A 141,752-nucleotide genomic window follows, 5' to 3' on the forward strand; every position below is an offset into this window, starting at 1 on the left:
TCATCTTGGCGAGTTACTGGAAGATGTCTGCCCCCGCAGAAAGAGCCAATTTTATTTAACCAATAGTTTTAAATCAAAAAGCAAGTTTATGTAACAGAAGCTTGTAAACATGAGAATTCACTCATAGACCTAGAGTAGCCCTAACCCTCCCTTCAGGCACAAAATATAACATAATGCATAACAGCACACCAAACCTCAGCACACAGGCATAGAGATCAACAGTTAATAAATGGGACCTCGTGAAACTGAAAAACTTCTTTTTGCAAGGCAATGGACACTCTCAATAGGATAAAATAACAGCCTACAGAATAGGAAAAAGGGCTGGATGTGGTGGGCAGAGACAGGTGGATCTCTGTGAGTTCAAGGCCAGCCTGGTCTACAGATCAAGTTCCAGGACAGCCAGGGCTACACAGAGAAACCTTGGGGGCAGTAGGGGATGATGGGGCAGAAAGATTTTTCACCAATCCACATCCAAATAGAGGGCTAATATCCAGAATATATAAAGTACTCAAGAAACTAGATATTAAACAAGAAAACAAATAATCCAATTTTTAAGATTTATTTATTGTATATAATTATACACCAGAAGAGGACATCAGATTCCATCACAGATGATTGTGAACCACCATGTGGTTGCTGGGATTTGAACTCAGAACCTCTCGTAGAGCAGTCAGTGAGTGCTCTTAACCACTTAGCCACCTCTCCAGCCCAATAATCCAGATTTTAAAACAGTGTACAGATCTAAACAGAAAATTCTCAATAGAGGAAACTCATGTGGTCGAGAAACACATGAAGAAATGTTCAACATCCTTATCCATCAGGGAAATACAAATTAAAACTACTTTAAAACACCTGCACAGTGTGATAGTTCATCAGGTACCAAACCCAACAACCCGTTTGATTTCCCAGTACCCACGTGGGGGAAGAGAACCAGTTCCCGCAAGTCGACCTCTGACCCTTCATAGACATACTATGGCACATACACACCTGCAACACAGATGCTCATCAGTGTGTAAGCGTGTAGATGAATAAATATATTAAGACATTTAAAAGGAACCTACGGCCAGCCCTGAAATCCTTTTTAGCATTGAAGCCACCGTGAGGTCCCTGAAATTCTGCAACTCCTTACGTTGCTGTGAAGGGCAGTGGGGAGACGTGCTTCCTGACCGGACAGTCAGGCTTCTCTCTGACGGGAGAATGGGCTGTGGGTAGGGAGCCCACGTTGCATTTCTCCTAATTTTGTTGCTCCTATGGAGGTCTGGCAGTACTATCCCTGCACTTGCTTAGCTTCTCTGCTTGTGGGCATGTGCCTGTATGAGGGCATGTGTACACATGCTTGCACATACATGTGCACAGGAATTGGAACTCCATTCTGTTGTTTCCGTCCACTGCGAGATGGGCCCTCTTTTATGTCTAGGTTCCTGAGAAGTAAGTCATGTGATAACGTTTCCATGAAGATCCAGAGCCAACCCAGTTCCTCAGGCTGTCTGCCTCTCTGTTGGGAGCGATGCCCTTGAAACCCTCCATTATTGATGTTAATATTATGGTTAGAGTTAAGTCTGACTGGGTTCATGGAAAATCCCCAGCCAGCTGCAGAAGACTAATACAAATCTGGTGGTCAGGATGACTAACGGTATGACAAAGTTGTGACCTTGCTGAGAAAAACATCTGATGTCAGGATGCCCAATGATATGACAAACCTGTAACCTTTCTGAGAAACCAACATCCTGTTGACATCAGCTGACCATATGAGTACTGTGTCCTTGGCCTGCGTAAGTGTTTCCCACTTTCCCCCGTCTCTGTTACCCCTGTTATGGTATAAATTCAGCCTTGGGAAAAAATAAAATTGGCGCCTTGATCAGACTCCTGTCTTGGCATTCTTTTTTGTTGTTGATGTTTTTTTGTTTTTGTTTTTGTTTTTTCTGGAGCCGAGGATCGAAACCAGGGCCTTGCCCTTGCTAGGCAAGCGCTCTATCACTGAGCTAAATCCCCAACCCCCCTGTCTTGGCATTCTTCTTCGCATCTCTTGTCCCCCATTCTCTCCTAGGTGGTCCCCAACCTCCGCTGACTGCCCTGTGGCTGAGTGACCTGGCCACTTTGATCTTCCTTCTGTTCTCAAAGTATCACCTTTATGCAGACACTCCATAATAGACTCAGGAGGGCCCTGGCCTACAAACATGGGCAGTAGCCCCCAGAGCCTACCTTTCCCCAATCCTCCAGCACTGGGAAACTACCCGTTCTGGTGCTGGCCTGAGTAATAGCTCAGTCCCAGCTCCCGGAGCCCATTTTCAGTTCTGTGTTCTACTTGCCACCCATTATGTCTTAGTAGCCCAGTTGTACTAGTCATTGACAACACTGGAGTGCACCATGGAATGACGGACACACTGCTCACAGTTTCCCCGTCTTCACAGACTCTGATTTGTTCAGAGACAAAGTCAGGCAGCCTTGCTTCCCTGCGCAAGCCCAGGTTGTCAGGTTTTACAGAGCTAACAGATGGCCACTAGTCTCCTGAGGGGCAGAGGGGCAGCGGGGCAGCAAACACACAGGTGAGGTCTGGTGTCTTTGGCCAGCTTTACACAACAATGGCACCAGGCCTGTAGAGCAGTCTCCCGGCAATGCAAGGACAGAGGGCACAGCAGTAGGAAGTGAGGACAGAGGGCACAGCAGTAGAGGCCTGAGCAGTAGTAAACCATGAAGTACACGACAGGGTCAGACCTTCCACTGCACCAGGCTTATATGGAGCCACCTATTCCCTAGACCTTCATTTTTGGTAAGTGGTTGAGTCCCCAAAACCAGCAGTAGCATGGCAAGGCAAAAGGATGGGCAGGATGTTACCACACCCTTGGACTTTCACGCACACTTTTTTTTTTTTTTTTTTTGGTTCTTTTTTTCCGGAGCTGGGGACCGAACCCAGGGCCTTGCGCTTCCTAGGCAAGCGCTCTACCACTGAGCTAAATCCCCAACCCCATCCCAACCCCATGAACTGTCTTTCTACCTCAGGCTCACAAGTGCTAGGGTTGTAGATATACCACACCACACACACCACACCACACCACACCCCTCCCCTCACCCCACCATCCCACCCCACTCCACCACACACCCCACCCCACCACACCCAACCACACCAAGCCCCACTCCACCCACACCTGGGGAGCTTTTACTGTGTTAACTTTTCCTGAGAAGATATGAACATGTCTGTTTGCCTCAGATATTACTCTGGTGACAGAAAAAAAGAAACAGTTCTACCAAAACCCCAGCTTGGTGAGCCAATGGTGAGCCAAAAAGGTCAGGCCTTTTTACTGAGCATAGGTGATTCCTAAATAACCTAAACAACAAAACAACAACAACAACACATGCCAGGCTGGAGAGATGGCTCAGCGGTTAAGAGCACTGACTGCTCTTCCAGAGGTCCTGAGTTCAAATCCCAGCAACTACATGGTGGCTCACAACCATCCTCAATTGGATCTGGCGTCCTCTTCTGGTGTGCTTGACTGAAGAAAGCAATGGTGTACTCACATAAAATAAATTTTAAAAAAGACCTTTGAAAACAAAGTAGATACAAACCGTGCAGACAGTACTGTTTCTGAAACAGGCTCTCACTATGCAACCCTGGCCCTAAACTAAGGTCTGCGTGCCTACAAAGCACGTGCCACCAGGTCCTGCTGTGAACATGTTATGCCCAGTTTACTGACAAGTCACAACCCAATAACCTACAGTGCTATACGATGTCAATTTTATTAATGAAAAAAGAAAAAGTGTTATGGTTGGGTCTGAAATGTCCCCCACTGGCTCAAATTTTTGAATACACAAGGTTCTGCTCTGGGAGCTAATAAAACCTTAAAGACGGGAGTTAGTTGGTTAACGTAGGTCACCAAGTTAGGGAAGGGTGGTTTTCAGGGATACAGTCCAACTGTGCTCCAGGTCCTGAGCAATGCTTTTTCTTTTTTTTTAAATGTATTCTTTTTTTTTAAAAAAAGATTCATTATATATAATATACATATAAGATATATATGGGTGTTCTATCATTACGTACACCTGTGTGCCTTAAAAGGACATCAGATCCATTTATAGATGGTTGTGAGCCACCATGTGGTTGCTGGGAATTGAACTCAGGACCTCTGGAAGAGCAGTCAGTGTTCTTAACCGCTGAACCATCTCTCCAGCCCAGGAATGCTTCTTGATTCACTACAATGTGAACAGAACATGCCACAAGCTCCCACTGTCAATGACAGCTATTCCGGTCTCCATGATGCACTCAATCCCCAGGAACTACTGAGCAGAATAAGTCCTTCCTTTCTCTCCTGTTTCTGTCAAATATTCTGTCACAGTAATAAGGAAAGCAAATATGTAAGCATTACTGACAGTCTGCTGGGTGTAAAATTGATTGGACGCTCCCCTCATTTATGTGCTGCTGGGGGAAGCAGGCTTGAGATCCGTTACCTGCCAGCTGCCTTCCCCATGGTTGTTTCCCTTGTTATGACTGCAGGCATACCCAGCCATCACTGCTATCACTGGGTACACAGGCACCATTGCTTGCTTGTTACTGGACTTGGTAATATATGTCCCAGCTGCTGTTGCCAGAGGTCCAGTATGACCTGGAGGTCCTAATAACTCTGATTTTCCCCAGTCTGTCCTCTCAGGTGCCAGAGCTGGAAGCTTTATGTACCAAATCCCACAATAGGTTTCACAGAGCTTGGGGATAAACACAAGTGATATAACCCAGCAAAAGCACCCATGTAGGATCAAGTTAAGATGGGAGCTAGAGGTAATGGTGCCCGTCTATGATCCCAGAACTCATGAGGCTGAAGCAGGATTGCTGTGAATTTGAGGCTATATATCGAGACTGTCTTAAAACAGAAAGGGGGGGGGGGCTGGGGATTTAGCTCAGTGGTTAGAGCGCTTACCTAGGAAGCGCAAGGCCCTGGGTTCGGTCCCCAGCTCCGAAAAAAAGAACCAAAAAAAAAAAAAAAAAACAAAAACAAAAAAAAAACAGAAAGGGGGTGGTATGGCTTCCAGAGGCTTCTTTGGCGAGTGAGTTGCCTTCAGCCTCCATGTCCCAGCAAACACTTCAGCTAGGTGCCGGTCAGGATCCTCCCGCCAAACTCTTGGTGTACTGGGTACCTATGTGGGGATAGAGCAGCTGGATTTAGGTACACATCCAGTAGGTGGCAGTCAAGGGCAGGACCACATGCACGCGAGCTGGGCCAACTCCAACGAGAATGGTTGGCTCTAGTGCTTCAACTCCTTTTAAAAAGCTAGCAGTGAGGCTAGATCCTACCCATGGCGCTTGTGCATTTCTGATCCACTGCCTTCTGCTCTGATGCAGGTTGCCTCCAGTGATCCCACGAACTGGCTGCAGTCAGGGTTCTGTATAGGACACCGGCGAGCACATCACTCTGTGGGCCCTGATACCGCGCAGCAGGCAGCATCCAGCAGAGAAGTGGGGCTGCCAGTTGGGAGTGGGATGCCTTTGCCTGTGATAACTAGGGGTAAAGGCTGAGTGAAGAGAGAGACAAGAACTCTGTAGATATTTATTCTACTTCAAGTAACAAAACCTATGAAGTCCTGTGTTTCAATGGACAGTGATAGAACACTCTGCAATACAAAATACAGTGTACAGAAATTTCTACAAAGTAAACCTAAAGAAACACACTTGATTTTTATGCTTGTGCATTTAAGTTAGAAAATTTTACTTTACATTTAAAAAAAAAAAACCTTCACATATTATTAGATGTTGAAACTGACACTTTCATGTAATTTACCCTACTGTTTATTTGGTTTACAATAGCAAGTATCCCAAATTGCTATTTTCCCATTTCTTTTCAACTTAAAACATGTGCTATAAAGTGAAAAAAATCTGTAGTGATGTACAGTGTGGAGTGAAATAAGACACCGAAGAACAAACGAAGCTAATTCTCTATCTGAAAAAGTAAGTTTATGAAAATATAAAAGGAACTACCAAACATATTTGCAGTCAGGTTAAGTTAGCTGGCCTTCTCACAGCATCTTCAGAGGCAACCGGGGCTACACAGCAGATAGCCTTTCATGAAGCAGGCTGCTTCACCACCATCCTCATTTCCAGATTTGGTACAAACATTGCCCCATCCCACTGAGAAGCTTCCAAACCTGTCACCTGTCTGGAGTCTGAATCTGCAGAGAGCCACTCAGAGGGCAGCAATGGGCAGTGCTTGACTCCTGTCTCTCCCCTCTTAAAAACTGCTCTAAACTGCTTTGCTTCTTTTTTTAGGCTGATAAATTTGAACATTTAAAAATAAATTGTTATTTAAAATGTAACAATTTCCACTAGGTCAGATTATTTCTAATTATGCTCTGAAAAAACTTCTAAGGTGATGTGTTGCTGGGAGCTGGGCCTCAGAAGGCTGCTCTCCCACAGCTGCAATTGCGCACAAAATCCCCAGCTCACCCCCGAAACAGTGCTTTCCGACCGACCGGGACAGCACTGAGAGCCCCCGGACAGACGGAAGCAGAGATGGCTACACAGGGAAACTAGCTCTAAGATCCACTGAAATTCCCTTAAAACTTACACCAGTCAAGTTATTGGAAAAAACTTTATAATCTGAAAAAAGCAATATGCTTTTGTAGACATTTTCCCATTTCTCTAATTTTAAATGGAAATTATTTTTTTTAAAAAATCAGAATTGTAAAGTTGGGAAATTTTGTAACAAACCATTATACACAAAATTACAGTAATTCCTGAAGTCCAGAATATTATATCCTGCATATAAGTTCATAGCTATTTCAAAAACTCTTTGCTCAATACATTTTATGCACTTGGCTTTTAAAGGGGTCTTTGCCAGGCTGAGCCTATATACAATAGCTGACACAAGTCTTTGTCCACACCAGCATCGTGTCATCAGCCCTGAGTGCAATGGCCTCTAGGCCTGGGCTGCAGCAGGGCCCCCCTCAGAGGTTCTGGCCTCAGGTTTCAAGTCCCGAGGGCTCTCTCTGCTCTTGCTGCGGTCCTTCCGGTCCCGGCCTCGGTCCCTGTCCCTGTCTCGGGCTCTCTCACGGTCCCTGTCTCGGTCTCTGCTCCGGGACCTGTCTCGGTCTCGCCGCCTTTCACGGTCCCGGTCGCGATTCCGACTTCTCTCACGGCTCCGGTCCCACTCCTTACCCCTGTCGGTGTCTCGCTCCCTGTCCCTGTTGGAGCTCCTATCCCTGCCTTTGTCCCATTCCCGATGCCGGTCCCAGTCCCGGCTCCTTTCCCAGTCTTTTTCTCGACTCCAGTTTCTGCCTCTCTCTCGCTCTCGCCTCCTATCCTCAAATGCCCGGCCCTGCCGGCTTTCCAACCCTTGGGCTTCAGGCTCGTCCAGAGGCTTTTCTTTAGGTCCTGCTTCAAATCGCTCCCTCTGTCTCCCTTCAAATGCTGGGCTCCTATATTCATGGCCCTTGCCTTCTCGGAACTCTGATGTGGCCCACTGCCCGTCGGCCTCATGGCCCTGTCCAGGTCCAGAACTGGGAGGCAGAGCAGTGGCTGTGCCTGCCTCATCCCATCGGTCCTTCCTATGCTGAGGAGGATGGCTCGGTAGCTCCAATAGGGGCCGAGGGGGAGGCTTCACTGGCTGTGAGGATGGGCCTTGAAAGTGAAATCGAGAAGGCGGCTGCTCATTTTTTTCAGGAAAGGGTGCAGGGCCCCTTGGTCCTCCATATGGCAGGGGTGCTGATGCCCTCTGGCCCGCAAACCTTGGTGGTGAGTTCACTCTCTGCTCTTCAAATTGCTGGGGCTGAACGCCCCGGGGGCCTGGCATGAAACCTGGTGCTTGGCCTCTGGCCCCTTCAAACTGGCCAGGGTGAGTGCCCCGTGAAGTTTCAAACTGACTAGGGTGGGGCCCACGTGGGCCGACAAAATGACCAGGAGGTGGTCCCCTTTGGCCTCCAAACTGAGAGGGTGGAGGTCCTCCACGGGGCCCTTTTATCTGAGTTAGCAGTGGCCGCCTCTGGCCTCCAAACTGAAAGGGTGCCCTGTTCCCCATGAACTGGGCCTGATCTGGCCCTTCACACTGAGCAGGGGCACCTGTCATCTCGTAGGGAGTGTCCTGGAATTCCCTTTTCTCCCCATGAGGATCCTTGCGATCTTCAAATTGGGCTGGTGCGCCTCCTCTGGGCCCACCAAGATAAGAAGGTGAGAGTCCCCTGTTGTCCCCATAGGGAGGTGGCCCATGTTGCCCGGAGAATAAGGAAGGGATTGGTGGCTTCTGTGCCCCAAATCTGGGAGGCGGAGGGCCTCTTGATCCATCACTGTTAGGAACAATGTTCTCTTCTGAAAAAGGAGGGACTGGCCCCCTAGGTCCTGGGAAACTGGGGCCATGATGACCTGACATCCCAAAAGTGCGAGGTGCAGGTTCACGCTGGCCTGGAAACTGAGGCTGAGGGCCCCCTCCCCTCTGCGCAGGTGAGGGGAATGAAGTAGCGCCCTCACCAGGCCTGGGCTGTGGCTCTCTGCTGTCCTCCATGTCAGCTACTGGGCTGTCACTTCTCCCAGCAGACTGAGCACCCCTGGGGTCCTCATATTGGGATGAACCAAGAGATGTTTCCTGAGACAGAAATGTGGGCCCTGAGAAAGGCTCCCTGCCTCCAGAACTAAAATTCTGTGCCTCAGGTTGCAAAGGGAAGCTGGGTGGAAAGGTGGTGCTAGGGGGTGTGGGCAGCAGCACTCTGCGGGGTGGTGCTGGCCTGGCTGTGCCATCCCCAGCTGTAGGAAGGTGGCTGGTGTCCAGGGGTAATGAGACAGGGTTACTGGAGTGCTCACATTTCTGGATGTCATGTTCAGGTCTCAACACAGTGTTTTCACCAGGAGCCCAGGGACTAGCCATCGACTCCTTGGCTTCTGCAGCCAGCCCAGGCCCCTGGGCTACTGCAGCCCCAGCAGGAGTCTCCCGGGCAGGTAGGGTGCCTTGTGGGCCAGATGTGCTTCCTGTGGGGGCCCTGGGAAGAGATTCATTCTCGGTATTTTCTGCAGCAAGTCGCCTGGCCTGCCTTGGGTCCCTACTTTGTCTTGAGTCTAAGCTGTGGTTGGTGCTCAGGGAGCCCTGACTTGGGTCCAGGGCTTGCTGTTCTTGAGAGAACAGCTCTGTCTTGCCCAAGGAAGACTTGGGAGGTGGTGACATCAGTGCATCTGAAACAGAGAAGTGTGCCATGGACACACCTACAGCAGCCCTCTGCTGTCGAAGGGCTTCTTCCTGCTCCTCCAGCTGCCTCTTCTGCTCCTCAATCTGCTTATTTAGCTCTTCTAACATCTTTTGCTGCTCTACCAGAGAGGCACTGGAGGCATCGGTGGAGAAGTCGGCAGGCCTTTCTGTGGAGCTGACTTTCACACACATGCGATTGGGCAAGTCATCAATGGTCACTTTGGCTTCTTCTAAGATGGTCTCATCTTCTGGGTCATAGGCCACCTCTTCCCTCTCAGCTGTCTCAGGAACACTTGGCACATCATGAGGCCTCCCTGGTTCAGCAAGCAGGGTATGAAAGGCTCGATCAGGGTTGTACTCTTCCTCAGGGTCGTACGGCCTGTCATCCTCCTCCTCCTCCTCCAGAGCCTTGTCTTTTGAGAACTGACCAAACTGTTGAACAATTGGATCCAACAAAGGAGCTGCTGACATGGTGTCCTCCCCCTTGGCCTTGGAATCATGATGTGGAGCTAGAGTAGACCCAACAGATTCTTTACCAGATGGCTCAAATGATTTCTTTTTCCCAAAGAGAGTCTGCAGGATGTGTTCCAGAGGTGAGGCTGTTTTTGAAGTGGCAGCAGTAACCGGGGAAGCTGTGGTAGTGATCACTGCTGATGTTGTGGGCGCTGTGACAGTGCTGGTGGACCCTGGCTTGAGGGATGACAGTATTTTCAATACTGGGGGTTCAGGAAGAGGAGGAGGGGGTGGAGGAGAACCAGGGGGTGTGGTGCTGCTGGCAGTTGTGTCTGCAGAGTGCACACTGTACTTGGGAGGCTTCTTCTCGGACGGCAAAGCTGCAGTTACTTTGGGATAGACTGAAGTTTCTGTTTCCTCCTGTTGGAGTCGAGGCCGCTTCTCATCTGTCTTGTCTAACTCGCCTGCACTTGAAGGACGTTTCACTTTCTGACATATTACTAACCCAAGTATTATATTTGGACGAGGTGATTCAAGACCTGGAAAACAAAACATTTATAGAAACTTTAGAACCCGAACCTAGCTCCCACCCTTTTCCTTTTTTGTGGTAAAATATGCCAAGTTTGAGAAGCTGTTTGCAGTAGAAGGCCAAGAGACTCTAGTCCCTGACTGCACCAGCACTCACACCCAGTCCCACCTCTAGTAGTCTAAAAGATCAATGCCTGACCAGAAGCCACAAAACAAGAGCAATCCCATCCCATATCAGAATTTATAACATGTCTTTCCAGTTACTGAAAGGGGAAAGCTTCAGGAAAGGTGAGAGACAAGCAGCCACTGGTTACTGGAACACTTGACTGGCAGGGACGATGATGTTTTATGTCTCAGTCCTACTCTTGCATTTGCCCTACTGCACACCAGAAGAGAGCAACCCACTTTTAGCTTTAACATATTAAGCTAAACTTAACACATTAGGTTAAATATACTAAGTTAGCAAACGCTTAGTTAGGGACCAATTAGGCTGAAGGTACAGTGACACGCAAGCAGTACAGAGAACTTAACGTCTGGTGTCAAAATTATTGTAACAAGAAAACAAAGCTCAGTCTGTCTTCTGGAAGCAAAAATCCACTGGGCATTCCCATATCTAGTAGTTGCTACTCAGCTGTGAATGATAGGCACAACTGCTATCCCAGCAACAGCAGCGCTCTGAGCTCAGAGTATGCAGGATTACAGAGCAACCACCTACTGCTTAAGTCTTTGTAAACACTGAGTCCTGGGCTTGAATGAAAAACAAGGCATTTGCAAATGGTGCTGGTGGGCACACTCCCGGAAGGAAGTGCTAGGGCACATTGTTTTTAAAGGCAGCGACTACACTACAACAATGTGGCAAGCCAACTCAGGAATGCTGGCTTCCCACTCCTGTACACAGAACAAAGCTAGGAAAAGTCCAGGTTACAAAAGTTTTAACTCGGGGTTGTGGGGTGGGGTGGTTGGGAGGGATATGATGGTGTCAAGAGTACAAATGTAAAATAAAACAAGCTATCAATCTGACCACACTATTCAATTTACTTTTATAAAAATATATTCATATTACAATCTTTAGGCACTTAAAATCGTCAAAGTTTTGGGTTCAAGTTACTGCAAACAATTGCTTTTAGACATATTATGTAGTTAGTTTAAGAGTGCTACAACTCCTAAATTCCAGTAAAGCTTAGTACACAATGGAGAATAGACCCCATACCAAGCCCTCCTCTCTCTTTCCAGGAATCTCAGTGCTAGCCTCTTACTTCCTGGAGGGACATTCAAAAACTGATAGGGCTGTTAATTGTCTGATGTGTATCAGAGAAAGAGCTAGGAGGCAGAAAAGAGCCCTGGAGAACAGGCTGGTGTTCACTGAACATCCTATCTAAATTTCCCCACTCAATGTGTGGAAAGCTATCTACCAAGTTTTCTTGATATGGGGATTTTTAATGTAAAAACAGCAGCTATTTGCTTCCTAGGTACTATATGGCTAGTTAAGATTTATAGTCTAGAGTAACTGCTGACCCTTATTTATAGCCTTTTTGGACAAGTCTGCAGAAAATGGTCAGAACTTGCAAGTTTGAGTTATCAAAGTTTGTTGGAATATTTGGGCCTCAAAATGTTTTACTGGGTGGCTCTCTAAGCCAGGGTCTTTTTAGAATCTGACACTAGGAGGTTGGCTGGGGGTATGGAAGTGGTGGGCTATGAGGGGGGACACAATGCTAAAGGCTGGGCGTGGGGGTCTTAGTGGTAACCAGTAGTTCTCCACAAGAGGGGCCATATTACCTCAATCCAGAAAGGGCTTTGAGACCACGTAAGTATAGGTAATGAGTCCTTCCCTGTATCAGACTCCTGTTCTAGTATAGCCTTTCACTGCAACCAAAAATTCAAGATGGGGTCTACTCATTGTTTAAAAACAAAACCAAAAAAGAACAGCTGTGTCCCAGCACAGCAGGATGCTCCAACTAGAGGCTGGTTTATGCTATGCTGGTTTTGAGTGAGCCATACATGCTGCCTAGAATGGCATCTCACCAGCAGATGTTTCTGGCCACCGTGTGCCCCACCACAGAGCCCCACTGGCCAGTCCATGGTCTTTAAATTTCTGGCTAGCCCCCCTAGAATGTATAGCCCTACAAGGGAATGATGGCTCATATCCATTACCCACTCAGGACTTTGAGAGGGCGGGAGGATCTTCATGAGTCCAAGGCCAACTATATGGTGAGTCTAGTCACCATAGACTATAATGGTGACTTCCAGGACAGCCAGAACCAAAATCAAACCAAGAAAAAACAAACCCAAGTCTGACAGTAAGCTAGCACCCTGGGAACAACGTAATCTTGTCAAATTATTCATTTTGGGCTTTGGAAGTATCTTTGCTGAGGGCATGTCCCAACGTTAATGACTGCTCCATTGTGTAAGCAAGGTGTGACACACAGGAAACTCCAATGAAGGTCAAAGGGTCCAACTCCCCATCATCTCTACCCAACACCTGGAGGAGGGGCAGTGGAGGTCCAGGTTTCTTGGGGTCCACTTTCCAGGCTTGCTGCATTTTGTCAACCATCAGGTTACGAGTTCAGCCTCCTGGGGTGTGGGGTGTATGGCCCGAGAAGCAATGGTCAGTCCAGCTGCAGTACAGACGTGAGGTTCACAAGAGCCAGCCACTACACAGGGTGGCAGCTACTCGCTCACCACCCTCCGTGGGGTTCTTATGAGGCTGTCAATTCACACAATGAGGCAAAACTAGAATGGGAGACTGACATACCGGATGCAGGTAAAATGTGTGGTCCTATACATTGTTTAGTGATGTTTCCTGTGTGTGAGAGCCTTTGGACTCAGGTATCAGACAGAAAAGAGAAACCAGACAAAGGTGCAACTGAGAGGCTGTGCCAGTAAACCTTTCAGGACTTGGATCCAGTTCATGTTAGCAATAGTCTGCAAAATGTTCAGAAACCCCTGCTTCTACAGTGTGGGGGGGGGGGGGGGGGAAGAGGGGTGCTGTGACCTGTATGCATGCTGGCATTCCTGTTTATTAACAGAATCATCCCAAAGCTGACTCCCGCTGACCTTATACCTGTCAAATTGACCTTTATCCCCAAATCTAATGGTATGTTCAACATGTTCAAAGTGAAAGTCCTTTTATGGTCTGAATCTGTCAAAATGAAATGTTCACACGGGCTGCATCAGAAACTGGAGTTTTTAGTTAGTTATGACTTGGACACACTTGGCAAATGAAGGAATTGTATACTTTTCAACCCACTTAGCACACACACACTCACGCACATGTCCTTCCTGTACTCTGATGCTCTAAGACCAGGGCAAAGTCACTGCACCCAGTGCATACTTGGGGTAACAGGGGCACTGTCCATCTTCTTCCAGGTGCCCAAGAACAAAGGACACCATGGAGCAAGCCAGTCTGCATGCCCTCTGGATGTGCCACCTGGCAGACACTGGGAGCCACTGTCCTACCAGAAGAGTTATGCTGGCTTACAAGGAGCAGAGGCAGACCTAGGGCAAGTGGCCCTAGCTACCACATGGTTCCAAGTCAAACAAACAATGACCAGTTTCCATGACATATTTTTATTGATTTAGATCGTCAAAATAGTACATTCCATTCAACACCATGACTTTGGTTACAGTTTCTGTGCAAAGCTTTGATACATACACAAGAAAACTGGAGTGCTTACCTGCTAATATTTCAAAGCATAGAACCTTCCAGCTAATGGAGTTGTTTAAAGTAAACACAAAGACACTGGAATTGACACTCCCCGAGGAAAGCTTACTATGAATAGAGACATGCCCTTTCCCTCAGAGCACCTGAGGGTGGCTTGGGGAGGAGACTGGCTACATGCTGAGTGGACTGAAAGGTGCAACAGACACCAGCATCAGAACCAAGTGCTTTGGTTTTTCTCCAACCAGGTAGTGTGCCCCAATGTACATCAAGTGGTACGTGGGTTTTGGACTCAAGGCTGTCAGGGCTAGGTAGAAGAAGTACTCCCTGTAACTAGTCTTGCTCCCTTGACTAAGGCCACAAGTTGTCTGAGTTGTTGGTGGCTTTAAGACAGCATCGAAACCAATGTAGAGAGGATGGACAGAGGAGTCAGAGGGACCTAGGTTTCCTAGCTGTCCTTTGAAATATCCATATTAGATAATAAACATCAGTGTCTGACAGAATAAGGACAGCATTTTTGTGGAAAATCACTATAAAACCACAAGGGCACTAGTGTCATTAAGAAACCCAGCAGCTCATGATGCACTGGTTAGGTCTGTGAACCACAAATGCTAGAGCAAGAACCAACTATTGGCAGGGGATGTCCTTGGGGTGTGGCCAGAGTGCTTCTGAGGTCTTATCTTCCTTCAAATAAGAAAAATAGAGCTCAAGAGGCCAACGTCATAAACTACTTGGCTCTGAGTTCATATGGAAAACCATCTGTGGCCCCATGTGTAGAAACTAAGGTACATAAACCAGTGGGTCACTTTCCTGCAAGGCCCTCACTACTCTATCATGATCTTCAGTACATACACTACATGGGACTACTCTACCTGGTCACACCAGGATATCCTAGCACCTACTATGATAGCAGCTTAAGGCTAGAGCTTCACCACTCACAGCCTAAAGGCAGAGCCTTTACAATGAAAGAAGGGCTTTGAGCATGCAGACCCAAGCCCCAGTAATTTCCTAGGTACGTCTGTTGACCCCATTTTTTTGGGTAGCTGGTACTTCTATGTGGCCATAGGTCAAGTGAGGAACAGAACTACCAAGGTGTCCGGGGCTTCTGTTACGATTAGATGCTGTGGAGACAGGTAAACCAAAACCAGGAAAAAGGCTCCAACCCATCCTTGTACACATACAGTGCACACAAGCATCATCTCTCTTACACACACACACACACACACACACACACACACACACACACACACACTCTCCTCTACACCTTGAAAATGCCAAGTCAAGCCATTAGTAGATAAGGCAGGTCCAGCTACAAGCCTGGTCTAGGCCCAAGGCTGTTTGCACTGCCAGTGTGCAAATACCACACACATGTAATTGTGGCAATACTATCATTAAAACTATCAGTCCTATAGTCTAATTATGAAATATTTCATTACTTTCCTAGAGCCCTACCTTTTGAGCGCACCCTTCAGTGCCATGGCCTCAGCAAGTGTGTTCTCTACTTGGCCAGCCACTGAACACAAGTCTTGGTGGTCAGTGCCCATCGCTTAGTGGAATATAGTATGCTAAGTCCTAATCCCTGTCACTTGGAAGTACAGTGTGACCTTGCCCTGTCTCAGCTGGCTATCCCTCACCCTGCATCCAGATGACTGAACTGACAATGGCTGTGCCACTCCTCTGTGGTCTTCTTTCTGGCCCTGGCCTCTGGAACCCTCCTCCAAGCCCTATTTGTTAAAGGCCCCACGCACCCCAGTGCCCATGTGCTCTGCGGGCTCAGCACTCCACACAGCCTATCCTCGTTTGGCAATGCTGAAATGAAGATGAGGTAGAGAGGCAGAATGAGCAAACAGGAGGCAAGGGATCTAACTCATGACTCTGAGATAAAAGGTGTTCTTTTCTACCAGAGAGGAAGGCGCCCACCCAGGGGCAATACTTGTCCTCACTATAGGCACCACACATGGACATAAACTCCTACCCGCCAGCTGAGACAGGTATATCTAAGTAACTGGCTGCTCTTCACACAGGTGCCAAGGGTCAGCTTCTGGATCTTCACTTCCAGGAGAACTGGATACCTCTTTGCTCATGGTCATGAATCCTGGCCAGAGCTCTTCGCGTGGCTGTCATCAAGCACTTCCAGGGCACCTTCGGCCACCTAGATGGTGGCTTTTTTTTTTTTTTAAATCCCCAATATGGCTTCATAGAATGCACTAATACACTTTGCTTTTGAAATGTGCTGGGCACTAGAAAGCATCTAGTGCATCCTGTCATTAACATTTAACCCAGCTTTATGACACAAACCAGTACCTTAATGTGCACATAGTTTGTAACTGCAGGCACAGATAAACCCATGCCATGAACCAGGAACAGTCTGTAGTTGGCAGAGGGCTGTGACTGGGTAATGGGCTTGGGCCTTCAGCATCCTGGCCAGTGTAGGGGCGGTACTAGTGGTGTGTGGCCCAGGCCTTGGGGTGTTCAGGAGCTACTTCTATAGCAGCACGTTCAAGAATAGTTAGCACATGTCAAGCCCATTAGCCATTAAGACTCCTCCTCTGGGGACATGACAGAAATGACCATTTCAGGCACCTAGTGCCAATTTTCTAATCGAGGCTCAGCAAAACCACACAGAACTAGGCCAGGCCCCTCCATGTCATCTGAACACCACCTTGTGTTTCTTTGTATGTAATCTGTTAAACAATACTTCTAAGGAAAGAAAATCTAAGTAGTTTGCAAAAGATGAACCCTTACCCTGTGCAGTGGCTGAAGAGCGGTTACTTTAGAACGCTTCTCTAAGCCACTGTTTCTGGACCCTTAGGAATCAAGTCCTGTGGAGACATCCCTTGGAATGGAAGAAGCCAGCTCATTTGAGAGGCAACAGTAATAGCAACCTTCTTTCTGGCATAGAAGATACCCCTGGATGCAGACAGACCCTGCCTCTCCTCTCTAGGTCTGGTTCTTGGTCCTGACATTTGAACAACTCTCTGGTTTGAGGCACCAAACAATTTGGTTTTAAGCAGGGAGTCAATTTTCATAAAGAACTGAGATACTGTTAGAGCTATGTGCCTATATTTCAGAGAACAGATTCTCTTGCCATGCATGGTTCCACTGGTCATCCTAATCTAGTTCCTGGGAATTTGGGCCAGGAGGCCAATGTCCCTGTGACAACCTGGGAGGACTGTCAGTGAAGAGTTCTGTGTCAGTGAAAAGGACTGTGTGGGGACTGGCTGGACCTAACTACCTCCCAGAAACTGGGTGCTTACCTGGGCCCTCAAAGGGCAAGAGTTTGGATGGCACAGGGTCCTTAGCACTCAGTGGAATCAGGTACAGGTCCTTGACATGCCTGTTGTTATTAGCTACAACCCCAAAGCGGCCACGGCTGCTAAAATAGGAGTAGAGAGAGATGTAGGCAACCTCCTCCTCCTCAGTGGCAGGGTGGAAGCGGATCAGACAGAGCTCCTGCAAGGGAAAGAGAGCAGAAGGAAGCATGCTCAATCCTCCTTCAGATGCAGACCCTCAGGCACACTGTCTAGTAATTCTGACCTGACTGTCATAGTCCTATTGCCAACTCTTTAACACAAATCAAGGGTAAAGAACATAGGTTCCAGCCAGACTGCTGGCCCGAAACCACTGCCACTCCCTGGAATTCCAGTGAGTGATTATGTACAGTTGTTAGTTTAGGCATCTCTGACACCAGCAAGCTTTCGCTAATCCTAGGACGGCACCAGCACAGACAGGACACACCACCAGCCAGGTGCCATCTGTGTATCTATCTCTACACTAGAAAGTCCTATGGCTTACCTCTCCTCAGTCTGGTACAAATTATAGATCACTTCTAAAAGAATCCTCACATACACATTACCAGCAGCTGACCTAAGGGATTGTTTAGGAACCCAAAGCCTGTGTATGAGGTAAGTCTCTGTGCCTGAGCAAGAATGCCTTCATATTGCTTTCTTTTTTCTCAGTCATGAGAGAGGAAATAGGAAGCCTGTGTAGTTACTAAAAGCTGAATGCACTCAGACCATTAAGATACAACAGACACTACACTCAAGTAGACTTCACACCTTCACATACTTAGGAATTATAAAAGTGTGAGCAAACACAGCCTCCCACTGCTGCAGCGAGCACACTGTGCGCAGGTACCTTGGACACTGACGACTTGAGTTTGCCAACGTAATCCCACACAGTCTTTGGCGCAATCCTTCCACCGATGTGGATGGTGTCTGGCAAATCCTACACAAGAAGAATATGCAGTGAACACCTGAATTGCAGCCTTCAGAGGCCAACACAATAATTCTAAAACACCAGATCATACAACAAAACCACAACTTTAAAGAAAAGCATCACTTAATGCTACCGTGGGAGGCTACTAACCACATGCCTTCCAAGAATAATGTGTTCATTAGATGAAGAAGAGAACTGGGATGTCTGACTTCTGACTTGCTGCCACAGGGTAGCATCTCTCTCTCTCTCTCTCTCTCTCTCTCTCTCTCTCTCTCCCTCTCTCTCTCTCTCTCTCTCTCACACACACACACACACACACACACACACACACACACACACACACACACACACACACACGAGAGAAGAGGGTGGGTGAGTGAATTCTTGGCTCTAACCTCACAGGGCAGTACACATACGTGCACGCCCCGGCGCCCGCACACAAGACATGGGGGGTGGGGGGAGTTCTTGGCTCTAACCTCACTGAGATAATCCAAACACCCAGAGACAGGATATGCCTTAGTGACAAATTTTGCTACACTTTGCATATTAATAAATCCTTTCCAAATCGTGCTGAGTCGAGACAAAAAGAGGGTTGTGTCTCCTTCTGGCGGGGATCGTGATTCTGAAATGCTGTAAAACCAAAGGAAAAAAAAATATTAATTTCCTTTTGTACAATGGATATCTCAAAATATAGTGACTTCATACTTGGGAGCAAAAGATAGTACTAAGGTTTGTGGCTTCTATTTACTAAGCAACTATTTAAGTCGTAATGACTTAGACATTTGGTCAAGAAAACAAGCAATGAATCTGAATAACCATTAAGTTAAAATTTTGTATCTAAGACCTGAATGACACCTAAATGACACAGGTATCCAAGAAATGGAGCATTTTTAGGACAGTAAAGATTTACCAGGCTTCTGCTAAGTCTAACTAGCAGTGTCTCTGGTTGGTCTAAAGAGTCTGAGGTTTGCATACCGTCCTAAAGGCATACCTTGTATTGGGTGATGGTGGCACTGACAGGTATCTCGGGTCAGGAGAAGAGGATGGCTTAGCCAGTATGGACTTGGGCACCACTGCAGAAGTCAAGGCAGGCTTTAGTATTTCCAGTTTGGTTTCTGATGTCTGGGAGTTGTCCATATGGGCTGCCATGGAGGCTGTGACTGTGCATGACCCACTCAGGGCGGTTCTGGGGTCTCGACCAGACACTGTGACTGTAGTGACCACCCCACTCCCGCCAGAGGCAAAAGAGGAAGAAAGGCCATCCAGAGAAGAGGGCTCAGGATGGCTGTCGCCTGCAGACTCAGGGAAACCCTTTCTCTCCTGGTTCAGACTAGATACGGTCTCCAGGTCTGGATCACACGTGTTTTCAGGGGTCTCTGCAATCCCCTCATCAGCAGTGCTAGGAACTGCGTCAGGTGGAGAGCTGTCGTGCCTGGCCTTCAAGTCTTCTTTTTTCGAAGAAGCTGAAAGCTTTTGCTTCTTAGGAGCTGGTTCATCCTCCGATGATGGCACCTGACCTGCAGAATGTGAGGGAGGAGGGAGAAGACAATCAAGATGTCAGCTCAGTGCAGTAGGGAACGTCAACTGGAAGCACCACAACCAAGGCAGGCCACACAAGTGCAGAAACCACTGTCTAAACTGGCTAGAGTACAGCTCGAAGAACAAGTTAAACAAACCGAATTTTGTCTTATTTCCACAGTTTCAGCCCCTAAATTATGCTCACCTGTACAGATTTTACAGTTTAAATCAAAAAGATGGGCCCGATGCTGACTGGTGGTGTCCTTCAGCATGCTGCTGAAGACATCCAGGAGGGGTGCTGTGCTCTTCTCAGGGGCGGCTCGCACGGACTCTTGTTCCTACAAGTGAAATGCAAGCAAGTCTTGCCTTTGCTGTTTCCTTGAGACTGTCCCACAATGTAGCAGAGGATGACCCTGAAATTCCTGGTCCTCCTTCTATCTACAGCAGTGGTTCTCAACTTTCCTAATGCCAAGACCCTTGAATAGTTCTCCATGTTGTGGTGACCCCAACCATGACATTATTTTGGTTGCTATTTTCTAACTGTAATTTTGAAAGTTATGATTTGTAATGTAAGTATCTGATATGCTGGATATCTGATATGAGACTCTGTGAAAGGATTGTTTGACCCCCAAAATGGGTTTCAACCCACAGGTTGAGAACCACTGATTTAGAAAGTGCCAACATGCTTGGTTCAAGTAGATAATTTCTTTTCCAAACTCAATCCATCTCCAAGTTAATACCACAAACCAGAACCAATGGAGAGCCAGGCATGCATGGTGGTGGCATAGGCCTTTAGTCTCAGCATTCCATAGGTGGAAGCAGGCAGATCTCTGAGTTAAAGACCACCCAGGTCTACAAAGCAAGTTCCAAGACAGTCAGCGCTACCCAGAAAAACCCTGTCTTGAGAAAAAAAAAAAAAAAATGGAGAAAAATCCCACTAAGCCAGGTGTGGTGCACTAGTCTCGACCCTTAAAATCCCAGAATGAAAAGCTGTAGGCCAGACTAAGCTGCAAAGATAGACTGTCTTAAAATACCAAAGGAACCCATGTCATTCTAATGAATGGATACAGGCACTTGCCACCGTGCACACACACGGACTTGTGTAAATGTCAGTGACTTTCTCAGTGACTTAATGCCTTGAGAGCAGATAAGAGATGTTCGTCTCTGTGCAAACACCCCAAATGCTCACTTCTGAATCTGATACTGGTGGAGAATCTTCCATGTCAGGAATGGTTTCCGGTTTAGTAGAGTTCTTCTTGCTTTCATTAAGCAACTTAGTCCTGGACTCTATCACCTACAAGGAGGACAAAAGTGAAGGCTTCAGCTTTGGGTTCTAGGTAGAAGGAATAGTCATCCATTCTACAATTAGCTCACTGACTTCTAGAAAATGGAAACCTCTAGGACCTCAGACAGCAATCTTCCTCTTCAGCACTTACAGATTTTGTGGGCTTCTCTGTCCACATAGAAAGCTCTTTAGATACAAGTTCTTCAGGCTTCATTCTGACAAGTTTTGCCAAAGAGATTTCTTCTCGAAGAACACGATGGAAGAGGCCCTATTTTGAGAAAGAAAAAGCACCTTTCACCTCCTCATTCATAACCTTTCAGTGATGTACTTTACTCTGGGTCAAGATGAACAGAGCAGCAGGATGGAAATCGGATGACCCTGACCACTCCAAGCACTGACCCACACAGTGCAGGAATGCACCCTCGCCCCGCTGTGAGGAGCATTCTAAAGTAGGCAGCAATGACCTAGCTGAGAGTCAACTTCAAGGACATCTGTAGATTCTCTGCTTTGTCAGGATCACAGATCATGCATACAACTTGGAGCATAGATGAAAAGTTAGAAGCCAGCAGAAGAGGATGTCATACATAATTCTAGCACCTGGGAGACAGAAGTACAAGATTCTGCCTCAAAAAAAGTAGTTATAAAGACAGACTGTGCAGGTCTTCGATCCTAATAGGTCTGAGTGTGAGGCTAGCCAGAGCCACATAGTGAGAACAAGTCCCCAACCTCACACAAAGTTAGAAATAAAGGCAGGAATACACTTCTAGGCAATGTAGCCAAGGCATTTGATTCTGGCTCTAAAACATGGAGGTGCATGCGTGCGTGCATGCGTGCGTGCGTGCGTATTCAGAGTCAAGAGAACACTATGAACAAGTCCCAACAGCAGAAAGCAGGAGAGGTACCAAGCTTGTCCCACATCAAGTGGCTAAGGAAGAAAGCTAAGAGAAAGTTACTTGAACTTTTAATTTCACAACTTGTTAAGCAAAAACAAGTGGCTCCCCTAAGAATTTAAGGCCAGCTTGATCCCTGGCCAGCCATGGTTGCAGTAAGGCAAAAAAATAAAAAATAAAATAAAAATGTTATACTACATATCAGATATCCCTGAAAATTGGGATGAAAAATTTCAAGCTTAGGTCAGTGGGCATGTGGTTTTTGCAGGGAAGTTTTAAGCTAATCTAGTAAAATGGGAGAGGGGTTATAAAATCTCTGATAACTCCAGTTCTGGCAGTGAAGATGATGATCCACAAATATTCAGAGGAAGGATGTATACATCTCCAAATATTGTTTGGTATATCACTGTGAAGCTAACAGAAATGAAGGGTCTATTATGGGTCAAGAATTCCCAACATCTAGTCGGGGGCACACAGACCTGATTCTTAGGATCCTTAAGGTTGAACATGATGCTGCGATATTTGCTCTTATAGCGATTATCTGTAACCTGGAACAAGTTAAACATCTCCTTCTCAATGTGGAGGGCAATTTTTCCTACTTCATTTTCTGTCATTATTAAGTCATCGCTGTCATTGACTCTGAATAGAATGAAAAGAGGGATTACATAAACCAGGGGGCACGTGACTAGTTGGGAGGTTTCAGAACACGATCATCAATGCTTCATCTGGGAATATGACATAGACAATAGCCCACCTTTTCCACAAAATCTCTTTCAAGGAGCGCCTTATATTTTGTCGAATTTGTGAATTGGGTTGTGATGGAGCTGGGCTCACAGGCCCAAGGCGTCCTGGGACTGGAGAGGCTGCAGGAACATTGGCAGACATTGGTTTCCTGGCAATTCCCACCACAGCAGCAGAGCCAGGCAACTTTTTGGAAGCAGCTATCACAGGTGTTGGTCCTGCCTGCCTGGCAGAAGTACCTGACAGGGTGGCTGAGGGCCATGGCCTTTTGGGGATGGTACCCTTGAAGCCTGAAGGCAGCTTCTTAACGGCTGTTTTCGCTCCTGCCATATTAGGGTAAGGAGGAAGCTTCTTTGGAACAAGATTTCTAGGTGAAGTCTGTCTGCCCATCACGGAGCCTGGAGGAACTGCTTTCTTAGGGACCGCAGCTGCCGCCACTGTTCTATCCTCCACTCTCTTGTCATCTTTCATGGCTGGAAAGCAGAAGGCACACACTCAGAGATGTGAGCAGCACAGACAAACAGCACAGTGACATCATACCATGTCATCCTGGAAACAGCCAGTACAATCAAGGAATTAGACACATTTGCAGGTTTTTAAAATCTCAAAACTTAGGCTGTTGCACAGTATTTTATGGTGGCAACTACTCCTTATTTTAAATGCCTTTTATGTATGATAACATTACTTCAAACAAGCCAATTATCAAAAGCTCCAATTAATCACTAGCTAAATTGTAAAAATAAAGAACAAACTTGAGATCAAAATAGGGCAGATTTACAGGATCATTTTCATTAAGAAGGTATTTTTCTGTAGAACCCCTTTAAAAAGGGGAAAAAAAAAATCACACAATATCTCCTCCATGAATAGCCAACTCCTGAGGGTTCTGGAGGTAGACTCCTTCCTGTCAGCAAAGGGTACACATTATTTCATCACCCACCACTGTAGACCTGGTTGACAAATTTGCTATAGAGAAGATCAGCCAACCTATTTTCACACAAAAATTCAGATGCCAGAATGGAAGACGTCAGCCTACTGTGTGTGCGTGAAAGGAACTCCTTTCTTGATGGAAGGCACGGGAGCAATGAGGACCAGATGCTAAAATGACTGGTGCCCATTTATACACCACCACCCACACCCCATGCATACCTAATTCTCTCAGCTGGGTAAAAAGACAGACAACCTGGTGTTTTAAATGCTTGTCAAGATAAGGGCAGTGATAGTGATACCTTTAATCCCAGCATTTGAAAGACAGAGGAAGGTGGATCTCAAGAGTTTGAGGCCAGCCTATTCTACAGAGTGAGTTTCAGGGCAGCCAAGGCTTCAGAGAAACCCTGTCTTGAAAAACCAATATTGTCTAACACAAATGCTGAGTCAAAAGGTTTGGCTTGCAGCAAACCTTCGACATGCCAGTGGACAATCAGTTTAATTAAAATCCTGCATCAAGGGCTCACAAAATGTCTTAAAAAGGATACCAGGTGACAAGCCCAAGATCAGATGGCAGAATCCACATAGTTTAAGGAGGGAATAGACACCCAGCCCACCTCCCACCAACACACACACACTCTCCAAATCCTGAGTCAGATCAGTACCACAGCTTGGGCCACAGAACTGAATGATGCTTGTCTAGCATGTTGACCAGCAGCCCAAGTGGTCAGACAAGGGAAGGAAATGCCTGGGAACCTGTGGCTCAGGACTATTGTCCTACCAGACAAGAAGCAAACAGGTCATATGGTTCATCTAGATAGGCAACCCTTCAACATCACATGCTACCAAAAACCCGTAATTACAGTTTCAGCACGTCTATGACTGAGGCATGACTTAGATCATAGATGAATACTTCCTACTTTCTGATCCTAGTAACTACTTCTAATATACCAGGAAGGTCAGAAGGCCAGGAAAGGGCGGAGATCCCATACACAAGGAAAGCCCACTTCAACAAGCTACTCAATGTGCTTAGGGACACCATCAGGTCCTGTCAGGCCTGACTACTAACCTGTCTGAGGGGTAGCCCTACCACTGCCATATGGCTGATTACAAAGTGATACTGAGCAATCTAGATGTAAGATGCATCTCAACTGAAGCCCTTCAATTCCATCCCAAAGGACTTTGTTACAAGTGGACTGTGTGCTTGCTCAGAAGCCCATCAAACCTCAGCCTCAAAGCACTACAGGGGCTTTGCAGAGTGATAGTAACATCTACCTAAAACTCTGTTTTTCTAGATGAGGACAGGAAATACCTAGAGGCAGATTTGTACAAAATAGAAATTAGAAGTACACTCTGAACAACGGAAGACTTTACTACCAAGGATCTATTTTTACAATGCAGTGTATATGACAAATACAAGGAGAGAACACATTCTGAGCCAAGGGGTATAGCCAAGGTTCCCATAGATCAAGGGCAATATCCAAGCACTTTGCAGTGTTAAGAAGTCTATTTCTAACTCTCAGCTCCAGGTGTATTCAGCAATTTACCTGCATGTCTGGTTACTGGGCTGTATAGGGGTAAAAATCAGTACATTCCTTTGAGGAACGTACACAGAAGGAATGAAAGCACTCAGATAATGGTATGATGAACCAAGTGCTGTGTGAGACAGTGATATTGAACAGATGTATAATAAATGTGTATTAGATTGCCAGCTGACTTCCACTCTACAAAACTAATGAGGCATTACCAAAACCTTGACAAAGCCCCTCCATATAGCAGTATGGCCTGAGACACGTCGGTGATTTTTTTTTCCTTGTTTCTGGCCACAAGCAGGGACTTCAAACCACAGGTTCCTCTACAGACTGAATCTTTTGGCCTGACTGCATTTTGCTTATTCTTGACACTCCATGTACACATCTGGTTTGAGAACAAACATACCTGAATGCCATCTATTAATACAACTCCCTATCACTTTGAAGCCTTACAGCTCTGGGGACTTCTTTCCACTAAAGGCCAACATTAGGACACTTTAGGCATACTCCCAACAGTGCGTAAAAGGCATGTTATGTGATAACAAATTGGTATGTCCCATAAATGATGGTTTTTCCTAATCATTTACCTACTAGCATCTTGAAACACCAAGCCCTCTTCTATTTTGGAAGGTGACAAATGGCAACAGTTCCGCAATGCAACTGTTCAAGGGAGTGGCACATTTCTCGAGCCCCAACAGGTAGGAACAGTGGTGCTGCCTTAGGGCACAATGCCAGCAACAGGGATTCACCTTCATGTTTGAATATAACAATGAATTTGTAAATCCTTATTTCATTCCCTACCCCAATACTAGGTCTTCAAAGCCTATGCCTTGGGCACACTGGACAGATGTCCTATTGAGCTACTGTTCCAATAGCAGAATTCACTTCTCACTATATAAAAATTAAGTACCTTAACTAATGAGAGAACCACCTTACAAATAGCACTTAACACCGTGTGCTGCCTTCTCTGCCCTCTCGTGGGGGTAAGAAGGTATTGACTAACACTAAGCAGGAGGAAGGCATCTCCAGTCCTGAGGACCACTAGTGGAAGCAAAGCTGCTTCCTAGTTTGATGGGGTAGGGAATGAGAGTGCTCCGCATGGGAGCACTCTGGTCTCACGCCATGGGTTCATTAGTAAGGCTGTTATAGATCTGCTGGTCACCAGGTGGCAGTAATGATCCACAAAGGCAAGAAAAAGTTATTAGGAGGATAAAACACTGCTTATATGCCCCCAAGATAGAACCCCACAACTGCATCAAGTTGAATCCTAGTGGGGGACAGGGTCCAGGTACAGCATAGGGGTTCAATTCTACAGTCCCACCCATCCCAGTTAAGCTGTCTGATGGCTGCTCTTAGAGGGCAGGCTGCCCCTGCAGGTATTCCACCTATGGGGAACTGCTTTTTTTGAAGACAGTGACCAAGCAGCACCTTGAAACAAGGTCAGGTGTTGAATTCTGTTCCTCAGCTTTGGGCCACATAAGGGATTTCTCACTGCTTTACCATACCTCTTTCCAGCGAGGTGGCAGTACCAAGTGGATGTTTTTTCTGTTGCTTCCTAGACCCGTTTAAGTATCTTCAAATAAATATCCCTTTATCCACACCTCATGCACATGCCTATAATCTCAGGATTCAGGAGGCTGAGGCAGGACTGTAAAGGAAGGTGGCCAGGGCTATAATATTGAAACCATTAAAAAAAAAAAAGGTATCTTGAAAAGCAGTCACCAATTCAGTTTTATATATAAAATGAGACCTGGGCAAAAAGCAGTATAGGCTACATCAGAGATGCTCCTCAAATGCCCACTGTGACTACGATGACCTGTAGAGGTCCACATCCAACTGCTGTGTTCTGGAAATGAAAATCTGTTTTTTACTGATGTCCAGTATTTGACCTCTTTTAATGCAGAGACCAATGCTTAAGGATCTTGCAAGTTATCTTAACCAATCACATAGTATCTTGAAATCTTTAGCTTCAATCATGTTGGATTGGTAGTTTCTTACGTTGTTGGTCACGGGGATGCAGTGTGGTGAGGGAGGTGTGGGCGTGTTCAATTTGCCCAGCCATGGAAGCTGAGCTGCTGCTTCTCAGATTTCTCCACACACACCAGGTACAGGTGACTTCAGCCAAGTTCATTTTAGCCATTATTTGTACTAAGTCATTTACTGGAACATGATAGGAGCACGTTACAACAATCCATGTGCCTTCCTAGACCCTCCAGACCTAACCGGCTCAAAGCTGGAGGTGCAGTGGACAACCAGGATTAGAGAGTGCAACCAGTTACCTTAGGTTCTTGCCGAGCTCTTCCAGGTTTATGGCAAATCAATGTTGCCCAAACCTTCATTAAAGCAGTTAAAAATCTGACCATCTATGTTTACTCCCTAACTTTTGGATACTAAGCATGTTAACTATGTGCATGTTGGTGTGTATCAAAAGCATTTTACCACTTTATACTAATGACCGTGGTAGGCTTCTTCAGAGGAGACTTTTGCACTCTTGAGATCAGCAATGCCATCAAAGATTTTCTTGGAGTGTTAACCCTTTGCTCCATAGCTCCTTAAGTTTACAGGGCGACCATTCAGAGAGGTGAAGGACAGAGGGACAACTATAGGACAGACTGGAGTATTCTTAGGGGCTCACTTTGAAGGTTCAAGTTAACGCCATGGTCCAATTTTCTCAATTGTGGGCTTTTCAAAGATTTGTAAAAGCAAAATGATACCAAAAGAATGTAACCAACAGCCTAGTAAGTTAGCTCTATGCATATTACTCAACAGCTGCCAAGATTAACCCCCTCAGAACCAGTTTTGTTTCCCCTATTGGGAGGGGCTTGGTTTAAGATGTGCAAAGCCGTTCCTCTATCCCCACTTTATTCCCACTAACAACTCTGAAGACAAATAAACGGCTCATGCAGCTGATAAAACACAGGCCCACCCCTGGCTTTGGGTTTCTAGTGCCCTCCACAGGGTTGGCTCCTTCATGACCCCATGAAATGTACTTCTGAAGCCCACATCTCAAGGTATCCTGGAAAACTCCGTGTTCTCCCTGCTCTACCAACCCACCTGGTCATCACCTGTGCAGGATGCATGCATGCATCAACATGGAAAATGTTTCTGCATGAGTAGGATGCAGTCACTCCCAGGTTTGGTTTTACAGTGGTTAGGGTTTTGCATTAAATCCCTATAGCCAGGTGAAGTGTCATGTCAAGTTCCATTTAAACACCAGTGTTTTAAGTAACTTGATGAGCCATTTAGTGAGTCCAAAATACTAATTATTGTGATATAAGTATAAATACTAAATTTTGTTTCAAAACTCTAATAAGCCAAGAATATTTTAGGCAAGTGTTCAGCTCACTTCCCTCTCCTGGCAATGAGGGGTGCCAGCGGAAATAAAACACAGAAGGATACAAAAACTTTAACAGCAAAAGCAGAATCTTTGGAAATTTTTAAAATGACAATTGTTTCTATAAATTAAGGAAACTGTACAGATATTCTAGAAAGAAAAAAAAAATCAGAGGAACAACTGTTCATGAAATCGAAATCACCTGCATGTGGAGGAGTGGTTTCCTGTGCAGGCAGCAAGCTGCCTGTCTGTATCCACTCAAGAGGGCAGCAGCTCGGCTCAGCTCTGCCATGCAGTCTTCTCAGTGTACATGGTGGGCATCCACGTAGGAGATTGTAGAAGTGTTCCCAGCACTGGCTTCACTTTGAGCCTCCCTCCCTCCTCTCCCTACCCACCCCCATGTGTGTTCTGCACACAGGCAGTGGGGAGACAGGGCCAAAGTCCTTGGGACACAGTTGGACAAGCTGTGTGGTGCTCTCCCACTGTACAGAGAAAGAGGGATCAAAGGGGCCCAACCCCATTTAGACAGCAAGAGGCAGAGGAGATACTGCTCCTCGTTGATGTCACTCTCAATGTTAGGATGATATCATTATGGGATGGGGGTGGGGGTGGGGAACGGTCAGAAGAAACTGGTTTAGAAACATGTCCCTGATGCATGCTGTATTTTGAATGTTGGTCAATTTTGAGATGCTGGTATGTTGGGAAGATTAATCAGTTGTCCTACTCTCCTGCCCTGGAACCTGACAAGGCAGGAGAGAGGTCAAAGAGCATAGGAACTGGTCACCTTGTTCATGCCTGGGAGCCCCACCACCACTCGGCACCTCGTGGAAGAGAGACAGAAGACAGTACTCAGATTTTAGGACTACTATGTTCTGTCCTCCTCACAAATCCACCAGTGCACAGGACTTTCTATGATACCACACAGGGAATATACTTACCAGGGTCTGAAACAACTGGAAATTGAACTGCTTCTAATGTGAGACCCTGAGTCAGAACTTCAAGAGCTGGTTTCCCGTTCTGGGCACACAGATAAGGATGACTGAGTTGTAATCAATCTTCAGCTCAGGACTATGGCTACATTCCCAGGTGTCTACATTTTGTTTTCATGTCTACAGACACTTAAAGCACTTGAACCCTGTACTTGGAAGGTTCTCCCCTATTCTAAGGTGGCACTCGGCTCTAAGTCTACTCATTAGCTCACACTGTTGCTGTTGTTGAGCTGCTATAGATGAAAGAACACGAGATCTGTCACCTGCAAACCTAGAACTCACTACTCAACTGCCTAAAGTACACTAAGGCCTGCCACAAAAAGCAGCAGCATATGCTAACTTACTGCATTCCTTAGCCTTTTACATTCCCTTTCCTCCCACTTGCCCTAGAGAGAGGTTTGCACTCTGCAACCCCAGCAGGCCTAGAACTCATGATGTTCCTGTCTAACTTTCCTAATGTCAATCTAGGCCTACAACACTGTAACAACTGCATTCTCACCTTGTGAACCTATACCTGCAAAAGATCTTCCCCTAGTTAGCTTGCTGAAAGGCTAGTAAGAAATGTAGCATGTTCATATTATTACAATTTAGGGCTCTTTAACCCCGTCCGTGATGCTTTTGTTAAAAAGATTGATATAAATGCACTAATGGGAGTGGGGTGCAATGTCAGCAGCCTCACCTGGTTGAATGCATGAGGTTCTGGGTTGGATCCCCAGCACCACAGCCTGTCATCTCAGCACAGGAAAGGAAGTCAGGAAGAGCGGAAGTTCAGTACCATGGACTACAAGAGCAGCTCAGTTGGTAGACTGCTTGCCTAATCCTGAGTTCACACCCACAACATATATCAGGTGTGTGCCTGTAAATTCCAGTGCTCTTTACAGTTGGAGGCAGGAGGATCCCCAGCTTCACAGCAAACTAAGGCCAGCCTGGGCTAGAAGAGCCCCCTTATCTGGGGCTGAGGGTGAGCAGAGATGGAACAAAACACTACCAAGAGAACACAACTGAAAATTCACTTGGAACCACTGTACAGAGAATAAGAAAGGGACACCCTGTACAGCAGTGACAGGAATGGCTTCAAACTCAGTGATCTAATCTTGGGCTCCCAAGTTTACTCAAGCTATCAACTTAATGTAGATAATGTTAATAATGATTTGATCTGAGGCAAACTAGTAATCAAAATCTGGGGCATCTACGAATCTGGAAGCTACCACCCACAATTCTCCCTTTGATGAGGGCACTGCTGTAGGTGTAAGGTCAGCAGGATTACTCACCATGAAGTCTGAGCAGCAGCAAATGGCCTTCAAAACTCACGCCTGTTTAGGTGTGTAATACGTGAAACAGACACAAACTGTCTGTTGTTTCAAAAATGTCCTAACTCATGAAAAGTCACTTTTGCTATGGAAGAACAGTGGTGACTTCATGAAAGGAAAATACGTAATGTGAAAAAGCTCATGGTTTATGTGTGCTGTGCTGTGCTATGCTGTGAGGAATTCATGTCTGTCCTGAGCCTGGAGTCTGAACAGTGCACTGATGGAGTCCCATCTTGTTGAGAGCAGTTCAAATACTTACCGAGGCCTAAAACTGAAAGAAAAAAAGAAAGAAAGAAAGAAAGAGAGAGAGAGAGAGAGAGAGAGAGAGAGAGAGAGAGAGAAAGAAAGAAAGAGGAGAAATTGCCTCCAACGTGAGGCCTACACAGCTCTTTAGGAAACGCCCAGAGAAGCTCCACAGGCTAGGCAGGAACACCTGGGGTCCAGAGACATCTTGGCATCTGTTTCTGGTTGGCAGTGAGCTGCTGGCTACCATCAGCACCAGAACACCCAGGACTGTGGTCCTAGACAGCCCCAGGCAGCCACCCAGATGGTGGGATGGGCCTGGGAAGCCAGCCTTTGGGTGATACGTACATTTACTCAATAGGGTGGGTGAGAGCGCAGTGGGCTTCTCGGGCTTCTCTGGCTTCTCAGGCTTCACAGCATTGTAGTTGTGGTCACTTGCCCAGGACGGTGTGCTCTCACAAGTTGCCTCCTTCACAGAAGTCTCACTCCTGGAAGCCAATGTCACTTTCTTCACTGGGTTTTCCCTTTTCTCTGATGCTAGTCTCTTGTGCACAGAAGAGATTTTAATCCCTGCCTGGATAATCAGTGAAATCCCAATTATTAAGGTTTGAAGTGACACCTTTGCTTCAACAACCAATTAAAGACACATACACTTTTTATTTTAGAACCTGAAGACCCTTCAAGCGAAGCTAGGCAGAATCCTGTGATGTTCTGTATGGCTACAGTCACACACCAAATAACACTTAGCATTCCTTTGTGACATCTGGGTAATCATGAAGGTTCTGTCTATAACGCAGCTGAGGAATGAACTAGTCAAGATAAAAGCATGAGTGCCTTTTGGCAAGGTAAGGAAATAAGCTGTAAACAAAGCAGAGGGGCTACTACGTGTGGGCGCAAGGTATTAACAAATGGTTAACTGCATTCCCAGTGGGAAACTGTAGTTGGATCACACAGCACCGCACACAGCACAGGGCAACCATTTATGGAAGTTGGAAGATCCAAAATGACAGTCTTGAAAAATAAAAACTATGTCACTTAGTCAGGCGTGGTGGCACAGTATTGTAATCCCAGCTGAGCAGGAGGCTAAGGGAATAAAATTCCAAGTTCAAGAACTGCCAGCACTACAGAATTGTCTTTAAAACAAAAGAAACACTCCCCCCCAAAAGGATATGAAGAAATCATAGGACTGTTTGCATACTCGGCACTCTACCACTAAGTTATCAAGGCACAGAGCCTTGCCCAGCACGTATGTTCTTATCTGACTGTCAGTGGACTTTGGACAGAGCTGTGTGGTACATATCCTGAAGCCACACGCTTGCCTGCTTGTAGTATATTCATGTTAACTAATCCCTCAGGGAATGGGGGAAGAGGGAAGGAAAATATGACCTATATTTTGCTGACAACTGATGTTCCCTGCATTGCTCAAGTAAGCAGTAACCAGTCAATGCAAAGTACTCTTCCTGTTTCAAGTAAGTATCCTGAAGGGGACTGTTGTCAGCTTACCTGAACACTGCATTTTGGAAGACTGAACTTTTCTGGCTTCATCTTGACCTTTTCCTTGGGTTTTGGTTTTTGTTCTTTACCTGAACTTAGAATTTTCATGGTAGCTGCAGCATGTTTGAGAATGCAATCATTACTGCAATACACCGAGTCAGGCTGTGCTACATTGGAACACCCAGGGCCAATGCATTTAGCAGCACCAGGAGCCTCTACAACCTGCAGAACAAGACAGGCGACTTCAGACATCACTGACACACTATTGGTGGTCACTGTTATTAAGACACAAGCAGATTTTTTTTGTTTGGGTGGTTTTTGAGAGAGGGTTTCACTATGTAACTCTGGTTGGCCAGAAACTTGCTATGCAGACCAGACTGGCCTTGAACTCAAGAGATTTGCCTGCTTCTGCCTCCTCAGTGCTGGGACTAAAGATATAAGGTGTACATCTCTATGGCTGGCTCTAATAGTTTTATATGAATAAAAATTATTTTTTATTTGTTAGCTGTGCATGATAGCATAATCTTTAATACAATTAAAAGGGAAGGCAGAAGATTCCCAAGATTCAGGCCAGTCCAGGCTACATAGGAAGACCTGTCTTTATGAACTATACAAACCTTTTTTTCCCTTTGATTGCCCTGGCACACAAACTCTGCACACACAGGAGCTTCAGATCTATATGCCCTCTAAAACATGTGCAGGCCAAATGAGATAAAAATAAGAGAAGGTCTGGAAACACAGCTCAGAGGATGCTTTTACAAAAGACCAGTCTGTTAGAACTCATGTCAGATAGCCTTCCACCAGCTATAACTTCAGACTTCTGTCCTCTGAGGGCACCTACACTGTCGCACACTACTCCCCTAGATGCACATAGGTTAAAAATAAACCACTAGGTAGGGTTGGGGATTTAGCTCAGTGGTAGAGCGCTTGCCTAGCAAGCGCAAGGCCCTGGGTTCGGTCCCCAGCTCCGAAAAAAAAGAAGAAGAAAAAAAAAAAAACACTATGGAAAAAAGGGCAAAATGTAGTTTTAATGAGCTACAAATTTTCATCAATATTTTTGTTTTAAAAAAATAATAAACAATTTATATAAATTAAAAAAAATTGTTGCAGAGAGAGAGAGAGAGAGAGAGAGAGAGAGAGTGTGTGTGTGTGTGTGTGTGTGTGTGTGTGTGTGTGTGTGTGTGTGTGGTGTGTGGTCAGGACAACTTTCAGGAATCAATTCTCTCCTTTTACCATGTGGGATCTGAAGATGAAAATCAGGTTATCAGATTTGATGGCACATGCTGTTAAATTGAAATTCCTTTATATGCATGCATGTTTTGCCTTCATGTCTGTCCGTCCACACACAGAGGATATCAGACTACTTGTTACTTGAGCTATAAGTGGCGCTGAGAGCCATATGGGTACTAAGAATTGAACCTAGTTCCTCTTGATTAACTAGACTTCATCTCTGAGCACCTCTCCAGCCACCCAGAGGAAATATATACACATTAAACTCATGCCACCAAACCCAACCTTCCGGTGAAAATTCTTAGAAAAGAAAATGTGGGGGTTGGGGATTTAGCTCAGTGGTAGAGCGCTTACCTAGGAAGCGCAAGGCCCTGGGTTTGGTCCCCAGCTCCGAAAAAAAGAACCAAAAAAAAAAAAAAAAAAAAAAGAAAATGTACCTTTCCCTAAGAGAGAAGAGATCCACTATTGGTTTTAAAGAAAGGTGGCCTCGCCTGGGTTTTGTGAGTGGTTTGGAAGGAGATTGCCAAAAGACACAGGATACACACATTATAGATAACCAGTGGGCATTTAGTTTTAAGTATATCAGAAAGACTGAACTGAAGAACATGTATCCGACAGTTTGAGGGTCCCAGAAGGTCATCTCTTACTACCTTCTAATGAGACCACAGTCCTAGCCAAGTTGAAGCCTTGATAATCTTGTACCCTGACCCATGGAGATTGGAAATGGGGATTTTAAGCTAAGTCCGTAACACAGCAGCAGAAACAAGACTCGTGTAGGTACTTATGGAGTCTGTGCTTACAACTTCTTCTTTTTTTTTTTTTTTTTTGGTTCTTTTTTTCAGAGCTGGGGATCGAACCCAGGGCCTTGCGCTTCCTAGGCAAGCACTCTACCACTGAGCTAAATCCCCAACCCCGCTTACAACTTCTAATGTTATGTTGCTAGAAAAGATAAGTAGGTATTAACGTGTCCCTACACTGACTCAAGCAAAAGGTCAGTTTTCAGTATAAATATTTAATAGAGTTGCTTTCCTTCTGCCAAACCAAGTTTACACAGAGTAAGATTCAGGCCATGTCTAACATACTGAATAATAAAAGCATCAAACTGACAACTTCCTCCAGTAAATGGTGTTAGCAGCCACCGTTTAATGTCATTTCACCTGGTAGCACAGTGAGAACTAAGGCAGTAACAGTGTAGACTGCAGTTTCCACAGACTCTCACCTGCTGGAGGGCGGGCTATGGAGGTTAGGGGTCTGAAGTGAAGATATTCTTGATGGCACCCTCATGGGAAATGTAACACACTTGTTGACAACAGGAGACAGCTCTCCTGAGCCATAAGACTGCTCATGGGAAATATGACGGTTACAGTCCCATGAGATAATATAACTCAAGTAAGAAGAATGAAGAAAACACCAGGCAGGCAGAGAAACAACCCAATGAGTACCAGGCATGTAACAGTTCAGGTAAGCTTGTTAAGAACAGAACACAGTGCACCTTTCTCTCAAAAACTGCCAGCACTCAAAACATAAAACACCAAGAACATGTGAAAAGGTTAATTTTTTTCTTCAAACACAGTCAATAGCACTGTGGAGAAATGCATTTCCCCTTAAAGAACCATTAGAGCACAGTATTGCTGGCACTAAAGAGGCTATGACAGAGCAGTTATAACTGACATTAGCCGGAGTGACATAGACATCCATGCAGGCTGTCATTAAGTTGATACACAAAGCAGCAGGATATTCTCTTGCAGGGCTCAGGCCCGTAAGGATCAGTACCTGCCCCACAAAAACCCAACTACCCTAAAGGGAAGGTACCTTCCCAGTACTGCAGCAGTAAGCCTGACACATGTGCCTGCCAAGGCAGACAGGTACTTACGGGCTGGAATATCTTGAGCTTTTTCTTGCCGCTGGGGTTTGCCGCCTTCTCAATCCTACCCTTTATGCCCTGGTCTTCTCCGGACCTCTGCTCTACTGTCCCTATGCTTGTACAGTCTGTGCCATCAGCACCTACAGGTCTGCACCCAGCATCCTGCTCATCGGCGGCGCTGCTACTCGTCTCATCCTGCACTTGCAAAATTGTGCAATTTGGGCAGATGTAGTCCTCCCCATTCCTCTCCAGGAGCCGCCCTCGGGCCTCAGATATCCCCACGCAGTCCCCATGGAACCACTCTTCACACCGGTCACAGCAGATCATAAACCTAAATGGGAAGATCATGTGGTCACTGTCCAACAGATCATGTGGTCACACTTTCAACATTCTAGTATGAAGAGCATGCAAATAAAGGGAAAAGTGAGATCAGAGCTAAAAACATCCAAGTGCCCCCATCCTTTTGTTAGCAGCACTCCAAATCTGCTTCATCTTTTTTCTATTTTTAAAAAGACTTAATGTATACACTGTATTACTTATTTATTAATAATTTAATTAATGAGTACACTGTAGCTGTCTTCAGACACACCAGAAGAGGACATCGCATCTCATTACAGATGGTTGTGAGCCACCATGTGGTTGCTGGGAATCAAACTCAGGACCTCTGGAAGAGCAGTCAGTGCTCTTAACCACCGAGCCATCTCTCCAGCCCCTCATCTTTTTTCTCTATTTACTTACTTTTAGAGACAGGGTTTCTCCTGTCTTAAACTGCCTACGTAGCCAAAGATGATCTTGAATTTCTGATTCTCCTGCCTCTACTGAGAGCTGAGGTTACAGGCATATGCCACCTCACCATTATATGAGGTACTGGGGATCACACCCAGGGCTTCATGTGTGCTGAGTAAGCATTCTACTCACAGAGCCACATCCTCAGCCCTTCATCTTCTGGTTAGAACACTAAGAGTGAATTAGAGGCTTTAGAGTATCTCCACACAGCAACAGAAACTTCACCTCCTAACAATCCCACAGAGATGCCCCATCACCACCTGGCAGTCAACTCAAAGGACCATACAGGGTGGATCCTCTAACGCTCCCATAGGATCTGTAGGACAACAGTTGGTTCTCGCCTATCTACAGTGTCCATCTGCACATGGCTTGAGAGACTGAGGCACTGTGCATTTCATCCCCTGCATGGACCACACGTGGCTGCCATGGTAGAGGGCAGCTCTAGGCAGTCACATGCATGCATTCCTTGTTTCTTTTTTCAGACTCATTCGTCTTTTCTCAATAAGCCAACTGCTGTTTGACATAAAAGCAAATGTCAGTCCTCTCGCTGTCTCCATCCCTTGGTTCTCTACCAGTTCCCTCCCTCCACCTACCTGTTGTTGTGAGGCTGGCGGCAGATGCAGTACAGGGCATTGGGGTCGTAAACCTCACACTCAGGCTTTGGTTTGCCAGCTTCCCTGGGGCTTTCCTCCTTACTTCCCTGAGTCGCTTTCCCCTCCAACTGATTTTCTCTGTCATCTTTCTCTGACTGGGACACTGGTCCCTGGCTAGCCTCAGGCTCCTGCTTACAGCGAGGTGTGTCCTCCTCAATACTGCCTATCTGGACACTCCCAGCTTCGGCAGGATCTTCCTCTCGGCGCTGCTTCCGCAGTCGATTCTGAATGCCTCTCAGGGACCTCTCCACAGGTTCCTGCTCTCGCTTTCTTCGAAGGCGGTTCTGAAGTTCCTTCAGCGTAAGACCATCACTGTCACTGTCAGAGGTGTCTTCTTCCTCATCACCTCCTTTCACCTTTTCAGAAGAGGAAGGATGTTCTTTCCCTAAGGTGCCAGGTGCAGGGCCACTTCTGATCTCAGAACTGCTTTCAACGCTCCCCTCAGAAGCTGTCTCCACATCAGTGACTGTGGAGGACGTGGGCTCACTGGAATCCTCCAGGGACACCGGCACATTTTTTCTCCCTCGGCGCCGAACAGTAGTAAGGAACTCTTCTACCCTTTCGGTCCGCTTTGGCTGCCGTCCACTGCGGCGCAGGGAGAGGTTATGCTGTTGTGGTTGCTGCTCACTGGGGTCCACCTCGGTGTCTCCTGCACCCTCACGTTTGGCAATTGTGGTTCTTCGAAAACCCCAGGTTTTCCTGAACTCTTTACTGGTGGGTTTGATAGCCTTGGGTGCTTCCTCATTGCTCAGGTCCCCTTTATCATCCATACCTAATGACAAAAGGCAGTCATATTGTGACTAACATCCTACCAAACCACACCATGTAGCACACCAGGGGCACTGAGTGAGTGCCCTTACCAAGGGTGGTAAGATGTGGCTTCTGACAGGAGCAGAGCTGCACATGAACTAGATGCTTCTGATCACTGCACTCTATGCTGTGTCTGTGAGATGATGTGAGTTAACTATAGTGAGTGTTTTGCAGAAAACCATCCAACTGATAATAAATGTATGCAAAAATGGGTAGGGAACTATGACTCAAGGGCAGTCAAGCAGCATAAAAACACGTTCAGACAGTGAGGCCAGCAGACATGTGAATGGCGCTAGGTCACATCATTTTTTTTTTTTTTTTTTGTTCTTTTTTTCGGAGCTGGGGACCGAACCCAGGGCCTTGCGCTTCCTAGGCAAGCGCTCTACCACTGAGCTAAATCCCCAACCCCAGGTCACATCATTCTTAAGGGACTGTGTAGAGTTAAGCTGTTCATGGCAACCAAGGAGCAAGGGCATATGATGTATGCCACCTCTGGGTCTGCCTCACGGGAAGTCTGGCCAAATGTGTCCGGGGCTTTGGTGCTTGCTGCCTTTTTTTAGTCTCACCCCAAGCCTGGACTGGGAAAGACTGTCTTCAACACTGGTATCAACTGAGCATGGAGTCCTTTTGTGGACGCCAAGTAAAAAAGAACAACTGGCAGACTCCTGATGACCTCTCACTCCACTGTATTGATCTGAACAACAGCTTCAAGGCGTACTACTGCCCAAGTGTGCCCATGTCTGTCTTCCTAGGGTCTTCCTACTACTATGTAGCAAATGTCAGCTTTAGACTTGTAGAGATCCCCATGCCTTACTTAGCATCCTAAGCACTGAGATTTACAAGTACCACCACACACCCAGGTCTTTCCCTTTCTTTTTAAAAGATGAAATCTTTATTCTTGTTCAGAATGACAGAGCTGGAAGAGAGTATACCTTGAGAATCCTCTTCCTGGCTGTGCAGGATTGAGCTGCATTTAAATGCTGCTGACGGATGACTCTACTGCATGTTCCATTTTAAGAGAAGGACTGCATAAAAACAAAAAACCTAAAACACAAAACACAGAGAATTAAAATTCTCAACCACTGTTTTCCTTCCTGACCTTTCGGTAGGTAACTGCCACGCAGCTACAGAGCACTCATCTCTCCCTAGCACCCTGGACCCTTGTCTTCAGGTCCTCTGAGGCTGCTGAGTCGAGATTATCACTTCTTTGGTCGGTCACACCTCCTCTAAAATGGTAAATGCCAGAATCCAACCCAGTCAGGGACCAACAATGACGCTTGAGTCACAGTACAGCTAATTCCTCAGACTGCCTGAACAGACAGACCAAGGACTGACACAATGGCATAGAGCTGGCTTCATGAGGCTGAGGTGTCCTCCATTTTCTTTGTTGTTTTAGAGACAGGGTCCCACCATATAACTGACTGGCCTAGAGCTTTCTCTACAGACTAGGCTGGCCTGAACTCAGATCTGCCTGCCTCTGCCTCCCACTGCTGGGATTAAAGAAGTCACCACCATTCTCGCCTGGTGTGGTCTTTTAAATACACACAGCTGGGGCTGGGGAGATGTTCATCAATTAAGAGCACTGACTGCTCTCTAGGAGATGGGTTTGCTTGGTTCCCAACACCCGTAAGAGAGCCAATAGCTATCACTCCAGTCTCAGCCCCGTGTTCTCTGGGCATCATATACATGCTGCAGCCATGAGGGCAGGTAAAATGTCCACACACAAGCTAAAATTCTTAAGAAGAAGAATTTAATACATACAGCTGAGGAAATTTCAAACTGTAACTACTATAACAGCTTCTTCATTGTAGAGTATTTGTTGTTTAGACAAAACAAGTTTTGCACCATGACAATGTTTTTAAATTAAACTCCCATTTTACCACTGAGCCACAGACACAGGCTACAGTGCATCTCTACTCAGAGTGCAGTCTGGGGGCCACCTACCCAGCCTTCCTGACAAGTATTCCACACCTAGAACTCAAAAGGCAACACCACATTTTCTCTACAAAATTGTTCTCATTAGACAGAAACTACACACTTCAAGGTTTATACACTGATAAAATAGCCAAGTGAAAAAGAAAAATAGGTTAAATTTTTAACAATGGCCATTCATTAAAAAAAGCTATGCTTAAGTTCTGATACTTTAGATTATTAAAAATAAATATAAATGCGACATTATACTCACTTCTTTATACAAATGCCACTTACCTGTCCCAAAACTGAAAGCTTGGAAATGTTTGGCTGAAAATCCTACATAAAATAATAAACCTGAGGCCAAGTCCAGCAGATGGACAAGCCTCACCACACTGTTGTCAGTCACAGTTCATCAATGAGAAGATTCCGGAGCTTCAAACAACCAAAGGGACAGTGGGGACTGCCTCTTGACCAAGCTCCTACGGAAAAGGAAAAACATATTACAGATCTTAAACAACTGTGACTAAACCATACGCCAACAAGAAAAAGCCAATTCTACTCACTCTATACTCAGAGTGACTTACAAAGATGTCAGAGTAGAGAGGCAGTGGTACGGGTACACACTAAAGAAGGTGCCAGGCAAGAGGCAAAGTGAGGCAGAGGAGAGGGCCCAGGGCATCAGCTTCTGTAGTCAATAAGAACCTATTATGAAGCAGACCCAGCAGGAAGAAACACAAAATGTGGAAAGGTTAAATAACAAAATTATGTATGCTATGTAATTTTAAAGCAATCTTAGTGTGGAAGCAGCATAAGTTAATTTAAAATCTAAGAAATTTAGAGAACTAAGTTTACATTCACTGATGATGTGGTTATTTATGAACATCTGAGAGCCAGGTAGGGTAGCACATTATTTGTAATCCCAGCGCTAAGAGGCTGAAGCAAGCAAAAGCTGAGTATGAGGCCAGTCTGGGCTACACAAGGAGACTCAGTCTCAATCTATTATATAAATTTCACCCCATCTTCCTGATAAGGTCCTAACTAATGACACTGTTCTCTGTGCCCCACAAGAAACAAATCCAACAAGCCTCTCCTTTCCTCATAGTGTAATCACAATCTAACACCCTCTCCAGACGTCTTTGTTTCTAGCCAGGGCTTTTAAACCACAAGGGCCAGAGCAGCAATTCTGAGCAGAACCCACCTCTTACTTCCTCTCTCTGCCTGGCTCCAACTGCCTTCCAGCTAACTGTGGTCTCCCTAGTAACCCAAGACAAAGGGTGAGCATTCCATGTATCCTTAAAGTGACAAAGACCTTTCTAGAGCTTATGTCACCTCCACAAGGAGGTCGTCCTAGTTTCTATCACATGGAAAGCTAGCCACCAAAAGCCAACTTCAAGAGTTTAGAAACTACTGGCCAGACCCAGCCACAGGAGCTGGATTGGCTCTATATAGCACTTTAGAAACTAAATAGACGGGGTTGGGGGTTTAGCTCAGTGGTAGAGCGCTTGCCTAGCAATCGCAAGGCCCTGGGTTCAGTCCCCAGCTCCGAAAAAAAGAAAAAAAAAAAAAAAAAAAAAAAAGAAGAAACTAAATAGGACAACAAACCAACAAGTTAGAAACTACTTGTAAAAGTAAATGGGACACAAGCACCTACCTATTTAAAAAACAAACAACAACAAAAAGAACCAATAACCTCAGGAATGAAAATCATTTAAAAAGATTCGCCCATGGACTGGAGGGATGGCTCAGCAATTAAGAGCACATGTTGCTCTTGCAGAGGACTTGGGTTTGGTCCCCAGCACCCACATACCATCCATAATTCCAGTTCCAGGATATCCCCAAGAAATACAACACTCTCATCTGACCTCTGCAGGCATCGGGCACATATGTGGTACACAACATACTTGCAGGGAAAACATTCATACACATAAAATAACCTAAAAAAAATTGTTTTTTATAGATTCAATTTATAGATGTAAATGTAGCTCACTGGAGTGTCTACCTAGCATGGATTTAATCCCCAACACCATGGTGAAAAGTACATGTTAACCTGAAAAATAAGAATTTAGAATAGTCTTGAATATTATTAAGTAAAAATGCAGTTATTTCTTCTAAGTAGAATGATATAGAAGACATCTGTAATAGATTTTCTGTATTTGCAATTTTTTTTCATAACTCTACCAATGTGGAATTCAGTGTTTATCGAAACAAAAGTACCAACACAGTAAACTGTATCTGTAAGGTGTAAGTAAAATACACTGTTGGAGGCCTGGCACCATGGCAATGGCATGGGAATCTCAGTACTGAGGGTAGGGAGAAGAGAAGAAAGGCCATCTTGGGTTGTACATGGAGAACATTTTAAATAAGGGTTAGACTGTGGCACAGTAGCAAACGCTTGCCTGGTATGCACTAGGTCCTGGGTACCAAGCTCAGCACCACTGAGGAGTAAGTTAAAAATAAATTATGTTACATCTCTAACCTAAATTAGTGTCTTTCTACAACATTATACAGCAGTTCATACACAAAAAGTGATCATGAAATTATAACCGTGCCATATTTACAATTTCTCCTCAAAGAAGAAAAAAGTGGCCATTTCAAGTGTACTGAGGCTATAATTAACTCTCTGCTTGATCCCTGTCAGTCTCTGGACAGGGTCTGATTTTGGTCCAAGCTTTTGGAGCTTGTGGCAATCTTATTGCCTTCAGTTCCTCCTGAATGTTAGAATTAAAGGTGTGAGTCACCGCATTAGACAGTATTAAAAGGTATTTTTCCCTTCCTCTCATTAAAAACCCATTAATTCCTATTAAACTAGAAGTCCAGATTCTACACTGTAATCTCAGCATTAAAATCTTATGTAGGGTCTTGAAGGATGACCCAGTGAATAAGGAGGGGCACTTGCTTTGTAAGCATGAGGACCCAAGTTCAAATCCCTAGCATCCATATATAAAGCTTGGCTGCTTGTACTACGCTGGTAACCTCCACATTGGAACGTGCTCAGAAAGGCAGACCCTACAAAAACCAAGCTTTCAGAGATCCCATCTCAAGAAAGTAATGTAGAAAACAGTAACAGAGGAAGACACAGAATGGCAAGCACATAGGGCATGCACATTCACATACACATACCATACACATACAACACACACAGCTTAAAGCCAAGTGAGACAGTACATACTAAACTAAATACTCAGGAAGCAGAGACAGGAGTACAGCAAATCCAATCAAGGCCAGCCTAAGCTGCCCTAGTGAAGCTCTTGTCAAAAAAAAAAAAAAAAAAAAGAGCTGGGCTGGAGAGGTGGCTCAGCGGTTAAGAGCACTGACTACTCTTCCAGAGGTCCTGAGTTCAATTTCCAGCAACCACATGGTGGCTCACAACCATCTGTAATGGGATCTGGTGCCCTCTTCTGATGTGTCTAAAGACAGCTACAATGTACTCATATATAATAAATAAATAAATCTTAAAAAAAAAAAAAGAGCTACTATTTCTCAAAGACAAGGCCAACTACATGCTTAAGAGTGACATCAGAAACAGGGTATACAGCTAACCAGCATTAGGTGGCAGCTTTCAAAGTTTTTGGTCCAGGTAAAATACACTCTGAAGAATCCATAAGATCTTTTGTTTATGAGGAATGAATCTACTGCTATTTATGAAAAGTCATTTTCTAAATAAATGTCCACCACATTTAATATTGCTTGTTATTTCAAAACCACACAAGTATTAAAAATGGTAGTATTTTTTATTTTGTGCAGATCTCTGGCTAACAGAAGACAGCAGGATTTCCAAACATGCTTCTGCCTTATATGGTTTTTAGTGACTTGTATGAAGAACGTCCCTGCTGTACAGAGGCATGTTGTTCTTTTTACATAACTGCAGCTGCTGTCTGAAACTGCATCAAATCAACAGCAGCCTTCCAGCAGTTAGCAGTGCTGTGGACTATAAGGCCCAGGCAAGCTCTCACTTCCCTGTACTAACCAACTGGCCTGTCTGGCACTATGTCAGTTTTTTACCCATTTGCATTTTCTGACCACATGTGCATGAGTCACTTAGAAAGAAAGCACCAAGCTTACGGGACTTCAGGCAGAGTTAGACAACAAAGGCATCTATCTGTAACAGCTTGGATTGACTCAGAAATGATTCATTACAGGAACGCTATCAAGCTCTCAATGATAGATACAAGTTTCCAAAGTTCTAATTTTCTATTGAAAGTGAAAATTTTATGTTTAGCAAGAAATCCTTAGATGCCTTTGTTGAGACTCACATCATTTATATTGGAGAGCATGCGTCCCATACACTGAGGCTGTCAGCCAAAGTGCTTGCTCATTCAAGGAGCCATTCCACAAGATGTCCAAGTGCCAACTCCTCATAGGAAAGTGACATCTGAGGGCTAAATCTAATAGAAGTGGCATGTACATCTTGTTCAAGGATATTACATTTCTTTAAACTACACTTATTTTTTCTGTGTGTTTGTCCATGTCTCTGCTATGGGCAGGGGTGTAGGTCAGAGAAGAATGGGCAGTCATTGCTCAACGGCTTGAGGTATCAAATTCAGCAAACCCTTACACAAGATACACGGAGCCATCTTCCCTAGTTCCAAAGACATTCTAAAGGGAAATTCGTATTTTACAAACCCAGCCCACAGTGAGTGGGGGCGCAGGGTCCCTTATACATGGCTGCAAAAATCAGGAAACCTCGCCACACTGGTCTATTATTTCAGAGAGTTTTGGCCTCTCAGCTCTGGGGGTGGGGTGTGTGTGTTTCTAGGCATCCCACAGAAGCCACGGAGTGTACCTGAACTGTCTACAGCATTTCTACTTAGGATAGCACTGGGCAGAGAAGGACAGTCAGTGGCAGCACCTATGATGCACCATCTTTCATCCTAGGTGCTCTAGAACGACCTCCAAATTCCTTCCCATTTCCTGACTCAGCTAAAAGCATTATTACCAATGCAGAGGAGAAACTGGGTAAAGCCTACTTTCCCCAAATGTTAAAATATCACTTTAAAAAAATAGCATTGGCACATTACCTACCTTTTAACCAATCTAATCTGAACATTCAATCAATTATCACCATTCTAACTGTTATCCACCTATGGCAGCAACAACCATAAAACTAACTCTGAATTGGGACAGATGGCCACAGTGAAGCTCCTACATGTGCCATAGCAATTCCAGAAAACCAATCATGACTCGTAATACCCAAGTGAACATGTACATTTTGACCTATTTGCAAAACATGTTTTTAAACTCTAGTTTTCCCTGAAATGATATTTAAAGCTATGTCACTTTAGACAGGCTCTCCTGTAAGGATGACCTTGACTTTAAATACCACCTGAGTGCAGGGATGCTAGGATATTATAAGCAATGCGTGGGGGTAAGCCTAGCCCTGAGAACCCCACTGAGAGGAACAAGAGTTCTACCCTCCAGTGCCCCCAAATTTACTTTTGAGGCAATAAAGACTGTTTGACCCTAACCCAGAATTTGTTACTTCTGACAGGTTAGGTCAGTTTATCATTACTTATTCTTTCTTTTTTTTAAAGATTTATTCATTTATTATATGTGAGTACACCATAGCTGTCTTCAGACACACCAGAAGAGGGCATCAGATCTCATTACAGATGGTTGTGAGCCACCATGTGGTTGCTGGGTATTGAACTCAGGACCTGTGGAAGAGCAGTCAGTGCTCTTAACCACTGAGACATGTCTCCAGCCCCTATTCTTTCTATTATTAAATAAACATCTTCCATTAAGTAAAAGGGACTGAGAAGATGCTGACACTGTTTATGAAAAATGAAAAACTATCAGGGCTCTTTTAAACTCAGTTTTAATTCTCATAAAGTAAATTAATAGTTTATATAAAATTCAACTTGTTCAGAAATGAGAAATTTCCTCTTCCCTGGCCCTCAGTGGGAGCAGCTTGCTGTTCATATATAATCCTGACCCAGCAGGCTGTAATGCCTAGCTCTTGTCATTGAGCCCCAAGGTCTGCAGTGGCAAAACCTGTCTATCACATATGCTGATGCTTCAGCCCGTGAAGTAAATTAAGAAACCCAGTTTTCATTTCTCTCAATGTCTACTGCTCAATAAAACAAATGCTATTTACCAAATCAATTAAATTTTTCTGGCCAGGTCAAAGTAAGTTGAGGAAAAGAAGCATTATAAGGAAATCATTTTTTTTTTAAAAATAAAAATCTTGTTGATTTAAATCTCCCATGAGGACAAAAAAGTGGCACTGTCAAGAGAAAAACCACTGTCAGGACTGATGTTTCACCCAGGCCTCCAAGTCTCTCCGTATCCCAGATTCCTTCCTTCCAGTTTCTAGTTTAAAAAACATAGGCTTTTAAGTTTGGTAGCAATGCAGAGAGGAAATTTCAAGTCTTCCACTGGTGGCCAGGAGCTAGAAACTGTGTGAGGCTATCCTTGTTTGGGGTAGGGCATCAAGTCTCTTAGAGCAGCTACCTAGGGTGGGTTCTCCTCCTGTCCCTTTCACATCCCCAGAGATGGTAGGCTTTGTATGGGTAACTGCTGCTCCTAAGATCAGGACCAGATCATCACATTATAAGCTTATCAGGAAACCCCGTATCTAGGCTGACTACCTACCCAACAATGTGTGTACATGTATATGGCTTGGAGGATCCTTTTGTTGTGTTTCCTGCAAAGCAAAGGATATGGAATTCCTGGGATGTGAAGCTCATGTTTATTTCCACATACTTATGCCCCAGATTATGTAGGCATTACTATCTTAAGTCCTGCTGGGTACAATGAAAGCACATTATATCCTATAGTAAATGCCAAGAGCCGGTCAAGCACAGTCTTGGTGCCTGTCCTCTGCAGATACATCTAGCTGATTGTGCCACTTTTCTAAGCATCACGGCATTGGCAGATCCTAACTCACATCTCAGAGTACAAATAGAATAAAACAGCATCTTTAATATCACAAGAAAATCATTTCTTGTTCTATACTTTTCCTCAAAGGCAAGAACCTGGGCACACCAATAAAAATAGCTCAAAGACACCGTCTCATAGTGTAAAGGTGATCTGTTCTCTAGGTGTTTAGAGTCAAGTATTCTTCCAACTCATTTCAACAATAAGAGCACTCCTTTTTTGGGGGTGGGGTGGGGAGTGTCAGGGCACAGTTTCTCTGTGTAGCCCTGGCCATCCTGGAACTCAAACAGATACACCTACCTCTGCCTCCCGAGTGCTGGGACTAAAGACATGTGCCACCGTGCCCAGCAATAAGGGCACTCTTAAGGCCAGGCCTTGTGGTGCTTGTTGTTAATCCCAGCACTCGGGAGGCAGAGGTAGGCTGGCCTGGTCAACAGAGTGACTAACACAACAGCCAGAGACATATAGCAAGACCCTGTTGCAAAAAGACAAAAACAAAAAGAGAACTTTTAATCGTTATGAACAGTCAATGATAAAAATGGATGGATAGTTGGGGGCTGGACAGATGGCTCAGAGGTTAAGAGCACTGACTCCTCTTCCAGAGGTTCTCAGTTCAATTCCCAGCAACCACATGGTGGCTCACAACCATCTGTAATGGGATCCGATGACCTCTTCTGCTGTGTCTGAAGATAGCCACAGTGTATTCTCATACATGAAATAAATAAATCTTTAAAAAAAAAAGGATAGTTGGGGCTGGGGATTTAGCTCAGTGGTAGAGCGCTTACCTAGGAAGCGCAAGGCCCTGGGTTCGGTCCCCAGCTCCGAAAAAAAGAACCAAAAAAAAAAAAAAAAAAAAAAAAAAAGGATAGTTGGATAGACAGAGCTAGCTGCACAGCGCTTAAGTATCAGATGCCCCTTTCTTACCACTGAAAAGTCACACTTTTTAGGGGCTAAATGACAGTGATGTGACACTTGAAGCAGAAACAGATGGAAGAAAACAGTCACTGGGAAATAAACAGATTACAAAAGCATAAACATTGCTTTTTTTCATTAAGTTGTCGTAGACTTTGGAGTTTAAATAAAAGTGTTTTATAATGAATAAAAATGTAAAATCAATCAGTATTAACAAAGGCTCTTTAGTGTCACCAGGAAGGCTTTAGTATAAAGACCTTGGAGTTTGGTTTGAGAATCACTGGTGTGGGGACTGAGCACAAAGCCCCCATAATTGCTATCTGTCTGTGTAAAGCACCCTTTCTATCTAGCTAAGATTCACAAGGGCCATGAGTAGACCCAATCCGATCCCACTCCTTTCCCTCCTCATTCAGGTTCAGCCATTATGCTGAGGAGGCTGTAAGTTCCTAAGTTCAGGTCAAAGCCCAAGAAACTTTTCAGCTGAAACCTTCCTTTCCATCTCTAACATTTGTAGTAAGGAGCTGTGTTTTAGCTGGAGCCTTCCTGTCCATCTCAAGGATTGGTGGAGACAATACATGGGCGTTTTTCCCTTTGGTTGTGGTGTGGGCGCAGGATAATGAGGTCAACAATGAGCTCTAGCAGAGCTTCCTGTATTATCTACTGCAGCTCAGCTGAATTCCTTTCAAGGCAGTTAGAGGAGCAACAATCCCCAGTACTTCCTCAATATCAACACAATATAAACAGGCAACAAGGCTATTTCAAACCCAAACACATGTGTTTAAGCTACAATTTACCAAATCCTTGACAGTGCCTATCAGGCTTCTCAGGGGAAGGCTCTCTGGATATAGTCTCCCAACTCTTGCTCCTGTCCTAAATAACCTGCACTTTCTATTCCCAACAGTCAGGTAACATCTAGGGATAAACTGTATAGACACAAGGATAAAATTACTTATTTTTAAATTTGTCTGCTGGGCTGGAGAGATGGCTCAGCGGTTAAGAGCACCCAACTACTCTTCCAGAGGTCCTGAGTTCAATTCCTAGCAACCACACGGTGGCTCACAACCATCTGTAAAGAGATCTGATGCCCTCTTCTGGTGTATCTGAAGACAGCTACAGTGTACTTATATATAATAAATGAATAAATCTTAAAAAAAAAAATGTGTCTGCCACCTGTGTGCAGGTGCCCAAAGATGCGGAAGAAGGCATAGGACTTCCCAGAGCTGGAATTAGACATGGTTGTGAGCCCTCCAGATGCTTGGGAACCAAGTTCTGGTTTTGTAGAAAAGAAAACAGGAACTCCTAACAGCTGAGCCATCTCTCCAACCTCTAGAATTATTCTTAAAAAGTATGTCAACTGCCTACTCATGTTCCCTTATGAACTTCTCAAAATGACTGCTCAGAAAATAAACTAAAGCCTTGTCTGTCTCACAGATGAGCCTGCACACTCAGAACAAATGAGCACACCTCAGACTTTGGGCTTTGACCTCCTCTTTCCAAAGAGCACACTATCACTGGCTGCAAATCACACAACCTTTGTAACCGAATCAACACAACCTTAGAGACTATTGGTGAGTTTCTATAAAGACCCAGTCACCTAAGACCTAAGGAAAACTCTATTTAGGGGCAATTTCTTAGTTAGGACTTGAGCATAAGAAACAGTTCCTACAACATGGGTTCACTATGCAGGGATCTAAGAGCAACATGAAACAGTGGAATCTTTACTCTTCTGGGGCCAAACAGAAGTCACCTAGTCTCACAGGACAAATGTGTAACATGGTAAAACATGCCATGCTGACAGAAGTGTAAGGCCTGGCACAGTACCCACATGCTGAAGAGAAATCATTCTTGAGGTGCTCAGCACCAACTGAATTAAGACTCTTTAGCCTATTGAGGCAATACCTACCAGAGGTCCAGAGAGCTTTTCTGACAATAGAAAACTTCTGCGAACGACAAAAGATAGGAAGACATCCCATCTCGCCTTCAAGACCTACCTGAGCTTTCCTCAGGTTCCCTAGCACACGTTCTCAGCAAGCTATTGTGATGCTACACTTGCACTGAGTGCCAGGAGGAAAAGTGCCGGTCATGAGTGCTGGCAGGGGGTCATCAATTACACAACCTTTTTTGTGTGCTGTTTCTCATCTGTACACAACTGAGTTTGCCCGACAGACAAACTCACTCCACTTAATCAAGTGTAACAAGGAACATCCTTTTGTGGAAAATCAAATATACACAACATTCCAAATCAAACCCAGGGCCTCTTACTCAAGAGTTACTGCTGAGATCAATCTACATTAACCCACACCTGGCCACCAACATTGGCAAGAGGCAATGAAAGCCCAGGCAACGCCCAGGCCCTACGAGGGGCTGGGCCTTGGTCTTCCCCGAAGCCTCCCCCCACCCCCAAGAGATATCTGCTCCTACTCCCGCGAATTCGCGCCTAGGCCCGATCGCGTCCTACCACGAGTGTTCTACCAGTGTTGAGGACCTGCGGCCGCGAGAGGCTGGCTGGGCCCCTAACCCCGAATCACAATCAAGGGCTCCACAGCCTCCCAGACCCAGACCAGCCTGGACTACACAAGCCAACCAGTGATTAGACAGAAACCAGACGCAGGCAGGCCGCCCGCCCGCCCGGCCTCACGCGCTCCTCCGCGATCCCTCGGCCCGGGGCCGGAAAGGGCCTCACGGACCGCGACGCCATTTTCTCGGCGCCATTGCACCGCTCGCCAGGATTAGGCTGCCGGCATGGCGTCGCTCCGCCTTGCCCCGATCCTAAATGCCGTTCAGGTCCACACGGCTCCCGCCCTCCTTCGCTGCACAGAGCCACTTACCCCGGCCGCAGGGATCCCGCAGCCATTTCCAGACCTACCACTGATCTAGAGCGGAGACCAGCGAGACTACCGTCCTAGAGCGGTGGGCCGCGCGGCAAGCGGAAGAAATCAACCGGCCACCGAGACGTGGTGAGGCTAGAGCGGCCGTGCCGCCCTTCTTACACGCATGCGCCACCGGGGCTCCTCGGAGCGCCAGCCTAATCGGCTGGGCACGCTTGACAGATTCCCGAACCAAGGGGCTAAGCTAGGAGCCAATGCCATGAAGAGATTCCTCGAGCTATCCTGGAACAGCACTCTGCCCAGTATTCCAAAAGCTTTAGAAACCCTCTGCGCCTACGGGGACTGGTGCTTCGTGGTAAACCAGCGTCAGACTCCGGTGGGAAGGAGCCAGGAAAACTCCAAAGTCCCTTTGCGGGCCGCGCAGCTCTTGGCCTATTGCAGGGAGTATGCGGGGCCGGGAAGGGCATCCGCCCAACAGGAATTCCCTGGGACTTAACTCTGCTTTACTCCTTGCTAGAAACACCCTTGCCCCGTCCATTTCTTCCTAAATACCAACCAGGAGTCAGGAGCCAATGCCTTGGCATACGTGCCTACGAGGGCCGGACCCCCTAACCCCCAGCCTCCTCACGAAGGCATTTAAGGATATCCCCCCCCCCCTCTAGCGCTTACTACAGTGACATTCCTTCACTGTCCCCCAAATTACTTAAGGAAACCGGAGAGAGGCCTTTACTCTCTTACAGTACTGTGAACACTAGCCACTTTGCCCAGAGAGCAGTTAACACCGGGTAGGCGCTCAGCTTTGCCCCATACAACCAGCTTATTTATGTATGCACAGACACAAGGCTTGGAAGCCAGACTTATGTCCTAACTTCGGCTTCCTGGAAGAACGAACATGTGCTCCAGTCTAGTAAGCCCTCTCTCACACTGTAGAGGCCTTTAATGCTCCATTCAGAAGTCCAGGTCTTGAGTAGTTTTCTTTCTAACATGTCCCAAGATTACATGCCAGCTCGTGGGGCTTCCAGTACAATAGGAGGCTGCGTCTGCTTCCCTTGGTGAGATCCTTCAATACCACCTTTCTGATTCTTGTCAAGGAGCCTACCCTGATTCCTCAACTCTGCCCTTGAGTTATGTTCCCAGCATCCACAAAGAGACAAAAAACTCCGGTTCCGGGGATTCAGTGCCCTCTTCTGGCCTCCTTGGACACCAGGCACCCGGCACCCATTGTATGTACACATAATAGATGCAGAACACTCATACACATTAAATTTAAAAAATTTAAATATAAAAAAACTAAAACCCAACATTTAACTTCTAGTTCATTTTATTATGTACAGTGCTGGAGATTGAACCAGGAGCCACTCTAGGGACATGCTAGGTATGGAGTGATCTTAACAGCTAACTTTAGATAAAATGTGCACAGCACTGAAGAATCCTATAACAAACAAATCAGCAACTTTGTATGAAGTGGAATAGAGTAAAGCATCTGTCTTTGATTTCACTGTAAGAACAGCAGATTCCAATTTGCAGCAGATCTTTATCTGGCAGTGGTACATCTGTACACAGCTGAGATCCAACACCGACCATCACAGTACAGAGAGCACAAGGTACTGGCAGCACAGAAAAGAGCCAAGAAAACAATTCATAGACTTTGTAACCAGGTGTAGTGACATCTGTATTGCAAGCACTGAGGATGCTGAAGCAAGAAGACCTGTGAACTCCAGGACAACCTTGGCTACAGAGTGAAACACTCTCTTAAGACATAAAAAAGTACAAAAACCAGTCAAGACAGCCAGGGAAACACTGAGACCCGTCTCAAAGAAAAAGAAGAAAAAAAAGTAACAACAAAGAGGGCTTATGTCACAAATTGTCCGGTCCACAGAACAGAATCTGTGCAAACCTGCCTATAGAGGTCAGGGCTGGAGAGATGGCTCAGCAATTAAGAGCACTGGCTGCTCTTCCAGAGGTCCTGAGTTCAATTCCCAGCAACCACAACCCACAACCATCTGTAGTGGGATCTGATGTTTTCTTCTGGTGTTCATGAAAAGAGCTATAGTGTACTCATACATAAAATAAGTTTAAAAAAAAAAAAAAGGTCAATGATCCTTCTTTTTCTGGTTTATTTCCCAAGTGTTCTGCCTGCATGTATGAATGTCCAACCATGTGCTATGCCTAGGGCCCCCACATAAGTCAGAAAGGGGAGTCAGATTCCCTGGAATTCGGAGTTTGGGGTGACTGTGACCACCGTATGGGCTGGTAATTGAACTTGGATCCCCTGCAACAAGGGCTTTTAACCACTGTAATACCCCTACAGCTAAGATGTCAGGATTTATAGAAAAAGGGGGAAGCGATACAAATGTGTAGCTCTTTTGCAGCTCTCTTCAACAGAAGCCAAGGATTAAAGAATCCAAGGGCTTACTTTGGGGGGAGGGGGGAAGTAAAGGAAAGCATCCATGGAAACGATGTAGTTCTGGATTTAATTCCAGAACTGGGAAAGCAGCAGGCTGGTCTCTGTGGTTCAAAGACAGCTTGGTCTACCAGCTGAAGAAGACCCAGTCTCAAGAGGGTAAGAGTTATTCTACGGGGTTGGGGATTTAGCTCAGTGGTAGAGCAAGGCCCTGGGTTCGGTCCTCAGCTCCAAGAAAAAAAAAAGTTATTCTACAAAACGCAGCTGGCATCTTGGTACCTGTTTTTTTTTTGTTTGTTTGTTTGTTTGTTTTTTGTTTTGGTTCTTTTTTTCGGAGCTGGGGACGGAACCCAGGGCCTTGCGCTTCCTAGGTAAGCGCTCTACCACTGAGCTAAATCCCCAGCCCCCCTGGTTATTTACCTAATGGAAGCATTTTGTATTTTATCCTCAGAATGCTTTTCCCTTTTATAAAACTCCATGCTATTTGATTATTCAGTGCTGAGGGTTGACTCCATTATCGTGTGTTTGTGCTGTGTAAGTGCTCTCTCTACCACTGAGCTATCACTTCAGCCCCTTGATGATGTTCTCTCTCTTATTAATGTGGTGTGCACATTACCAAAGTAGGCGTGGTGGCGTCTTTTCTGCCTTCCTTTACATGGCTCCCAGGGTCTACTACACAGGTCATTAGGCCATGGTGGAGCAAGCACATATACTTCTTACCCGTTGTGCTATCTCTCTCTCTCAGGGAACTGCTATCTATCCCTACCCCCAAATACAAAACCAGGGTTTCTGTGTAGCCCTGGCTGTCCTTAAACTCAAAAGATCAGCCTTTGCATCCCAAGTGCCGAGATAAAAGGCGTGTATCACTACAGCCAGGCTTGAGAGCTGCTACTCTTTCACACTGAAACAACTTCAAATTTCTGCCTTGGTTTGCAGAACAGTGGTACCTCTCCTACCTCGGTCACATTTTTATGACTTCTCTTCCCCAGGTCCACCTATTGCACACAGGAAGCTTAGCTAGTTAATGAATGCACCAGGCTGACATTCCTGTCACCTTGGCAACTGTCCCAGGACATGCCCACCTATTTTCTACTCTTAAGTCCTTGATGCCACTGTACATCGGCCATCATTCTACCCCACCGTCCTGTCTATTCCACACATACTGTGGAAACCCACCTCTACTCAACTGGATCTACCCTTTCACCTGGTCCCTGGAACATTCCCACGTGTACCCCAAACTCAAATGCATTTCAAAGCCTAAAACAAAAATTGGCTCATGGGGATGGAGCTCAGTGGGTAAGAGCATTTGACACTCAAGTAGGGACAGGTACAAGTTCATGCCTATAACCTCAGTGCTGTGGATGGTGGTGACAGGCAAGACAGGATTGCTGGAGCTTGCTGGCTACTGGCTTAGTTTATAGTTCAGTGAGTGAGACCTTGTCCTGAAGAAATAAGGCAGAGCCAAGAGAACACAGGCCATCTCCTCTGGCCTTTATGCATTCCTGGGTGTATACTCACCCACACACAAAGAAAAACCACAAATGAGCTATCGACTCCCTCCTTTGCTGGTATTCACACTGGAGAAGGGCCTTGGCACATGCACTCATTTATTCCCTAGTAACAGCCATATGAAGTACCTAGAATGTACTTTTATTAACTGACATGTCAGTACATAAGAATGTTACTATTTTTGGTGCATGTTCATTCATTCACGTGTGTATGTGAAGTTGCACATGTGTACTTGGGCAGGGAGAGGCCAGAGGTCAATGCTGGTCAGGTATCCTCCTCAGTCTCTTACTTTTGAGAATGACCCCCTCATTGAATCTGGAGCTCACCAGTTCAGAGACATGGGCTTGCCAGGAAGTCCCGGGGTCCTCATGTCGGCCTGTTAGCACTGGGATAACAGCAGCTACAGTATCAGTTTTTGTACACAGGGATCAATCTCAGGTCCCTTTGCTCAAACATTTTACTGAATAAGCCATCTCCACAGCACGATAAACCTTATTTTTAGGGGAATCATGATATAAGACAATGGCAACATGGGGTGGGCTGTTGAGAGCCAAGGAAGATAGTAGTTTAGAACTCTTTTTTTCTTTGAGACACCATTTCTCTCAATAACCCTGGTTATCCTGGAACTCACTGTTTAGACCAGGCTGACCCTGTCTCCTCTGCATTACCGTGTGTGTGTGTGTGTGTGTGTGTGTGTGTGTGTGTGTGTGTGTGCGCGCGCGCGCACGTGTGAGTGTTTTGCCTATATCTGCATGTATGTGTACCATGTGCACAGGCAAGGTGCTCACGAGGGCCAGAAGAGGGAGACCAATCCCCCGAAATGAGTTACAGCCAATAATTCCAAGTGAGCACTGAGGTCTGAGCTTGGGTCCTCTATGAGAGCGGGAGTGCCCTTAACGACTGAGCCATCTCTCCAGTTCCAGAACTACTTCTCAAACTGTGAGCTGCAATCCTATATGGGGTTCCATATCTGAAATGGGGGGAGGTTATGACAAATTTAGCAACAACCATAGTTTCTAAGCACGTAACAAATCAAAATGAAATACATAATGATTCTTAGGTGTTTCTAAAAGGGTTCACCCATGGTGTACTGATCAACTGCGTCTTGGTTCTTTTAAAACATTTATTATTTTTAAATTATGTGAATGTGTGTCTGTGCACATGTGTCAGATGCCTGTAGAGTTCAGAAGAGGGCATTAGATTCCCTGGAACATAAGTGACTATGAGCTACCATGTGTTGGGGCCAGAAATCAAAGTCCTTATCAAGGGTAGCAAGTGCTGAGCAATTTCTCTGGGCGCTGCCATCTTGGTCTTGAATATAAAACATGTTCATTTTACATGCCAGGAAACACCAACAAACACACCTTGATCATATTTAAGACTACTGCTTGTTATGAACTACAATATTTTTACTATATAAAGTTTATGCTCTTAAAGAAATGTAATAGAAGCCAGGTGCAGTGGTGAAAAAATCTTTAATCCAGCACTTGGGAGGCAGAGGCAGAGGCAGGTAGATTTCTGAGTTCAAGACTAGCCTGGCCTAAACAAATGAGACTCTCTCAAGGAAGGAAGGAAGGAAGGAAGGAAGGAAGGAAGGAAGGAAGATAATTATTTACTTTTAAAAACTTCCTTACAGCATGAGAGTGTCAAATTAGTAATCTTTGGATAGTATTAGAATTTTAATTTCAAAAATTGCTGTTGGGGGGGCTGGAGAGATGGCTCAGCGGTTAAGAGCACTGACTGCTCTTCCAGAGGTCCTGAGTTCAATTCCCAGCAACCACACGGTTGCTCACAACCATCTGAGATCTGAGAGCAACAATGTACTAATAAATTTAAAAAAAAAAAAAATTGCTGTTGGAATTACTGACTTGAGCTGTGCCAATGAATAAAAAGATCAAGATCAGGACAAGATGTAGTCAGTTATGTGGTGAACTGCTGGTCTGGGTATGTACCGTACCATGCTCTGAATTCAGTCCCCAGCACCACAGGGTAGAACAGGAGACTCTAACTCACTGTCACTCTTGCAGGCAGCACACACAAAGGAGAACCTTGTCTTTCAAAAAATAAAGTTGCAGGCTGGACTGGATCCTGTCACTCTTCTTCTAGAAATGAAGTTTGGTTCTTAGTATTCATAGGGGAGTGAGAGGGCTCAAAACTACTTACAAACTCTGTTCCAGGGGTTCTGACATCCTTTTCTGGCCTCCAAATACACAAAAGTAAATCTTAGAAAAAGAATTTATTTAGGCTTTTTTTTTTTTTTTTGGACAGAGGTTGTCTCTATGTAGCCCTAGCTGACCTGGAACTATATAGCAGGTTGTCCTTGAACTCAAATACTCAAATTAAAGGCCTGTGCCACTTCATACAGCCACAAAAGAAAAAAAAATCTTTTTTAAAAGATTTGTCAGACACAGTAGCACACACCAGCACTTGAGAGGCAGAGGCAGGAGGATCTCTGTGACTCAAAGGCTAGCCTGGTCTACATAGTGAGTTCCAGGACAGCCAGAGCTACATTGTGAGGCCCTGTCTCAAAATAAAACAAAACCCCCACAGATTGATTTCTATTTATGTGTACATAAGTGCCCAGAGGCCAGAGATTATTAGATCTCCAGAAACTGGAGTGAGGTGGCTGTGAGCTGCCTTAGGTACTGGTAACTTAAATTCAGTTCTCCGAGACATTATTTCTCCAGCCCCAAGGCTAACACTTAATGCAAAAATAAGCAAGCACATACATCTCTTTAGAATGAAAATTTGCTTTTCTCCTTAATGGTAAAATAGGAGAAGGCCATTATAAAATTCCATTATCAGTTAATATTTGATTTGTACATCTATTTTATATATCATATACCCAGAGTAGCATGAAAAAAATCCTATGCATAAAGGGATTGAAGGTAGAAAGTTTAAGAATCCCCAGTTTACGGGGGTTGGGGTTTAGCTCAGTGGTAGAGCGCTTGCCTAGCTAGGCAAGCATAAGGCCCTGGGTTCGGTCCCCAGCTCCAAAAAAGAAGAAAAAAAAAAAAAAAAAGAATCCCTAATTTACAAGATCACCTGAGCTGGGCATGGTGGGACACACTTTTTAAAGACAGGGTCTCCCTACATAGCCCTGGCTGACCTGAAACTCATAGAGATCCACTTGCCTCTAGGTGTGCCACCATAAGCAGCCTATTAACAATCCACGATACACAGAGAAACATAATCTGGAAAATTCAAAAAATAAAAATTATCACCTGAGCAAAAGGAAAAGACAAAACTTGCTGGTATTTAGTGAAATTTCCCAGGGAAGGCAAAGCAGCTGAGGGAAGCATTTTACAGGCCCAAAGAGAACCACAGGGCTCAGGGTGACTGGAGCAGGAAGGCCAATCAACTGGCAAATGCTTTACAGGAAAGTCAGAGTGTAGGAGAAATAGTACTGTGAGAGGACATATGTGACAATGTCCTCATGTGAAAAGACACCACACCGTGGTTAAAGGATACTTCACGCAAGCAGCAAAGATGATGAGCTCAGGGTTTAAGCAGCTGAGGAACCCCAAGCAGGAGCTAGTTTGTAGAAAAGACTATGGCACTAGCAGACTTGTTAGTGGGGTTGCTAATCCATCATCCACAGAGGCACTGAAATTCAGTTAACCCCTCTCTATTTAAGATACTGGCCTCTTCCCTTGCACACTTTTGAGTTGATATCCAACTCTACCCAGTAAAGTAAGCGCTACACAGTTTGTCAATACCAACCTAAACAGCTTTGGTTAGAGCTATGGAGTTGCAGACTTAGCGCGTACAGCCACTGTGGTCGTTGTGTCCAACAGATCTGCAAAACTGGCCTTATTTTCAGTGACTCAATGAGAAGTTGCTTTCCCTAAACTCAGTTCATTTTTAAGCAAGCACACTCAACTATCTCAGACTGCCCAACATTTCCCCCCCAAAAGCATTCCAGAATTCCTTTACATTACAATGACTAAATTTGCATTCCCCTCCGGTAGACAATAAACACATGAATATGCAAATACTCATTTACCGACTCCAGCGAGGGCCTCTAACTACCCCCATCCCTTACCGGAATCTCTAAGAACCCATCTCAAGGCAATGAATAAACAGGATTCGGGGGGGTGGGAGGGATAGGAGTCCCTTCTCCGGCGGCTGGGATTCCCTCCGTCGGAGTCTTGAGCTGGGTCCCCACCGTACGCCGCTAAGACACTCTCTGTGAACGCCCTGAAGTAGGGAATACCCTCGGCGGCCTGGAGGAATCCCCACGGTGAGCGTTTTTGAAGCATGGATCTGCTCTGCTTCCATGATTGCCTTAGAAACAGGGATTAACATCCGTGCAAGCTCCATTCCCTGAGAACCCCAGCACTAGGGAGTCACCTTCTTGAGTGCCCAGAAACGAGGGAACGAGAGCCTCTGCAGTCCGCTCTCCAGCGAAGCCACAAGGATCGCTCTAAGCAGCGTTGTTCTGACGCTGACCTGGCCTCTATTACAACGTTCCCGGAATAAATCCTAGGAGCTCGCTCACGTCCGGAGGCCTTGTCTTTGAGACTAGAGCCTGGCGGACTAAAGGCCGGGAATGCCCTCATCTCGCGCACTCCGGTGTTCACACACACCTATTCCTCAACCACCCCCCGCTTCACACACACACACACACACAACACATACACACACAAAACAAGAAAAGAGCTGGGACCTTCATTTCGAACTCAGTCTACACGTCTCCATCCCCGCGCTAGCACTCAGTACGCGAATGCCCCCGCAGCAGCCATCTTGCGCAGAAGCGATACTAGCCTTTTGACTCTCGCGCCAACCCGTAGAGCTAGGGCACTGCCAAAGAGTTGTGCGCAAGAACGGAAGACAAGACCCTAGTATCCTGTGACCGCCTGCCCAGCAGATTCGCGAGAGGATTCCATTGGTTGCCAGTTCGCATCTCGAGATCTTACGATCTCGCGATAGGTGTCTGGGGGCAGACGCCGGTGTATCTACCTCCGCCTCGCGCCCCGCCCCCGCCTCCGCTGCGGCCTCCGCCTCCGCCTCCGCCTCCTCCTCTATCTCCCGCCGTCTCTGCCGCCCCTCCCCGGCCCCGGGAGCGGCCGCGGAGCCGCCACCCAGACCCTGTCGCGCGGGAGGCGGGATCCGCACGGTAAGATGGCCGCAGCGGGCCCTGACGGCCGTGCCGAGCGTCTCTGCGGGGCTCCGGGGTGGGCCGCGGCGCGGAGGTCAGAGGTCGGGGGCTTGTGCTCTCCAGGCTGCCCTGCCCAGGGCGTCCGAGGCGAGAGCGGGGATCAGGGCGGTCAGTCCTGCCCTTCACCGCCCGGCCCCGGAGTGGTAGGTCGGAGGCCGCACTGTTAGTCGGGGTGCTGCCGGGACCGGAATAGTTATTGCAAATGTTCGCACATCTCTGCAATTAAAGGCGCAGTGAAGGGGACAGCGAAAGGCGAAGACGCAGCTACTGCGTTAAAAGTCATCCTCGGGGCTTAGGATGCATCCCGGTCCACTGTGTAACCGCTGAATTTTGGGAACCACTGAATCCTACAGAAACACTAGCCCCTGTCTGTCCTCAGCCTTACTTGATAAGCTTTCCCGGCGCCGAGTGGAAATCGAGAGGGAAGGACCTTCTTGGGAAACATTTTTTTTCAGACTGATCTTTAGCTCACTTATGAATAAAAGTTAAGAATCGGTGAATTCTGTTATCCTGTGGCATGGAGAGACATCAGCCCTGTTCAGTTTCACTTCCCCGGGGCCCCGGCCTCCCGCCTCCCCCGCCCCCTACTAGATTTTAGGGACCTTCAAGTCTGCCAGAACTAGAAGTGTTGGCATGCCCCAAATATTAACCGCAATTATCCGCAAGTGGGCTTAGGAATTTTAATATCTTAAATCTTTCTTTAAACTCTTGCTTAAATACCTTTCCTGTTTCTAGCGTGGGTCCCGGGACCTGTAATCCAGAGTCCTACCACACCTGTCTAACTGCCAGAGTCCTCTGCCCCAGACTTGCCCTGCTCCTCCAACCTGTTTTACTTGCATCTCTCACACTTTGCCGTGCTCCCATTTCTAAGGCCTGACACTTGAAACCTCCAATTTGTTTGTCCATGCTTCTTTTCTCTTGTCCCTTCAAATTCAGTCCAGCAACAGCTGCCATTGATTTGGAGGCCAAAGCTTGATCTTGTCTCTTCTGCTGCCCACTCTACCAGCACTAAGAGGTCTCTTCGTTGGACTGCTTAGCCCTTTCCAGGCAATGTGCATTCCATTGTCAGACCAGACACCAGAGCCGTCTTTCAATTTTATGACTTATTAAAACAGAATAGTTCATCCTTTGCAGTGCACAATGTAATATCCTCGAAGTATATGTTATTGACAAAGTGAAAATGATCCAGCCCATCCTAGAGTTACCTTGACTGTCCCTCCCCTACCCCCACCCTCCCCGTGGCTCTACCATCCTGCCTTGCTCCCCCATGAAACAATCCCTGTGTGATACCATGTCTTTGTTTTAAGATCACACAGTATTTTGTGCTAAAGACATGCCATGTGGTTTGTTTCATATTTGATTTTGCAAAACATGTCACACTTGTACTTCTTATTAAAGTGATGTTCGAAAGTCTTAAGTACTCTGAATGTAAGAATTTCTTTATTTTATTTATTTTTGAGGCGGGGTCTCACCGTGTAACTCTGGTGGGCCCAGAACTCCATCTGTAGATCCACTTGCCCCAGCCTCACAAGCGCTGGTATTAAAATCGTGGTCAACACACACAGCTAAAACTGTCTCTTTGAACCCATTAGTCAACTTGATAGCGTGTTTTAGCTTCCTTCACACCGAGTGTGAATATGCATGTTCGACCAAGTCAGACTTGCATGCTTGTACCGTACTCTGGTCTCTAGCGAGGCTGTCATTCATGAAGCAGACCAGAGCTTGTGCCATACGATCTGTGTGAAAAACAGCAGCCTTCTCTTCAGAACACGAGTGCCCAAGGGTTCAGAGTTGGCGTTTGTATATCAAAGCTCCTTTATTCAGGATCTTGTTGAGTGACTGTTTTGGGGAGTGTGGTCCACCCTTTGTCAACTTAAGTGCATCAGTGAACAGCACACTCTCTGGTGCCTGTAGGATGTAGGAGTACCATTGTCCAACGGAAGGAAGCATGTGTCCCCTTATCGTCCTTCTCACACCTTTGTTCTCCCACGAAGGCGCTGAAGGAGACTCCACCCTTCACTAACACTTGTCTTCCTCTTGATTGCTGCGTCCTTTTTACACCATAACATGCAGTTTTTAACCTATAACTCTGTAGTGATTCCCCTTTATACTTTTTTTTTTCTTTTCTTTTTTTCGGGGCTGGGGACCGAACCCAGGGCCTTGTGCGTGCTAGGCAAGCGCTCTACCACTGAGCTAAATCCCCAACCCTCCCCTTCATGCTTTTAGCTTCAAACCTAACCCCTTCCTTCACAGCGTGATGTCTTGGTCTCTTCATTCTACAACTTGTGACTTTTATTTCACTTACCATACTTCCCACCTTTGACCTTGACGCTACCCCCGACGTGTCATTTTCTCAGGCCATTTTTTGCTTGTCAGTTTCAAGATTGAAAGCATCCTCCTACTCTTGCACTTACTACACTGCTGCGTTTATTTTTTAAAATGATTACACTGGACATGGAATTCTTCCCCAATTATTGTATCCTTTTCCTGTAGAAATAAGTCATAATGAGTTACGCAGAAAAGCCCGATGAAATAACCAAAGATGAATGGATGGAAAAGCTCAACAACTTACATGTTCAGCGCGCAGACATGAACCGACTCATCATGAACTACTTAGTCACAGGTAAAGGCTGGCTGTGCGTGAGGGCCACCAATTGACAGTAGCTCTCCCTTTTTAAACAAGTAGCCCTTTACCCCTGAAGTGTAATGATAAAATTAGGTTGCACTGAGAAATCATTAAAAAAAAAAACCTGTATGTTAACTTTGATATTTGTAAGTCAGACTAACATGTTAAAGGTGGCCTTTTCTAACCCAAAGTGCCATAGGTCATAATCCCAGCACTTGGGAAGCTAAGGCAGGATTGTGATTCAAGGCCAGCCTGGGCTGTAACGTAAGACTTTTGCTCAACTTCCCTAACCCCTAAAAAATATAGATATTTTTCCTATCAATAAAATTAATTGTTCCAGGTCTTTGCGACCTAAAGCAACATCCATTTTTGGCTTTTGAGTTTTACAGTTAAGCTTTCATGATCATTAAGAGTGTTCTGACCCAGAGGGCAGGGGCAGGAAGCTTATGAGTTCTAGACCAGCCTGGACTCTGCATTAAGACTTTGTTCCAAAACTTTAAAAAAATGTTTTGGAATATATTTAAAGTGCAAATAAATGATATCCTCTGGCCAGTTTGGAAAAATATTGTGGCCTTCTAGATGTGCCCAACTCAAAACTTGGAAGGGAAGGAAAATGGCTGGGAGCATGCAGAAGAAAACAGCACTTGATGCTTCTGCTGGGGGAGGAAGTTCACTCCTAACTGTGGTGAAGGAATCAGTTATCCTGCCCAGTTCTCAAAAGGCACACAGTGAGAAGTCTCCCATTATGCTTTGTCCTCCTGCACTTCCCCAGTTATTTTTGCTAAACTCCTTAGAAAGTGGATACAGAAATCTTGTCTGTGGTTTCACCAGGCTCCTGTGGGTGAAATGGCACCAGAGCACAGCAGCCCTGTGAAGATGCAGCAGGTGTCTGCCTCACCTGCAGTTGTCTCTGTTGCTCTGGCGTCCTGACCTGTATTACTGCCTTGATGATGTCACAGCACACAGTGGGCTAGCAGTCCGTGACCTTTAGGTTGATAGGCTAGGCCTTTTGAATAGCTGCAAAGGAATTACAGCCTTGACTATATTAATCACAAAAGTAGTAAAAACCAAGTCCCTTCGAAAGTGTGATTTATATATATGGGGTCATTTAATAATGGTTGGGCTCTTTAGAATCACAAAGCCTGGATCCCTGGTCATCTTTCCTAGCAGTGAAGACCGTTTTCTTTTCAGAGGGCTTTAAGGAAGCAGCAGAGAAATTTCGGATGGAGTCAGGGATCGAACCAAGTGTGGACCTAGAAACACTCGATGAGCGAATCAAGATTCGGGAGATGATTCTGAAGGGTCAGATCCAGGAGGCTATTGCCTTGATCAACAGCCTCCACCCAGAGCTCCTAGACACAAACCGGTATCTTTACTTCCACCTGCAGGTGAGCTCAGCCGTCTGAGGTGGATGCAGTTTGCAGTGGCTCAGAAAGAAAGTGGCCTTGAATGTTGCTTAGTGTTGGGGAGGAGACAGGCTTTCAGCTAGCTGCTGCTTTATGACTATTGAAACTAGTTACTTTTTAAAGGTGTGTGTGTGTGTGTGTGTGTGTGTGTGTGTGAGAGAGAGAGAGAGAGAGAGAGAGAGAGAGAGAGAGAGAGTGGGTGAGTGAGAGAGGGGGAGGGAAGGGGAGGGAGAGTGGGAGTGAGTAGTGTGCATCTGGAAGTAAGAGGTTCTGGCACACTTGCACAGCAAACACTGTGGCAGTCTCACCAATCTCCATTTGCTTTTGAAATGAAAACGCACTAGCTTGGAGATGCTAACTCTTTTATTTTCTCTTGGTTTGGTGGGGGTGGAATCTAGGGCCTTTCCTAGATGCTAAACAAGTGCTTTAACACTGTGAGTTACATACTCAATCCACCTATAACGTATACTTTTGACTGGAGCCAGTGTTTATTGTTATTCATCTCGACAAACAAACCAGCCAGACTTGGTTGTCTTTGCTGTTGACCACACTGGGTGTGCACAGGCTGGCTAAACTTGTCTGTCCTTGTTATTGACTAGCAACAGCACCTGATCGAGCTTATCCGTCAGCGAGAGACAGAAGCAGCTTTGGAGTTTGCCCAGACGCAACTGGCAGAGCAGGGTGAGGAAAGCAGAGAATGCCTCACAGAAATGGAGCGCACATTGGCCTTGCTGGCCTTCGATAGCCCTGAGGAGTCGCCCTTTGGAGACCTCCTCCACATGATGCAGAGGCAAAAGGTAAAGGGCCAGTAAGGGAGACATGCAAGGACCTGTGAAAAGATGGTTCATGTGCTGCTCTGGTGTCGGGGGAGCACGTGGCCCTGGGCTAGGGTGCTCTCTAACCTATCCCTTTTACCTTGTGAAAGTAAGAGCAGGGGCACTAAGACTGTTAGTGCCAAGCCCTTTGCCAGTTTTTCTTCTCTTAGCCTTTCTCCTGTCAGTTTAGAAACAGGTATCCAAAGTATCTTCGCTTAAAAATCAGTGTAGTCTTCTGAAATGTTTTCTTGTTCCTTCTAAATGCTCCAAGCATGATAGTTCATTGCTTTCTAAGACCCACGTCTTCCTTTCCCCTGTGTTGGATTCCTTGAAAACGTTGAGGTGTCTCTTTAAGGCTTGCCTGCTAGGGCTCATATAAACATTGTGCTGTTCCTCTCTGTCAGAGTCCTCACAAAACTGTTTAAAAAGGGTCGGGGTGCTTAGCTGACCAAAGCGTAAGTGCCTTCAGGTGACAGTCATTTAGTGCTCTTAGAATGGCTTTTAGTTACATATTTAATTTGTTTTTAAGTGAGTAACAAGCTTCTTGGGTAAGAACAGTATTGAGATGGGCTGGACTATATCTTACTGATAGAGTGCTTCCCTAACCTGCTTAAGGACCTGGGAGTCTCAGCCTAGCACTGAAAAAACAGATTTCTTAAGCTATTGTCAGGCTTGCTGGTAGTGTATGTGTGGCCATCTCTGTTGGATGTGTTTCTTTTCTAGGTGTGGAGTGAAGTTAACCAGGCTGTTCTGGATTATGAGAATCGAGAGTCCACACCCAAGCTGGCAAAATTACTGAAACTGCTACTTTGGGCTCAGAATGAGCTAGACCAGAAGAAAGTAAAATATCCCAAAATGACAGACCTCAGCAAAGGTGTGATTGAGGAGCCCAAGTAGAGCCTGTCCACGGAGCCAGCACTGTCAATCAGCACAGGACTCCTCCTCTGTGACTGGCAGGTTGTCACTGCAGTAGAGAACCTTTCCCCCTGTACTTTTCTTTGGCCCCATTGTTTAAAAGGGGAAAATGGCCTTTTTAAACACTGGCAAACCCGTGATGGAAGACACCACCTCTGCCGTGCCCTGGATCCTGAGGGCTGCACACACTTCAGTTGACTGTCCTCGCGCTTCCGGATCGCTGGTTCCAGAAGATGTGGTTTGCCACCTGTGCTGCACTGCTGGGAGTGTCACCTCCGCTGAAGGCCTCCCACAGGACAGCACACAAGAAGTGCTGAAGTGCTGAATGCTTCGACACCTGCTAGCGTGCAGGCAGGCAGGCAGGCAGGCAGGGTCTTATCTTCCTAGGTCTCACCAGACTTTCATGGTTTTCCTTACCCCTTCTTTTTTTTCTTTTTCTTCCTCCTTTTGTTCCTTCATAGGAAAGAATATATAAATTTGTAAATCTTAATTCAAAGATAACTTTGGTGTGGGTACTGAGTTTGGTTTGGTTCTTTGCCTTTGCCTTTTGGTGTGGGCTGTGTGGCTTTTGGGAGGAAGGGTGTGTGTGTGAAAGGTGAGGCTGTGGGTTTGTTTTCTCTTTTTTTTTTTTTAATTTTCAAAATATATTTTGGGTGCTGTATGTGATGAGAGACTCATTCATAGTGGATCAATGAATAATCTCTTGTAGGTAATTTTATTTGAAAATAAAGATTTCTTTTTACTTCCAGTATAACCACAATGGCTTCTAAAAAATTCTCATCTCACACAGCCCTTGTTTTGGGTGTCCTTTCCCTGGCACAGAGGCAGCACCTTAACCCATAGCTGGGAGACTATTCCCATGTGCCTAGGGAATGCTCTGCATGGTAGCCAGGCAGTCTGGTGTTGGTGGGATAACCGAGTGGTCTCAAGCATCACAGAGCTGGATGTTCATGCTAGCCAGATGGAACTTGAGCTTGGCAAAGTCGTTTCTTATTTCTTGTCTCAGTGTCAGCAGTGCTGTGTGTCCTGCTTCTCAACAGCTATTTGTTACCTGCTCAGGGGAAGGCATTACCTGTAGGTATGGTATGCTTACGTAGGTCAGTGCTCCGAGTAATGAGTGTGTACATGCATTGTGCCGGGCACAGTGTGTTTGGTTGATTCTTGGCAGTGGTCCAGGCCTGATGGGGTCAGTGCTAAAGGCTAGGGTGGGGGTGGAGTGCACAGGGGTACACAGACCTGCAGAGCCCTCAGATAGTTATCCCTGGCTGTGAATGGTGAAGATGTGAGTACCATCCTCTGGTGGAAGTTCCTGCCTGTCCAACACGAGAGCCAGGAGTTTGGTACTGGTACTGGCTACTAAGAAACAGTGTCCTTAGTAACTGCTGAATTAGGATTATTCCCTGTTCTTAAGCAATACTAGCATACTGACTAGCTGGGTCAGACTGGGCAGCTCAGGTACCACAGCTAACCAGCTGTCTCTCTCTTGTTCCCTACTTCAGTGTTGTTCATCAGTACCTGTCTGTTCTTTACCCACAGGATTCTTTTCTTGTTGGGATGGAATGAAGTGTCTTCCAGCTCTCTGCTTCTCCCTCTCTGCTTCTACCGCAGAGGGCAGATCTTAGGATCACATTAGTGACAGACTCAAGGATGGAATTGTTGCTGTCATGATCCTCCACTGCTCTTCCGGTGTGTGAGTAAGGAGTGAGCAGACCTCTCCTTACCTTCTGGACAGGTGGCTTTCAACATTCTCGTGAAATGTAGCCTTCCGTCTGCTTTAAGGATAAGAATAAGGTAGAGGAGTTTCTGGAGAGACAGGTCTTTAGTTAAGAAGAAATGATGAACAACCATGAAGACCAGAGTCCACCATCCACATAAGTCAGACAACCCCCGCAAATTCCTGTAACTTCAGTTCCAAGGAATATGATGTTCTCTGTGACCTCCACATACACACAGGCAGGCAGGTGCAGGTAACACACACACATGCACGCACACACATGCTCACACACAGGCTCACAGATTTTTAAGGCAAAGGGGAAGTATTAATTTTCAGGTAGCTAATAGGTTAAATGAGTCAGAAGTTGGGGAGGGGTATCAATAAAGATACAATGTTTTTAAAGCACCACATGAAGCCAGGCATGGTGGCTCCTGCCTGTTATTACAGTATTCACGAGGCTGAGGAAGGATTTTCTAGTCCAGCCTAGGCTATGTTATAAGATCGTTTTTCTTAAACAAAAAGGCCCCAGATAGCCAGCATATTTGTATCTTTGTGTGTGTGTGTGTGTGTGTGTGTGTGTGTGTGTGTATGTATGTGTGTGTATGTATGTGTATGATCACTTGTAGAGCTAATCAGTTTGATGTGTTCTTAAAATTAGAGGGCATGAAATGTGTAGTAAAGGGAGGGAGGGAGGTCCTCTCTGTACGGGTTATCCACAAATACACAGAAGCTTGTTGCATGTATAAAATGTTCAGTGGCTATAAGACAGTGAGTTGACAACTTACTAGCACTTCAGTCAATAGCTTAGTCAGCCAGTGCCACAGTTGTCAGTGGCTTGAAGAATGTCAGCTAGAACTGCTTGCTTGTCCACAATCTGTTAGTGCCTAGAAACCCCCTTCCAAGGAGTCACATGTAGTCATTTCCTGTTGCAGCAGACAAAGTAGCTTTATTTCTTTCTGCACCTTTTGATGGAAAGTGCCTTGAAATAAATGAGACACGAATATTCTGGTACTCTGCTCCAATATCATAGAGCTGTACAAGGAACAACCCAGTTTGAAATTTTCTAAAGCATGGTAATTATTTCACACTAAAGATGAGAATTTGTTTTGTCACTTGACTTATGGTTTGGGTTTGGTGTTTGAGACCTCCCACAGTATGTAGTTGAAGACTTTGTAAAGTGACTTTGAGGCGGGCCTGTGGAACTGAGGTGGGCAGTATGTTGTCATTATTGTCTTTTGTGCTATTAGTTTTGGAGAGGAGAATCCAGGAGAGTCCTTCCAGAAGGATTCTTCTATGTTCCATGATAAAGACACTGATATGATCAAGAGAATGACGTGGGATTTCCTTCCAGGTTGTTGCTCTCCAGTCTCAGAAAGAACAAAAGACCAAATTCCAAATGTCAGGGTAACAACATTGTCTACACACCTGCATTTCAAGGTGCTGAGTTGTATACAGGGCTTCATGCAGGGGGCAGCCTGCTCACCAGGCTTTACTCACTGCTGCATTGTTGGCAGGTCTCGTTCTGACACCATGCATAATTATTTTTGTTTCACAAATATTGCTTTTTTCAGACACTTAGTAAGCTGCATTGCCAGCAAGGATGTGGGGTCTGTATCAGTCCTTAGCTCGCTGGAGCACTCATGCGCACACTTCGTTATAATTCTTCATTCAGTGGCATTTATACCTCTGCCACATATCATCTGAGAAGTCCAGGTTGGGTAGCTTCTGGGTGCCTGCTATGAATTTGTTAGTAAAAGTTTTCATGTTTTTCCCAGAATGGTTGTCTGAAAGCTCTTTTCCCACTCCTTCACTGAAGAGGTACAGCAGGAGAAGAGAATTACTGACCACGCTTGTCAGCATATTAGAGCTGGAAGAGTGGGAAAGTGTAGCTGCATGCTAGCTTTGCTCTGTTCCCATGCCAGCAGTGCCACAGCATAGAGCCAGTCTACTCCGCTGACGGCTGCAGCCTTCCTGGACCCCAGGATGTGATGACTGTGGGGGCCCTGTATGCAGTATGCAGAGGCTCCCAAGACGGACTTCTGTCTCCATTGCCATTTTCTCAGGCAGGTCTGAGGGAAATGCAGTGAGATGAAACCTCCAAGGGAACCAAGCAGCGCACTACGGAGCGTCCTGCACTGTGTAGTGGGTTGTGACCGCACACAGGAAGGGCCTTGTCATCCCCAAACCCTGTGGCAGGGTCACCCTCTTCACCATTGCTCACTCGTCCCTCACATTCCCAGAGGGTAATGCTCCACATGCCGATGGGTGGTAGAGACCTCTGCTGTGCTTGAATGTGAGCTCTTGTATGTTAAATCTGAGAGGCTTGAGGTACCATCTGCCTATCATGAATGAATTCCCATGATTTTGGAATGCCATCCTGACTTGAGACTTTATATTTACATGAAAGAAGAAAGAATTTGAATGACCCCTGATATTACCATCTATTGCAGACTCACCACACTTCAGTGCACTGAGTAATATGTCCTGAGACAGTCTGCCTGTTCTGGAAGCTAAGAATGGCTATAGTGGTATTAAGACCTGGACAATAAACCCATCAATAGGGTTACATGTGAATCTGGTGGACTGGTGGGGCAGGGATGTCCAGTGTCATGGCAGGTATGACTGGAATTCTGCAACTGTTGTCTGCAGCTCATCCATGCCCCCTAGATCCATGCCAGGTTAAGGTCCAGGATGACACTAATAGAGAAGAAAACTGCAGAACTGCTTGTGCCCAACTGTAACCAAGAGATGTGACTACTGGATGCTTACTGTCTGTGACTTTTTTTTTTTTTAAGGTTTTTTGTTTTGTTTTAAAGAAAACTTGTGTGTATGTGTGTTCTGCCTGGGTGTATATCCAGGTACCATGTGTGTGCCTCGTGCCCACAGAGGTCAAAAGAGGGCATCAGATCTCTTGGAACTCAAATTATGGACAGTTGTGAGCTGCATTGTATGTTCTAGAAACCAAACTCTGTAAGAACAAGGGCTCCTGGTCAGCTCCTTGCATGTAACTTTTCACGGGAGTACCTTCTTAGATACAGGTTCTGATGAACGTTCTCCTTGCCTGGCCTTTCTGAAAGTGGAGGAGGTGGGGGCTTTGGAAAGTGGCTACTATAGTGTTGCTGGTCCTTCGTGTGATTGTTCATCTCTTGAATCTACTCTGCCAGTCTCCTGCGGTGGGACCCTGAAGTGCCTGGAAGTTGGTCTCTTAAACAACTCTGACTTCCCCATTCCTGTAGATAGATCTGCAGATCTCACGCATGTGCGTGCACAAACAGAAATTATCCCGCTTGTAGGTCAGATGTGTGACAACCTCCCAAGTGGTTCTCAAAAGTAAAACAGGCCATCCTGTCACCTGGAACTCTGGTATAGAATATGAGGGGTAGTGCTGAGGGTGGCAGTGTTTCTCAGCATTTGGGGTGTTTATAAGGTTCAGGGGACGGCACCGGCACCCAAAATAGAACGAGCTGTTCCAGAGCCCCAGGGATTATTTTGTGAACAGAACTGGCCATGCACAAGCATCTTTGGTCATCATGAGTCCACTGTCTGACTTCCCATGGACTCAGACCTGGATGCTTGAACTCTTCTCTACAATGTACACGTTCAACTTAGTACACGTTCAGCTTAGAAGGTGGATACAAGGGGCTGGGGATTTAGCTCAGTGGTAGAGCGCTTACCTAGGAAGCGCAAGGCCCTGGGTTCGGTCCCCAGCTCCGAAAAAAAAGAACCAAAAAAAAAAAAAAAAAAAAAAAAAAGAAGGTGGATACAAATTATATTCAGTACTGAAACCTTCTTTTTAGGCAGGGTCTTAACAGTTGCTTGTCGGTAACAGTGGAGTAAAATCTAATTATTCAGTTTGATTTATTTGGACATTTCTGCTTTAGAGCTGTTGGGCTACAGAGGAGGTGGGAGTTAAGTGGAGTCTTAAAGGAGACTCAGGCCTAGGATAGGTTCTAGGGGTTGCTTTTATTCGTGATCCCAGTCATTTGGACCCATGCTGTGTCACATCTCTTTAGAATGGCCAAGGATCTAAAAAAGACAGGGTGACAGTATAAGCAACAAGTGAGTCAGTCATTACAACAAAGTGTGGCCCCTCTGCCAGACATTGCCTGTCTGATGTTTCCACATCAAATTTTCCATCTTGAAGTGCAAAGATGGTTTTGTCAGTTGGGTTTGGGGCAGCTCACAAGTACCAACTAAAAGCCTAGAGAATGCCCACCCCAGCTACTGCCAACAGCTGGTGGTCGTTACCTCCCACCCATATGTGCTCCTGTTTCAGTCAGGCAGCTCTGGCTGTGCCCATTCCTTCTGCTCTAGTGACTGGGAGACCACCGGGGAGGAGAGTCCCCATTCCCTGACCACAACCTTTTCAACTCTGGTGGTGTATTGATCCACCCTGCTGTGAGGCTCTGGCCTAAGATGTGTACCCAACGTCTTGTGTGGTCTGCTCCTGCTGACCTCGTGTGTCTCGAGGGTTCCTCCTCCGCCCAACCTACTTAAGGTAAGATCCTTTTCTGCCCTTGTCCACCCACTCAGGAAGAAACACTGAAGATTTCCTGCTGTGTGGTTCTGGGTCTTTCATAGGCCGTCTCTGAAAAGCTTCACATTATCATGATTCTCAGTACCATATACTTATGAGCAGTCCCTGGGTCACTAGGGAGGCAAGCCTTTCTCTGCCATCAAGTATGTGTCCTACAGGACAAGTGATGTGGATGGAAGACTGACCTCACTGTTAGGTCCAGGTTGTTTTCTCCAGAACTGGGAATTGAGTCCAGGGCCTCACACACACTGAGCACATGCTTAACAAATGAGCTATACCCTAGCTTCAGGTCCTAATAATTCTTTTAATACAAATGTATGATCAGGAAGACCTGTTAGGCAGTTGAAGGCTCAGAAGGCATTTTGTGGAGAGTGGAGATGAGATTCTAAGTGCAATGAGAAGCCTTTAGTGGGTGTGTCCCAGTTGGCCTGCAGCTGTGTAGGGGAGGCATTTGTTTAGAATAACAGAATAGAGGAGCGATGAGGCAGTATGAGGAAGGAGCCTCAGAAGCCTTCCTGAAGTGAAGCTGAGACCCACCCTAGATCCTAGCCTTTTGGTCAGTTCTCAGAACACCTTTGCCTAGGATTTCAAGGTCAATGACCACCTTTGATGCCCTTTGTGCCTGTGTTACAGTTCTCTCACCAGCCCAGTTCTGCTCCAAGAGATCCATTTTTAAAACTGCCTTAAAGTTTTACTATCTTTGCATTTTGTTACCCATTGATCCCTAATCTTTACTAGACTAGAACACAACCCTGTGAGCACTTCTGTCACTCCCATCTACCGAAATACACACACACACACACACACACACACACACACCAGAGAGAGAGAGCGCGCCACAGAGACACTCATAAACACTGCTCACTGTCCTGTCATTTCAGGCAGGTCTGGGGCCACAATCCTCCAGGGATTTCTCTTCCCCAGCAAGCTGGTCTGGGGCCACAATCCCCCAGGGATTTCTCTTCCCCAGCAGGAAGTCCCAGTGGTAAGCCTCTGGCTGCTTAAAGGTCCCTGGCCCTGCCTCCCGGGACATCAGTGGGGCGGGGACTCAATTCCGGGGGCAACTCGTCCTGGGAGAGCTAGACGGAAGCACTGGGACTGACACGTGGACTTGGGCGGTGCTGCCCTGTGGGTTGTCCTAGGTCTGAGGTGGGAGGGCACGGTGCACAACGGTGCCCATGCCATCCCAGCGCTCTAGCCTGATGCAGCCAATCCCAGAGGAGACCCGCAAGACCCCTTCTGCGGCAGCAGAGGACAAACGGTGGTCCAGGTGAATTGGGGTGTGGGTGAGGCCGGGGCAAGGAGGACATTTACATTTAGGAAGGGAGCAGAGGTGCTACCTCATTAGACCTGAGTTCAGGGAACACCAGACTCTAGCGGCTGCCTCCCAGCCTTTCTGCACCCTGCCACCTTCACTCCTGGCATGCCCCCTCCCTGGGCAGCCCTAGCCCCCAAGTAAAGGGAGGGCACAGATGCTCGACCCACTAAAGGGACCCTTCTCCCATTTCCAATCAAATGCCAAAATCGGGCAAATGGCTTCTTTGCCCTTTTCCTTGCCAGTGATTCTGAGGTCTAGGAGGCAGGGTAATGTCTGTGAGGCTCGGTTGGAGCACTGGACTGGACAGATGCTCACAGCATAGGGATCTATGCAGCAGCTCCAAGTCACAGGCAGGTCCTGAGTTCACAAGTCTTCTAAACTAGGGAGGAAAACAGCAATTACCCATCCTCATTCACATTCTGTTCCCACTATTTCCACTACTCTCCCAGCAAGCAGCCCCACAGAAACCAGGAGCAAAGGTGGCGTCTGACTATAAGACCACTGTGAGAGGGTTCAAATGGGAACCTAAAAGAGCTCACACCTGCCCTGGTTCCTGTGGTCTTCAGGCCCAGAGTCAAGCCTTGGTAGCTCCCAGTCACCTAGGGCAAGAGCCCTGGATCTATTGGCAGGAAGTGTAAGGAGGACCTTAAGATAGTACACTACTGGACCTAGACCAGATGAAGACACAGCAGATCATGGGGAGGCACAGAACTAGATCATAGCCTCGCTGGTGACAGTTACAGTAGGGTCAGACTCTGCCAGATGAGGAGCACTTTGTGCCTGCCCTCACTAGCTCTCTTTCCCTCTCTGGCTTACCACCTCCCTCCCTACCCGATGTTTATCCCCAAGGCCTGTGCTTCACCTGGCCCTTGGAGGCACCACCCAGGGCTTTCTTAGAACTATAAACTGTTCTGCCAATTTTGCTGTAGGTTACAATTTAACGGCTCTGCCTGGCCCTTGTCTTTACTGTTTCTCCTGTGTAGTGTCTCCAATCACCTTTATCAGAAGTGGTAGCTGAGAATTCTGGGGAATTTTTCAGGGTCAAGGCCATTCACAACTCACTCGGGGGTAATAGTAACAGCAATAAGTGTTGTTAGTAGGCACAGGGCATGGGAGTTCAGGGAACACCAGACTTTAGGAGCCCAACACCCATGACCACCTCCTGTTTGGAAGGCAGTATTCTCTTCAACAAAATTTGAGCGTTGGGGTGGTTGGTGGAGGCTGAGTTAGAGAGATACAGTAACAGAGTATACTCTGGCCCCCTGGCTACTGTTGCCAGCACATTTCCCCTCTGAACCAAGGGCCACGTGATCACCTGTTTTCTCAGCCCGGATACTCTGCACAGGCCTTCTAACAGGAAGCTAAAGCTGCACAAGTCTGTGAGGAAGTATGCTTGCTGAAGAGATCCAGCCTGAGCTCTGGCTCCGGGTGGGCAGGCGGAGATTTTCAGACAGTCTTAGCCCAAAGATCTTTCATCAAGATGGAGGGCTCTTGGACATGAGGTTCTAACCAGTCAGGGAAGCTGGCCCGGTAGGGCCCCTCCAGGAGGATGGTCATATTTGGTGTCACCGGCAAGCACTGAGGATGTACCTTCATTAGCCTGGCTGGTACCATCCACCCAGCTGAGGGACAAGGCCCATTTCTTGCCTCCAGGGTGTGGGGATGAAGCAGAAGGCTGCTGAGGTACCTATTAGCATATCGAAGGGGATACTGTCCCACACTAGCATCCGAGTACCTGTAACTTACTGAGCCCTGGCTTCTCTTCTCACTACCTCCCCTACTCCAAGCCTCTCCAACCCCTGAGCTTTGATGCCCTCCTCCCGACCCAGCTTCTCTTTCCTTTAAAATCTCATGGTCCATTCTCTTCTGCTGACCATGTTCAGTCTGGACTCTTCCAGATGCCTGTAGCTGCACTCTCACACAACTATGATGAAGCGGGTCTCCTCAACTATACCTAGGAGCTGTCCTGGCCTCATTTTCATTCAAATAGCACCTGGCTAAGCCCCCTCCTACTCCTTCAGTTGGGGCACTGGTTGCCTAGTTTTCCTCTGACTTCCATGGCTACCAGAAAGCTAGAGACAACTGTTATCTGGATGGTGTGGGTCTAGCTGGCTTCCTGTTTCTAACTGGTCTTCTCTAGGCAGTTAACAGGGATGGACAGTCATAGGTTCTCCTCGGGAAGAGCGGCATGCCAAGTGGCTCCCTCTTGAACGCCATGGCTTTTGGCTGCTTTAGTCCCATAAAGGAATAAAATCTACCTTGTTAAAGATACCTTTGGATTATGTGGCTTTTAGTGGGTGAGTTAGTGTTGCTCTTGTGTGTCTGCTGGAATCCTTGTGCCTCCCAGTCAGGTGAAACAAGGGAGCTATACTGTCCTCACCTAGGGGTAGGCTCTGTAGGTGGGGCAGCTTGTCAGGGCAATCAGGGTACCCTTAAGGGCAGCTTAAATGCCTGACCAGTCAGTCACCCTGTGTTCTCAGTAATCCAATGGCAATGTTGGCTCAGGACAATGCCCTGACAAGAAATGAAAGCAGAATGGGGGAGGGGTTCGCTGTGTGCTGGGCTCTTGCCGGGAAGAGTTCTGTCAAACCAAGGAGATAGGAGGGGAGGACTCCAGCTAATGGAGAGGAAACCCCATTCGAACCAACTTGCTGGCAGTTTCCCTGATTAATAAGCTTCAGACCCACTTTATCCATGTAGAGTCTTGTCAGACATAATCCCTTCCTGCCTGCTAGCCTACCCCTGACTGTCATCTCCAGCCAGTATCTCAGGATCCCAGCCTGAGAGTAGCTGAGCTCTAAGTCTTCCCCTCTACCAGCAGGGAACTGGTTGATTTCATACTGGGTAAACTCACAGTTTGCTGCCCTCCCCAGTGCCTGAGGTCCCCAGATAAGTGTCAGAGGGCTCGGCCCTTCTTGGACCCACTCAGGAGATTCCCTCCTGACTATGGGGTTCAGAGGTTACTTGCCACACAGTGGAACCAGGATGCCCATTACCAGAGCAGCCCTTAGAGCTTTCCTACCTCCCCTGTCCTAACAGGAAGGTGCTTGGCACCATAGTCTGGGGACTGCTGCTGGCCCTCAGGAACTCACACATCTTTTTTGGGGGAGGGGAGGGTAATGCCCTCTGGAGCCTACCTCACCTGTCTCACTGTCACCCTCCTCTGTCCTGACTAGTGTCCTTCGAGGCTCATGCCACTTTACTCCCCTGCTAAACACAGGTACCCTGACTGCCCTGAAGTCCCACCTGCGGAGCCTACCCCTAGGTGAGGACAGCACAGCTGCCTTGTTCCACCTGACTGGGAGGCACAAGGATCCCAGCAGGCACACAAAAACAACATTAACTCACCCACTAAAAGCCACATAATCCAAAGGTATCTTTAACAAGGTAGACTTTATTCCTTTATGGACTAAAGCAGCAGAGATCCACCCAGCATGCCGTTCTTCCTGAGGTGCACCTATGATTTATTGCTCAGCCCAGTTAGCTGCCTGGAGAAGACCAGTTAGAAACAGGAAGCCAATTTGAGCTCCTGGCTTGTGACTCAACGTCTCCTCTGTGCCATTTTGTTTTGACCTAGCTGCTCTTTCTGCCTCCTGGCCCTCACTTTTGACTCTGCTCCTATTTGCCTGTAACTCTGTCTAGCCCAATGGGGTCTGGACCCAGCTGCAGCCTTGGGTCCCCCAAGCCTTATACTCTAGCTGGCTCTCTGCTATTTTGTCTCTTCCCTGCTCAGTCTGTGCCTAGTAGACGGGGAGCCAATATCACCTGTCCACTTCCAAAGGATTTCTGTCTAGTCATACTACTCTTCTGCCTGCCCCCTCCCAGAGAGGACATCCTCTATCAAACCTGCCCTCCTTCTCCTGTCTCAGACCTGTTTCTCCTGGCTTAGACCTGTATTAAACACCCACCTCTCCAGAAGCCCCCATCTGTATTACTGGGCTCAAATCCAATTTTATATCACAAATCTAAACTGTAGGTTTCTTGTAGACTCATCGTGACGGTAGTTGTGCAGAATCCCTGCAGACACACCCAACCATACTCTCCACTGCTGCTCTACCTGGATGGTCTGCTCACTGCTCACCCCCATACATGAGTCAAAGCGGACACTCTGGTGGCTGATGACCGACTGGCCAGTACTGTGTATGGTGGCCATGTTGATATTTGTTGTACAGGGTGTCTACGAGAAGAGTCTCATGAGCCAAGAGCCATTCTCCACTATCCTACTGTGCCAAAAATCAGGCCAGGTTTGCCTCCCACACACTACATCAGGCACTCAAACAATGAGCTTTTACAAAAGAGAATCTGCTTGCCAAGTGACCAGACAAGAGAACAAGTCTCAAATCTACTCCCACCAGAGACATGGCTCAATGACTGTCTGAGTACTGGCCTAACAAGAATGAGATCTTAGGTCTGATTCCCAGCACTGGAAGGGAAGAAAGAAAGAGAGAGAGAGAGAGAGAGAGAGAGAGAGAGAGAGAGAGAGAGAAAGGGGAAACATCTTTCTCCCTAGTAGAGGGCTAGGGTCTTTGCCGGCTCAGGTGAAGGAAGTAATGTGGGCCTTAGGTCTAAGCATATGTGATCAAACTCACCAATAGTATCCAGACCTTCGGGGCTGGGGATTTAGCTCAGTGGTAGAGCGCTTACCTAGGAAGCGCAAGGCCCTGGGTTCGGTCCCCAGCTCCGAAAAAAAGAACCAAAAAAAAAAAAAAAAAAAAGAATAGTATCCAGACCTTCACGTCCAAAATCACCGTCTCTTCTAAAATTGTTATTTGAGCCAGGACAGATGAGGCTGGTCTGTTTGGAGGACATACCAGGTTTCCTGCTTCACTGTCAGATCCCTGTTGTCAGTTGAACTCTCTAGGTGAATGTTAAGCCAAAACCTGAATGTTTAAGAAGCTCTCGTAATGTATGTCTATAATCCCAGCACTCAAGAGGTAGAGGCAGGAGGATTTCTGTGAGTTTGAGTCCAGCCTGGTTGACACCATGAGCTCCAGGACAACCAGGACAAAATAGAGAGACCCTGTCTCAAACAACAAGGAGAGGAGGAGTAAAAAAGAAGAAGAAGGAGAAGAGGTGGAAGAGGAGGAGGAGGAGGAAGAGGAGGGGAGGAGGAGGGGAGGAGGAGGAGGAGGAGGGGAGGAGGAGGGGAGGAGGAGGGGAGGAGGAAGAGGAGGAGGAGGAGGAGAGGAGAAGGAGGAGGAGAGGGAGAGGAGGAGGAGAGGAGGAGGAAGAAGAAAACTAGAGTAGCTCACATCTATAGTCCTAGCAATCAGAAGTCTTAGGCAGGGGTTTGCTTTGACTCTGAGGTCACTTAGGCTCCATTATTTTGGTCTGAACAGTAAGATGGGGGAGTGGGTGGCAACAGAAAGGGAGAGAGAAAGAGCGAGAATACATTACTTCCATCCAGCTAAGCCCACTCTACCATGTAACCTTGAGTATACTAGGAAGTTATTATCCTCAAAGCTCGTCTCAGGAAGCATGAACCTGGCCCTGGGCCACATACCTCCCTCTTCCTTTCTTAGTTGGAAGCCATGCCGGGTCTGCTCCTTCCCCTCTGAGACTCTGCCTCTCCACTGTCAGCCATACACCAAATCCCACTCAAGTTGCAGTCCTGTGTGGGGATCTAGCTGCCCAGCAACCTTGCCCAGCCCGAATTCCTTCATAGAAAATTCTCCCAAAGAAGTTCTATATCCTCTCCTGACTGACCCCCACCATGGGAAGTCTCAAGAGCTTTCCTGAGGACCTTTGAGTACTCACTGTACCTGCTTGGGAGACTTCTGCTCCCCTGAGTTGGGTTTCCCTGCCTAGCACATTGCCCTGCAGGTTGTGAACTATCTGCTGCCTCTAGATCCCTTCCTGTATCTCCAGAGTCCACAAGAAACAGGAGAATATATGCAATGCTTGTGTTTGGTCCTCTATTTGAGATCCTGGTGTAATCCTGGCATCCAGAGGCTTGGGCCCAGGCTCTGAGCCCTCTGAATGGGCTGCCATATATTTAACCTGCCCCATGTTCTGAGGGCTCTTGTGCCCTTCTCAGCCCCTGTGTTTAGTATTGGCCTTGTGTTCTAGAAGTCATCAGATTCAGTGCTTTCAAAGGTTTATTAAGCTGCCAAAATCCCCACCCTTACTGTATTAGTGACTACATTCTCCTGCCCTTAGGAAGGTATCTAAGTGATTAAAGCTCTCTGTGGGCCTCCCCAGGTCCTGACCCTCTCTCTGTGTCTCACAGGCCTGAATGCCAGCTATGGACGGGGATGTTGCTCCTGGGCACCTGCTTGCTGTACTGCACGCGTGTCACCATGCCTGTCTGTACCGTTGCCATGAGCCAGGACTTCGGCTGGAACAAGAAGGAGGCTGGTATCGTGCTCAGCAGCTTCTTCTGGGGCTACTGCCTGACTCAGGTGGTGGGCGGCCACCTTGGGGATCGGTAACCAACCCCCTATCCCCATTTCTCAGGCTTGAGGGGGAACATTACCATCACTTGACACAGTATGGTCTGTCCCGCCCTTGCACACAGTAGAGGAGGGGCAGATAGGGGAGGGGTTCAACAAATATTTGGAGAGAGGCTTAGCCTTTGGGGAGAGGAGGTTGGGCAGCTCTGAGATGGCACATAAAGAAAACATGAAGCAGACAGGCCAGACTCAGTCCTGTATAACATAGTGAGCTCTGGGCCTGTCTACAGGGCAGGTCACTGCAGTGTTTACCACAGCTCTCTGTGCAGTGGCTCATGATGATGCTGCTCAGCCCTCTGAAACAGCCACCCCCACATTCTGTCTCTCCCTGTGTCTCCTCCAGCATTGGAGGTGAGAAGGTCATCTTGCTGTCAGCCTCTGCCTGGGGCTTCATCACTGTCACCACACCACTGCTTGCCCACCTCGGCAGCGGCCACCTGGCCTTCGTGACATTCTCTCGAATACTCACCGGTCTGCTCCAAGGTAAGAGCCATCTTCATCTTTCTGCCTCCGATGTTGCCTTTTGACCTTCTCACTAGGAAGGGTGGTCAGAGCAACGTGCAAACGTGCACGCCTGCACATCTGCTGCTACCCTTTGCTCAAAAAAAATTTGTTATATACATCTAAGACATTTATTTGAATGACAACTCACTCAGGGTGGGGATTTGGGGGGAGAGGGGTGCCTTGCCATATCTGTGTTATTTGTAGGCAAAGAGGAGATGATGAAGTCCCCCAAGCCCATGGCTCTACTTCATAGGGTGGTGGGGTTTTGGCCTCTAGAGAAGCCCAGGTCCCATGCTCTCGAGGAACAAGAGCTGCCTTCTGAAGAGCCCCACTCATTGACATGGTGATAGAAAGTTCCACAAGGGAGTCAGGCTGATGATTCCTGCCTCCCCACTGAGAGTGGTAACAACAAGGGGGGTGTAGGTTCCTATTGTCATACTCTGAAGGGATCTCTCAAGAGTCTCTTTAGACTGAGGTTTAAAACCCTCTAGAATGGAAAGAATACTCAAGCCTGTTTGTTTGTTTTGAGACAGAGTCTCACTATGTGTAGCCCTGACTGGCCTGGAACTCACTCTGTAGACCAAGCTGGCTTCAAACTCAGAAATCTGCCTGCCTCTGCCTCCCAAGTGCTAGGATTAAAGATGTGTGCCCAGATGTTTCTAAGCTTTCAAGCTGCCCAGGAACCAAAGGAACTCCTCCCGGGAGGGAAGTGTGTAAAAAGAATAGGTAGAGGAACTTTCCCAGAAAGGCACACATGTTTCATGTATGTACATGGCAAACATAGAGAAGTGTATGGCTCATATATGTGAGTGTCTCGGGGTTCCAGAGCATACCTGAGAAGCTACTGTGTAGTCTCTGTGTGTCCACATAAATGTGCTAGTAGGAGGGTTGTCAAGTGCCTCCAGAGAGCTGATGTGGGGTATGTGTGTTTATGTGTGCATGCACAACAGTCTGGATGCAGGATACTTTGTCTGAGGGTAGAGCCGTTTTGCTTTGAAGCAGAGTGCTCAGGGGATGTTTTACATCTCCATGTATAACTCTCATCCTAAATTAGTTTGGTTCCTTACCCAAATATTGCCAAAAGCCCATCCCTGCTGATTCCTTACAGCCCAGTGAGGTAACAGAAAGGAGACATAGATGTCCTCTGAATTTATAGCCCAAACCCAAGTGGTGTCTTATCCCTCACTGGCTGTCACTGGGTACTCTGTGACAGCAACCTCTGTTTGTTGTAGGTGTCTACTTTCCAGCCCTGACCAGTCTGCTGTCCCAGAGAGTGCAGGAGAGCGAGAGATCCTTTACTTACAGCACTGTGGGTGCTGGCTCCCAGGTCGGGTAAGGCTCCACCTCCTTGGCATTCAGGAAGCTTTTACCTGAGCTCCCAAGGTCCATCCTTCAAGTCCAGCAGTGATGGTCCAAGTAGAGGCGTAGGCTAGTGCTACGTTCCAAAGGCTGGTCCCTGTTCCTCAAGTCTGCTGCGTTTGTGAAAATGTTTTCTCTACTGTTGTTGCTGTGACAAAACAAGGACAAGAAACAGACTAAGGAGAAAGGATTTGTCAGGCAGTGGTGGCGCACACCTTTGGTCCCAGCATTCGGTGGTAGGCAGAGGCAGGATGATCTCTGTTAGTTCGAGGCCAGCTTGGTTCCAGGTGAGTGAGTTCCAGGACAGCCAGGGCTACACAGAGAAACCCTGTCTCAGAAAAAGAGGAGGAAGAGAAGGAGGAAAAGCAGAAGAGGAGGAGGATGAAGAAAAGGAAGAGGAGAAGGAAGAAGGAGAAAGAGAAGGAGAAGGAAAAGGAGGAATAGAAAAAGGAGGGGGAGGAGGAGGGGGAGGAGGGGAAAGGGGGACAAGGAGAAGAAGAAGAAACTCACAAAGGCCCCTGCCTCTTTCTGCTGAGTGTTGGGATTAAAGGTTTGTGCCACCACACCAGCTCACTTCTCTTTTTTATTCAGCCCAGGAACCCAGCCCATGGTTTGGTGCTGCTAACACTCAGGATAGTTCTTTCTCTTTCTCCTCAATTTAACCTTTCTGGAAAAATCTTTATAGATACTCCCAGAGGTGTGTTTCCATGGTGATTCTAAGTCTTCCTGAGCTGTCAGTAAAAGCTAACAATCATCGTGTGTTTGCCTTTCTGGGTGCTATAAGATAGGGTTTCTTCGAGTGGACTGGGTGGGTGAGCTTTATCTTTTCTCTTTCATCTGTCCTAGGGGAGCCAGAGACTGCCCCACCCTCTGCAAAACATCTCTATGCATAGAGGAAGTGCACTCACTGGTGGGCTCCTGGAAGGTTAAAGGGACTTCCTGATACATTCAGGACTAGGACTCTCTGGGGAAGAGAGAGGGAGTCTTAAAGAACGCCCACAGAAGAGGCTAACTCTTCTGGTTAGGGTGTCCTGACCTAACACTGAAAACACTGTTCGCACCGTGAAGTGTGGATGTCAAAGAAGCAATGGGGCTCAAATTCTGCACAAGAGCTCGGTATATATCTTCAGTCCCACTTCTGGTGTCTGCACAGCAGATAGGGTTCTATACATGGCCAGGAAGAGTGGGAGAGAAAGTACCCCAGCCAAGGATAGGTCCAGCCCTGGGTGCCATGCCTGGGGTGCTCAGGAAGAAGGAAGACAGCTCAGTCTCACACCGGAGCCCAGTGTTCTCTTTCTTGCTTGGATGGGTGCACAGAATGGTGTGTGGGTGAGGCACAGGTGCCTTGCATTGCATCTAGGACCACAGTACCCTGGAGCCAAGGCGAAGGTTATGGGGCCTGCTGTAGGCATCTCTGCGTTTGCACATGGAATTAATAGTATCCTCTATATTATATAGAGGGGAAAAAAAAACGAAAGAAAGAATGCTTTTATTTCAGGGTTTTCTAAGCTACCCTGTGATCATTTCCTCCTCCCTGCCCGCCACACGCCGCCACGCCAGCATCCACATGCAAATTGCAGGCCAGTCTGAAGTTCTAGAAGGGAGAAATGAAAAACTCAGCAGCTGTTCTCATGCTGAATCTCCTCAGCTCTTCCCAGATTCCCTTTCCCCCAACTGTTCCCGTACCCCAGTCTCCCTGAAGAGCAAAAATCCTCAAGATGGAGAGCATCTGAGCAGCTTCTCTCTGTGGGAGCTTGACTCATTTTACTATAGCAACCAAGGTCACTACAGCACTTCTCTGTGTCTCCCAGGACTCTGGTGACTGGGGGCATAGGGTCTGTGCTCCTGGACCGGTGTGGCTGGCAGAGTGTCTTCTACTTCTCAGGCGGCCTCACCTTGCTCTGGGTGTACTACGTGTACAAGTACCTGCTGGATGAGAAAGGTAACTGCAGCCCTGTGGCCAGTCCCTCCGCCTCCTGCTTCAAACATCGGTCGCATAAACTTTTTCTGGGGAGAGTGAATAAACATCCACTCACCCAACAGGGCGCCAACAGCAGATCAAAGAAACGTTTCCACTCAGGTATAGCTTGGTCTCAACCCCGTGGGGATGGTGACGACTTCTTACAGCACCTCCCAAGCCGGGTGTAGCTGGCCCGCTGTTACAAATGAGAGGGGCTGGAACCTCAGGTGAGGTAGACTCCATATTGAAGGTATTATTCTGAGTAGTCCACACTGCCTGGTTAACTAGCTCTGAGAACCCAAGAGCTGAGTCTCCCGCCTGCCCTAGCAATGACATTCTGTTCCACTGGGGCTGAAGCTGACACAGGGAGTCTAGCAGGTAAAGGCAGGTGATGGGGCGAGGCTGAGTCTTCAGGTAGCAAAAAGGGACTTCTAAGGGACTCCAGGCACAGGCATAGGTTAGACACAGAATTTGACTCTCACGAGTATTGCCACCCAAAAGGCACTCCCAAGGGTTTAGTAAGATGCACCCCGACCCCTCTGCCCTAGCAGCTCCTAAATGTCTGCTGTGTTAGGGACAGCATCGTATACCTGGTCCTGAAGCTATCCCTTTGAAACTGTTTGTTCCCTTAGACCTTGTCCTGGCCCTGGGTGTCCTGGCACAAGGCCTACCTGTGACCAGGCCCTCCAAAGTGCCCTGGAGACAACTCTTCCGGAAGGCCTCTGTCTGGTGAGCTAGATTCAGCCAGGCAGAGCGTGGGTGAGGATGGGAGCATGGGGTGTGGCAGCCATGGGCTTGGCAGGACCCAGTCCTGATACTCCAGCAAATGCCCCAAGTTTCAGAGCATAGGGTCTTGGTGCCCTGGGGGGAAGGAGCGGGTCCCACATAGAATCTTTGTCAGAGGGACTGGCAGCTGGTTAGAGCCCTGATCCTGGTGTCCCACACAGGGCGGTAATCTGCTCACAGCTGTCCTCAGCTTGCTCTTTCTTCATTCTACTCTCCTGGCTACCCACCTTCTTCAAGGAGACCTTCCCCCACTCCAAGGTGGGTGTCATGTTGCCTGGGCCCTTACAGGGTAAAAGGGCTAAGCTTGGGCTATAAAGACTCCTGTGTGGATGGTTGCATCCTTGGCTTGGCCACTCCATCATTCTATGGGCTTCCGGCCTGGATATGCCAGTCCATTTGGGAACAGACAATGATACACTGTGAGAGCTATAGCTACCTTAGCCCAAAGGCTTTGACCTGCTGCCTGAGAGAACCCCCTCTCTTTAGGGCTGGCCAGCTGATCTGCTGATGCCACATGCAAGGGATACCTGTGAATACTGGAGTCCTTGGGCTGTGCATGCCCCAGGCAGACTGGCTTGGCTCCAACCCTGTCACGATAAGGGGAGCATGTGGTGGATACAGCTTCAAGAGTTAGCCATTAGTGGGCTCAGTTCTTGCCCAGAAGGCTGATAATGAGTTGGTTAGGGCCTGTTCTTCGAGGACCCTCTGCTCTTAGGCCCAGCCAGTGGGTGGACAGAGCTCAACCAACCTGGTGATGAACCTGGATTGATCCTCCTGCCTGGGTGTCATCTAGAGGCTAGGTGCCACCCTGGCCACCTTTGAGGCTGCACCTTTTCCTGCAGGGCTGGGTCTTCAATGTGGTACCCTGGTTGCTGGCAATTCCTGCCAGTTTGTTCAGCGGGTTCATCTCTGACCGCCTCATCAGTCAGGGTAAGCACTGGGGTAAATTGTCCTGGGTAAGCCATAGTCTCGAGAAACTCACTCCCCTCTCGCAGTACAGTTATGGCACTGGAGAAAGGCCACCTTCCTGTGACACACAGACCATCCTTTAGAGTCAGCCCTAGGAATGGATGCAGCCTGGGGCCGAGGAGCTCAGTGTGTTCTTCCTTGTTCTCCCCTTTAATGGGTAGAGTTGGGGAAAGCAAGAAGATCCCAGTGAACAGAATCCCGGACCCCTCTGGGGAACAAAAAGTGTCCGTGTCACATGTCACAGGTACCCAGATTTGCTCTCGAATCTTCCAGTGCTCCAGGGGCCACACTGCTGCCCCGTGAAGCAATGTCCTTACAGACTCCTCAGGTGTAGAAGACACACGCACGTGTGTGCTCCTTCTCAGGATACAGGTTTTCCTCAACAGAAAGAGGCACACATTCATTGCACAAGATCAGAAAACTTGAAGAAACGAAAAGAAAACTAGATTGGGCTTACCTGATAGCTGGCACTTTTGCAATGGCCCATGGGGCCGCCCTTCCATATTTCTACCCAGACTGTACCACAGGAAACCCTCTGACACACATACTGTACACAAGAGGGTGCAATTTATTTATTTATTTTTAAAGATTTATTTATTTATTTTATGTATGTATAAGTACACTGTAGCTGTCTTCAGACACAGGCATCAGATCCCATTACAGATGGTTGTGAGCCACCATGTGGTTGCTGAGAATTGAACTCAGGACCTCTGGGAGAGCAGCCAGTGCTCTTAACCATCTCTCCAGCCCGAGGGTGCAATTTATGATAGGGAACCTCCTGTCTTGAGCCCTGGAGCGCTGCCCTGGATACCCCATTTACTCTTCTGTGACTGGGTGGGCGAGACTCTATTGAGGACCTGAATGAGCTGTTGGAAACTCATCCTGGGTCTGTCTCCCTGCTCAGGTTACAGAGTCATCACGGTGCGTAAGTTCATGCAGGTAGGAAAACCGTTTGAATCCCCTGTCTCATTTTCTTTTCCTATTGCTGTGATAAGGTATTGTGAGAAAAGCAACTTATAGAAGAAAGAGTTCATTTAGCGCTTCCAGTTCTAGAGGCTTGGGGTCCAAGACTCCAATAATGGAGAACATTGCAACAGGCAGCAGGCAGGCAGGCATGACCCTGGAGTAATAGCAGAGACCTTACATCTTGAGACACACAGCCACAAAGCAGAGAAAGAAACAATGGGAATGGTGTGGTCTTTTGAAACCTCAAAGCCCACTCCTAGTGACACACCTCCTCCAACAAGGCCACACCTCCTAATCCTTCCCAAACAGCTTCACCAACTGGAGACCAACTCTTCAAATATATGAGCCTGTGGGGACCATTCTTATTCAAACCACCTCGTCCCTCTGTGGACTCCCTACTTTGTTTTGCCTCCTGGGACCTAAGGGTTGTGTACTCCAATCCCCTGATTTCTAGAACCAGGCTGATACCAAAATATACACTGGGAAAGCTACAGCCAGGTCTCACGGCCCTAGAACCAGTACCTGCTCCTAGGCGTTGGCAGAGTCAGCTCAGATTCGAAAGTCTGTAGGATATCAAAGCATCAGACTTCAATCCATTGAAATAGGACCCAGAAAGCGGCTGTTGTAGGTGGCCATTGGAAGATGCTCTGGGGTCCATATTGGCTGACCCGAGAACGTCCTCAGAGTTCTGAAGACGCTCTCTGCTCTTCTCTGTGCCAGGGCAGGTAGAGTTGGGAAGCTCTGGGCTGGGAGGGGTTCTGAGGTAGAATCAATCTGATCTTGTTCAGAACACTAGGGGTTCTTTATATGGGTCCAAGCCTAGATGGGACATACGGGCCAGCATGGCTCCTTGGCCTCTCATCAGCCCTGTCCTGCAGGTCATGGGCCTTGGTCTGTCAAGCATTTTTGCCCTGTGTCTGGGTCACACCACAAGCTTCCTCAAGTCTATGATCTTTGCGTCAGCGTCCATTGGCTTCCAGACCTTCAACCACAGGTATGGGTCCACAATCTCATCCCACAGGGGTGCCAGATTTTAGTACATTCTGGTTCAGGGGCCTATGAAGGTGGGGTTATGGAAAGCTCCCAATAGTCTGTCACAGTGAGCAGATCTGGGTACCAAGCAAGGGTCAGTCAGGAAAACAAGGACACCCCCCCCCCCATACTGGGAGGAGGGCTGGGAGGAAGACTGAACACAAACACCAGGCTTGATGTCCCTCTGTAGTCTGTTCCCTTCTTTCTGCACCTTTTCTCTCATTTTGAGCAATGGCAACCTCAAGCGTCTCTGGGGTGCATTAGGAACCCTCTTCAAAGCTGTTCCAAATTAACAAACGGGAAACTGCTCACATTCGAGCCCTACCGCATGCCTCCCTGGCCTTGTGTACATTCTCAGGAGCAGCTTCTAGGATTGTATCAGCAAGAGGGTAGGAGAGTGGAGGGAGTCATGTAGCGGAGGGTGCCACCAGGCCTAGCGGCACCTGGCAGGTAGGGGCAGGGGCTGGCCTGGGTGTCTTCTAGTGATTTACAACCATCTCTTATGCTCCAGTAACAACTTCAGGCTAAGTAGAGGTGGCCAGGCCTAAGGACACTCACCTGCCTTCCTTCCTGTTTCTCACAGTGGTATTTCAGTCAACATTCAGGACCTGGCCCCATCCTGTGCTGGTTTCCTGTTTGGTAAGCCACTTGCTTATCCCTGCTTTGCTTTGACAGTGGGTTATGGGGGAGGGGAGGCTGTAGGAGCAGCAGTGGGTCTCCTCATGGTATCTCCCCCCACTTTCCTGTTCACAGGTGTAGCCAACACTGCAGGGGCCTTGGCAGGTAAGGGCTGGCTCCAGGTTAGCGATTCTCTTGTCCTTTGGTTTGGGTCAACTGGTAAATGAATTTAGAGTGGATCGAAATGGGGGTCATCCCATGTCACTCACCCCGTAGGGGTCTCAAAGTCAAGGAAGGGCACGAGCCCCGAGATGGCCCAGGGCAATCTCAGATATGCCAGCTGAGGTGCCACTTGACTTGGTTGATGGTGGGGGACTCACAAGCCATTCTCCCCTGACTGACTTCATGTGACAGTTAGTCCTGTAGGTTAGGGTACCATCTGGTCCCTCCACTGAGTACCTGACTCATCCTCTACCTCCTGCTTTGCTCCCCTTGGGTGGGATGTGGAGTGAAGACACCACTGATACGTGATTTGGAGTGACCTCTGAGGACTCTGTCTTCTGAGAACCCCCTGAGTCTGAGTCTCCTGTGGTCCATAGCTCAGAGTTCAAATTTTATCCCTGAGTCTTCAAGGCTCTGCCCTGCTCTGCTGCTGAACTCACTGATGTGTGGGGGCTGGCTTCCCAGGACCATCAGTCAGTCTCCGCCTTTCTTGTCAGGTGTGGTAGGCGTGTGTCTAGGTGGCTATCTGATCGAGACCACTGGCTCCTGGACCTGTGTGTTCCACCTGGTGGCCATCGTCAGCAACCTGGGACTGGGCACCTTTCTGGTGTTTGGGAAGGCACAGAGGGTGGACCTGGTACCCACTCATGAGGACCTCTAGCTTCCTGACGATCAGTCCCCAGGACATGACGTCAGCAGCCTAAAGACAACAACTCTGTCGGTGAAACTCTGGGAACTCCACCTCGGATGTATGAGCAGACAACAAGACCACAGTCTCCTGGGGAATCCAAATGAGTTGGAGAGATAGCCTGAGTGCACACAGGAGTAAGGTCATGACTCCACAAATGCTTGCTAGTCCTGGCTTCTCTCAGGTTCAGTGGGACTGCTGCTGTTAAGGAAGATACATTGCCGATGGGAGGTCTCCACAGCCTCAGTCCATGAGGGTTGTTTCCCCGACAAGATTTCTCTGTGTTAAGGATGCGTTGTGTGCTGGTAGATGTTCATGGGGCAGTTCCAACCCCCACCTGCTCCAGGCATCTTCCTATCTCCATCTCTCCAGTAACGATACCCTAAGAAGTCTGTAGACACTAGACCATGTCTCCATAAGACAGGCCCACAGTTCAAAACCACAGAGAAGCCATGGTTTCTGCTTCTCTCCCAAAGTCAGGCTGCCACTCCAGCTGGGCCAGTGTGCGGTAGGCTAGAGGTCCTTGCCTGCCTTTGCAGACCCTGGTTCCCATCCTGTGGATCTCTCAGCACTACTGATGTGTCCTGGGCTGGCAGGTGCCTGGAAGTCCTCAGGCTTTGCCTGGACACTCCAGACAGCACAGACCCCAGAACAAGGAGGAACACCCCCACCACACACACACACACACACACACACACACACACACCCATCTGGCCTTGTTTTTCTACCTCCCCTCTTATTCTTTGTAGAGCTGGTCATTTCATGAGCTGATCATGAATTCTCCAAGATGCATATTAGATTATCTTTATAGATATGGTGAGTCTCGCCAGGGCCTTATTTAAGTGAAAACCATTAAACTATTTAAATATAAGACTTGTTTTATTCAATACCTTTTGTTGCATGAACTTTTCCTGGGGAGACAAACAAAATTCTATTCAGCCCTATTTAGATCATCACCAGACACACCAGAAAATGGTTCCACATAGCCAGGCACAGTGGCACACACCATTAATCCTAGCACTCGGGAGGCAAGTGAGTTCGAGGCCAGCCTGGTTTACACAGTTTCAAGACAGCCAGGGTTATATAGAGAGATCCCCTTCTCAAAACAGCCAACCAACTAAACAAATATCCAAGCAAAGAAACAAAAATGGTTCTACCCAAGTTTAACTTGATGAACCAATGAGTTTGGTTTTGGATTTTTTAAAAAAGATTTATTTAAAGATTTATTTACACTGTAGTTGTCTTCAGACACACCAGAAGAGGACATCGCATCTCATTACAGATGGTTGTGTGGTTGCTGGGATTTGAACTCAGGACCTCTGGAAGAGCAGTCAGTGCTCTTAACCACTGAGCCATCTCTCCAGTCCATAGTTTTGGTTTTTTTGAGACAGGCTTTCAATGTTCTGGAAACTCATTTTGTAGACTAGGATGGCCTTGACCTCACAGAGATCCTCCTGCCTCTGCCTCTCACATGCTGGAGGTTAAAGGCGTGAGCCACCACTGTCCAGTTTACCAATGAGTTTAACTGGAATTATTTACAGAACATGGGCAACTTACAGGTGGATATACCACAAAGGGAAAGTCTTCCTCACTGAGCAGTCATTGGGGAGAGGCTTTGTGTGACTAAACTGCCTCATGACTTCTGCTCTGTGAGAGAGTGCTAGTTCTCAGTCTTGTGAGGGGCTTATGTCAGACATCAGCTGCTCTCACTTCAGAAGGGCCATGCCATGCCCAGAGGGGAGCTTTCCCTTGTATCAATGCACTGAGACAGAGCAGAAAGCTCAGTGAGTGAAATGCTTGTTGAACAGCATGAGGGCCTGGGTTTGGGTTCCCAGAACCCACATACCAAAGCCAGGCATAGTGATACCATGATGTGCATCATAACCATAAATGGTGAACTTCAGGTGTTGTGAGAGACCTCGACTTAAAGAAACAGAGTACTGTAGAGCAAAGCATCTGTGTTTACCTCCAGCCTCCTCATGCACCAGCATTGGCTAGCTCATACTCACTCATGCACCCGCATGGGTTAGCCCATGCTCACGCATCAGCACAGGCTAGCCCATAGGCACACACACATTTATTTACCTTTTTAAAAGGAGTGAACATGTGTTGAGAATGTTCTACCATCCATTCACGGGGAAAGCAGAGGGGTGTCAACCGGATCTGAGGAGAGCCTCAGAGCACTGATGTAGTGCTTGCTTACCTGTGTATACAACTCCTGTCAGAAGTGTGTCCAAATCTCCAGAGCAAGATGCCTTGAACCAGATGTGCCACGTAGTGATGTGTGAGCACAAACTTTCCTGTGTGGTCTTCCAACTGTGAATAAAAGTACTCTTTTAAGATTCATTTGTGTGTGTGTGTGTGTGTGTGCATATGTGTGTGAGTGTGTGTGTGTGCTGTGTGTGAGTGTGTGTGCTGTGTGTATATGTGTGTGAGTGTGTGTGTACTGTGTGAGTGTGTGTGCTGTGTGTGAGTGTGTGTGTATATGTGTGTGAGTGTGTGTGTGCTGTGTGTGAGTGTGTGTTGCTGTGTGTGTGCATATGTGTGTGAGTGTGTGTGCTGTGTGTGTGAGTGTGTGTGCTGTGTGTGAGTGTGTGTGTATATATATGTGTGAGTGTGTGTGTGTGCTGTGTGCATATGTGTGTGAGTGTGTGAGTGTGTGTGTGCTGTGTGTGAGTGTGTGTGTGCTGTGCATGAGTGTGTGTATATGTGTGTGAGTGTGTATGAGTGTGTGCGTGTGTGCTGTGTGTGAGTGTTTGCTGTGTGTGTGCATATGTGTGTGAGTGTGTGTGAGTGTGTGTGTGCTGTGTGTGAGTGTGTGTGTATATATGTGTGTGAGTGTGTGTGTGAGTGTGTGTGTGCTGTGTGTGAGTGTGTGTGTGCATGTGTGTGTATGCTGTGTGTGAGTGTGAGTGTGTGTGTGAGTGTGTGTGTGCATGTGTGTGTATGCTGTGTGTGAGTGTGTGTGCGTGTGTGCTGTGTGTGTGAGTGTGTGTGAGTCTGTGTGTGTGCATATGTTTGTGTGAGTGTATGTGTGAGTGTGTGTGCATGTGTGTGTGTATGTGTATGTGTGCATGCTACATGTGTTGGGGCACACATGGAGGCCAAAAGAGGGCACTGGATCCCTTGGAGCTGGAGTTATAGGCAGTCATAAGCTGCCCAGTGTGGAAGGACCAAACTTGGGTCTTCCAGAAGAGCAATGAATGCTCTTAACCAATGAACTATCTCTCTAACCTGGCCTTGTAGGATGGGTCCTGATTGTTCAGTCAGAGGAGCATCCTAGGAACCTCAGGCTGTGCTTCCATAAGCTTTTATAGTTGGGTTCCTGAAGCTAGAGGGCCATATTCAAGAAGGCCCGTGTGTGCCAACTAGAGTTTTGTCAGTTTAACGTGTTAGAGTCATTTGGGAAGAGGGAACCTCAGTTGAGAAAACGCCTCCATCTGATTACCTGTGGGGCCATTTCATGAGTGATTAATGTGATGGGCCAGCCCATTGTGGGTGGTACCACCCCTGGGCAGGTGGTCCTGAGTTGTCTAAGAAAGCAGGCTGAGTAAGCCATGAGAAGCAAGCCAATGACTTTGCTTCGATTCCTGCCTCCAGATTCCCACCTTGAATTTCTGCCCTAATTTTCTTCAGTTTTGAGATGTGACCAGGAAATTGTAAGCTGAAATAATCCCTCTTCCTCCCGAATTTGCTTTTGGTCATGCTGCTTTATCACAGCACAATTAAAACACTAAGACGGGGGCTGGGTCAAGAGCTCTGGCTGCTCTTCCAGAGGACCCACCTTCAATTACTTCTCAGCACCCACATGGCAGCTCACACATGTCTGTAACTCCGGTTCCAGGGGTTTCTGTCACCCTCGCACAGACATATGTGTAGTCAAAACAACAGTGAACATAGAATAAATTATATATTCTTTTTCCTCCTCTTCCTCCTTCTCTTTCTCCTGTTTACAAGCAATGTAGAATGTACTATCTTGCATTTTTAAAAAGTGCAGTAAGTGGCATTAAGTACCAGTGGAATCAACTGGCTCATTTGTTTGCTGGTAAGTTCTCGCCTTTGTGGGTTTATTAAGCAAAAGTCCATAACCTGCCTCCCACAGTTCCAAGATCTGGAAACAGCCCCTGGGATGAGGTAGTCTTTTGGCTGTCCTAAGGAGTTCTGGGTAGAAGGTCTTGGCCATTTTGGCCAGGGGGCCTTTCAGAGACATTTAGAAGGGGTAAGAGGGAGTCTTCCTGCGGAGGGCAGGTTCAGGTATTACCCCACAGTGATCACATAAGGCTGCATTTGCAGAGGGTCTTCACAAAAACGTAATTAGGTGGCAGGAGCTCTGTGTGGACCCTAGAGACACCAGAGTGAGTGGTGAGAAGTTTGTCTCCCTTCCTTCTCCCTGTCCCTTGTCTAATGCCCTTATCAACTCAGATTAGCCAGTTGGGTCTGCCTACCCAGCCCTGCACTTACACACAGCTAGTCTGGCCTTGCCTGTAGGTAGATCCACAGTCATCAGGTTTTCAGATCCTCCTGCTTCAAGTTCTAGAAACGGTTTTATAGCTTCTGGGCCAGTCCAGGGTTCCCGTTGGGCTCGGATGGGGCCTTTCTCCTGGAACCCGGAGGACATCTCTTCTTTGCTTTCACTTCCTAGAAATAGAGTCCGTATAAGTGCGTGTGGGTTTGAATGTGCATGGGTGGCTATGACTGTGTGAACTAGTCTTGGTGTTTTGTCTGTTCAGCCCACCACCTTGTATGCAGCCACTGACATTCCACCTTTGGCCGACAGAGGGCACTGCCGGACAGGGCCGCGTTAACTTCAGGATTCTGTGGGAACTGGTGCCACCTAGCGTCTCAGGACATAACGGGGAGGAGGGGCTGAGCGAGCACTGAAGTTATTGCAGGGGGAGGAGGGGCTGAGCGAGCACTGAAGTTATTGCAGGGGAGCCGTCAAGCCTAGTTCATAGTGAGGCAAAGACAAACATGAATCTAAGAGGAACCTTCTCTAGGTCTTCAATTCTTCCTCAGGGCTGGGATGGGCATGTTGGGTGCTGGGTAGGAGTCTTCTGTATGACAGGTGAGAACTTTTTTTTTTTTTTTTTTTTTTTTTGGTTCTTTTTTTTCGGAGCTGGGGACCGAACCCAGGGCCTTGAGCTTCCTAGGTAAGCGCTCTACCACTGAGCTAAATCCCCAGCCCCTGGTGAGAACTTTTTGACCAGTCCATCCGCTCTTAGTCTGGAACAGCCACAGTGGGTACGTCCTGCTGCACAGGAGAGTTGGACATGTGACTCTTGACTCTGCCTTTGATGAAAAGATGCAGAAGGCCCGAGCTGAGAACTTGAAGGTCCAGAGTCTCCCTAAGACGTTGTAATGTGGTACTCCAGCACCTGCCCTCCCGCATCCTCCTCCCCACACCCTAGGCCCTTTGCTGCCCCTGAGAACCTGTTCTCACCTCCTCTCACAGCAAGAGTTACTGTGAGATGTTGGGCTCAGTGTTGGTGGTGAGAGCTCTCTTCTTTGGGCACACGTGGGGCTTTAGTATACAGTCCTGGAGACCTTCAAACCTCCACCTCAGGGGACAGTCAGTCCTTCATGGAAAAAGAGGTTCTTTCTCCCCACACCGGGGCCCATCAAGGGATGAATCTCCTGGGAATCCAATCTAGAACAAGAGAGTCAGGTTAGGGCTAGAGTGGAATGCAGGGTTGCCCAGCCCACTTTGTGCAAGGTTTGTCTTACAGGAAGATTCTGGGACTGGCCACGCAGTTTTTGTGACAGTTATTAGATAACTCACAGGGGAGTTTGGAGGTGTGGACACATCTCCTGCAGCCTGGTCATGCCTAGTATCTCCCTGAGCCAACTGGCTTGACCTCCTCCTACCTCTGCCGGAATGTCCTTCCAGCTGAGACTGCCTGTTCAAGTTGCTGACCTGTTTACAGACTTTAGAAGCCCCGTGCGGACCTCCCTAGGGGTCCCCCACCTTTAGCTCCAGCTCAGGTACAGGGCTGCCCCCTCCTACTTACCTTAGGTGAGACTTCCCTGTCGTTTCTTTAAATCAAGGCCTTTAATGGCTGCTTAATATTCATAATTAGTATGTTAATGTCTCCTCCACATCTCTAGGCTGTCTCCCTATTTCTGGGCTTTTGTCCTTCAGCTGTTAAGATAACAACCCCTTCAGGTTCTCACTTGTCCCCTTGGGAACCCCTGGACATCAGCTTTCTGGGTGAAGCCATCAGACCTGGGATGGTGCCTGGGGCTTCGGTGGAGCCTCCTGGAGTCCTCGGTGTCCTCCCATTCGCTTGTCTGCCAGCCCCTCCCCCACCCACTGTCTCCTGCTAGGCTAGGTAGTGAAGGAGCTAGAAATACACTTTTGATAGCATTTACTTTATTATGTCTAATTGAAAAGCAGTGAAGTTGAGTCATGAATATTCAGGTTGGAGTCTCTGGCAAGAAGCCAGTTTTTGAGGGTGATTCAGGGACTCACCTCAGTATGGGGCCTGTCCAGGGGGGGAGTGGTAGCGGGGAAGCTATTAATTGAAATAGCTTCATTAATTAGTAATTAACAGCAGGGTAATGACTATGTCACACGTCGTATTTCAGTGATGCCCTTCATGTGTTATGGGGCCTTTAATTAAAGGATGTGCATTTTAATTAAAGGCAACCCTGGCCCTTTGGCCTTTGGAATACAAAGGATGCTCTTGATTCATTTGAAGCTGGGGGTTGGGGGCTGGAGGCCATGAGGGTCGTAGGCCAGTACAGGAAAGGACCTTGGCCCAAGGCTACAGAATGGAGGGAGACTGAGAATCCCCTGAATGCTGCACGGCCCGCCCACCGGTTCCCCAAGGGCCCAGAGTCCTAGAGGGGAGGCCTGGGGAAATCATGCCTTGGGGGCCCCAAAGCCTCTGGTGCCAGCTTCATGTCTCTGCATCCTGAGATGCCAGGGTCTGTCCCAGCAGTCATGGCAGCCCACAGAGGAGACGAGGAGCCTTCCAGGGAGGAATGAGTCGGGTGCAGTGGTCAGGGAAATCGAAGCTCTAACTGACTACCAATCAGAACGATCTGCAGCTCTGACTGACTAGCAACCAGGTGCTTTATGCACGGCCCACAGAACAAAAGACAGGATAGTGATTATGTGAGAAGTACAGACTATATGTCTGATTTTTTTATTTGTTACATGTCCAGGGATACAAGTTTAGTCACAATTAGAAAAAGGATAAGTAGAACAGATTTTTTTAAAAGATTTATTTTATTTATTATATATAAGTACACTGTAGCTGTCTTCAGATACAGAGGGCATCGGATCTCTTTACAGATGGTTGTGAGCCACCATGTGGTTGCTGGGAATTGAACTCATGACCTCTGGAAGAGCAGTCGGGTGCTCTTAACCGCTGAGCCATCTCTCCAGCCCAGTAGAACAGATTTTAATCTTTATTAACTTCAGTATTTCTTATTTACATTTCAATTGTTATTCCCCTTCCCGGTTTCTGGGCCAACATCCCCCTAGCCCCCCCCCCTCTATATGGGCTTCCCCTCCCCATCCTCCCCCCAACAATCACGTTCACTGGGGGTTCAGTCTTGGCAGGGCCAAGGGCTTCCCCTTCCACTGGTGCTCTTACTAGGCTATTCATTGTTACCTATGAGGTTGGAGCCCAGGGTCAGTCCATGTATAGTCTTTGGGTAGTGGCTTAGTCCCTGGAAGCTCTGGTTGCTTGGCATTGTTGTTCATATGGAGTCTCGAGCCCCTTCAAACTCTTCCAGTCCTTTCTCTGATTCCTTCAACGGGGGTCCCGTTCTCAGTTCAGTGGTTTGCTGCTGGCATTTGCCTATGTATTTGCTGTATTCTGGGTGTGTCTCTCAGGACAGATTTTATTTTATATTTTGTTTTGTTTTTTTAAAAGACAAGGTTTCTCTGGGTAGCCTTGGCTGTCCTGAACTCACTCTGTAGACCAGACTGGCCTCACACTTTTGGAGATCCACCTTTGCCTCCAGATTTTATTTTTATTATCAGCCCTATAACCCCAATTTAAAGAATCTTTAAAAAGTCTCCTTCAGAACAAATACATTTATTATTATATGACAGCCTGACTTTAGGCTGGTAGTGTTTAACAGTTTGAAAGCACTCTAGACAAATAGAAAATATCTTAACTGCTTTTTTATGAGTAGCAAACACTAATATTTAACTCCTTATATTCTATCTATGTTATTAAGTAGGAAACATTTATTTTAGTCATTTTTTTTCCTGGAGCTGAGGACTGAACCCAGGGTCTTGCGCTTGCTAGGCAAGCGCTCTACCATTGAGCTAAATCCCCAACCCCTTAGTCAATCTATCTTAATTACTGAGTTCTACTCCTTCAAGGATGTACCATGTAGGACCCCCTATTTTGAAACTATATTTTCAGAGAGCTCTAAGCACAGTTTTAAGAGAGGCCTTGAATTTGTAAGCTATTCTGACCAGTCAGAGTGTGTCAGTTGTCTCTGTTAACCTGGCACCGATTATACTGTTTGAGTTTGCTTAGGGGTGGATACCCCAAGAAGCTTCCTGGAGTAGTGGCTTCATTTAGCCATTCCCAGCTTAGATTACTTATCTGTGTTTAACAATTTCCATAGCATAAGGAAGACTTCTAAATAGTGGCCAGATAGCTGTGTTTAGGGTTTTCCTAAAAAAAAAGACTCACACATAATTTTCTCGGGAAAAGACATAAAATGAATTCTCGTGCAGAAAGTCCCCCAGGAATGCAACCCAGAGACCAAGCCCTAAGTGTTAGTGACAGAAGGACAGTGACTGCAGCATTCGGTCCAGCTTTGCTGGACCTGTGTCAAAGCGCTGTGCTGGCTTCATGACTCTAGCCTGTGCTAGAAGGGCATGGCTCTTCATGCCTCTTAGCAACAAGCAGAAGGGCTTCGGCTCCTAACACTCAGAGAAAGATTATTTCTACACATGGTTTCAAAGGCTTTAAGGCACAGCTGTAAAGTTCTAAAACCCAGCAGCAGAACCTTCGCCCCGGCATGGTGCTGGGCTGCAGAAGGAAGCAGGAGTAGAGACAGAAATCCAGTTGTCCCCAGAGTGCTGCGTTGATGAAGAAGACTGCTTACTGAGGTTATTGCTGTGTCTAGGTTACCTCTCCATGCTGGTTCATCCCCGACAGCACTGGAGCAGGTGACCAAGCTGCCTACTCCCTGGAGAGAGTGAGGGTGCCCAGTAAGGAAAGACTTCCTGCTCAACCTCTGACAGCTCCTGCCTGCACCAAGACTAGTTGTGCACCATGGGGTCCTTTTATTATCCCGGCTCCTGCTGGACAAACACAGGGCAGAAAGCTTCTGCTCCCCTTCAGTCCCACCCCCTCGTCGTCATGCCCTTCTTTCCGTGTCTGTCTCACACATTGTGCATGCATCACTCAGTATTCACTTAGATATGTGTAATGTGGCACCCTCACACTCCCATATAAACACACACATGGAAATGCCCAGAATACAGGGGCATATTCATGCACACTACACATGTACATATCTTCATATGCACACATGCAAACCAACATAGACATATGTTTGTGTGTATACACAAATAAGCCCAGGCTACCCACAGGGCTTAGAGGCAAGGGCGAGTTCAGGTTTGCAGCAGCTTAACACACGTTTATTTTTCATCCTAAGGCACCCTAAGAGGTCCAGGGTTGGGGTACCTGTTTCCTGGAGTTCGTGGACAGTGCTCCTGGTTATCTAGAGGCCTCAGTTGGCAGGGATCATTGACTGAAGAACATTAAGGAGCCCTCTCACTTGGCCTGGCAAGCATGAGCACTCTTCTCCCTCCTCGCCTGACTGTCAGGCGGAAGCAGACAGCTGCAGGAGGTGCCTGGAGAGCCTTGTCTCCTGCCAGAGGGCAGGAGTTCAGGGTTTGCTCCCCTTCTAGCAAAAGTAGTCAAAGGAACAGAGCATGCATGGGGAGTGTGCAAGGGAGAGTGTGCATGGGAGAGTGTGCGTGGGAGAGTGTGTGGAAGAGTGTGTGGGGGAGAGTATGCTTAGGAGAGTGTGCATGGGAGAGTGGGCATGGGAGAGTGTGCATGGGAGAGTGTGCATAGGAGAGTGCACATAGGAGAACATAAGTAGGAGATTGTGCATAGGAGAGTGTGCATAGGAGGGTGTGCATAGGAGAGTGCACATAGGAGAACATAAGTAGGAGATTGTGCATGGGAGAGTGTGCATAGGAGGGTGTGCATAGGAGAGTGCACATAGGAGAACATAAGTAGGAGATTGTGCATAGGAGAGTGTGCATGGGAGAGTGTGTATGGGAGGGTGTGCATAGGAGAGTGTGCATGGGAGAGTGTGCTTAGGAGAGTGAGCATAGGAGAATGTGCATGACAGAGTGAGCGTAGGAGAGTATGCCTAGGGGAGTGTACATAGGACAGTGTGCATGGGAGAGTGTGTGTATGAGACCGTGTGTAGGACACTGAGGCCATTAAACATGGCTTGACATTTTTCTCTCCCCTCTTTCTGGTCACTTCAGAAGCTAGACCAAGGCTTCTGCCCCTTCCCTGTCCTGCATGTTCCTGGGATACTTAGTGCTGGGATCCAGCTGTGAGAAGACTTTATGACCCCTTGCAGGAACCACCATAAAAAGCTGGCTGAGGCCTGAGCTCCTGACTTAGACAACACAAGAATTTTTTTTTTTTTTTTGGTTCTTTTTTTCGGAGCTGGGGACCGAATCCAGGGCCTTGCGCTTCCTAGGCAAGCGCTCTACCACTGAGCTAAATCCCCAACCCCAACACAAGAATTTGATTGTCGTTTCTGTTTTCTTTTCTTTTTTTAAACATGATTTGAAAACATAATTTAGAATGGAAAAATGGATGTGTGCTAAGCTGCTACAAAGCCTGTTATGTTTAATTTTATGTTAAAAACATGAAAATTAAAATTATGTTTTCAACCTAATTTTGAAAATGGTTAAAGCACTCTTTTGAGAAAGGGTTTCACTCTGCAGCCCTAGCTGTCCTGGCCCTCTGTAGAGTTCTGCCTACCTTTGCCTCCTGAGTGCTGGGATTAAAAGCATGCACCACCACTACCTGGCTGCTTAAAAAATGTTTTTGAGACTTTTTCCTTTTTTTAGGTATATGAGTTCTGTTTGTGAACCACATGCATGTGATGATCATAGAGGACAGAGGACAGGAAAGGATGATCATTTCTAGGGGACCCTGGTGGCCAGAAAGCTTAGCATGTATCCTAGGCAGTGTTGCTTGAGCCTCCAGTTTGGTCCAGTGACCATCATCAAGAGTCCCTACTGCTTCGTGGCTTAGCCTGCTCACAATTGTGGCTTGGAAGGAATTTAACCAACATTCATAGCTTACCTTATCTCAAAGTTGTGCTCTGTCTTAGCAGAGTAGGCAGCCAAACCTCATAATTACCCCAGGAAAAAGCCTTCAGCTCAGAGAGGCTGTGTCAAGGTCACACTGGTAGAGACACCACTAAGCACGCAAGATATTTGACATAAATTATAACCTGTCCAATTAAATTGTTTAATGCATTTAACATTAATTACCATCCTCCAAACCCATGAGTGGTTCCCATGTTCCCGCCTTCTTTGGGCCAGATGCAGGATGGGATCATATCCTAATATTTCCCTGGGCTCATCGAGAATGGCAAGACTGAATCCTGCCCTGCACAGGGCCACGGGGAACCTTGTATCTGACTGTAGAGTTAGTAGCACTGTCTAAACCAACCAGCCCACACACCAGCTCTGGCTGTGCACAGCAGGACCATCCTGGGATTTTCCAGGCTTCTTCTCACCCAATCTAAGAGCCATGTGCCTATTCCATAAAGAGAATTAAAACCTTTCCTTTGGACACTCCCAGCAGTGAGCAGCCTTGGTCTTTGGATCTGACTTCAGTCAGGGTTTTTGTAACCAGCAAGCCAGCCTTCCAAGTCTTTGAGACTAGAGCCTAGGCTGCCATTATCACTCAGCCTGATTCCCTCTTCCCTCAACAAATCTCAGTTCTTCCAGCCAAGCCAATGTGGGAACTTAGGGACAAACTGCCAAAACTCCGGTGTCCCTGGATGTCTGGGTCAGGTGGCATGTATTACTTTTGTACTCTGTGAGGCCAGAGCTTGGTGAAGGCTCTGGAGAAGGGACCATCTCTATGGGATTCTGGGAGGGCTGGGATCTTTTCTGTGGACCATCAGCTTCTTTTTATCTGGTCTTCTATGGTGCTTCCAGCATTCCCCCATTCTTGTGTTTAATTGGCTAAAGGGACTATCACCAGGATTCATATCTCTGTGACAAACATATAACATGCTTTGGGTACTGGGCTCAGATCAGAGTTGACCGTCCATCTCGTCCACCTTCTCAGAGTCCACACTCGCCAACCTGACACCCTGGTTGATTTGGACTCTAATTGTTACCTTGCAGCTTCATCATCTGTCTACCCTTAGTGGACAGCAACTGACCCTCCAGCCAAGCCCATGACAAGGCAGTCAAGAATGGGCAAAACCTTGGTGGTCTGTGGGTTCTGCCCCTCTGATCAGCAGCAGTCAGGGATCTAGCACCCCCCAACCCCATTCATGTCCACTTTGCTCGTAATGGAGGCCCTTGCCTCTCAAATCCAATGTTCTGTCCATACTGAGTAGATTGTGGGCAGCGAGCTCCTCAGGCCGGTCTATCTAGCCTATTTGTTCTCGGGAGACAGATGGACACTTGTATCAATCTTCCAGCAAAGGGGACCCTCTGCCTCCTTAATTAGCAACTCTGCTCTTCCCCCTGACCTTACCCTGGGCCGGCCTGTCATGAGGAATCTTTGGAATTGGTCTTAATTGGCAACTTCTTGCACTCTTACAGAGATGAAGGGGCTGCAGCTGCCTCCTGATGAACGGAGAACTGGCCTGCTCATGTTAGTGAAGACAGGACCACATAGAAGCACTGGGGACAGCCTTTACCCAGCCCTGTGCGATTGGATGTTCTCTAGAGCTGACCATTGGGTTCTTTCTCTGTGGCAGGGACAATACTCTGAATATGTCTATAATCATTATGTCCATGGTCCTGTCCACTGCAGTGGCTCCAGGAGGCAATGGGCCACACTTCCATGTCCAGACCACATGTGTGGTCTGCTAGCTCCTGCCCCAGGAGGCTCTGGATCCCTCTCATAGCCTCGTCTTTGCTATTGACAAATCCCTGCGTCTTCATCTGGCAAAGACAGGGTCGGCGACTGTTTGCTTGAGGGTGGGATTCAAAGGGGTTTGAAGAATAAATGTTTTCCTAAGTTTTAGCTGACATTTAATTTTAATGACTTTCTAAACAAAGTAACTATGGGTTGAGTGCCTTTTCATGGTTTGCTGATGTCTGACAGGTGTTTTGCCCATGTGGGAAGCAGCTGTGGAAAGCATTTTCCTAATAGCTCATAAATAACAGGCACTTAGCATCTCTCTTTGTAGGTGGCGCTGCCAATGGCCAATTTGTTCCTCAGAAGTGCCCACGTTGGCCTGTCAATCAGTTTTTGCCGTAGGCACTTTTTGGTGATTAGAAGCCCCTTGGAGAGTGAGGACTCCAAATTAGTTTTAAATAAAAAATAAGAATATTCATGTTGCTGAACATCTAAAGGCAAGGCAACAGTAGAATTGGACCAGTGGCTCTGGTCCCAGTGCTATGGGGGAGAGGCTGTGGGCCCAGACCCACTGGGGTCCCCAGGGACCAGATATAGGCAGGTGACACAAAGAGCCACCAAAGTGGGGGTGACAGGCTCAGGACTCTCTCAAACAGAAGGAACATCATGGGCAGTACATTGCTGTTTCGAAACACGGCAGCCACAGGAGAGGGCACCACTGTGTCTCAGGACAGGACATAATTGGCAGGCTCTAGGCAGGAGTGTTTCATGTCACCGAGCCTTTGCTGAGACATGAAAGCTCATTTGAGGAGCAGGGAGGGAGCAGCCCGGTCTCCTTGAAAGAAGAACAAATGTTGCTTTTGAAGAAGTTGCAGTGAGCAGGACCAGCTCCTGCAGCAGGATGGATGCTGTCCGTTCAGAACCCGATTCCTGATGGGCAGAGTAAGGCTCAGAGGACGTGGGCCCCTGGCCGGCTCTGCAGCTTCCAAGATGCAAACAAGGAATGAGGTCCAAGTTTGAGTCCAGATCCCCAGCAGGACACCAGTAAGCCATCTCAGAGGGCAGTAAGAGGAGCAGTAACTCTGTAGCTCCAGAGTGCGCCCAGAAAGAGAAGACCGAGAGCCCGTCCTGAGAAACTAGCTCAGGAGCTGTTGGATCCAAGGATGCCAAGGGGCTGCAGCTTCACGGTCCAGGTGGTTTGACTCTGCCTGCTTTTGACCCTTTTGCAGATGAGATCCCTGACCAGCATGGCTCCCCACTGCTCCTGGTGCTGTCCGAGGTGCTGAGCCTGTACCATGCCCAGCTAAGAGACACAGGAATGAATTCCCTGTGTCGAATGGTGGCTGCCCAAGTTTATAACCAGAGCAGAGACTGGTGGATCATCAGGCCCATTCTCAATGAATAGCTGGCGAGGTGACCAGGCCTTGTGACACACTGTGAAGCCCAGTGGGAGGCTCTAAAGGTGACCTAGGAGAGCGCGTGAGAGCTGGTGCCTTCCTACCTGTCTGCTAGGGCGCCAGGGAATCATCCCTGAAGCTGCAGGACGGGTTCATGTTGATCCCAGTCTTCTCTCTCTAGGCCCACCCTGAAGCTGCAGAGTTACTGCCCCTCTCGCTGCCCTCGGAAGTGGCCTACTGTAGTCCTGCTGGGGGTCTGGACCCAAACTTGGACCTCAATCCTTGTTTGCATCTTGGAAGCTGCAGCTTATCCAGGGCCTCACCTCCTCTGAGCCTTAACCTGGAATTGGGTTCTGACAGGCAAATGCTCTTCAGGAAGAGCATAGTTTGAGGCAGGCATGTGTTCTGCTGGGACGTGAGTAGGGTCCCAGTAAGCAGATGAAAATAAACGTCACCGTGTGAGTCTGCAGCGGCATCTGTTGGCAGAGCTGCCTCCTGGGACACATTACAGGCTGGGTTTCTGGCGATGCCCGCTGCCTCAGTTTCCTTTTTCCCTCTATAGCAGTGCCCTACAGGGCAAAACCCAGCCTTCAATCCGTGTTCTTGCTGCCCCTCCTCTGACCTTCACTCTGGCCAGGGCTCTTTCACCACCCTCCTCCAGCTTCCTGTGTCCCCTGAAACGTCCTTTTCTTCCCTCCTATGTGGCACTGTGCTGCTTCAGCTCCTCTCACGCCCTGTTCCCCTGCCTGGGGAACCTCTTGATTCTACTAGGGTTTGGCCAGGGTATGCCCTCTGTGGGGTATAGGTCAGTACAGTGACCTTGGTCCTCTGCATCTGCTATAGTCAATATCTTATCATTTCTGCCTTGAAGTTATTTTAACATATTGGATTTTTTAATTTTTCTGAGATTATAAAGTTGCAATACATCTTCTTTCTCTTCCCTTCTTCCTAAATTTCTAAAGGATCTCATTTTATGTGTATGCATGTTCATTTTATGTGTATGCATGTTCATTTTATATGTATGCATGTTTGCCCACCTGTGTGTATGTGTACCATGAGGAGGATATCAGATCACCCTCAACTGGAATCGTGGATGGTCGTGAGCTGCGGATGCTGGGAACTGGACCTAGGTCCTCGGCAAAAATAACAAATGTTCTTAACAGCCATCTCTGCAGCCCCTGTTGTTTGGATTTTTGAAACAGGGCCTCTCTGCATAGCTCTGGCTGTTTGGTGACTCACCACATATATATCATCCTCATACAGTGAGACGGCTGGAGAGATGGCTCTGTGGCTGTTTGTAACCAACGAACCCGAGTCCAATTCCCAGCACCAGCAGGGCAGCTCACAACTGTCTGTAACTCCAGTTCCAGGGGAATCTGACACTCTTATACAAACATACATGTAGGCAAAATACCAATGCACATAAAATGCAAATGTATAATTAAAAAAGTAAAGACATGTGCCACCACTCCCAGCTAGTTTTTTTTTTGTTGTTTATTTGTATGTGTGTGATGTATGGTGCACTGGTGTGTGGTGGTGGTGGTGGTGGTGGTGGTGTGTGTGTGTGTGTTGTGTATGGTCTGTGTGTGTGGTATATGTGTGTGATCTGTGTGTGGTCTCTGTGTGTGTGTTGGTGTGATGTGTGTGGTGTGCTTGCCTGTGTGTGTGTTGGTGTGATATGTGTGGTGTGCTTGTCTGTGTGTGTGTTGGTGTGATGTGTCTGTGTGTGGGTGTGGTGTATGGTCTATGTGGTCTGTGTGTATGTGGTGTATATTGTGATCTGCATGTAGTGTGTGTGGTCTGTGTGTGTTGGTGTGGTGTGTGGTCTGTGTGTGTTGGTGTGGTGTGTGGTCTGTGTGGTCTGTGTGTGGCCTGTGTGTATGTGGTGTGTGTGTGTGTGTGTGTGTGTGTGTGTTGTGTATGGTCTGTGTGTGTGTGTGTTGGCGTGGTGTGTGGTCTGTGTGGTCTGTATGTATGTGGTATATGTGTGTGATCTGTGTGTGGTCTGTGTGTGGTGTGTGGTCTGTGTGTGGCCTGTGTGTATGTGGTGTGTTTGTTTGTGTGTGTGTGTGTGTGTGTGTGTTTTACATGGTAAAGGGTGTGGTCAAGCCTCCTTTCAGCTGCACTGAATGAATTATAACCATGCAACTGGCATCCTTGTTACTAGGTTTTTTTCACCTTGCCACAAAATAGCCACTACTCAATACCAACCACTCCCCCCTCCCAACCCCCAATACCACCCTGGCAGTCCCTGGTGACCTCTGGTGGCCTCTGGTGGCCATTCTTGGTCCCTGTGGGCTCACTCATTCTTTGCACTTCATAGAAATGGACCACTAGGGACACAGGCCTCTGTGCCTGCATCTCCTCCCAGCACATCTCAGGCCCGTGGGCACTATCAGCTCTTCATGGCTGAGTAGTCCACTGTGCAAAGTAGCTTGTCTGTGAGTGGGGGCATTAGCTGCTGTGCATCCGAGCTGGCCATTCCTGTGGAGGCCTCTGCACTGAGGAATGGGGCTGTGTGTGCCCAGCATTTGTTTCAGCCTCTTTCTACTTGTGTCTTTTGAGCTCACAGATTCTCCCAAGATCTTTGTCTGTATGCTGAGTTAGAAAGAAGTCACAGAAGGCCATCCATCCTGCCTTCAGATGCAACATATTCTGATAGACAGATAAGAACAGGCGCCTACCAGTCCAGGGCTTGGTTATCATAGTGAATCCCATCCAGTCTGGGGACCCCAGTCGCTAGGGGGTACTTGTTTTTTTGCTTGGTGTGAATGTCTAGATGGCAGTAGGAGTCTCCAGCTAGGTCCCTGCTACACCACTAAATATTTTAGCAAAGGAACATTTTTTTTTAAACAGAGTGGCCAGATGTCCAAGTTGACAAAGTGCTTAAGGCGTTTGCCTGATGAAAAGCCTGAGCCCCCGCTAGACGGAGATTGAAAACTTGCCCGAGGCAAGTGTGTGATATTAAAAACATCCCTGGCTCCTTTGTGCGGTCTCTGTGCATGGAGGTTTGGAGTGGGCATCCATCTGTCGCCGCAGCGTGGCCTGACACTCAACAAAGCCCGATCGATCTTGGAGCAGGGCGTTCTGCAGCAGTCCGAGTAGGACCATGAGGCCAGGAGCCGGCTCCACACCGAGCGGGCATCATCAATATGTATGAGCTAGGCTGTGCCTGGTGTAGCTGAGATGGGCTTATGAAGGGGACATACACTGGTCTGTGGAAACACAACCAAGCCTCTTTCCAGCTCTGTCTCCCAGCTCTGCTGGCTGGAGATACTGGCCTCTTGGAAAACTATCTCTGGCATCGAGGAACCATCAAAGAACAGGGAGGATCCAAGGGAGGCCACAATTTTCTCCTAGGAAGAGGTGGACATGGGTCCAGGGCCTGAGCGAAACCAGATGTCTACCCAGACAATAAGGGAAGGAGAGAAGGTCCCGGGAAGGGCTAGGATAGCTGAGGTTCCCAGAAAGGAGCCAGGCACAGCCCACACCAGGACATGGTACAAAGAAAGCAGAGAACTCCTGTGGAGACCAGTGGAGCTCCTGACCCCAGTGATGGTTTAGTGTCCACGGGATTGATTGACTTTTGAGTGACTGTATACATGTGGTCCCCACAGAGGTCCCCAGCACTGACATGGACCTAGGATACACAGTATTACTGACATCCTATGCTGGGTTTAGCCTATAGACCATAATTTTGTTTGTAAACATTAGCGCTGTGCCATTATGTTAGTGACCATCCGTGTGCTTCTATGGGCAGCCTGATATCTCACTCAGTTCTGACAGACCCTCAAGATGAGGACAGACCCTCCTGCCTTTCAGTTATTGCCTATGATGGACAGGAAATGGACTGTGCCTCTGAATCCCTGGCTCTGCCCTCCCTGCCTGGGTAAAGATGGCTACTTTCTCTTTCCTCTTAATCACTGCACAGATTCAGTGGGCACATTTAGCTCTGGAGGAGTCTGGTGACCAAACAAGGATCCAGTGCGAATTCCAGATCCTGGCCACGGGGACGGGCTCAATCTGGCTGCTCAGTCTGCATGTGTCCCAGAGCCACGAGAACTCCTCCACTCTGCTAATTTTCTTTTTAAATAAAGAAAGCTTTATTTTACTCTGCCTCACAGGTTTTTTTTTTTTATTGGACACTTTATCAATTTACATTTCAAATGTTACTCCCTTTCCTGGTTTCCCCTCTGGAAACTCCCATCCCATCCCCCATCCCCTGCCTCCATCAGGGTGCCCCTCCACCAATCCACCCACCGACTCCCTCCCACTTCCCCACCCTCGCACTCCCCTACACTGGGTTATCAAACCTTCACAGGACCAAGGATCTTTCCTCTCATTGATGCCCAACAAGGGCCATCCTCTGCTACATACACGACTGGAGCCATGGGTCGCTCCATGTGTACTCTTTGGTTGATGGTTTAGTCCCTGGGAGCTCTGAGATGTCTGGTTGGTTGATATTGTTGTTCTTCCTATGGGGTTGCAAAACCCCTCAGTTACCTTAGTCCTTTCTCTCTCACAGCTTGTTTTGATGTAGATGAATATACCCTTCCTTGATTTCTAAGCATGAAGCCTGATAGATTCCTGGATTCAAAGGGAGGGAGTAGCTCCTCGGGTGAGGTGTGTAAGCACAAGTGGGGTGTTCGTGCAAGGCAGACCCTGATCAGGAGACTTGCTTAGCTGAGGGTCCTTAGTTTCCTTTCGGTTGCTGAGATAGAGCACTGACTAGAAGCAACTTGGGAGGAAAGGTTTCATTGGGCTTATGCTTCCAGATTACAATCCACCACTGAGGGAAGTCAGGTGGGCACTCAAGCAGGAACCCTGTACAGAAACCATTTCTGCTTTGCTTTCAGGCTTTCTCACCTCAGGGTTACAGTGTCTAGCTTTCTGCTTTTCATTAGATTTATGTGCATAAGGGTTTGGCCTGGTATGCATGCTACATGTGTTCCTGTGCTTGTGGGGTCCTGAAGAGGACACCACAGTCCCTGAAACTGGAGTTATAGCCACCATGTGGGTACTAGAAAACAAAACCCAGGTCTTCTGGAGGACTGGCAAGGGCTCTTAAACATTGAGCCATCCCTCAAGACCAGCTGTTAACTCTCTTATACAGCCCAGAAATGACCTGCCTAGGGATGGTACTGCCCACAGTGGGCTGAGGCCTTATGCAACAATCAATAATTAAGACAATCCCTCACAGACATAAATACAATAAATACAATTTTTCAAATAGACTCCTTTCGTGAGGTGGTTCTAGGCTGTGTCAAGTTGACAGTTAATGCTACTTAGATAGGTGAAAATGTACAGCTAAGGCAGTCAGATTAGGCTTACGGATGGGATAGTTACTGTTTGCTTGAGCTGTGCCAGGGACTCACTACCAGGTTAGGTTATAGGTTCTCAAAGCCACAGGGCTGGAGGGATGGCTCAGTGGTTAAGAGCACTGACTGCTCTTCCAGAGGCCCCGAGTTCAATTCCCAGCAACCACGTGGTGGCTCACAACCATCTGTAATGAGATCTGATTCCCTCTTCTGGTGCGTGTGAAGATAGATCACCCATATACATAGATAAATGTTAAAAGAAGAGCTCACCAGCCTGAGCACCACTTGGCCTAGCTGTGTCAAAGCACTCTCATTCTTTCCCAGGAAGGTAGTGCTGCCCATGTCCCCAAAGCCCAAGAGATGGTCCGTGCACCTCACAGAATCTATGTGAGAGGTGAACATCCCACCTGTACCCAGCTTTTTGATGACTGTTGTCTACTTTGATGATACTTCTGAGCCTGAAAAATTACAAATAAGCAGGAAACTGGCCAACCAGGCTGGTTGGAAACAAGGGTTTAGGGCTGCAGATCTGCTAAGGGCATCATAATTGATGGGAAATCTGTAGGGCAGGCAGCAAGGATGCATGAGGGGAGATAATAGGAGAGAGGGATGCCAGATTGGGAGAAGGTGAGAGTGGAGCAAGTGAGAAGGGGAGAAGTGGGAAGGGAGCAGGTGGGAAGGGGAGCAGGTGGGAAGAGTACAGGTGGGAAGGGGAGCAGGTGGGAAGGGGAGCAGGTGGGAAGAGTACAGATGGGAAGGGGAGCAGGTGGGAAGGGGAGCAGGTGGGAAGGGGAGCAGGTGGAAAGGGGAGCAGGTGGGAAGGGGAGCAGGTGGAAAGGGGAGCAGGTGAGAAGGGGAGCAGGTGGGAAGGGGAGCAGGTGGGAAGAGTACAGGTGGGAAGGGGAGCAGGTGGGAAGAGTACAGATGGGAAGGGGAGCAGGTGGGAAGGGGAGCAGGTGAGAAGGGGAGCAGGTGGGAAGGGGAGCAGGTGGGAAGGGGAGCAGGTGGGAAGGGGAGCAGGTGGGAAGGGGAGCAGGTGGGAAGGGGAGCAGGTGGGAAGAGTACAGGTGGGAAGAGTACAGGTGGGAAGGGGAGCAGGTGGGAAGGGGAGCAGGTGGGAAGGGGAGCAGGTGGGAAGGGGAGCAGGTGGGAAGGGGAGCAGGTGGGAAGGGGAGCAGGTGGGAAGGGGAGCAGGTGGAAAGGGGAGCAGGTGGGAAGGGGAGCAGGTTAGAAGAGTACAGGTGGGAAGGGGAGCAGGTGGGAAGAGGAGCAGGTGGGAAAGGGAGCAGGAGGGAAGGGAGCAGGTGGGAAGAGGAGCAGGTGGGAAGGGGAGCAGGTAGGAAGGGGAGCATGTGGGGAGGGTAGAGGTGAGAAAAGTGCAGGTGAGAAGGGGAGCTAGTAGGTAGAGTACAGGTGGGAAGGTAAGCAGGTAGGAAGGGGTGCAGGTGAGAAGGGGGAAGCAGATGGAAGTAGAGCAGGTGAGAAGGTGGCTACTCCCTCTCCTCTCCTCTCTTCTCTATTCTTTATCCCTTCATGCTTCCTCCTCTCCTCTCTTCTCTCCTCTCTTCTCCCTTTCCCTTGGATCAGGCACTATTTCCTCTGGCTATTAAGGGTTGAGGCCATCCTCCTGACTACAGGAATTCAGCCTGTATAGGAAGCCTGGCTACTACTTTTTCTGAGGGTAGCCCCCTACATGCCTGGGAACTTCTGGTAACCCTCCATGCTATGTGGCCAGGATGTTTCAAAATGAGTGCCTAGGAAACCAGAGTATAGGGCAGTTTGCAAGGAACCTCTTTCTAGACACCTTCCAAGATGGCACCACAATCCTGACTGGACTAGGTCTTCTGTGGGTGAGGTTGAGTCAGGAAGACTTTGGTCCCTGTAAGCAGCAACTGGGAGACCTGAGATAAATCCCCTCACCTCTTCCTGTCTCCCACCTGTGAGGTGAAAGTAAATGACTAAATGACTGAATGATTCTCATCTCATGGATGCTTGTGTTTCCAGAGCACGTGCCATGCACAACCATAGCACTGAGCCCACATGGCCTTAGGATATCTCCACAGTGTAGCTCTCTGGGCAGACAGCAGAGAGGCTGCTGGGCTGGCAAGTGTCTCTGTGGCCAGTTCTTGGATCAGGTAGTCTCCCTGTAATGTGGGCAATGTAAGCTGTGCAACCTTTTGCCTTCACATGTAGGAATAAGGTTAGGGACACACAGTGACCAGCTGTAAGCCTCGGATTCCTCTAGCAGAATAAAGTCAGAGGAAAGACTTAATGCCTGAAGGAGGTACACAACCTGAGCCTGAGGCACAGCTGAGTAATTGAAGGCTTTTCCTGAGGCAGCTGGTGGAGGACCTGGAGTTCCGCAACTAAGTATTGTGCACTGCAACAAAGTATCGAGTACTGGATGGCTGGGAACAAAATTGTTCCTCTTACTCTCCGGAGCAGAAACCGGAATCATTGCTGGCAGATCCTTCCACAGCTGCTCTTCTGCTTCTGCTGGCAGAGGCTGTCAATCCTCCTGCCTGCCTCTCTCTCTGCTCCATCTGTAAGTCATTGTCCCCAAGTGGTTCTGTCCCTGAACTTCTGTTGTGGCTCTCACAAGGATGCATGGAACATTTCACCAGACAGGTCATAGTCACAGATTCTGGAAACAGGGCAGTGACCTGTTCTGGACTGATGTAGTCCCGTGTATCAGACTAGTCTAAGGTGCAGTGAGACCAAGGGAGGGAAGTAGGTCCAGGGTTGTGCAAGGATGGGAGCTCAGCCTGCTGGGGACTCACTGAGTGTCCCTCTTCCAGGGTGACAGCAGGGCTAGTGGGTCCCATGTTTGGATAAGAGGAGTATGAATGTGAGTCAAAATAATAGCTTTACTCACTGAAATGTGTTGGTTTCTCTCAAATCCACTTCAGTCTAGCATAACCTCAGTTTGATTACGGGCTGGGAGAGCTGCATGTACCACTCTGATAAAATGTTATTTTTCACTTCTGGGAACTCATGCAAAACACCCTATCAGAGTCACTTAGGGCTCATCATCAAAGTTAGTGGTTATGGTGGCTAAGGTCATATCATACTGGGACCATATATACACATTTTAGGGATCATCACTCAGCCCATAATAATATCTACAATGGTAGAGGAAAATTCAGAGGGTTGAAGCATGTGGGGAAGAGGACTTCCCGCTTGTCCTATTAGCTATTCTTAAGTACCTTCCTTAGAGTCCCATGATGGCCTGTTCACATGTCCTTCCAGTGACTCCCCATTCTTTCAAAGTGGAAGCCAAGCTAGCATCTTGACACAGGCCTTTAATCCTAGCACTCAGGAGGCAGAGGTGGGTGGATCTCTGCAAATACAATACTAGCCTGGCCTACATAGTGAGTTCCAAGCCAGCCAGGGTTCCAAAGTGGGAGTGCCTCAAACAACAAGAACAAACCAAAGCGGAGGCCATATACGCTGCAAACAATACTTCTGCTTATGTGTTTGTTCAGGTCCTAGAACTGTCCACATCAGAGAGACAAGGTGGATGGCTGATATTAGTGGCTTACTGCATACTGTCCTCTTAGTGAGTGGCCAAGTCATTTCCTGGCTGTGGTTGACTGAATGGAACTTACTGGCATCCAGTTACCTGTGCTGCTTGGGCTTCATGCTGGGGCCTGACGTGCTGAGGTAGAGCTACTGGTTGTCAGTGTGTGTTAGCTCTCCACACCAAGACCAAACGGTTTCATCCCTCTGAAGAGAGCAAGGGCAACAGCAGCAGACATGCTTGCTGCCACTCCCCAAGTGGCATTAGAGTTCAGAGAACCGTGCACAAGGCCTTTATCTGCAAGTGTGTGCATGTGTGAGCACACATGTGTAAATGTGTGGGTGAGTGTGCATACATATATGCAAGTGTAGGTATGTACCTGTCTAGACATGTGTGGACTGCATGTGTGAACATGTGCGGGTATATGAACATTTGTGTGTGCACGTGTATACATGTGCAAATTTGTGTGTATGTGTGTACGTGTGTATGTGCGCATGCACACACACACACAGAGAAAAGTGCCACATATGGCTATGGCTTTTGGGTCCTGGCCACTCGAGAAGAAGGAAGAAGATAGTTTGATGTGAGCCAGTTTCGGGTGCAAGGGACTCCCCCAGAAATAGGTGGTTTGTGGCTGTGTGACCTGAGCATTGTCCAGGGTCTGGTGTGGTTCAAGGCTCTACTGTCACCATCCTAAGATCCTTAATGGTTTTGGAATGAGAACCCCTACTTCATTCTGTGCTTGGACTGCAAACTCCCAGCCCTGTTTCCAGCAGCCCAGGCAGCAGGAATACCTATCATCTTTCAGAGAAGAGAGAGCAGAGTGTTTTCTCTGGGGGCCCTGCCATGGGAGTTCTCATTTAATATGTGTAATGTGCAGAGAAGCAGGTCAGCATTTCAGATCAGCGCCCAGCACGTAACGAGGGCAGCTGCTTCTGTCCATCTGGAGCCTGCCTGGCCGGGTATTCCTATCTCAGGCTCAGCCACAGGTCTTGCCCACCGACGTCTGCTGGTTTCTCCTTAATGAGTGATTTTGGATTAAAGTGGGAGTCGGCAACAAGGGCACCAATCTATATTAATTCTCAGCAAAATGAAAATTGCAAAGATTTACTTAGGGTTGTTACAGGAGGAAATTTAATCACAGCTTCATCCCTAACATCCATTGGCTGGATGCATAACCGTTACCACTGGGGGATTTTGAATCCATGTGTGCGCTTTCGCCTGTGCAGGAAGTGGTACTGAATAACCCTCCAAGGCCAGTGAGGTGTTCTGTCACTTGAACAGTGACTCGACCATGATGACTAGTTTTCTTTATTGAAGACATCTCCAGATCAAAGAAGTTCAGAATGGAAACATGACATTTGAGGTAGAAACCTCCCTCCCTTTTCCTGTCTCTGAGAAACAGCCAACATTCAGCATTCAGCAGGGAGTGTTTCAATGTATCGGAGGGTTTCTTCCTTGCCATTCATAGTAACATTCCCTCATAAGATCAAGGTCCTTTCATAGCTGGTCTGTGGTTTCATAGGCTTCCAGCCATGAAGACTAGACACTCAGCTGCAGCCCTGGGTGATGAGCTCCTGGCCCACACGTGGCCTCCCATTTCTGCTTAGTCAGCACTGACAGAAATGTCTCCACTCAAGATGCTCAGGCTGACCGAGGCTCTCCTTCCTGTCTTATCTCTGATGGGCAGATCTGAAGCCCTCTCTTTGCAGAGGCCTCTCTAGGAGTGTGGGATATAAGTTTACTCAGAAGGGGTGTTCAGCATTGGGACTTCATTGTGGGGCTTCTCCGTGCATACTGTTTGGTGGCTAAAATCTGTAAAAGGAACATCTTTTAGATGTCGTGGGATAGATAAGTGGGACATTTTTATCAAGATTAAGGATGAACTGGGATCTTTAGCACCCAAATATCTCTCATACTTCAGAGGTTCCTTCAAGATCACGCCTATAAAAGTCAGGGGTGGGGACTCTCTAAGAGAGGCAGCCAGGGCAGCTGCAGGCAAAAATTCATGTTTGAAGGCAAGGCTAAGCACCCAATGCTATCCTGTTTTCTCCACATTAGGTGTAGACCAGTTCTTACTTTGTGGTAGGCTGAGGCCTGGTAAGGAACCTTGGTTGGTCTGTGCTGAGCAAAGCTTCCCTTTAAATTGCTGCACTGAGACAGCATTCTAGGGTCATCATCTCACCTAGAAGTCACAGGTCAGGGTGCTGGAGGGTTCTTAGAGTAGGCAATGGCAGTATTCTATGACTTGTCATAGTAGTGGCCACATGTATTGACTGTATTATCAGCCTCCACAGAACTGTACGTCTTGGAATGGGACATTTTACTCTGTAGCTGTAATGCTTTGGTAACAGTGGTGGTTTGAAAAATGGCCCCCATAAGCCCATAGGGAGAGGAACTATTAGGAGGTGTGGCCTTGTTGAAGTAAATGTGTCACTGGGAGTAGGTTTTGAGGTCTCATATGCTGGAGGCAGGCCCAGTGGCTCACTGTCTCTTCTCGCTGCCTGCAGATCCAGATGTGGAACGCTCAGCTTCCTCTTCGACACCATGTCTGCCTGCGTGCCACCATGCTTCCAGCCATGATGACAGTGAGCTAAACCTCTGAACTGTAAGCCAGCCCTAATTGAGTGTTTTCCTTTATAAGAGTTTGCTGTGGCCATGATGTCTTTTCCCAGCAGTAGAAACTTACTAAGACAGTAACTGTGGCTTAAAAATAAAATTGTGAGCTGTATACATGTTTTGGAGGTAGACGGGGGGGGGCGGGGGTGGCTGATGTTGTGAACATCTTTGATGATGGATGAGATGCCAGAGTGTTCATTTAGCCTGCACAGGACCCAGGTTTATCTCAGTACCACACAAAATGTTTAAATGACGCTTGTCATGCATATTTTACCAAGGGGGGGCTACAGAGATGCCAGTGGTTAAGAGCACTGGCTGCTCTTCCAGAGGTCCCAGACTTGAGTCCCAGCATCCACATGACAGCTCACAAATGACAGCTCCAGAGGATATGCCACCCTTTTCTGACATCATCGGTCAAAACACTCATAGACATGAAACAAATCAACCCAGAGAAAGAAAAAGGAAAGAGTCTTATCACAGTCTGATCTCCTCAGAGGCGCAACCATGCCTCCTTCCACTTTCAGGCCTTTCAGAACAATAACCTTTTGTTCCCTGGACACAAGTATTCTTTCAGTGGGAGCCCAGGTCCTGGGTATAGCTGAACCTCCCTGACCAAGAGACCTTTACCAAAGATCCACCAAGCCTTGTCACTGAGGTCTTCTCGGAAGCCACAGGACTCTCAGCTGCCTGGACAATGAGCCTACAGGGACCTGGAGAACGTGACTGTCCCACTGACCCTTAGCACAAAGGCCTCCTCACTGTCACTTCACAGAGGAGGTTGAGAGCCCAGATGGGATTAAGGAGGTCCGAATGCCTATTTCGAGCCTGGTCTCTGGGGACAGTGTCTGAGAACAGAGCTTACAGTACAGGGGTGGGGGGGTGTGAACTCAGTTCACCCGTGTGGTGGGTAGAGGTGTAGGATGGGCACAGTTGAAAGTCAACATCCTCTATATGGGTCTGTTCACTTTATGGGTGTGTTCAGAGGGCTACAAGCTACAGTGGGTTTCCTAAGAAGGTCAGTATACTTGGAGTCTGTGTCATTTGTCAGCAGAGCCGTTTTCCAATAAGATATTAGGCGCTGGGTCCCTGGTGCTTAAAGCAAGCCTGCCAATGTTAATGAGCATGTATCACATCCCTTCAAACCAAAAGGGCCACACATGGCCCTGATAGAAAGGTCCCCTTCTGCCCTTTGCACAGCTAGACAATCCGGCGTCTCTCAGAGGCAGATGGGATCTGAAAGGGGCGTGGCCATCCTGCAGAGCTTGACATGTTCTACTTCAAGACTGGCACCCAGAACTCAGGAGCCTCTATGGGGGGGGGGAGCTGTGTTTATCTTCACAAGCACACACACACACACACACACACACATACACACACACACACACAGGCATGTGGCAACACAATCGGAATGCACGGAACACAATACACATTCCTGTCACCCACTCAATATGCACTGGCTGTCACAACCCAGACATATGAAACAGGTAAGTGCATGTGCACATGTAGCACAGGCACATACATACATATATACATACATACATACATACATACATACATACATACATACATACAATAGTGTTCAGAATGTTCACGCTCCAGTATCAGCTCACCGGATGCTCACGTGGTCCCAGACAGGACTGGGGACGGCTGGTCGGTTATTCTTTACCAATCAGGGTTTCCTGTCCAGAGCAACCAGGCCTTTCCAAAGCCAGAGCAATTAGCACTTCATTTGTGGGCCGTAAACAGGGTCTGAAACCCCAAACTGCGTGTGGACTACTTTATGATGTACTCCTTCCTTTACAGTTAGAGGAAAAGACTACCTGCATTAGATGTGTGGATGTTGGCAGGACCCATTGTTTTTACTGGCTGCAGCTGGCGGTGGTGAGGTTCAGAGAGGAAGCTTGAGTGGTGAGTCCTCATAGTCCCTGGGAGTGGACATGAATAAGACTCTGCTCTGAGTACAGGACCTCTAGGGACAGATTTTATCCATTCTGGGTGATGTTTTCCCTCTCTCTGGTCCCGAGTCACCAAGGTGGAAGGACAGACTGGAAATCTCTGAATTAACATGGTCTCATTTGGAAGTGCTGACATCCTAGCATCCTTCCTGCAGCATGTGGGGACACGCTGGTGGGGAGCGACGACTGTCCAGAGGCCACCTGAGGCATGTGCTTATCCCAACAATCCTACTGCAGCAGCCTGTTGCTGTGGTCCCTTGCAGCTACCTGGCTCATGGACAGTGCATTTGCACGTTCCTGACCCTGATGCTTCTCACGCCTGGATATGTTAAACTCTGAGTGAGCATCTTGTGGATAGCGTCCCCCCTGCTCTAAAGGAAGAATAACTACAAGGTCTGTGGACTTTGGAGTCCTGGTTCCCAGCCACACCATGTCAGTCAGACAGTGCTCCTCTGGAGCTGACTCCGACTGTCATCAGATCATGGCATCACAGCCTGGGCCAAGGCCACTTGCTGTCTCAGGGTCTGCTGGGGCTGTATACAATGGAAATTTCCCTGTGTGTGAAACAAAAACCATTTGCTTCCAGAGGTTTTAGAACACTGGGGCTATGAGAATTCAGGAAACAGGAAGTGCTGATAGAGTTGGGCACGGCTGTAGATGATGCAAGCCTCTTCTGGCAGCAGATGACAGCATCAACAATACATCCTGTCAGAGGCCTTGTGGCTACCAAGGAACACCGTACGTCTCATGTGTGTTTTAGTATCTGACCAAACATCTTGGATGGGCAAGCCCTCTTCAGGACAGCAAAAGTGGTTTTTGTGGAACTAGAGAGACTAGCCTCATGTCAGGCTAAATCTGAGGCCTCGGAAGGGTGACAATTGCGGGTCTGTTGCTTTGGACAGAGTGGGGCTCAGAGGTAGAAAGCGGCCGGAAAGACACTTTCCGTGAGTTTGGTGCTCTCTGATGTGCTGGCTATTATTTGGAGACCCTATATCAGCAGCTGTGGTGGTTTGAAGAGGAACGGCTCCTACAGACTCAAGCTTGGCTCTATTAGTGGCCCTCTTAGGAGGAGTGGGTCTGGCCTTGTTGGAGGAAGTCACTCGGGGTGGGCTTTGAGGTCTCAGGGCTCAGGCTAAGCCCAGTGTGGCAATTTCTTCCTGCTGCCTGTGGATCCAGATGTAGAACTCAGCTCCTTCTCCAGCACCATGCCTGTCTGTGTGCCCTCACGCTTCCTGCCACGAAGATAATGAACTAAACCTCTATACTGTAAGCCAGCCTCAATGAAATGTTTTCCTTTTATAAGAATTGCTGTGGTCACAGTGAAGAGACACTGTCTCTTCACGAAATAGAAACCCTAACTAAGGATAGTAGCCCGTGGTGCCATGGCATGCCAGTGACCTGAGAGTCTTAGGCTACAGAGGCCAAGCACAGGGCCACACCCATCTCAACAATGTATTGTGATGACAATGCCTCCCCAAGATGCGGACTCTACCTGCTTGTGCCCCAGAAGTGGCTTGAGCCCCAGAGCTATACAGAGGTGTAATCTTAGAGAACAGAGATAGTGTCTTAGGGCAATGCTGGCCTGCTCGGAGACCCCCCCTTCTACCTGTGCACTCCACAACTATCACCCTTTTTACTGGCAGCCACTAGAAAACAGCTTTTCTACATGACACAAGTAAGTACTCCCGGGGCACTCCTGACTGGCAAAGCACCAACCTGAGTCACTTTACTGTAGGGACAGCGATGGCTTTGAGGATCCGGTGGCTAATCCTTTGAACCCGTCTGTGCTCATGGCAACATTTGTTCTCTGGGGGGTGGGGGGGGAGTTTACATTCATGTCATAACTTTCCGATTTTCCAGAACAGACTTTCATTGGGGTGTTGGAACACAGCGGCTGGTTACAAAGAGGCAATTGTTAGAGAAATGGTTTAATACACTGCAAATCCCTCTATCTCTATCCCTTCAGAAGGGAATAAAGACTAAAAACAGATCACAAACAAATTTACATTATAAAATTGCTGTCATCACTCTCCACCGGATTAACCCGGTTTAGGAGCGTCCGCTCAGCAATTGCGCTCCGGATTCTTTCCTTCGGCAGAACAGACGGTGTGGCCCAAGTGGCTTTGGGGCTGAGATGGCAGGTCTTTATTATTATTATTATTATTATTATTATTATTATATTTTTATTTCTTATACCCTTTTAGAAAAATAGTATTTCCTTTGTGAAGAAGTGTCTCTTGTGCTGGCATGATGGCTTAGCAGCAAAGACACCTGCCACCGTAATGATGACTTGAGTTTGGCCCTGGACCCATATGGTAGAAGGAAAGAACGGACTCACTGAAAGTCATCTGCTGCCCTCCATGTGTGTGTTGTGTGTGCACGCTCCCACACTCCCATACAAAGTAAGTAAAAGCAAAAACGTTTTACGATTGTACCCCCTTGAGGCTAGAGAGACGGCTTAAAGATTAAGGACGCTGGCTGCTCTTCCAGAAGATCTAAGTTTGGTTCCCAGGGCCCATAGCAGGCAATTCCAGGCACCTGGAACTTCACCTCCCAGAGGATCCAATATCTCTGGCCTCTTGTATGTGCACACACCCACACATAGATACACATAATTAAAGATGAAGTATTCTTTTTAAAGTCTCTTCTTGTGAAATTACCAAATAATCAATAAAAAATATATTTAAAAGTCCCCTCCTGTTAATATTTTCGTCTGGGCTGCTAGACACTTGGTTCGCCACCGATTGGGTTAATCTGCGTGAGTGATGGCATAAATTCAACTTTGAGATGGAATTGCCAAAGTGAAACGCCTAGAGGTCAACCTGTGTGGAAGGAGAACGTAGGAGAGCAGGAGAGTTGTAGAGGTTTGGAGGGGCTGGAAGGCGCATCTTGGGCACCTCCCCTTTCCTGGGGCTGGAGTTGGGCTTTCAGTAGCATTTGGAGTTGTTGGGTGACTCGACAGCCTGGCTCTGTGGTGTGGTGGTGGTGGTGGTGGTGGTGGTGGTGGTGTGTGTGTGTGTGTGTGTGTGTGTGTGTGTGTGTGTGTGTGTGTATGCATGTGTGTGTATGCATGTGTGTATGCATGTGTGTGTATATGCATGCGTGTGTGTGTATGCATGTGTGTGTATATGCATGCGTGTGTATGTGTGTGGTGTGTATGTTTCAGGACAATATATTTCTTTTTTTTTTTTTTTTTGGTTCTTTTTTTCGGAGCTGGGGACCGAACCCAGGGCCTTGCGCTTCCTAGGTAGGCGCTCTACCGCTGAGCTAAATCCCCAGCCCCAACAATATATTTCTTAACTTAGGAGAAACAAATGTCTTTGGGTATGCAGAACCTTGAGCTTTGTAGGAACTGCATGTCGAAGGCCCACGGTGGTGATGGGCGAACCCTCAACACATAGTGTGGCAATGTGAAGCCTGCAGTGTTTCAGTTACAGGAACCTCAAAGCATAGAAACCTGAAAGACTGGTCTGTGTGTTCTTAAGAAAGGTGGTAATATGAAGGTGTGTTTCCTGACCCTTCAATTGAGTCACCGTAAGTCTCCTAACCTGCGTACCACACTGGAAGCCCAGGCAAGTAGCAGGCCGGCAGCAGACACCCAGGAACAGACACGATGGTTAGTGAGTGGGGATGGGGTAGGACCTGGCTGGCCCCTACAGAGCCCCTGGGCTCATGCCAGCCAAGCTTCTGTACGCTGGACTTTATCGTGACCTGTTCAGCCTGGACCAAATCGGTGTCTTTGAGTTGCTCAGCTAGCAACCAGCAAGGCTGAGGACCTCATTCATGTGGTCAGTGGAGAAAGGTTACACTGATTCAAGCTGAATCTCCCCAGGTGTGAGGGCCTGCGGCTGTCACCAGCTTCTGGCCTTGTTTGATGGTGAGTTCCCTTGATTTGGGTGTGGCCAGTCAGTGTGAAGCCGGAGGCTATGGGGCCAGAGGCTCAGTGGACATTGTCTATCCCTTCTCTTGACAGACCACTGACAGGGTTCTTCTCTTTCATTGGTCGAGCCCTAGCATCTTAGAGGGAGACTAAGAAAGAGAAAAGGGACAAAGCATTGTCCATTTGCACAGCTCTAGAATCTGCACCCCATATTGGTGGCATCTCCTGGTAGTCATTAGACAAAGAGAAGAAGGAAAGGCATCTCTGTGCTCTATATATTCACAGTGTGGGGCTGTGCCAAGGCCACTGTGGCCATGAGTACTAGAAATGAGGCAGGTGGAACAGAAGTTGGCTCTGTGAGCAAGACAGCAACTTGAAGGCTGTCACGACGGCATGCGGAGACATAAACTGCCAATAAAAATGACGTCACCCACTTCTGTTCACTGTCTTTATGCGCCCACCAGAGAAATGTAATCGTCACATACCACCCATGTACCCTGTGTGGAGCATGTTGGAGGGAAAAGCCCAGTCCTGGGGACACTTTACTACAGCTCCACTTACTTTCCTAAAAAACAAAACAGAGCCAAAGCCAAATCCGCTGCTCCCAAACTAGACAATGAGCTCTGAACAAGGAGGAGGAGGAGGAGGAGGAGGAGGAGGAGGAGGAGGAGGAGGAGGAGAAGAGGAGGGGGAGGGGGAGGAGAAGGAGGAGGAGGAGGGGGAGGAGAAGGAGGAGGCATAGAAAGAGGAGGAGGAGGGGGAGGAGGAAGAGGAGGAGGAAGAGAAGGAGGAGGGGGGGAAGAGGAGAAGGAGGAGGGGGAGGAGGAGGGGGAAGAGGAGGAGAAGGAGGAGGGGGAGGAGGAGGGGGAAGAGGAGGAGAAGGAGGAGGAGAAGGAAGACGAGGAGGAAGAGGAGGAGGAATAGAAGGAGGAGGAAGAGAAGGAGGAGGAGGAAGAGAAGGAGGAGGAGGAATAGAAGGAGGAGGAAGAGGAGGAGGAGGAAGAGAAGGAGGAGGAGGGGGAGGAGAAGGAGGAGGAATAGAAGGAGGAGGAGGGGGAGGAGAAGGAGGAGGAATAGAAGGAGGAGGAGGAGAAGGAGGGGAGGAGAAGGAGGAAAAGCTAGTTCAAATCCCAGCTGTAAACGAAGTGCTTCCCCAAAGACTCACAATGATTCTTACCCATAGGAACTTAATCCTTTACTCCCGGGGTGGGGGTGGGGGACCAACCAGAGTCCCCTTGAGCTGTTTCAAAAGAGCCACTCACAACAGGCGCCTTTGCCGTCCAGCACAGAGGCTGTGGATTGTGGCCTCAGAACAGGAAGCTTGCTGTGCAAGCCCAGGATGCTTTATTAATAGGCACAATTGAGAAAGCTGTGGTGTTTCACCTTGGAAAACCCCGCCTTTGCTCACTTATCCATGCTCACGTTTTTTTTGATGATGTTTTTGGAGAACAGCTTGCAGTTTCAAACTGTGTTCTGATTTAATTTGAACTTTTATTTAAGATTACTAATTGGACACATTTTTTAGTGAAATAGTAAAAAAGTTATTTTTTGTGAGGTGGGGGAGTTGCTGTTATTGTTTTGTTTAGTCTAAATCTAGTTCAGGTTGACCTAGAATTGAAACCATTCTCCCATTTCCACATGCCCTGTTGAGGATGGAGCGTGAACCACGCCCAGCTCTTTAAAAACTGCTTTCATGGGGCTGGGGATTTAGCTCAGTGGTAGAGTGCTTACCTAGGAAGCACAAGGCCCTGGGTTCGGTCCCCAGCTCCGGAAAAAAAAAACAAAAAAACAAAAAAACAAAAAAAACCAAAACTGCTTTCATTCTACTGGAAGGTGTTTTCTTCCCCCCTTCTATTTCAAAGTTAACCTTTTTCTTTTCTTGAGAGGGTCTCACTGTGCTGCTCAGGCTGGTCTCAGAATTCCCACTCTCTGTCTTCATCTCCTGCAGGTTGGGATCACTGGTGTGTCTCCACCCAACACTCGTACACATTTCCCGTATGAACTCATGAATCTGTTAATGGCGTGTGGATCCATTTTAAAATCTCAGACATTTCTTGGGGCCCTAGAAAAAGGATCCTAAACCAGTACCACTGTCTGAAGATTGAAATTATAAATCAAGTCATAGATGTACATTTAATTTGATATTAAAATTTAATCATATTATTTTTATAAAATAAGCTTTAAATACTTTATTCTGCACACTATCCCTGGTCTAAATATAAATAAAGGATTTTTAAAAAATAATGACGGGTAATAACCCCAGCGCGAACACTTGTGTTCACCTTAAGTGAACTTGAAAAACAGCCTGTTTTGAAATGTGCAAAGCAGATTAGTTTAGGGGAGGGAAAAGACATTTAAGAAATAAAAAATAGAGAATTAGCAGAAACCAGTATTAAGCATACGTCTTTATGAATAAGACTTAATCACACACGTCATTTTGCAAGTACAAAAGGGCCTTTTCAAATGCACTAATTAAAGTTAAGCGCTATAGACTGGCGCTTTGCTGAGCGGTTGCCCTCTTCCGATTTGCTTTGCATGAACGAAAGCCAAGAAAATTGGTTAAATGGAGGCGGAAGCTGCTGAGGGCCACAGAGCGAAAACCAGGCAACATCTGGGGCTCGCAGGCTAAGGCTCAGACTAGGTACAGAGGCAGGATTCTGCGCTGCGGTCCGATTTTGTGAGCGACTAGTTCCCATGCAGTCCAGCGCCGAGTACTCACCGGTACCCCGGCTTCCTCCAGAAGTTCCCGAACTGGTGCAGAGGGGCTTGGTTGGCCCTGGAGCTAGACTGGAGACCTTGGCTGACCCTCCAGGGTCAAATAGCCCTGAGCAGGTTGTGAGGGCTCCACCAGTCCCGTTGGGACAAGCAGAATGAAGTGACGCCCACCTCAGCCTACAGGAGGCAGATGCTGGGCGGTCCAGGCTTATTTAGGGATGTTTCCATAGACTTTTGAGGCCGGCTTGCGTTTCCTGAGCCTCGGGGCAGGCAAGCTCAGACTTGGAAAATGTTGCAAAGCTCACCTCCTGGGTTCTTCCTGCGTCTGCCTCCACATCCTCTCTAAAGGACCGCGGCGGAATCTTGCTCATCGGTCGAGTCTGGAATCTTGGAGCTGACAGAGGTCCGAGGTGAGGGGCCACACCTGTCCTGCGGAACACGTCTAGTTGGAGCAAGGCCCTGCAAATTGGCTTAGAAGGAACTGGGGCAGAGGACAATTCCCAATGCTAGGCTGTGGTCAAGCGCAGTGCACGGTGCCTGCGCCTCAAGCTTTGGACCGAGTCACTTGTCAGAAGCGGGACCAGCCACTATCTGTTCCTTCCCGTGGCCTCTTTTAGCTGAGATAGCTCCGTAGATGTGGCTGGGTTTAGAGTCCAACGCCAAGTCTCTGGCTCTGCCAGGATGGGTTTCGCATTCTGCACCCAACAGTTCTGAAAGCGGAGTCCATGGTCTTCTCGTAGGGTCCCACCAGCGAGGACAGGAGACAGTCTAAATAGAAAGGCGGCTGCAAAGGGGCTTGGCGCCGTCAGGGCTTCTCGCCACAGTGTTTGCAAAGCGCCGAGGGAGATCCCGAGAAGGTGGCACACTTGTCCGGGCAGGGCCCGAGTGCGGCGCCGGCCGTGAACGGGTAAACCGCTGCCTGACCGAAGGGCGTCAGAGGCGCGGCGGCCACCGGTGCCGCGAGGCTCTGGCCTTGGTTGAGATAGGCCACCAAGCGCCGCATCTCCTCCAAGGCCTGCGCCTGCATGAGGATGTAGTTCTTGGCTAGCAGAAGCGTGGCGATTTTGGAGAGCTTGCGCACCGACGGGCTGTGCGCGTAGGGGATGACTGCGCGCAGCCCGTCCAGCGCGTCGTTCAGGTCGTGCATGCGTCTCCGCTCGCGCGCGTTGATGCTGAGCCTCAGCGAGCGTTGCTCCCGGGGCCGCCGCCGTGCGTCCACCGCGACCCCGGGCCCTCGCCGCCGCCGCCGCCTCTCGAAGGCTTCGTCCTCGTCGCCGCTCTGCTCGCCGCTGCTCTCGACAGTCGCGGCGGGGACGCGGGAAGCGGGCGCCGCGGGGAGGTCGCCACCAGGACCCGATGCACCGAAGCCGCGTGTCGTCTCCGGTCCGCGCGCCGCAGCGTAGGCGTGGCTGGTCGCCGCGTAGCCGTGGCTGAGCGCCAGGTAGGAGTCCCCCGACAGCGACTTGAGCTCGGCCATGACCCCGGGAGCCTGCTATAACAGTGCGGCTTACTGCCCTGCGGGGACTTCCACCTTTCCGGCTGTCTGTCAGTCCCCGGGCCTCCGCGTGGCCTCTCCGGCCGGCCACCCCTCCTGCGCCTCCTCACCAAGGCGCGTGGCCGGCCGGGGCCGCTCTACCTCCCACTCGTATTGGCTTCGTTTTTTAAGCAGCTGAGGCGCCCGCTGGGACTTCGCGCTGTCCAATCAGAGGGGACCTGCTGCCCGCATCTTCCCAGTCCCGCTCCACCCTCTACGCGTACCCACAGGCCTGAAGGGGAGCCACGGACCTGAGGGCGCTTTGCATGCTTCTTGGCGCTTCAACTACCATCTCTTCTTTCCTAGGGGGTCATCTTCCCAAAGCTCCGGTCCCGGGTACTGGCTTCAGTCTTGCCTTGTTCTGGGTCCCCATCCGCAGGATCTAAGCGCTGAGCGGGAGCTCCCAGTCGGGTTCTCCTCGGGATCTCTCCGGATCAGAGGCCCGGCCTTGCGGGTTGAATTATACCATCTTCCTGTAGGCGTCCGGTCCTCGGTCCCTCTGCCTATCGCCTCAACACGAAGGTGTGTCCCAGTGTGGCTCCCGCGTTTGGGATGGAACCTTTTTCTTAGGACACACAGAAGTTTCCCTCGACTTCTGAGGTGAAGGATTTCCAGTCTTGTCCTGGGAGGAGAGTATGATGGATTTTCTCAGTTTGGGTTGGGGAGTGAGGGACCATCAGGGGTCGCAGAGGTCGCTGTAGTAGCATCCAGTTCCCTTCTAGTAAGTGAGGAACTGGGGTTGACCTGCTTAAGCCTCAGTCCCAGCCCAGACCCCTCCCCACACAACAGGTAGCCAAGATCCTGGTGCTTCCTGTGCCCCAACTATTCCTGAATATCTGATTCCGATGTTGTCACCCTCTCAGGAGCACGGGCTGTGCTAGGTAGGCACTGATTCATCTTTCTTGGTGTGGGAGCTAAAGCCTCCGCCCTATTGGAGGCTCAAACTCTCTGAGGTTAGGAAAGGCAGAGCAGGCTGTGTTTCTGGTACCACAGGAGGCAGGCTCGTGTTGAAGGCTCCCTTTCTACCTAGAGAACACGAGTCGCTGCAAGCTGCAGGCTGGCCCTTCAGGCGGCAGGCTGGCCCTTCGATTTGTCAACTAAAGGTCCAAAAATGAAGGCTGCTGAGGGGCTTAGTGCCTTTCCCCACAAGGTGTGAACTTGCCAGGACTCTGTGGTTTCAGCAAGAGGTGGATTCTCTTCACTATGGTAAGAGATGGGGTCACCCTGGCTTCCAACACAAGGCAGAATGGTTCACGAGGCCACAAGGCCATGCTGTATGACCTTGGCAGTGCCTGTTAGCTTCTCTGTTCTCTGAGTTTCACTAGGAAAGAAAATATTCCATTGTTGGGCACTCTTAGAGAGTGCATAGATGACTGTAGCATGTTCGTGATGTGAGTGGGTGAGAGCCATGTGTTTTCTGGAAGGTTCCAGGGGCTCCCTGCCATTTCCAGTATGCAAGAACACAGACACAAACACACATGTGCTTAAGGAGCATCAGGCTTTGCTCTGGGCTAGGAAAAGGAAGAAACCAGACAACAGCTTCTTGACTGCCCAGAACTAGTTCACCATATGACTAGCTCTGTTGTGGAGAGGAAGTACCACCTGGAAGGGCATCCTGGCTCAAAGGATGAGGTGTCTCTGCAAATCCTTTCCCAAGTACCTGTCTCTGGGTTGATAGCTGTATTCGTGGGAGTTGGTGGAGACCCCACTGGGATCCTGAGGCTGTGGATCACTTCAGGCAGCTGGAAGGGACAAGACCTACAAGAGGATTAGTAGGGAGGGGGGCATTGAGATGCAGACATGGAGAGGCACACACCAGCATCACAAGCCCCGGAAACTGTTCAGGGGAGTCTGCCTTCTGGGATGCCAGGGAGGATGGCCTTTAGGGAGACATCCTGGTAGAATATTTCTAAGACTGCCCCAGTGACCACAGCTGCAGAGGTGGGACAGAAGAGGGACAAGGGACACCTTTGCCTGTGTCTGCTCTAGTCCAGTAGAACGTCCAGGGTCTGACCAAAGCAGTGTGGGAGACTAGGGGGAGTGCACTGTTTGGATGGATCTAGGTCTCAGCCTGTGGAAGCAGGATGACCTCTGTGGACACGCTAAATTGAGGCTCTTGGGTGATGTCGACAGGACATTGTGAGAACGTGGAAATGTTAGGAGTGGGGTGTCAGCAGGGTGCACTAAACTCTGGGCCACAGCCATGGATGAGGTGGGTCTTCAAGCTTGGCTTTAACAATGACTGCCATTGACTTGGCGTTGATGCTATGAGCCAGGTCTGTTAGGGAATGGGCATTGAGCTTTCTAAACTGCTCAGCCAGGAGAGCTCTAGTTAGATGATTAGTGGTCATTGTCTGCTTGACAGAATCTACAAACACTCGAGAGGTAGAACTTTGGGCATTTCCATAGGGGACATCTTGGTCCTGACAGTAGAGCTGAGAAAGCAGGTCTGCTGTGCCCTGGGGTGGGATCCTGGGCTGTGTAAAGTGAAGGGAGTGGGGCTGGAGAGATGATGGCTCAGCGGTTAAGGGCACTGACTGGTCTTCCAGAGGTTCTGAGTTCAATTCCCAGCAACCACATGGTGGGTCTGACGCCCTCTTCTGGTGTGACTGAAGACAGAGACAGTGTACTTTCATATACATAAAATAAATAAATCTTTAGAAACATGAAGAAAGAGATTTGAGCATCAGTTGCTCTCCTATTCTGGCCGTGAATATGATGTAGTCATCTGCTTCAAGTTCCCACCACCTCAATTTTCTCACACAATACCGTGCATCTAACTATGAACTAAAACCCTTCTTTCTGTAAATTGCTTTTTGCCAGCCTGTTTATCACGCCTTAGAAAAAGAAATTGAGATGTCCGGTTAATCAAGAACATTCAGTTGCACTCATCACAGCTCTGAAGGGCTAGGTTGGAGAAACTTGGGGGTTGGGGGGATAGGCGTGTTAGCCTGCCACCTCTTTGTTTGTAATAGGTAAGATGTCTGGGTGTGGAACACTTGCCTTTTATCACAGCACTTGGCAAACAGAGGCAGGTGGGTCTCTAAGTTCAGGGCCAGCCTGGTCTCCGTAGTGGGTTTCAGGACAGCCAGCGATACATACGAGATTCTGTCAAAACCAAGGAACCAAACCACAAGCTGATTTGCAATAGGCGAGCTACGAGGCAGGGTTTTGTGATGCCACACTGCCACCTGCTGGATGGTATGGAGATTGCACAAGCAACTTCTCAGGCCCTCTCCAGATTGGTGGTTTCACGTGGGAAGTGGAGAAATCCCCTCACCCCCCCATCCAACGTTCCTTTGCTGGAGCTGGGTGCTGTAGGCATCCCAGGGCTGAGTAGGACCACAGCTGAGAAGGCAGCGCTCTTGCTGCCTCTCATCCGCCCAGAGGGCATGGGGCTCTGCACCGACCACCTGTTTCCGTTCCAGTTACAGATGTGGGCCCTCTATGTAACACACAATGGTCTTAGGACAGATAGCTCATAGAACTGGAACCAGGACAGTCCCATTCTGACTCAGAGTCGGCATGGTCTGGCTGTTCTTTGAGGCTAAAATGGACCTGAGACTTTGGATGAAACTCCACCCCCACTGTTTGGATGTCAGGACACGCCCTTAAATTCTCCCTGGGCATGGACTTTTCGCTTCCCACAGGGCACTCTCCTGTGAAAAGACACCATGACCAAAGCAACTCTTATAAAAGAAAGCGTTTAGTCGGAGCTTGCTTACGTTTCAGAAGTTTAGTCCATTACTATCATGACAAGAAGCAGGAAGGCACACGGGCAGATGTGGTGCTGGAGAGTATCTGAGAGCTCTACATTTGGATCCACAGGCAGCAGGAATAAAACGCTGGGCCTGTTGGAAGCCTCAAAGCCCATCCATCCCCAGTAGACACTTCCTCCCAACAAGGCCTCACCTACTCCAACAAAGCCACGCCTATTCCAACAAAGCCACGCCTCCTAACCTTTCTCTAGCGGTAACACTCCCTGATGATTAAGCTTTCAAATATATGAACCCATTCTTATTCAAACCACCACAGGGACCATGGAAAAAAGTCTTGCCCTGTGCTCTGTTTTTTTGTTTTTGTTTTTGTTTGTTGTTGTTGTTGTTGTTTGTTTGTTTGTTTGTTTTGCCCAGGTTCTTGTTAGAAGCTCCACAAAGGACACTCACCCATCCACCGCAGGAGAACTGACAAGACCTCGTCCCCTTTCCCTCCATTCTCCCTTCCCTCATAGGAGCATCTGCTAGCCTTTCCCAAGGTGACCAGGAGTGTCCTGTGTATGTCTTATTTATGTTTTTAGGGTTGGCAAGATCACTTCATAAGCCTGATCACCAGAGTTCAATCCTTAGAACCCACATGAGAAAGAGAGAACTGAGTCCTGAGAGTTGTCATCTGATTCCATACAGGTACTGTGACACACACACACACTCACACACACACACACACACACCCATGCTAACACACACCTGTGCTCACACACACCCATGCTCTCTCATGCACACTCACACACATACATACACACCCATGCTCACACACACACACCCATGCTCACACACATATACACATGCTCACACACAGAATACTCTCTCATACACATACTTACATACACACATGCTGTCTCACACACACATGCTCACACACACCTAGGCCCACACACACATGTTCACACACACATGCTCACACACATGTTCACACACACATGCTCACACACATGCTCACACACACATACTCATATACACACATGCTCTCACACACAATACTCTCTCACACATACTTACATAAACACATACTCTCTTTCACAGACACACATGCTCACTCACATCCAAGCTCATACACACCTATGTCACACACATGCTTACACACACCTATGCCCACACACATACTTACACACACATGATTACACACAAATGCTCACACACACACCCTCACACACACATGCTCACACACAAACATGCTCTCTCACACACAATACTCTCTCACATACACTTACATACACACATGCTCTCTCACACACACCCGTGCTCACACACACTTATGCTCACACACACTTATGCTCACACACACTTATGCTCACACACACTTATGCTCACGCACACATGCTCACACACACACTATCACACATACTGCACACACAAATGTAATGCATGACATTACAGCTGTGTTTTAAACAAGTTTACCCAGACATAATTTGTACAATGTGCAACTCGTTCATGTAGAACATTCAGTTCAAAGACTTTCAGCAGTCATATTCTGGGATACACAGCCATTACCCTAACTAACCTCAGGACAGCCTCTCCCTCATCCTACTGGATTCTCCTTCTGATATTCTCACCTCCCATCCCAGGCCTGCACTGCTGACTCAGTCTCTGTGCTGGGCTTGTGGAGTTCTGCTCTGCACTGTTAAGCTGAGGGGTGTTCTCTAGAGTGATTCCCCAGGGTTGTGAGAGAGGAGGCACAGGGTTTTGCTTCAATCCTAATGTAGTTACTTTTCCCCCATATTTCAGCATTCTTCTTTCCCAGAAGACAGCTTTTACTCCATAAGAATAACATTTTAGGTCCCTCATGTCTCTACCCACCAGGCAGACATGGGGAGGCAGCACTGACCCTGATTATGGCACCAAAGACTCAGCTGTAAGCACCCTTTGCCTCCCAGAGTTGAGCTGAGTTATTTCTTCTCCTCCTGGAAGCCTTTTGGACACTTCCCCTGCCCCAAAGGATAAGCTTCCTCAGACCCATGCTTGCAGAGGACTGGGAACAATGATAGATTCAGACCTCTGATCTCACAGCCACACTGCTGCATCTAGGTTTGGCCACCACTGCATCCCACAGTACGATCTTGGCAGATGTCAACCGTGGACATCTTGGATAAACACACAGGCACGTGAATGTATGTGCGGTTTCCCTTCTTACCCCTTTCTAATTGAATCACCCTGTGGTCAGTGAACACGGCTCTCGGAATGGTAATTTTATTGAATGGAATTGAGACTTCCTTTCTTCCAGGGTGTGGTCAATTTTGGAAAATATGCCTTGTGTTTAAACCGCAAAGAGTGTGTGCATGTTGGAGAAGAGCCATTCACATCCAAGCAAGATATTCCATTCATTTCCTAAGTTCACCCCCACCCCCCGCTTTTGAGACAGGGTCCCACTCTGTTCTCTAGACTTGCTGAGAACTCCTGATTATAACCCTTTGCTGCTTCCATGCCCAACTTAGTTCATATTTCTTTTTTTATTGGATATTTCAAATGTTATTCCCTTTCCCAGTTTCCCCCTCTCCCATTTCCCCTCCCCATGTTTCTATGAGGATGTCCCCCCTCCCACTCACCCACTCCCATCTCAACACCCTGGCATTTCTCTACACTGGGGAAATGAGCTTTCACAGGACCAAGGGCTTCTCCTTCTACTGATGCCAGACAACGCCATCCTCTGCTACATATGCAGCTGGAGCCTTGGGTTCCTCCATGTGTACTCTCTGGTTGGTGATTTAGTCCCTGGGAGCTCTGGGGGGTCTGGTTGGTTGATATTGTTGTTCTTCCTATGGGGTTGCAAACCCCTTCAGCTCCTTCAGCCCTTTCCCTAACTCCTCCACTGGGATGCTCAGTCTGATGGTTTGCTGCAAGCCTCTGAGCTCTGGCAGAGCTTCTCAGGAGACAGACATTCATATCAGGTTCCTGTCAGCAAGCACTTAGTTCATATTTGCTATGTGTTTATCCACTAGATTCTGAGAGAGTGATAATAAAGCCTTATTATGTAATCAAAACAAAACGCACACACAAACCAACAGATAACAAGACAAAGTGGAGTCCTCCCCAAAGCTATTCTGCTGTAGGCATGGAGGTTAGTCTGAGAATCTATTCTTTGAAGACATTAATAAGGTTGCTTGACTTGTTTTTGTTCAGGAGTGCTTTAGGCCCAGCATGTATAAATTCAATAGGAAAAAATGTAATACATTGTATTCTTTTCAGGGCAGTTTCAGTGTGCAGAAAAATAGATAAGGAATTACAGTGTTACTGATGTGTCGTCTCTACTCTACAGTTACCCCGTGGTCTGTATTAGTGAGAGGCATTTACTTTTATTGGTGGGCCTACATTGTCATGTTATGAATGTGTTATGCCTATGTGAGATTCACTCTTGGTATTTTCCATTTTCAGAAGAACACTATTACCCTACAACCCCCTGTGTTCCAGAAACGTGTTTCTGACCTCTATCCCATGGGATCAGTTTCTGTTAATGTTTTGTACATTGTATCATTGCTTTATATGTTCATTACAGAATAGTATGATTATATATATATATATATATATGTAGTATGCTATACCTAGTAGTGTGCAACTATAACATCCTTATGTTCTCTCTGTTTCTAGTTAGTTACAGAATACACACTTATACATATCCAGCTTATATTTTCATAGGATTCTGTAGTTGTAGAGTGCAGGGTTATTCTGCATGTTCACCTGCCAGATCTCCTGATTTCGTTTGCACTAAGTGTCTGTATGTGTTAATCCATCTTTGACGGTTTTTTCTTCTCTTGCTCGCTGTGATGTGTGCCTAAAGCACGAGGGAATGTTTCCCCTGTGTTCATTGTGAAGATTCAAGTGGAAAGTGTGGTCTATTTTAGCCTGTCCTCTGCAAAGCTTGCAGCAGTTTGCCAGTTAAAGGCAGTTTCTCATGCCCTGACCATGGCTATCTTCCCTAGTAGGTTATATGGGTCCTGGGATTTGTCTCTCTAGTTTGGTGGGGCATGGTCATCAGACTGTGACCATGGCAGTTTGATGCATCTAGGAGAGTTGATTCTCAGTTTGCCTGGCTTCCTATTGGACAGTTTGTGAGTGCTGTTTCTAGACCCTTCATGTATGCATGTGTGGGACTAGAAAGGCATTCTCTTCCTTCCTTCCTTCCTTCCTTCCTTCCTTCCTTCCTTCCTTCCTTCCTCCTTCCTTCCTTTTCTTCTTCCTCCTTCTTCCTTCCTTCCTTCCTTCCTTTTTTCCTTCCTTCCTTCCTGTCTGTCCCTTTTAGGTGTGTGGGCTTCTTGGATTCACACCTTGTTGCATTTGACTTGGGTTGATTTTGGAAAATCTTGTTAACTCTATTTATTTACTGATTGTTGTTTGTTTGTTTACTGTTCGAGACAGGGTTTCTCTGTGTAGCCCTGGCTTCCCTGGAACTCACTATGTAGACAAAACAAGGTTGGGCTTGAGCTCACCTGCCTCTGCCTCCCAAGTGCTGGAATTAAGACATGCAACACTAACACCCAGCTCTTAACTGTTTCATTAACCCCATGTTCTCTTGCTTCCTGGGTTCTTGGTACATATGCTTTGATCTTTCTTCCAGAAACCCTCCGTCCATCCTCTGTGTTCCTCTTTGTCATTCACTGTTGAGTCTCTCCTCAGGTGAATTTGCCCTTAAAGGTGTTATTAGATCTGTAATTTGTATTCAGTGCTAGAAACTTTCATTTGGTTTTATGTGTCTCTGCAGCTTCCGATGCTACCTACCGCCTGCACTGTTTCCCACCTCGCCTGGATGTTTCGCTGTATGCTGAGCCCTCTATTTGTGAAAACCGTTTTTGCGGATATCACTCAGAGTCTATTTCTGTTCTTCCAAGGAGAATTAGGTTGGCTGTGGAAGATGAGGGCACTGGGATTCCAGGGCTTCCACTTCGTTTCATTATCAACTCATCTCTCACCCTCACTTCCCAAGTGTCTTTACTCAAAAATGAGGGGTTGACTAACTCTTCCCTTAAGGGGCCTAAAACCTCCCTGTGGTGAGTGCTGCCTCTTCCCTGAGCTATGACCCTTGGGGCCAAACGCTGCTCAGAGAGGATACCCTTTGGGAGGTGGATGCCGCTCCCACTGGGAACAGGTTAGGCATATAAAGAGTTGTATTAGTCAGGGCTCTCTGGAGTCACAGAACTTATGGGGAAGTTATTGGAATGACTCACAGGCTGCAGTCAAACCCACCCAAGAATGGGCAGCTGTGAATGGAAAGTCCAGGAAGCAAGTATTTGCTCAGTCCCACAAGGCTGGGTGTTTCGGCTGGTCTTCTGTATAAGCTGGAATCCTGAAGAAGTGAGTTCCAACAGATGGGCTGGCAAGTAAGTGCAAGCAGGTGAAGAAGAGTGAGTCTTTCTTCTTCCAGTGTCCTTGTGTGTGACCTCCAGCAGGAGGTGTGGCCTAGATTAAAGGTATGCACCACCACATCTGGATTTAAAACTTGCTCTGTCCCAGACTGGCCTTGAACTCAGAGCTCTGCTTGCTTCAATCTCCTGGGATTAAAGGCGTGTATTACTGTGGGGCGGTGGGCTATGTAAGGTATCCTAGTTCTTGGTTGAGCTGAGGTTTGAAACTCCATTGACCCTAAGGGACGGTAGGCTTTTCCCTAAACTCCCTGAAGGCCAGGCCCCCTCTCACAGCCTCCCTGAGTTGGCCTGTGACCACTTTGCCCCATACAGCAGATGGACCAGCGTCACTTCTGGGTGAGGTGGGTTGGCCGTTTAGTAGGCTGTCCCACGTAAGCATGTGAATACTTGCTCTGCAATTTGTGGTGTGAGATGTGAGCTCTCAGCTGCTGCTCCAGTCACCTCTATTCCACCACCATATACTATTATCCCTTTGGAATCACAAGCCCAATAAGGCTTTTCTTCCAGAAGTTTCCTTGGCTGTGGTGTTTTATCACAGTAACAGAAAAGTCTGCCTCTGCACTCCTCCCCCCTGGAGCCTTCAGTAGAGGCTTGCCTGTTGAAGAGGCCATGGAAGGCGTGCCTTGGAGAAAGGTCCTTACCACTGCTGTCTCGAGAGCAGGATGGTAGACCCTGTACAGTATTCCCTATCCCAGCCCTGGAAGTCTGACATGATCCTGCTCCAAGCAGGCTTCCTAAGCAAGAACTGAGAGCATCCTCAGAAGGCCACCTGGGCCTTAGTCCCCTGTTGAGCATCCTAGAAGGCAGAAGTAGTGGCTTTACCTGGGAGGGATTGTAGATCTGTGGGATGACAGATTTTGATCCTTCTAGAAGCCTGTATGGGAGGTTGATGTTGCAGATTTGGAAAGTTCCTGTTCTGGCCTCCAGGGGGCAGTATGCCCCTGATCTTGTGTTGTTCTGTCCAGTTACAGGTGAAGTTTTATTTTATTATTATTTTTTATTGCCGTTCATTTGTTTTGCTTTGTCTTTTGTTTTTCTGAGACAGAGTTTCTCTGTGTAGCCCTACTTGTCCTAGAACTCAATCTGTAGACCAGGCTGGCCTCAAACTCAGAGAGATCCTCCTGTCTCTGCTTCCCAAGTGCTGGGATTAAAGGCCTATGCCATCACGCCCACACACAGGTGAGGTTTTTAGGCAGCAGGAGCCCAGTAGTTGGGTGTCTTTGGCGTTTTGTGGTTGAGACCAGATTGTGGGCTCTGAGCCTCCAGGAGCAGCAGAAACATGGCCAGGAAGATAGCTGGTGCTGATCAAAAAGAGGGTGAAGGTGGGACCCTCTCTCCCTGACCTGTGATGGCTGATGTAGTTAGGGCGTCCCTCGGTTCCTGAGGGTCTGTGCCAGTAAGGGTGCATCAGGCACAGGAAGACAGGCTTCAGGAAGAGGTCAGAGCCACGTGGACCATAGGTCTCTCTTACTCTGTAAGGCAGAGGCAGGTGACCTCTGTAAGTTCAAAACCAGTCTAGCTTACACACAGCAAGTTCCAGGTTAGTCAGAGGGACATCATCTGTCTCAAAAAACAACGAAAAACAAACAAACAAGAACTCACAAGGCAGCCTTTTGCATTACTTGATATTTTTTGAATCGGGCTCTTTTTTTCCTCTTCTGTAGACCCATCTGGCATCAGTTTCCTTCCTCCTGGACGGTGTCAGCACTTGCTCAGCACAAGCTGACGGTGATAATTTCTCTCAGCCTATAGCTGGTTAGTTTGTCTAAAAACGTCTTTATTTGTTGCATCTGCAGGGACGTTTTCCTTGGATACAGAACTGTGTTAGTGTGTTAGGCTGGCAGGTTTGCGCTCTCTCTCTCTCTCTCTCTCTCTCTCTCTCTCTCTCTCCCTCTCCCCCTCCCTCCCTCCCTCCCCCCTCTGTGTGTGTGTGTCTGTGTGTGTGTGTGTGTGTGTCTGTGTCTGTGTCTGTGTCTGTGTGCCTGTGGAGGCCAAGGGACAACCCTGAGTGACATTGGGAGGATCTCTAGTTGGTCTGGAACTCACCATTCGGGTAAGGCTGGATAGCCAGCAAGTCCTGGGAGCCCCCCTGCCTTTTTCTGTGCAGCACAGAGATCACATGTGTAACCCCATGCCTACCCGTTTCTCCTATGGATCTGTAGATTGAACTCAAATCCTTTTAGCAATAATCGCACCTTGGATAAACCTCATTGGCTACGATACTGCCACTGCGCAAAGCTGAACTCAAATCCTTATGCTTGAACATCAAGTGCAGGTTCCTAAGCACCTCCCCAGCCCCAATTTCTGATTACTTTCCTCTGCACCCTGACTGCTTTGGGCTGCAGGCTGTCTTTGATGTCCCACAGTAAGACTTTTTTTGAAGTGCTGGACAAGGCTGCTCTTCGCTCCTGACAGCCATCCCAGAACATCATGACCCACCACCGTTCACTCACCACCCTGCAGGGCACATCCCTTCCAGGACTGAGCTGTTTCCTGGGCTCGGTCTGTGATGAAGGTGGCTCTTGTCAAAACTCCTGGCCAACCTGCTTGGGCTTGGCATGCTTCTCCCTCCATTGGTGTGGGACTTGGGGAAAGGGACCCAAGAGAGCCTATTCAGCACCTGCTGAGCAGTGGCAGGGTGACCTCTGGAAAGACAGCTCCAAGCCAGGAACTCAGTGACCTAGTTTCCCTAGTCAGCCTGCAGTGAAGCAGTTATCCGGGTCCTCATTCACAGAACCAGTTTGTCACTATCTGGCTGCAGAGGGAGATCAGATGCCTGCCCACTGGGAATGTGGAGTGTGGAATGATGGGCATGTTGTCCTCTTATCTGTGCAGGAAAACTCGGGTAGCTGAGCTTGGGAATATCTGATGCCTGTCTGGATCCCCCCTTCCCCTCCCCTCCCTCCCCCTTCCCCGCCCTGACCCCTCCTCCTCCCCCTCCCTGACCTGACACCCCCTTCGTCCCCCTATCCCAGACCACCAATCTTCCTTTCTGTGACATCAGTGCCTGAGCAGGAGAGGCACTGATGAGGAAATCGTGAGGGAGCACATGGCAGGGGCCGTGAGTCTGTCAGGGGGCAGAGAGCCAGATCCCCTGAAGATCTGTGAAGGAGACAAGCTGGGTTCGTTGCCTATTCCATTTTTCAGAAAGACTGGATAGGAGGCTGCCCGCATGGTCCTGCCCATCAGTGTTGCTGTGCTGATGCCTGGCAATCACAGCCTGGCTGCAGCATCCAGAGCCTGAGCCTCAGGCAGCATCTAAGGAGCTATGCATGCCTGGAGATACACAGGGAGTGTAAACGTGTCTGTTAATGATTCTCCCCTGTGGTTCCCACATTGCCCCGCAGATGATTTTGCACTTGGCTGAGATGCAATGCAAACACCGAGGGGGGGGGGGATAGAGAAAAAGCATTGTAGGACTCTAAAAACTTACTTATGCTGCAATCTCAAAACAAACATTAACGGTATTGATTAGGAGCAAGTTTGCTGGACTGAATTTGCGTTGTAAAGTCAGGGTGTCCTCAGGAGGGAGGTCCCTCAAGAGAACCCAGCCCCTCCTCAACACAGGGCAAGCTGAGCAGGTGTTCTGGTGTTAACTTCTCCAGATGCACAGATCAAAGGAAAGGTCTACACACAAACCCTCGTCTCCAGGGAAGCAGAATACAGCAGAGAGATGGTTGTTAGCATTCCTTCTAGGCTCCGCCCCACAGTTACCTGGCAACAGCCAGGTATGCCTGACTCACTCTAAAAGGGGCTGCTTGGCCCCTTCATTCTCTTACTCTTTTACTCTCTTACCCTCTCTGTCTCTTCTCTCCCCATTCCCCTCCCCACTCCATGTTCTCCAAGTTCCTCATCAGCCTCTCTCCCCCTCCTCCTCCTCCTCTTCCTCCTCTTCCTCTGTCTCCTCTTCTTCCTCCTCCTCTTCCTCCTCTTCCTCCTCTCCCTCCTCCTCCTTCTCTCTCTCTCCCTCTCCCTCTTCTTCTCCTCTTCTTTCTCTTCTTCCTTTTTCCTCTCCCTCTTCTCCTCCTCTTTCCCTCCCTGCCTTTCTCCATCTCTACTCCCTCCTCAACTCCCCTCCCCATGCCCTAAATAAACTCTATCCCATACTATATGACTGGTACCTCAGGGGAAAGGGATGTCCCAGCATGTGCCCTCAGAGGCACCCCTTCCACCTCACCGTGCTGTGCCTCCACCAAACATATCCTGTTTTTTGTTGTTTTTTTTTTTTCTTTCTGTTTTTATAAGACACAACAATGGTGAGGAGCCCCGCCTGGGCTTGCGTGTAGAGTGGGCATAGGCCTCTCTCTTAGGAACTCTGCTTCTTCTGCAGTTTGACCCCCAGTCAGAACAACATGCACCTTTCTTCTGAGCATCCAACTGCAGGGATCCCGACTGGAGTCTGCACTCCTGTGAACCAGCGAGGTTTCAGGCACGGCGGCTCTGGACATCCACGTGGAAGCAAGCATATGCATGTGACCCTACCTCTCAGCCTGCTCTATTTTACTGCCATGTTGCTGCCACCCCTCCCCAGGGTGACAGCTGCCAGCAGCTCCAGGCTAACTCCCTGTCTAATCCCAGGCTTCTTTTCTCTTCCGGCATCTCTTCTCTTTGGGCCTGGACTCCCATGCCATCTCTCACTCTTTTCTTAGTCCTTATGGTTTGGTGGCCCTTACCCACTCCAGGTTCAGCAGTCAGGATCTCCCTGCCTCTCAGAGAGGCCCCATTCCCCCTCAGCCTAAATAAAGCTGTCCACAAAGGTCTCAAGTGACCACATCCCTAAGAATGCCTCATGCTAACCTGGAAGGAGGTGGCCCTTGTGGGGTGTGGCCATGTGATCATGTGATTCCAAGGAGACTTCATAGAGGAGGCAGCCACTGAGCTGCATCCTACTTGAGTAGAGGGCTGGTGTCTGTGGGAAGCTCTCTTCCCTGGTCCTAGAAGCATTGGACACAGACATCCTGTGTCTCTCCATTCTGTTTCTTGCTGTCCAATCTAGTTGAGGTGAGGCAGGAACAGCTCTGAGCTCAAGGCAGCTTAAGCTCTTGTCAACCTCCTTCTCATTCCCTGACTGCCTGCAATTGGATCTGCACTCACACCACTGAAGGGCTGGACTCAGAATGTCTCATCCTATGTAGCACTGACACTGTTCTCTGGGGCAGGCCTCAGAAGGCAGTTCAGTCAAGTGTACCGGCTTTGACTGCCAACTTACATTCTCCTGATCAGGAGTCTGAAACTGTGGTTGCTGAGAACTTGAGGTGATTGTGTGTGTGTGCATGTGTGTGTTTATGCTTGTGTATGTGTTTGAGTGAGTATGTGTGTGAGAATGTGTGTTTGTGTGTGAGAAACTGTATGTGTGTGTGCATGTGTGTTTATGCTTGTGTATGTGTTTGAGTGTGTGTGTGAGAGTGTGTGTTTGTATGTGAGAAGCTGTGTGTGTGTGCATCTGTGTGTGTATGTATGTGTGAGGGTGTGGCAGTGTGCGTAAGGCTATGTGTCAGTGTGTGTTGGCTGTATGTGTTTGCTTGTGTGTGTTTGTGTATGTGAGACCTGTGAGTGTGTGTGAGAGTGTGCATGTGTGAGAGTATGTGTGTGTGAGGCTGTGTGTTTGTGTGTGTGTTGTGTTTATGCTTGTGTATGTGTTTGAGTGTGTGTGAGAGAGAGAATGTGTGTTTGTGTGTGAGAAGCTGTGTGTATGTGTGTGAGTCTGTGTAAGTGTGTGTGTATGCTTGTGTGTGTTTGTGTTTGTGTGAGGGTATGCTGGTGTGTGTGAGGTTATGCGTCAGTGTGTGTGGCTGTATGTGTTTGTTTGTGTGTTAGTGTGTTTGTGTGTGTGAGGCCTGTGAGTGTGTTTGAGAATGTGCATGTGTGAGAGTATATGTGTGAGGCTGTGTGTGTGTGTGTGTGTGTGTGTGTTAACTTTTAACACACAATCCTAGGAAAAGCCCATTGTCTTAGAAGTAACACCAAACCCAGAACCCTTATAAGACTCTCACCAGGATCTGAACCCCTACTGAACCCTTACTGGGACCGGTCTAGGCCCCCTGTCTTCTCTGTGACCCCACCAGATACTGTTTCCTTAGGACCCCCTTCCGGGGCTTTAATTTCACTAGGACCCCCTCTTAGGAATCTGAACTCTTATGAGCCCTAACTATGACCTCAATTCTTACTGGAACCCCCAGGACCCCAACCCCTGGTAAGGCCCCTTTCCCAGGATTTCCTTTAAAACCTCCTCTAGGACTCTGAGCCTCTCCTAACTCCCTTTAGTACCTCCTCCCTTTGCTGGCATCCTCTGTGCAAAGTGGGGGATGGGAAGCGGGTTTGGGAGGAAAGACTGGATAATTTAGAGGCTTTGCAGTCATTATCCTGTATAGCGCCACCTTGTGACAACATGTGGGCAGTGCTAGCGCAGACACCCAGATCTGAAATTAGGCAAAAGTGGTTAAATATATATTTACAGGTAGGCATGAATGTGCACACCTCTAATCCTAGCACTTGGAAGACAGATACAGGTGGATCATTGTGAGTCTGAGGCCAGCTTGATCTACATAGAGAGTTCCAGGCCAGCTAATGATACTTAATGAGACTTTGTTTCAATTGTTTTCTTTTACATTTATTTGTTTGTGTGCACATGCACGTGGCATGGTCAGAGGACAGTTTCGGGAGTTGATTCTCGACTGCCACTGTGTCTCAGGCTCTCAGACTTGGTGGCAAGTACCTTTACTCGCTGAGTCTCACAGTCCTGAGAAATGGGGAGGAGGATGAGAGGGGCCAGAGTTATTTTATATATTCCATATAGGGACAAACTCTAAAGAATGTAAGGTGCAGCACAGCCGTAACAGCGAAGTAATACGCCCCTGCCTGTCTGTGTGCTTGCATGGGCCGAGCACTAGGACCTTGCTTGTGAGCCTGCTTCTCTACAGAGCTAGGTTCCCTCTGGACCTGGGAACAGCACCCTGGGTTCCTGGCACCCACAGTGCCCAAACACTAGCCAGCCTGAGTTTCATGGAACAAAGTCATAGGCCAGGGGTTCTCTGGGTACCTCGGGGAATGTAGACCATCACTCCCCTGCAGCTTAAGTCTCAGCAACTAAGAGAGGCTGTTGTTACTGCGAGGTCCTGCTGCTCTGCTCATCTTTCTGCTGATGGCTTCTTTTCAGACCCTTGACACCATTACCTTTAGAACATCTTTGTGGATTGGTTCTTCAGGCTTCTGGTGATATGAAGGGATCCTTGTCCCCACTTTCCCCCACAGAACAGGTATCTCTAGGCACCCTGTATCCGACAACAGACTTGTACTAGGGCTGGGACCCAGAGCTGTGGGCAGGATGATGCTGCTGCTCACGGTTGCTTGCAACTTATAATAAGCTGCCTTTGACGGCACCGTTACTGGGAAGAGTGCCCTTAGTCAGACAAACCTGGTGCCCCCATCCTATGGGGAGAGGGTCGAGTCTCCAGGGATGCTTAAGCCAGGTAAGAGCTATTGTGAAGGTTGTGTGCTGTTTATTCTGTGATTCTTTCTGATGCTTTGGGGTCTGCAGTATGGTCCTCCTGTCCCTGAGCAGGTCCAGCCTCTCTGCAGAGCCAGGCTGAGGTCTCTAGATGGAGGGAGGTACGACAGGCCCGTGGCAAGCTGGTGTCATTTCCGTACGGAATTTTACTCACTCTACCAACAAGCTTCTCCATCTCATTGCGAATGGAAACAACTCAAACGACCTTGAGAAGTTTCTGCTATCTTTAAGGTTAAAAAAAAAAATCCCTGTTCCAGGACCCAGTTGAAATATTTGAGAGTGAAAGTGCAGGGGCCCAAGGGAAGAATCCAGTGGTGACTGGCCAGCCGTCTGGTGGGCTGTCCTCCTCTTCCTGCCTTCAGCCTGCAGATCACCATGAGGCCTTTGATTCTTGGGTTCAGGGAAAAGTGACTGATTCCACTGCGTATTCTGCTCACTTAGGCAGCCCGGAAGGTGCCGATCCTACTGTCGCTGCTTTGAAGATGGCGCAAGCTAAGCCCATCAAAACAGGGCAGGTGTCTATTTTTAAAGCGGATGTGCGCAACAGAAAGCCTGCACCCCGCCCGCAGGCTGTCCAAATATAGCGTTCCTTCCTGGATCTCCACAAATGCCATCAGAGACCTCAGGCTCCCTGGAGGCTGCTTCCTCTCCATGCAAGTAAGACTTTTACATCCCCATGTGGAAACACACCCACCCGCTCAAACACCTTCTCTGCCTGCTGTGGCCTCTGAAAGGAATGTTCTGGAGCCCAGAGGACTTGATGGGGAACACAAAGCTCAGCTCAAGAGACTGCCAGAATGGATCCCAAGCCGAGCTTCAGCTGTGGCCTTAGGGACTCCTAGCAGAGTTGGACAGAGACACTTGGCTGAGTTCCTTTCGGCTTTAGCAATAGCCATTTAATCTCACTCAGCCCTGCCGTGTCAGCAGCCTTACTGCCGGAATTGAGCCACATCTGGGGGACACGCAGCCAGACACAGCAAGTATGAGATGGGGACAGGATGCTCAGACCTCTC

At 47.8% G+C, this 141,752-nt stretch overlaps 4 protein-coding genes and 1 pseudogene across 20 annotated transcripts; 2 read left to right on the forward strand and 3 right to left on the reverse strand.

Moving 5' to 3' along the window:
- Positions 1-5,517: 5,517 nt before the first annotated feature.
- Positions 5,518-58,863, reverse strand: Dido1 (death inducer-obliterator 1). 8 transcript variants are annotated; one of them, XM_008762595.4, is made up of 18 exons: positions 50,140-58,801; positions 39,818-40,002; positions 38,542-38,653; positions 36,740-37,571; positions 35,370-35,691; positions 32,276-32,488; positions 31,121-31,346; positions 22,680-22,913; positions 22,454-22,562; positions 22,179-22,338; positions 20,961-21,077; positions 20,714-20,818; positions 19,730-19,862; positions 18,998-19,523; positions 18,483-18,636; positions 17,926-18,015; positions 17,046-17,241; positions 5,518-10,141 (listed from the first exon to the last, which is right to left on the reverse strand). In XM_008762595.4, the coding sequence occupies exons 4-18, from the start codon at positions 37,567-37,569 to the stop codon at positions 6,897-6,899; spliced, it is 6,660 nt and encodes a 2,219-aa protein (XP_008760817.1). In that variant the 5' UTR covers positions 37,570-37,571; positions 38,542-38,653; positions 39,818-40,002; positions 50,140-58,801; the 3' UTR covers positions 5,518-6,896. The 8 variants fall into 8 exon arrangements, with proteins under 8 accessions (XP_008760817.1, XP_006235868.1, XP_063140305.1 ...); XM_063284236.1 differs by lacking the exon at positions 5,518-10,141 and adding an exon at positions 13,682-14,909; XM_006235806.5 differs by having other exon boundaries at positions 22,454-22,913; positions 58,722-58,863.
- Positions 58,864-58,988: 125 nt separating this feature from the next.
- On the forward strand, positions 58,989-69,742 carry Gid8 (GID complex subunit 8 homolog). The gene is made up of 5 exons (NM_198743.2): positions 58,989-59,171; positions 61,707-61,836; positions 63,031-63,227; positions 63,845-64,042; positions 64,784-69,742. The coding sequence occupies exons 2-5, from the start codon at positions 61,719-61,721 to the stop codon at positions 64,955-64,957; spliced, it is 687 nt and encodes a 228-aa protein (NP_942038.1). The 5' UTR covers positions 58,989-59,171; positions 61,707-61,718; the 3' UTR covers positions 64,958-69,742.
- Slc17a9 (solute carrier family 17 member 9) lies at positions 66,524-88,971 on the forward strand. 10 transcript variants are annotated; one of them, XM_039105555.2, is made up of 14 exons: positions 66,524-66,661; positions 68,465-72,496; positions 78,774-78,971; positions 79,340-79,479; positions 80,733-80,832; positions 82,671-82,801; positions 83,452-83,548; positions 83,767-83,863; positions 84,448-84,535; positions 85,479-85,513; positions 86,406-86,534; positions 87,156-87,211; positions 87,326-87,355; positions 87,910-88,971. In XM_039105555.2, the coding sequence occupies exons 2-14, from the start codon at positions 72,405-72,407 to the stop codon at positions 88,061-88,063; spliced, it is 1,347 nt and encodes a 448-aa protein (XP_038961483.1). In that variant the 5' UTR covers positions 66,524-66,661; positions 68,465-72,404; the 3' UTR covers positions 88,064-88,971. The 10 variants fall into 10 exon arrangements, 9 of the variants coding, with proteins under 9 accessions (XP_038961483.1, XP_063140308.1, XP_063140309.1 ...); XM_063284238.1 differs by having other exon boundaries at positions 86,419-86,534; XM_063284239.1 differs by lacking the exon at positions 85,479-85,513 and having other exon boundaries at positions 86,419-86,534.
- A 33,018-nt stretch (positions 88,972-121,989) lies between these two features.
- Bhlhe23 (basic helix-loop-helix family, member e23) lies at positions 121,990-124,204 on the reverse strand. The gene has a single exon (NM_001109211.1). The coding sequence runs from the start codon at positions 124,043-124,045 to the stop codon at positions 123,374-123,376; it is 672 nt and encodes a 223-aa protein (NP_001102681.1). The 5' UTR covers positions 124,046-124,204; the 3' UTR covers positions 121,990-123,373.
- Positions 124,205-135,408: 11,204 nt separating this feature from the next.
- On the reverse strand, positions 135,409-135,472 carry LOC134486520 (U4 spliceosomal RNA; annotated as a pseudogene).
- Between the last annotated feature and the right edge of the window lie 6,280 nt (positions 135,473-141,752).

The sequence above is a fragment of the Rattus norvegicus genome, chromosome 3, assembly GCF_036323735.1.
Source record: "Rattus norvegicus strain BN/NHsdMcwi chromosome 3, GRCr8, whole genome shotgun sequence".
Classification (NCBI taxonomy): domain Eukaryota; kingdom Metazoa; phylum Chordata; class Mammalia; order Rodentia; family Muridae; genus Rattus; species Rattus norvegicus.

What these genes read in the sequence shown, in the direction of transcription:
- Dido1 (XM_006235806.5), bottom strand. Translation starts at nt 37,569, where the DNA reads ATGGATGATAAAGGGGACCTGAGCAATGAGGAAGCACCCAAGGCTATC. An exon ending in AGCTCAAGATATTCCAGCCC is followed by an intron (nt 32,489 to 35,369) that starts GTAAGTACCTGT and finishes CTTGTTCTGCAG; the next exon opens with GTTGTAGAGGCTCCTGGTGC. An exon ending in AAACTGTAAAATCTGTACAG is followed by an intron (nt 19,524 to 19,729) that starts GTGAGCATAATT and finishes CACATTCTGCAG; the next exon opens with GTCAGGTGCCATCATCGGAG.
- Gid8 (NM_198743.2), top strand. Translation starts at nt 61,719, where the DNA reads ATGAGTTACGCAGAAAAGCCCGATGAAATAACCAAAGATGAATGGATG. An exon ending in CATGAACTACTTAGTCACAG is followed by an intron (nt 61,837 to 63,030) that starts GTAAAGGCTGGC and finishes TTTTCTTTTCAG; the next exon opens with AGGGCTTTAAGGAAGCAGCA. An exon ending in ACATGATGCAGAGGCAAAAG is followed by an intron (nt 64,043 to 64,783) that starts GTAAAGGGCCAG and finishes TTTCTTTTCTAG; the next exon opens with GTGTGGAGTGAAGTTAACCA.
- Slc17a9 (XM_039105555.2), top strand. Translation starts at nt 72,405, where the DNA reads ATGCCATCCCAGCGCTCTAGCCTGATGCAGCCAATCCCAGAGGAGACC. An exon ending in CGGTGCGTAAGTTCATGCAG is followed by an intron (nt 85,514 to 86,405) that starts GTAGGAAAACCG and finishes GCCTCTCATCAG; the next exon opens with CCCTGTCCTGCAGGTCATGG. An exon ending in TTCCAGACCTTCAACCACAG is followed by an intron (nt 86,535 to 87,155) that starts GTATGGGTCCAC and finishes TGTTTCTCACAG; the next exon opens with TGGTATTTCAGTCAACATTC.
- Bhlhe23 (NM_001109211.1), bottom strand. Translation starts at nt 124,045, where the DNA reads ATGGCCGAGCTCAAGTCGCTGTCGGGGGACTCCTACCTGGCGCTCAGC.